Raw genomic sequence first — 144,179 nt, forward strand, 5'->3', positions numbered from 1 at the left:
TTCAATGGAGCATACTTTGCAGGTAGTGTACATATGGGTGGAGTTTGGATAGTGTGGGTGTGACACACATTTACATACTTAGGGGTCAATATTCAGCCCATTGGAGTAAGTGACTGGTAATCTACTTCTAGCCATGGGTATGCACGGCTCCCAACATTAAATATCTGGGTATCAGTATCAATTAATTTGTTTACAATTTCAAATAATATACAATACGTAAAGATACAACAAAGTATATAAGCAATAAACTAAAAAGCAGATCCAATGCAAAAATCACTCCACCCTAAAGTTTTCAATTTCTTGCAAAATGACAAATAATTTGGATCTGTTTTAATTACATCAAGGTAAGATGTTCCAAAATGAAGTTGTACAGAATTGAAAAGAATCATTAAATATTCTAAAGAAACAAACAACTTAAGTTTTAGGTGGGCAAAGGAAGATTGATCCTGTAAACAAGAAGAGTGTCAAGGTCTCAGGCTCTAAACAAACAGTCACGGACTCTGGAGCAACGTGAGCCCTTGGGCTACTGTCAATGAGTGGCAGCAGCAAGCAAAACCCTCCAACCAGGACTGGACTAAACAAGCAAAACTGGAACAACAGGACTGAAGATGAAGCTGTAGGCAGGCAGGGCTGGAACAGATAGGACTGGAACAACAGGACTGGAGCTGAAGCAGTAGGCAGGCAGTGCTGGAACAGACAAGACTGGAACAACAAGACTGGAGCTGAAGCTGTAGGCAGGCAGAGCTGGAACAGACAGGACTGGAGCTGAAGCTTTAGGCAGGCAGTGCTGGAACAGACAGAACTGGAAGAACAGGACTGGAGCTGAAGCTCACTCGAGGCTGTGCCACACGGCACTCAAGGATAAATGGAAACCACTCAAAGACAAGCTGGGGAACTAAGCAGAAGAGCTAAGCCTAGACACAGACAGGAAAACCAAAGCAGAAATTCTAACCCTAGCATACAGACAGACAGGAGAACTAAGCAGAAGGCTAACCCTAGCCCACAGACAAACAGAAAAACAGAAGTGCCACACAGGCACACTACCTAGGAGACAGGACAGAAGTGCTAAACAAGCACACCAAATGGGAAACAGGACAGGCATGGTAACAAGCACAGAGACAAATCTGGAGACCTTTGGCTTTGTAAAGGCCCTGAATGAATGTCCACCACTTCCTTTTTAAGGCCCTCACTTATGATGTCACAACTACAGGGCAGAGACAGGAAACACACTGAACACCAAAGTGAGGCTTGGAGCACACAGGAAGTGGAAGCACTACAGGAAAGAAACAACAATGCAAGGGGAAAGAACAGACAGGAGCCAGCTCAGAAGTTGACCATCGGGAAATAAGGTGAGTCAAAGAGGGGTCATGACCACAGTCATGACAAAGAGTGTTTAAACAGTGGTACAGCCAACAATTTAATCACAAATTTAGAAGTAAGACCATAAAAGGTTTGAAACACCAAGCAAGACGATTTTAAAACATTTGAGCTCATACAGCGAGCCAATGTAATTTAACAAGAAAATGTGAAACAATGTCAAATTTCCTAATTCCAAAGATTAATCGGGTAGAAGTATTTTGAATAAATTGATGTTTATTCAATAACCTAGTAGACAGACTGAAATTTAAAAAAATGTTGCAATAGCCCAGTTGTGATAATATCAACATCTGGACCAACAGAGCAAAATGTGTTTCATCAAAATAAAATTAAATGAGACATAGTTGTCCTAACTTTAAAATGTTTTTTTTTTTGTTGTTGCCACAAATAATTTACCTGAGGCTCAAAAGACAAACATCTAAAATAACGGCAAGAACATTTGATTTGTCTTCTGTTGGTAGAGACTTACCCAAAGGTAACAAAATAGCATTGGGTACAATTATCTTAGTATCTTTAAATCAAAGGAATTGTCCTATTGGTGTTCAATTTCAACATATTATCCAATACCCAGTGCTTTATCCTATCCATATAAGATGCTATTCTATTAAAAGTGTCACCAAGATAATCAGAAACAGGGACCAGTGTTAATACATCATCCATATATGGAAATAAATGTTCAAAGCAATAGTGATAGAGGAGAACCCTGGGGAATGCCACAACCTGAGGACCAAAATTGATAACACACCAGAAGTTTAGCAGGCACCAGCTCATATTGAGACCAGTGCCCGGTTAACTCACCATATAAGTACATAAGTATTGCCATACTGGGACAGACTGAAGGTCCATCAAGCCTAGCATCCTGTTTCCAATAGTGGCCAATCCAGGTCACAAGTACCTGGCGAGATACAAAAAAAGCTCAAGACATCCTAGAAATAAGCAGTGGATTTTACCCAAGTCAATTTTAATAATGGTCTTTGGACTTTTCCTTTAGGAAGCCATCCAAACATTTTTTAAACCCTATTAAGCTAATTGCTTTTACTACATTCTCTGGCAATGAATTACAGAGTTTAATTACATGTTGAATGAAGAAAAATTTTCTTTGATTCTGTTTAAATTTACTACTTTGTAGCTTCATTGCGTGCCCCCTAGTCCTAGTATTTTTGGAAAGAGTAAACAAGCTATTCACATCTACCAGTTCCACTCCACTCATTATTTTATAGAACTGTATCATATCTCCCTTCAGCTGTCTTTTCTCAAAACTGAAGAGCCCTAGCCACTTTAGCCTTTCCTCACAGGGAAGTCTTCCCATCCCCTTTATCATTTTTGTCACCCTTCTCTGTACCTTTTCTAATTCCACTATATCTTTTTTGAGATGCGGTGACCAGAATTGAATACAATATTTGAGGTGCGGTCGCGCCATGGAGTGATACAAAGACATTATAATATCCTACATTTTGTTTTCCATTCCTTTCCTAATAATACCTAACATTCTATTTGCTTTCTTAGCTGCCACTGCCGCACACTGAGCAGAGGGTTTCAACGTATCATCAACAATGACACCTAGATTCTTTTCCTGGTTGGTGACTCCTAACATGGAGCCTTTTATTATATATCTATAATTTGGGTTCTTCTTTCCCACATGTATCACTTTGCACTTGCTCACATTAAACATCATCTGCCATTTGGGTGCCCAGTCTCCCAGTCTTGTAAGATCCCCTTCCTGCTTATAATCGAAAGAGAAAAACGCCCAAGAGCCGACCTAAATCGGGAGATGGACGTTAATCTCACAAAAACGAGTAAATCCATATAATCGAAAGCAATGTTTCAGTGCGTCCGTGTCGCTCGTACGTGGACGTAAAAACGCCCAAATAAGAGGCGTGTCGGGGGCGTGTTAGGGGCGGTGATACGACGTGGACGGGTACAACGTATAACGAATAGCGAAATGGCTCTGGTTGAGCGGGAAGATGGGCGTAATATGATGGACCCGAAATAAAAGCGACCAGAGCAAGGGGGAAAGCGTCTTTAGACTCATTAGCGATTGTGTGTAGTTGGAGAGTGGCGATATTGTTGGTGGAAGAGCTGAAGTGGTGGTTGCAGAGAGAAAGCCGAGCGTGTTCAGTACCTGTGACGGTCGTCTGTGTGCCCTGCCTCTTTTTGTGTCTTACCCTTTCACCGTTCCTTACTCCTACTCCTTTGCTCTATCGCCCCTTCCCCTCCCCCTCCCCCTCCCCCTCCCCATTCACTCTTCCCACGTGTATACTGTATTCCCTGACCTCCGTTTGTCTCTGTGTGCCTGTACTGTTTGGCGAGTGAGTGGCCAGAGGGGCGTGGTGGCTGGAAGTGACAGATCTGTGTGTGTTGCTTTTTGACTACTAGTCCTAATACTTGCACTGGTGGTGGGGATATGGATGCACTTAATGCACTTGTGGCATTCATGCTACACGAAGAGGCCACCCACCGCAGGAGGTATTCACGGCCCCGAGTGTTTAGGCCCCGCACCACCTTCCTACAACTCACTGACCAGCAGTGTCTAACAAGGTTCAGGTTTGATAGGGCCACCATTCGTCAGCTGTGTGAGCAGCTGAAACCCCTCCTTCAGCCCCAGACACGTAGGAATAACCCCATCCCTGCCCACCTCAAAATCACTTCCGCTCTCTCTGTCCTGGCCACTGGCAGTTTTCAATCCGTATTAGCTGCTAACACAGGCCTCACCCAGGCTTCTATTTCACACTGTCTCACCCAGTTCCTGGATGCCTTCATAACTCACACCTCACACTACATCACTTTCCCCACCACCCCCCAGGCTCTGCACAACAACATGGCCGCCTTCTATGCTGTTGCTAGATTCCCCTCGGTCATCGGTGTGATAGACTGCACACACATAGCCCTCAGACCCCCCCGGGCACACGAAGCCACCTACAGAAATAGGAAGGCATTTCATTCTATGAACATGCAAGTTGTATGTGATGCCCAGGGGGAGATATTAGACGTGTGTGCCAGGTACCCCGGCTCCAGCCACGATGCCTACATCCTACAGCACTCGGGCATCTTCCGCAGGTTCGAGCAAGGGGAGTTCACTGGTGGATGGCTACTAGGTAAGTGCAACATGCATGTACCACCCATACTAGACCTCCTCCACTGGGCAACCCTCCGCCCTGGCTTCCTCCACCACAACCCACTATCCAAATCCCCCCCGCCCCCCCTGTACCTGCTCCAAGCGATACACACTCATCTATCTCATTCTGCTTTTCTGCAAAGGTGACCGAGGCTACCCGCAGAGGACATGGCTTATGACCCCCCTGATCCACCCACAACCAGGGCCAGAAGAAACCTACAACAGGAAACATCGCAGCACCCGGGGGATCATTGAGCGCACCTTTGGTTTATTGAAAAACCGCTTCCGCTGTCTGGACCGGTCTGGAGGAGAGCTGCTCTACAGTCCAGAAAAGGTGGCCAAGATCTTTGTGGCGTGCTGTATGTTACACAATTTGGCCCAGCGCAGAGGACAGCCTCTCCCAGAGGAGCCACAGCCACCACCAGAAGAGGCCCCAGATGAGCTGGAAGAGGAGCCCCCTCCACCCCCAGCCCACAGAGCAGAGCTCAATGCCTACCAGCTTGGTGTAAGAGCAAGACAAAGACTCATTGAAACAAGTTTTAGGTGAATGTAAGTGAGCATTTATTATTTACATACAGTGCATATGTGTTTGGTCAACCCCACCACCACCACCACCACCCCCCTCCCTCCCACACCCACCCCCCTCCCACCAACCCTCACCCTACAGCATGTCCCATCATTTTCCCCTTCCCTTCCCCCGTCCCCTCCTACCCCTCCCACGCCCTTCCTTTGCAGCTGGTGCTGCACGGGAAGTCTCTTCTCCCTCTTCGGAGCTGCTGCTCCCAGTGTCCTCCTCCCTATCCCCACGGCAGCCTGCGGCTTCGGCTGCACCGTGGAAATCGGGCCACCTTCTTGGTTGTAGTGGTCTGGCCACAGGACCCAGAATGGGAGCAGCAGGAGTGGGTGCAGAGGCTGAGGAGCGCAATGCCCACCTCTTAGCTGGTGGTGGTTGCTGGTGGTCAGTGGAGGAGGAGGTTGATGGCAGGGGCTGCTCCAGCAGCACGGGGGCTGGAGTAGGCGCGGTGCCCTGAGGGTGCAGGTGTTGGATGCTCTGCTCCAGCCGTCTCAGTTGCTGGAGCACCTCCTGGTGGCCTTCACGTTGCGCCTGGAGGAGTTCTTGGTGTGCTCGCTGCTGTGCCTCCAGTGCTTGGCGCTGCAGCTCCAGTTTCTGCTGGCGGTACTCCTCCAAGCGCACGTTGTGGCGGAGTAGTTCCGTGGCCAGCCGCAGGAGTTGCCTCCTTTGGGCGGATGGCCTCTGGCGGGGAGCTGGGCCCTCCTCCTCCTCACCAAAGTCCTCCGGTGCTGGAGGTGCGGCCTCTGCTGGTGCAGGTGGTGGTGGTGGTGGTGGCAGAGCCTGGACAGCTGGTGCAGGTGGTGGTGGTGGTGGTGGTGGCAGAGGCTGGACAGCCGGTGCAGGTGGTGGTGGTGGTGCTGGCAGAGGCTGGACAGCCGGTGCAGGTGGTGGTGGTGCTGGCAGAGGCTGGACAGCCGGTGCAGGTGGTGGTGGTGGTGCTGGCAGAGGCTGGACAGCTGGTGGTGGTAGAGGCTGGACAGCTGGTGCAGGTGGTGGTGGACGCGGAGGATGCACAGCTGGTGCAGGTGGTGGCGGCTGGACTGCTGGTGCTGCAGGCTGTGGAGGTTGAGGCTGGACAGATGGTGTAGGGCGTTGGCCTTGCAGGCCACTAGGGCCAGCCTCCTCTGAGTCTTCACCTGTATAGCACAAGAGTGAGGAATAGTGTTGGTGCAAATAACCCACTTTTGTCTTTCAGCATTCATATACATTGGTATGTCCCCCAACCTGATGACCCAGCAAAGAGATGGTGAGGAGAAATGGAATTGACACGGGTACGAAAGAGAGAGGCCCGCAGGCAGCTGGGTAGAGGTGGTGGATGAGCAGCCAAGAGAAGGACACCACTCACAACGTTGTGCACAAGCTGTTAGTTGTATAATTGTTAAATTGAACAACATTGCAGCATGTGTTGTGTTACTACTGACTTGCTAAACTGCATAGAACTGCTTTATGACCCCCATTACAGGCTCCTTCAGTTGAATGCATGTGGCCCACACTCAGTAGAGCACAGAGGTCACAGGAGGAACTAGGCACAGTTTGGTAATGGGAAAATAGGAGGGAGTAGTAGGGAAGGACGGCCCCCAGAGTTCTGCCACAGTAGTAACCTACACACACCCATAGGAGCCAACTGGAAAGTAGTATTGGGGGTGCTAAGCCCAGTGACCAACACTCCTCCCTGCACAGCTACATGATCTTTCCTCAATATTGGGGGTGCTCTCACACACACACAGCACCCACCCTGTCTGCTTGCTCCTATAACACACATGACCACTACCACTACTCAAATAGAGCTTACAATTAATTCTATAAATATGGGCACACAGGACAAGTAAGAGGAAACCCAATGACAACGGTAGGGATAGGGAGTAAGGGTAGAGAGCTAGTGAGTAGGGGTTACCAGGTCACAACAGCATCATAAAGGTGGCCTGTTAATATACAGAAAGACAGCCAGAGATACTCCCCCCCCATCCCCACCCACACCCACACCCACCTCCCTCCTCCTGCCCCCCACTCCTCACCTCCCTCCCCCTGACCCCAACTTCTATAACACAAGTGTACTGCAGCACAACAGATACCCCAACTGCATAATGAAACACCTACCTGAGTCCTCAGCCTGGCCCGAGGTGTCCATGGAGCCAATCCCGTGGATGCCCTCCTGGGGTAGGAGGGAGTACACCATCAGCTCCATTGGTGTAAGATTGGCAGTGTCATTGCCTGGGGGATTGGCCCCTGCCTTCCTGCGAACATCCCTCCTCAGCTTCCGCCACTTCCTCTTGCAGTCCTCCACGTCTCTCCCAGCATGGAAGACAGCATTCAGGCTGTCCCGTACTGCCTCCCATTCCCGCTGCTTTACTGTTGCTGCCAGCCTCTGCCCTGTGGGAGCAAACAGACTCCGGTGCCGCTGTACAATTTCTTGTACCAGGAGCTCCACCTCTGCCTCGAGAAAATTACCCTTCCGGGTCGGCGGCATGCGTGGTGGCATTGTACCAATGGTGTTTTCGAAAATACGGAGTGGGCGTTTATATAGGCGCCAAGAACGCCCATTGAGACGGGGGAATAGGCGTTTCTGATTTGGGCGCTACTTTTTCAATTATACACATAATTCCTAAGCGTGCCCAGCTCAGATAGCGATTAGGAACACATGCTTTCGATTATGAGTAGATAAGTATGGGCGTCTCCACCTGCCTTCCCTTTCTTCATTGCCATTTTACCTGCCATTTCCTGCACTGAGACCTTGCCGGTTGTTCGTAATAATCATTTACAGGGTTTTACCCTCACTTAGCATGCTTGGGTACACCTGTGTATTTAGGGGGGGGGGGGGAATAATTGTTGGCCCTCAGCCACCACGCCTTCCGTTTCCTGTCTTCCACATCGCCTGATGCTCCCTTCCTTTCTCCCATTCTCTCTGCCTGGTTGTAGCAGGCAGTGTGTGGGGGCCACGAATTTGCTACACTCACCCCAAATCAAGCACCCCTCGGTAAGGGTCATTTCAATCAGGGAGATGTGCAGCTAATGTTCCAGAAGATAAAAGGCGCACTACACAGTCTTGAAACAGACGTTCATGGTAAGCTCTCGTTTGTCTGCCACCTCTTCTCTTTGTGCTCATAGTCAAGGAGTGTGCATTCACTGTATGTATGTAGTCTGGAGTCAGATGTTAGGTAGCTCTGTTTTCACCAGGTTCCTGTGCACTGTACTGTGGGGTTGGCAGGTCCTCAGTGGTGTGGGCCAGCTGTTGGAGGTGCTGTATTGGTTCCCGGTAGCTTCCATCTTCCTTGTTTATGTGGTGTACCCCAGTCCCCATTTATGAAGTGGCCACCCATTCTCAAGGTCCATAGGCGGGGGAGGGGAGAATGATTAATGCAATGGATGTGTATAGCACTTTATGCAACACCTTCCTAAATTGCTCCATAGGTAGTAGGGTAGGGAACATGCACATTACATTGTTTTTAATCGGTAGCCTGGACAAAATGATCGAGGTGGCTACAGGTAGTGCCACTGAGGCCTATGACGTGGTGGTGAGGGAAAGGGGTGTGTGTACAGGTACCAACCCAAAGTAACTGGTGGTGGATAAAGCCTGGTGGCTGCTGTGGCCTAGTGGTTAGAGCACCAGCCTTATAATCATAAGGTTGCTGGTTCAAATCCCACCTAAGGCAAGTCACTTCAGAGACAAAGTTGGACACAAACCCAGAATACTTGAATGTAACACACCTTGGTTCACTACTGGAGAAAGTGTGATCACACCTGCAAATAATGAGCACCATTGTTATTTGTGCCCTTCCCTAACACAAGTATTACATTGCAACTGTGATGAAGTAACCATCCATCTATTGGGTTTCCCATTGTTTCCCTTTTGCTCCTCAGCATTATATACCATAGCTGATGTATTCAATGTGAAAATATGAGCCAGCTGTTTGTAGGTCCTTCTTGGGCCCCCCCCCCCACCCCACCAATGTGGCTTGTGGGTAAAGATATGTGTCCATCAGACAGCAAACACTGTGTATGTGGTACCTGGAGTTATGTGGAAGTGTGTACCTGGCAGATCACACGTGGTACACTATTAATCTCTTATTGATGGCACTCTGTAATGTGGGTCAGTATGGTGGAGGGGAGGGAGGGAGGAAGGGAGAGAGAGATGCTGGCTGGCCATTTTTATTAATGAACACAAATATCCATCCAGCCTCCCCGGCCCAACCCCCCTGCACATATGGGCCATGCAGGTTGGAATGAACAGGTGGCGTTCTGTCTGGCCAACATTCTCAGACATACATCACCTTCTCATTCACACAGCACATTTAATGCTATGTATATTGCTGCCTCCTTCCTCTCAACTCAACAGCACCATTTGGTGATATGTAATGCACAAGGGAGACAAACACACACACACACACACCCTGATAGTTATATTATAACAAAAATTTATTTGCCCCCCATCCCCACCCCCACCCCTACAAAATAACCCCAACAATGCCCTCCTCCCCCCCACAACTCCCCACACACCCCAACAATTCCCTCCCCCACCCCCCACAGAACCCCCAACATTTCCCTCCCCCCACACACACAACCCCAACAATTCCCTCCCTCCCTCCCCCCACACACACAACACCAACAGGCCCCCCTATTTAAATTAAGGGCGGCCACGCCCTCTTAGTAAGGCCCTCTGTAGCAGGGCAATGAGCAGCCCCAGCAGTACCCTTAGTGGGCCCTGGAGCTGCTCATTGCCCTGCCGTAGGGCTGTCACCTCCTGCAGCAGCTGGTGCTGGCCAACTATAATCTGCTGCTGGCCATCTACCAGCTGCTGCAGGAGGCGCACTACAGTCGCTGGCCCAAAGGCTGGAGGTGGGCCAGGGGACATGGATGATGGCCCAGGGGATGGAGGTGGGCCAGGGGACACAGAAGCTGGCCCAGGGGATGGAGGTGGGCCAGGGGACACAGAAGCTGGCCCAGGGGATGGAGGTGGGCCAGGGGACACAGAAGCTGGCCCAGGGGATGGAGGTGGGCCAGGCGATGGTACTGCAGGTGGGGAGGGGTCCTCATGCAGGTCTATAATGAGGACTCCCTCCTCCGAGTCCTCCTCCTCCTCTTCTTGCTGGTGGCCCGCCTCCTGGCCTGGCTCCTGCTCCTCCTCTTCCTCCATGTGCCCCTCCTCCTGCTCTTCCTGCTCCTCCTCCTCCTCCTGCTCCTCCTCCTCCTCCTCCTCCTCCTGGAGGTGGTGGCCCTCCTCATCTTCCCGCTCGGCTTCCTGCTGGTGGAGCCCTGTGTATGTAAAAGGAGTGTGATTGAGATCAGTGCATACAACATGGCTTGCATAGTGCAGTAGCTGGGTGGCGTGAGGCAGGGGATGGGGCAGGGTGTGGTAAGGCGTAGCCTATGCCCATGGGGAATGAGCTGCATCAGATGACATGACACAGAACCCTGGACCCTCCTCTGATACACACCACGCAGGACATGTTGCCATACCAAATTCATTGCTGACCAGCATGTTTGCATTGTGAGATGCAACGAGGGGTTGATGGGCAGTTGTTGTAGGAGTTATTGGGGGGGGGGGGCAGTGGGAAGGGTGTTGAGCACAATTCTTTTATGTGAGTTAGGCCATAACATGCAGTAAAAGTAGGGCCTCAGGCAACTGTACCAGGACACACTAATCAGCCACCACAGTAAGGGGAATAGTAAAGTGTGGCATATCATCTCATTCATCTCGGGGGGGATGGTCGGACGTTGCAAGCACGCTCATGGGAGAACCCCTGCAACCTGCATCCTTGATCTGGGACAGATATGGTATTACTAGGTGGCTATTAGGCACATGGGAAGTGATATTGTACAACACATTTGCTTTATTCATGAAATGTATGTAGTAATCTGTACAGGTGTCCTGTTTTTGAATACTTACGGCGAGCCCTGAGGTGCCTTCGCACCGCCCGAATGACGTCGGGCCTCTCCCGCCTCACCCTGCGGAACCGCCTCCGCAGGGACTCGAGGTCCCGGTGGACTCCAAAGCGTCTGTAAGATATAAGTTTGGAGAGCAGGGGTCAGGGGTGTTGGTCCTTTTTGTCCCCTGCACACATTCATTTGCTATTCACATACCAGAGAGAGAGGGTCTACAGTGTTGGGGGGGGGGGGGGCACCTCCATTGGTAGTGAATCATAGGAGCCACCTTTTTTCCATTTTGGGGGGTGGAACCCCCAGTGGAGATGACCCCTCCCTCCATACATATTTGATATTGGGGGGTGGGGTGGTGAAGCACCCACAGCAGCCACCGAGTTGGTTCCTATGCAGATGATGCCAGAGAGGTGGCCATGAGGCCAGACAGTACCGTTTGTATACATTATAATGTATGCTTGTTAAACTACTTTATATGTGTTATCATGACCATGTTATAAAGTATGGTATAGGTTTCATTGGTCTCATGCTTCCACTATTCAGAGGCTCCAAAGAGGGGTTGGAAAATGTGGCCTTCACATAACTAACGAAATTGTCACATAACACTAATAGAATAGTCACATACCTAACCTAACGAAATACATTCTTGTAGGGATGTGGGAATGGTGGTCGTTTCAATAACATACAAATTATTGGTGATTGTGCATGTTCCTATATTACTCATGATCCTTGCATGGACACTCCAGTTACTGCTGGTAACATTGATGACGGAGCTGTTATATGTGTAGGTACAGGAGGGGAGGGGGGTTGGGCCATAACCTTACCTCTCTAATCTTTCCCGGATGCGGGACCAGGCTCGCATGGCCTGCAGCCTGGGGGGCAGGTGGTGGTGCTGGATGAAAAGGCGATGGCGGTGCCTTAGGCAGAGCCGGACAAGCAGCAGGCTCTCCTCTTCTCCAAAATTTGGCTCCCTGCGTTGTGCCATTTTTCCACGTGTTGGAAAAGAAGTGCCTTATATAGACGACCTTGCGTGAGGGACGTCGTTTCATGCACAGCTCCATATATGGATGACCATTCCATATATGGCCCCTATCAGCACGTGGACGCCCTCGTAAGCATAGACGTCTTTGACGTGCACATGCCTGCAGGAGTGTGAAACGTGCCTTCTATAGATGAGTATGACGCACCCCACCCGACCCTTTTCACATATACACAATATACATTTACTGCATGTTCAGTAGGTGTACAGTGCATGCAGATCCGCACATTTAGATGGGCACATATGATGAATGTATGGGTGGAGCAGCATGATATGTCTGTAGTTGACACATATATGCGTTCGTCATATATTTCCGTACCTGGATGGCCTGAACAACATGTACTGTACTTGCGATACACCTATGTACATTATTTTACACACCACGTGATTTGGTCGTTTGCACCTGCAATAGTCGACCGTGTTAGGGCGCCCAATTTAGTCACGCTTATGCGCTCGTCATTTGATTGTTTTCTTACAGGGATAATCGATTGTCGAAAAACGCCCACACTATTTTTCCATTATACAGGTCTATTTTTGGACGTTATCGTAAGAACGCCCTAATTCGTACTTGGACGATCTTTCCATTTTGCCCCTCCTTGTACTTTTTCACAATCCTCTTGCAATTTAACAACTTTGAATAACTTTGTGTCACCAGCAAATTTAATTACCTCACCAGTTACTCCCATCTCTAGATCATTTATAAATATGTTAAAAAGCAGCAGTCCCAGCACAGACCTGGGATTTTCTGCTTGAAAATATGTGAGAAGGGAATTCTTATGCTGAAAATGTCCAAAATGAACAGCCATTTTCCAAAATGAAATGGCCAAAATATAAACACCCCAAAAAGCAGGCACAAAAATGTCTGTCTGGCATCTTTTGCACAAAAATGGCTGCATAGATGTCCTTGTAAAGCAGAGGGGGAGCTTAGTGGCCATTGCAGTGGACTTTCATCTGTGGGACCCAGGTACAAATCCAATCTTAATTCCTTTATATGTTGCTGTGAGCCCTCCAGGAACAGATAAAAACCTACTGTGCCTAAAGGTGCACCACTACAATAGCCATCATGTCAGGCATAGTAGGTATTTCTGTGTTCCAGAGGGCTCAGATATTTGTACAGAAATAAGAGTTAAAGCTGGAGTTACACCTGTGTCCCATACCATTGTTCAAAATCCACTTGCATTGACCACTAGGCATAGGCACCTGGTATAAGAGGCTTGGGGAGGCTATAGAAATGCTAAATAGTATTAGTAGTAGTTCTCCTGCAGTCCTGCTGCTCTGGGGGGTTTAAATAGCAGCAGCAGTGAAAACCATCTCTAGCCTTGTGTACAACCAGTTGTAATTTGATTATCTTACTGCTGGGAGAGCAGAGCAGGGGGGTTGCCAGGGAGATATTTAACTAGGATCATGAATTCCTGCACATGAGCAGTTCACACCAAAGAAACTTGCACTGACCCCTGAAACAGTGGCATAGCCACAGGTGGGCCTGGGTGGGCCAGGGCCCACCCACTTAGGGCTCAGACCCACCCAACAGTAGCACATGTTTAGCGGTAGCTGGTAGGGATCCCAAGCTTTGCCAGCAGAAGACTCCCCACTGATGGAAATGAAAACGCTACTCTCCACGATACCGGCACCTGCTCAGTTTTCAGTGCATGCCTGCTGCAGACTGCCAAGGTGGAAAGAAGCGTTCTCCTGCCAGCTGAGATATTTTTCTGGTCGTAGTGGGGGAGGGGGGAGAACACTTGGTGCCCACCCACTTCTTGCTTAGGCCCACCCAAAATCTGTTGTCTGGTTGCACCCCTGCCCTGAAATTTTAAAGTATTTGCATTAAATCTAATTGCAGAATTTAGGTGCTAGGAAGTGGGATTGGTATGCTATGTACTCAAATTTGCTCAAGCCATATGCAAATTAGTCCGTTTTTGGGAGGTTCTAATTTGCATATTTATGGGTAAAAATTGTTGGAAATGTTTACAGCCCTAAGGTTAGGGCATGGCTCTGATCAAAAATGTGAACTTTCATCCAAAAATGAAGGGTTTAGCTAATGTTTTTGACTAAAAATTCCCATTAGAGTGTCTGTATGTTAATCTGCATTCAAATAGAGCTCTCTGATTGGATGAACAGCTCCTGTTAGAAAATCTGCCCGGGAACAGAGAGGAGAGGAGAGAATCAATGGGTGGGTGGGTGTAGATGGCTGGAGGGGGGGCAGGGGAGAGGAGAGAATCAATGGGTGTGTATGGATGGCTGGAGGGGGGCAGGGGAGCGAGGACAAGAAATGAAGAAGAAAGGCAGAAAGTAAAGAAATAAATGGAAAGGAAGCCCTGGAAATGGAGTTAAGAGGACAGATAGCAGCAGAATCGGATACTGGGCCAGCAACAAAGGTAGAAAAGATCATTTTATTTTCATTATAATGTTTGGAATATGCCCACTTTGAGAATCAGGTGCTCAACATTAAATATTTATATTTATTTATTTACTTATGTATGGCATTTTATCCCACATTAAACATGAATTAGGATGTGTTGTGGCTCTACATGAGAATTGTGATATTATGATCCTTGTTTCATATTGTTGACGGTCTGCATTTTCCGTATGGGTGGTATATTGGTGTATTAGGTTCTGCCCAGTGTAATATTTATGGTACAGTAAGGTTCTGAGTGTATTTTTGCACAAAGTTGTGCAGTGTTTTGTAGTTGAGCGATTGTGGTTAGTATATGCTTTGAGCAACCACTTTATTCTTTGACATATGATACATATCTAATATCTACATTTAATAAAAGGTATTAATTGTGACTTTTATTTTTATTTATTTATTTTTTCTGTGTGTTATCAGACAATTATGGATTTAAGCTCCACCCCTGGCCCCACCCCTAACCCCACCCCCTTTAGCCTCCCCAAACAGTTGGGCCACCGACCACCTATGCCACTAGGCTACTCCTTACACTTGCTTGGGATCTATTAGGAATGGCAATAATAACTGAAGCTATCATAGATCCTTGTATCCACTGTCACTTTCACTTCTTAGGGCGATGGGAGGGTGTCATTAACCACTGGAAGATTAAGGATGGCTAATGCCTTCATCCTTCCAGTGGTTATCTGTTCAATCAGGGCAACTTTTTGTGTCCTGAACGTGATTGAAACAGGTCTAAATAAAAATGTTTTCTTTTTTTGCCTTGGGTGTTTCTTCCCATTTCCATTATCACTGAAAGACATTCTAAATTTGGGTCCACCCTAGTCCTGCCCAAAACACACCTCCAATATGTCCCTTTGCTATTTGGACAAACTGCAGTGGAAAATGTATAAATTCTGCCTTTCAAAATCACGATTTAGACATTTTGAGCAGATGGACTTTTTTTGGCCATCTTAAGATATCTATCTGCTTTGAAAATGAACACCATAGTTTCATAATCTAGACACAAGCATTTAAATCAGATCTACTGCAAATCTAAGTACTCATACCTAAAATATAGGGGCACATTATCTGTTATACTAGTATTCTATAAAGCAAAGACACTTATCTGTAGCAGGCCAATCATTCTCATATTTGGGTAACGTCATCCACATCGCCCAGTGTGGAATGTTTTCACAGCATATATAGCTTTAAGAGCACATGCAAGCATCCCTACTGCACATGCATGAATGCCTTCCTTCCCGCCATGAGAGTGCGGGACCAGCAGTACAGTATATTAGCAATACAAAAACAACTCCAATGGGAGGTGGGAGGATATGTGAGAATGACTGGCCTGCTGTCCTCGGAGAATACCTGCTACAGGTAAGCATCTTCATTTTCTCCAAGGACAAGCAGGACATGTCATACTCACATGTGGTAATTCCTAGCATCTAGGCTCACTGAAACAACAACAGTAGGACAATTGGAACTCGCAACAGTGAGTTCAAAATACTAACCGCACCTTGAATATTGTGTTCAATTCTGGTCGCCACATCTCAAAAAAGATATAGTGGAATTAGAAAAGGTACAGAGAAGGGTGACGAAAATGATAAAGGGAATGGGGCGACTTCCCTATGAGGAAAGGCTGAAGCATCTAGGGCTCTTCAGCTTGGAGAAGAGACGGCTGAAGGGAGATATGATAGAGGTCTATAAAATAATGAATGGAGTGGAATGGGTAGACGTGAATCGTTTGTTTACCCTTTCCAAAAATACTAGGACTAGAGGGTACGCAATGAAGCTACAAAGTAGTAAATTTAATACGAATTGGAGAAAATATTTCTTCACTCAATGAGTAATTAACTCTGAAATTTGTTGCAAGAGAATGTGGTAAAGGCGGTTAGCTTAGCAGGTTTAAAAAGAGTCTGGACGGCTTGTGACCTGGATTGCCCACTGTTGAAAACGATACTGGGCTGGATCTTTGGTCTGTCCCAGTGTGACAATACTTATGTACTTATATACATACTGTGTGAGAGTGAAGTCTGAAACAGAACAAAATGGACCTAGGAGGGTGGAGTTGGAATCTAGACTCCCCCAAAAAAATGTCTGTCCAAACCAGCCATTGCATTGGGTATCCTGCTCAAGGCAATAGTGGGATGTGAATGTGTAGACCGAAGACCACATTGCAGCTTTGCAAATTTCTTCTATAGAGTCTGATCTCAAGTGGGCTACCAACACAGCTATGGCTCTGACATGACCTCAAGAGTCAGCCCACCTTGGGCATAAGGGAAAGAAATGCAACCTGCCAGCCAATTCGAGATTGTGCATTCCTGATGGTAATCCGCATCCTGTTGGGATCAAAAGAAACAAAAAGCTTGGTGGACTGTCTGTAGGGCCTAGTCTGCTCCACGTAAAAGACCAATGCTTGCTTTCAGTCCAATGTGTGCAGTGCGATTTTGCCAGGATGGGCGTTAGGAAAGAATGTTGGAAGAACGATTGACTGGTCCAGATAGAACTCTGATGCAATCTTAGGCAGGAACTTAGGGTGCGTGCAGAGAACTACTCTGTTATGATGAAATTTAGTATAAGTTGGATCCACTACTAGGGTCTGAAGCTCACTGACCCTGTGAGCTGAAGTAACAGTCACCAAAAACAAGACCTTCCAGGTCAAGTACTTTGGATGATAGGAATCAAGCAGCTCAAAAGGAGCCTTCATGAGCTGGGCGAGGACAATGTTCAGGTCTTATCACACAGGCAGAGGTTTGATAGAGAGCTTTGTCAATAGCAAACCTCTCATGAAGCAAACAGCTAAAGGTTGTCCAGAGATGGGCTTACCTTCCACACAGTGAAGGTAAGCACTAATTGCACTGAGGCGAGCCCTTACTAGTTGGTCTTAAGATAAGACTTGGAAAGGTGCAGAAGGTATTCAAGCAGGGTCTGTGTAGGGCAAGAAAGATGATCTAGGGCATTGCCCTCACACCAGATGGAAAACCTCCTCCATATGAAAGAATAACACCTCTTAGTGGAATCTTTCCTGGAATCTGGCAAGACCCTGGAGACACCCTCAGGAAGATTCAAGGAAGCAAATTCTAAACTCTTAACATCCAGGCTGTGAGGGCCAGGGACTGGAGGTTGGGATACAGAAAAGATCCCTTGTTCTGCACGATGAGAGTTGGAAAACACTCCAAACTCCAGAAGAAGAGGGAACCAGATCTGCTTGGGCCAATAAGGGTCAATCAGAGTCATGATTCAGTGGTCCCTGCTTGAGTTTCAGCAAACTCTTCCCCGTGAGAGGGATGGAAGGATACACATACAGAAGACTGTTCCCCCAATGGAGGAGGAAAGCATCCAATGCTAGTCTGTGAGGGACTTTGCTGATATATGCTGTCAATCTTCTTGGGGAGGACAGTGACTGACAGAGGAGACTCCCAGTTATTCACCTGAACGTCTTCCAAGATCATGTGAAGTGGGACCATCACAGACCCTCTAGGAGGAGAACCATAGTCCAGAACCTCGAACATCTCAGCTCATCCTCCATCTCCAAATGAATGGCTGAGGACCCTGCTGGGTAGCAGAAAGAAGATGGCTGTTGCAAGCAACTCAGATGGATAAACCCTGCCAAATGCTCTTGAAGTATGGCCCAGATGTGCTCTTCAAGGGCAACACCGAGAAAGGCTGAGGCATCAGGTCAGAGGCAGCCTGCTGAACTGTTAAGGTTCATATGAGTGCCTAATCCTAGCTGCATGGAGACCCCTATGTCGGCACCTCCTCAACGGAGGGAAAGCGCCCAACACTTCTCGAGAACCAGATCCTCAGTGCCCTGGTACTCCTGGCACCATGCATAGAGGGGAATCGATACTTGTGCTTCTTGGCCTTCGCCCAGTGCTGAGTATCGATATTCCTTGGTGCCAATGAGGACATCATTGAATCCCCATGCATCCTTGGTGTGGGGTCTGATGCTTACCAGTCCAGGGGGCCCTGCATAGTAGACGGGATCAAAGCAGGTGGAAACCTGCTCGATGTATGCCCACTCACAATGTCATACATGGATCTAGCAGCCATAGGGTTCGATGCACCCGATGCTGGTGCAAGCATCATCGCCGATACCGATGCTGACGATTCGGACTGAGCTCCAAAAATTTTCTCTCTCTGAGTCTCTCTGGACAGCTGTGTTTCTGCATACAGAAACAAAGAAGCCAGCTGGAAAGAGTATGTTCTGACCCCAAACAATAGAGACACCAGGAATGGGTATAAGTTCCAGAAATAATCGGATTGCACCGAGCACAGTGCTTGAAGCCACTGGGAACCTTCAATGACATGGAAGGAAAAACAGCCACGGTCAAATAAAAAAAACTTGATGGTGATAACAAAAAGGGGAAAATCACCAAGAAAAAAGACGGGGAAAAAATCCTGACCAAAACTGAGGCCTAAGTGGTCCTTGTGAGCATGAAAAAATAAGAAAACTTAAAAGTGTGGGAAAACATACTAAAATCTAAGGGGAAACCATCTGAACAAAAGAAAAATCAAAATTAGGTAAAACATACCTAAAGGGAAGGCACAAAAAAGAGCTCAAAAGCAGTATTGCACCAGATGCTGTGAGGAACCACAAACAGCGTGTTCTCTCCTTACAACAGATGAAGAGAGACTGCTGGTCCAGCACTTTCGTGGTGGGCAAGAAGGCACTTGCGCATAGTCAGTGGGGATGCTGGTGTGTGATCTTAAAGCTTTATATATGCTGTGAAATCATTCCGCACTGGGCAATATGGATTCGGCAATGGGTACATATGTTTATGACATGGCCTGTTTGTCCTCAGAGAAAGAAAAAATAGGCTTAAAATAGACGTGTTCTTTGCACCTAAAATTAGGAACACTGTTACAGAATTATCTTCTAAATAAAAACACAGCAATTAACTATGTATTCTTCTCTTAGGCTTCCATGACTGGCATCATGATTGTTGCACTTGTCCAAGTCTTTGCCGCTTCTACGTGGAACTGATGCTAGCCATTGTGCTGAAGGGCATACTCTAAAGAAAGCCACAACACGATAGCTGAAACTTCAGTTCCACGTACTCAGATATGACAAGACGTGGACAACTGCAACGATCAACTATTTATTCAGCTCTCATGTTTCTATATTTACCAGTGCTTACATTGCCTTTCAGCATCCCTACGTCTACACTTGTTTATGAATGCTACCTTACTCCCCCTAATATGTTTTATCCCTTTCTCCTTCGTTCTTTATGCTGAAATCTTCACATTTAAAATAAAAATCATGAGATTCTGGTCTTAATAGTGTTGAGCAATAGCCTACCTCCACCTATTATTTCTACCTAGGAAAGGTCAATTGCCAGCATCCATTGGGGAGCCAACTGCAAGTCGGCACAGGAACTAATAATTGCCATGATTTCCCTAGAGACTACACCCTATTGGATCTTTTCCCGATGTGCAAAAAATGGCATTGTGAATGATTTAAATATCTCAAATTGTCTAGAGTGCACTAACATATATCAAAAACTTGTGGATGCACTCTTGCTATACAATCTGTGGACAATTGCACAATCTTGAAATATGCCGGATATTTTATAAAGTAGCCTCAATAGCCCAGGGAACCATTAATTAGGACTCCACTGAATTGGCCTGTATCATGGGCTCCTCCTACTTTCCGAAAAAACATCCACAAGTAACAAAAAACTCCCTACTCAAGGGAGAAAAAGATCTTGTGAACAAAAAAACGGCTGAGTATATAAACCGCTGTAGTAGTACCCACGCATATAAATTTCACTTCACAACCGGAACTATATGTGACTGAAAGACATGAACCAGGGCTGGAAACCGTTCATAATTGCTTTTGGTGGATTTGGCTACTCGAATTTTGAATTTTGAAGTGATAGCAGTTCCAGGCTTCAAGATAAGTGGCTTATTCCAACATTGAAAAAGATTCTAATCAAGTAGTAATTTAATGAATGGTGGTTCTCTTTTGAATATCGTTTCAGTATACATTTTTAGAGGATTATGAAGTGATTATATACATATTTTCTTTACTTCCATTTATTACTCTCTGTGGTGTAATGCACTCATAGTTATATTGATATTTGCACTAGATTACTAAAATACCCCTCTATCCGTTTTTTTGTTCACAAGATCTTTTTCTCCCTTGAGTAGGGAGTTTTTTGTTACTTGTGGATGTTTTTTTCGGAAAGTAGGAGGAGCCCATGATACAGGCCAATTCAGTGGAGTCCTAATTAATGGTTCCCTGGGCTATTGAGGCTACTTTATAAAATATCCGGCATATTTCAAGATTGTGCAATTGTCCACAGATTGTATAGCAAGAGTGCATCCACAAGTTTTTGATATTGTGAATGATTTAAAATTTGTTTTCTTTGTTATCGTTTTTGAATGTTTAGAAGCAGAATATAGTCACGCTCAATTATTGACATCGGTAATTAGGTTCAGTAAAACTTGGAAAGAAGCTCTCTGAGTTTCTGAAGTAAGCATTTTTTCTTCCTAACCAAGCAGATTCCTGTCAGGAGGTTTAAACCTTAAAGCTGTTTTAGCTCCTGGTAAAGAAAATAAAAAAGCTCCTGATTTGGTTTGTTGAAAACAAATGAACCATTATTCAAGGGAATTATTAATAATTTTCTCAAACAGCCTAAGGCCAATGAATTAGGGAAAACAAGCTAGCTTAATAAGACTGTTCATTTGTACATGTTTTCTTTGCAGAGTAGGGATGCTTCAATAATTGCCTATTTAGGCAGTTTGTTTCTAAGTACTTTATTTGCAAAGAGATTCTAGCATATTGATTGGGAATGTTGTCAATATATTACCTGGTACAACTAAGAAAGTACAAATTCATATTAAAATGCTGTCTATAGCTGAACCTACTGGGTTTCATTTCTGGAAACAGTAAAGGCAGCTGCAAATATTAGAAAATACTGTCTTCTAGCATTTTGTGGTCTGTCTCTATACTAAAATGTATTGGTTTTTATGAATTAGGGGGAATTATCAACATGTGGTGAATGGAGAGCTTTTCCTGCACCTTGATTTACTATGGAAGTCAACTGCCTGCAGCATTTCTGCACCACAGGTTGTTGACTGGTAATAATGGACAAATGCTGTTTGTGAGCCAGCTCACAGTGTTAATCGATCAGTTTGGGAGCATCTTAAAGGAAACACTGGCCCATCTCCCCACCCCCAAATTAACACCTACCTACCTACCTACCCTATCACATCATAATCCCCAGAAACCCCCCAATCAGCACCCACTGATGAGGAAACCCCTGATCACACTGCCCCCTTGATGAGGAACCCCATCTACCAATCAAAGCCCCCTCTCAACAATGTGCACCCCAACCCCCCCAAAAGACACCCCCCCCCCCAAAATCCCAGGGGTCTACTGGCCTGTACTTGGTGGTCCGGTGTTTCCTTTGGACAGGAACAATCCCCAGTTGCACCTACCCTTGCTGGCACTGTCCCTCAAAATGGTGTTCCTAGTGGTTATCTTTATATTTGGAAACAGGACACCTAGAGGTGATAATGCAAGACTACTGCCAAGGGGTGCCATTTTGAAGGATGGCACTGGCAAGAGCAGGAGTGATTGAGGATCACTCCTGCCCTTGCAAGTGCCATCCACGATCCCCTTCCAGTAGGAGGGGATCACTTCAATTGGAACACCAGGTAGGGGCTGGCAGGCTCCCCGGGTTGGGATGAGTCCTGAAAAAAGTGGAAGTGCACATCAGAGGGAAGAGACATTGATCAGGAAATGGGTTCTTCATTGTGGGGGGAGTTGTGATTGGGTGCATTTTTTGTTGTAACGATCTAATCGGAGGTGTTGTGATCAGGGGAGCTTTCTTGATAGTGGATTCTGATTGGGGGCTTTGTCAGGGGAGTTCTAATGTGATCTAGGGGGTGTGAGTGCTAATGGGGGGGGGGGGAGGTAGGCCAGCATCCCCTTTCGGATGTAGCTTGGGAATATCGAACCATGATTTGAGTCCCAATGCTTCCTGGTAGTAAAAAGGCTGGGGTTATTTTACCAGCTACACTGCAGCTTGCAGTATGTATCTGGTACACACCTCAAGCTATGGTATATATTTTACCACTTGTTTTGCTTTGTTTCCTGCACTGACCTAAATAATGCTACATTAGAGCAAGACAACCTGCATTATTGTTCTTTAAGTCACATTAAGGGCCAAATAACTCAAGTCATTGTCCTAATGCATCTTGATAACTCCCCCCCCCCCCCTAATGTCTTGTTTTCCAAAGTAATTTTATATACAACTAATAAAAGAAACCCGTTTCAGAGCAAATGAAACAGGCGCTAGCAAGGTTTTTGTCGCCAACACCCCCCCTCCTCCCTTCCTCCCTCCCTGGCCAACCCCTTTGTTGTTCTGCCATTGCTCCACCACCAACGTCATGACGTTTGACGTGAGGGCGGGGCCCGGAGCGATTTCCCATCCCCCCCCCCCCCGCCTCCCTGCCTCCCTCCCTGCCAACCCCTTCGTTGTTCTGCCATTGCTCTGCCCTCGAGGGCGGGGCCCGGAGCGATTTCCCCCCCCCCCCGCCTCCCTGCTTCCCTCCCTGCCAACCCCTTCGTTGTTCTGCCATTGCTCTGCCCTCGAGGGCGGGGCCCGGAGCGATTTTGGTGGCTTCACCACCACGAACCTTCAAACCTTTTTGAAGGAAGTCAGAGCTTGGCTTCACTGACGTAGGTGTCCTCAGAACGTTGAGGGTGAGTTTTATTATAGTAGATATACAATAATTGTCATATCAAATGCTGCCACAAAAGATTACAACAGATTAGCTAGAAAGTAAAATGATCAATACATATGAATGTGTACTCATGTTTTGTGTATAACTTACAGACCAGGGAATCACTTGGTTCCAGAGAAAAGTCCCACAGACTTTGTGCAAACCCAGACTTTAGATTCTTCAGCAGGGGAAAGAATTAGGGATATGCATTCATCAGCCCATATTTGGATCATTTATCCAGTGGCGTACCAAGGGGGGGTGGTGGGGGCGGTCCGCCCCGGGTGCACTCCACTGGGGGGGTGCTGCGCGCCTGTTTGCTCTTCGTTTTCATGCTCCCTCTGCCCCGGAACAGGAAGTAACCTGTTCCGGGGCAGATGGAACATGGAAACGAAGAGCCGACAGGCGCACGGCACCCCCCCCAGCGGTGTGCACCCAGGGGGGGGTTCTTTCACCAGGGGGTCGCGCTGCACCCGGGGGGGTTATTTCGCCGGGGGAGTCGCGCTGTTCCGGGGCGGGCGCTGCACCCGGGGGGCGGGGCGCATCGCGATCCGCCCCGGGTGTCAGCGCCCCTAGGAACGCCACTGCATTTATCCACCTTAAAATATTTTGAATGGAGACAATTTTAGGGATTTATTTTAGAAGCATGGTTTTAGATGTGTAAAAAACAATTTTGAAATGTTTATATTGCATAAATACTTAAATCATGATTTTTACAAAGCTATCTAAAATCATAAACATACATATAGCAATTGGGTGTGGTCTGGACTTGTTTTGGGTGGGACTAGGGCGGATCTAAAAAATAAATGTGTATTCCTCATGTCAGAAGATGCATACAGGTCTATGTCCAAAAATATGAAGATTAGGATTTATGCCTGCTACCCAGGATATCTAGGGATCAGAAAAGAGCTGATATCGCGCTGCACTCCACTGGAGGGATTAGGGGAGGTTGCCCCCTTAATTCCTGACTGATTAGTGCCACTACCAAAATCAAAACTGACAGGGATATCAGGATTTGTGACATCCTTGAGAAAAACAAACATCTATGTTTCTAAACTAACCAATATAAATGGTATGATCCAGCAACTAAACATTTGTTGAGCTATTTGAGAGCATAAACGTGTATATGCTGGCACATAAATGATTATGAGCCCATGTTGACCCACTGATATTGTTGACATTTATGATTCTAAAATGGCTGCTCTAGCAGCTTGTAACCAGTACATAAGTCCATTTCTCCATGTAGTTTAGAACAGGCTCTATATTGGCAGATTCTGTTACATAATGAGAAGCCCTGACCTGGATGTCTCAATTCTGATTTGTACATCTTTTCTAAAATGCCAATCTTAATGCATATTAACCGTCAAATTAACATGCATACAATTAACTATTGTTTTAAAAAGCATGTTTAAAATGTTTCATTAAAATGAATGCCTGAAACAAACAAAAAATTGGCAAAAAGTCTGAAAAATCCTGTGCACATCCTTAGGAAGAATTTTCCATTTCAGGACCCAAGGCACATTACTATTAGTTCAAAGATACAGTTCAGGCATGATCGTGGTTTTCCAAAATAAAAGTCTTCACTGAGATATATTGCTTCAAATCAAATAGTGCACACGATAATAGACTAATCTGAAGCTTCACAGAACACTGCCTTGTCTCTGCCTATATCCTTTCAGAGACATAAGAAAAGGTAAATATTTTATGTTTCATTTTGCGATTGTGATGTGACTCTTATAACCCACCAAATCCAAACTAGTAGTTCAAAGTGGAATACAAACTAACCCCCCTGTTTACTAAGCTGCGCAACAATGCCAACACAGCCCATTCAAAGTGAAAAGGCTGTGTTTGCATTAGCACATGACAGCCACTAGTGTGACTTAGTAAACAGGAGTGGGGGTAATAAATTAATTAAAAAAAATATAAAATACAATACAAAATAACATATAATAAACAAAATACAGGTCTGGATAGGGTCTAGAAAGCTTCAGGTTTGCAAGCTGCAGCAGAAATGGCCTGTCACGAAGGACATCTGCCACAAGTGAGGGAGCAGGAAAGTAGCCTGCTTGGGGCCTGGCTATTGGAGCTCTGGCATGTGTGTGGTGTTTTGTGCATGTGCAGTAGGTGCCTGGAGTTCTATGTAGACCCAAAATCAAGCCGAGACCTAATTTTTTGTGTGTATCCAGCAGGCTTCCACAGCTAGTTGTGGGCAACTGTCGGCAATGGGAAAGGTCCATCGGGACCAAATTTAAGGCTGATGGTGAACGTGGAGCCTTCATGGAGCCAGGTAAGATGTAAAATTAAAATTTATTTCAATTTAAAAAAATTAGTTTTGAGCTTGCGGGGGCTCCAAGGAAAATTTTTTATAAACTAATTTTTGGTGGTTGAGGTCTTTATTGGTTCCCTTTAGTTAGGCCAAGGGGGTCTGGATGAAAGTGGGAACTTTAGGTGCGGAGGGCTGGTGTTTTTTAAATTCATGTTTTCAGGTTCAGTCGGTTATAATCCTTAGGGGGGAATTTTTTGTAATTTTTCATGCAACCATCAAGGGATTCCATTAGGATTTACGAATAATGTTGTGTGAAAATTGCATGATGTCTGGGAAAATATTTATTTTCAAAATGTAAAATTAGAAGGATTGTGCTATAGATGTGCTGACGCTGCACAGCTAGTGGGCAGCGTTTTACATCAATATTTGTGAAGAAATTGAGGAAAATGTACTTTTCCCATTATATTCAATAGGAACTTGAGGATTCACAATGGAGCTGAGAACAGTAAAAGTTTGAATTCCATGTTTCTGAAGAAATTAACCCCCCCCCCCCCCCCCCCCCTTTTCAAAGCCATGCTAGCAGCTGCTGGTGCAGTAATGCTGACACAGTCCATTCAAAGTGAATGGGCTGTGACGGCATTGCTGCAAAGCTTTGTAAAAGGGGAAAGGTAAGTTTTGTGTGCCAGGTGCTGATTGGCTGTCAGAGGTCAGATGATGCCAGCAAGGCTCGTGTTGCTATAGCAATGGCTTGAAAGTGGTTCGTTGTTTTGGGGATGAGATTGATGAGGGAAGGTTGCTGTTGGGAGAACAGGCAGATTAGGGGATTTATTTAGGAGTGCGGCTGTTTTCAGTGATGATTTTGTGTTTACAGATCATCTGCACAAGCGCGAGGGCAGTTCCTTGAGAAAGCCGAACATGGCAAAACGGGACCCCGATGGAACAGTGAAAAGATAAGTGCTTGTTGACTTAAGTTAAAGAATAAATACATTAAGTGATAAAATTGAAAGTCACAATATATGCCATTAAGGAGGGTTTTTGCCAATGAAGATTCTACCCCGTAGACCGAATTGAAATTAACTTGAGTCCGGGATTCAGAGGCTTTTTCCTTCATAAAACAGTAAATACTGTCACGTTGATTAGACCACGATTTGGTGAGAAGCAGACCTTGGATTGAGTTTAGTGGTCAAGACCGATTCATTGGTTACAAGAAAATAATCACACATTTCTGTATACTTCATTTTGTCAAATGGCAAAAATATTTGTGTCTGTATGTCTTATTTTCAGGCAATATATTCCCAAGGGGAACTGAACTTTGGTTTCCTAGGCTGACTGCCTTTTTCTCCTATGAGAACAGTAATTCCACAATAGGGCTTCTTTGCTGCAAGTTATATTTTCTTATGGTAGACTAAATGACAGTTTCAGGGATGGATGACTGTTATTTCCTCTGTGATTTTATGTTATCTAAAATTTCACTTGCACTGAAGTGTTATTTCTGAAAACACTTTAGTTCCACGCATTTGCTTCAGTTAGAAAGGATGTTCAATAAATGTAACACAATGGTCATATCAGCTTCATGCCATTGTAAAATCTTAATTGGTAATTCTCAAAACAAATCTCTTAGTCTGTGGTACTGTAGAGAACTCAAAAACAAAAAACAAAGGGCTCCCTTTATCACATACACATATAAATGCATATAAAAAAGTATGGTTGTACTGAACAGTAGACTTTTGAATCTGGAGTGCTACTAGCCCGGATTTAAAGAAGACGTGTCTTGGTTTTTTGTTTTTGAATTGTAAAATCCTTGTCATGCTGAAACAACTGAAACATGAGTTTCCTAGGAAAACTTGAATAATCAACTAATTTTGTTTTGAATATTCTGTTTTTTAATTAATAATTCAATTTTTCCCACAAAAGGGTGTAGTTATCAATGTGAGCTACTGTTATGATATGTTTATTTTACTGTTAACCTCAGTTATTAGTAACCATGTCTCATTGCATAAAACGGGACTTGTGCTGAAATAGCGAATTACTGGTAAAATTATATTTCCGAAAACATAAACAAAGCACAAATGAGCCTTCAAGATTGGAACAATGGAAATTCTTTAATTGTGATAGACCCGACACGAGCCGTGTTTCGGTGCCAACTGTGCCTGCTTGAGGGGTCAAATCAGTGCTCTTTAGCAAAGGCAAGTAAAATCTAATGAGATCAAACAGCACTGTGCGAAGGTAAGCAACAACACAAACCAGGCACATTTATGCAAAGTGAAGTCTTCCAACAAACCACCAGTAGCGAGTAGCCCACATTGATAACTTCCCCCAAAAGATTCTAAACAGCCAACATCAAAGTACAATATTGACAAAAATTATATAATTTACATAGTAGAAGTTCCCTAATTGTTGGGTTACCTTCCTATATTGGAACTTCTTTTTCTAGGCTTCCCTAGACCTCTGTTCCTGTAGCACAAGCTCGGTGCCTTGCGGCAGTACCATGGAATAGCTCCAGCCCATGTTTGCCTTATCATCTGGCTATTAGCCTAAACAAAGGTCTGCTGCTGGATGCAGCTACTTGAAAGGATAAACCTTTGTGGACTGAACCTTAGCTTTCTCTTATTTATTTATTTATTTATTTATTTATTTGTGTAACCTTTTGTGTTACCCTTTTGTATGTGTTAGCTGTTTAAAGTGATGATACTGATAATATGTTGAATTATATTTTTTTCACTGTAATGGCTTTCATTTTTATTAGTTTATAATGATTGTCCTTATATAATTCTGGGTGGTTTACAACTAACATTTGAACCAGCTAAAGAACTATTTTCCGAATAAATTAACATTTTTATTTTCACGGACTGTAGTCAACAGAAGAACACTTTTTTCATTGATAACCATCATATACTTTATGAATAAATGCCTTTTAGTGCCAAGTTCATACATCCTAGTAATTCAGGTTATTGTTGAACTATAAAGAAATGTCAACTTAGCAGGATTTGGCACTGAACCGAAGGTTGAGTATAATGTTACAAAGCAATATTACTACACACAAGTAGAGTTTATCATGAAATATTTATTAAAAACACAAACAGAGCAAGTTAAAGCTTCAAGACTACATTCAGTCTTTTGAAGAGCTCATTCAATGCATTAAAAGTTAATGTTGTTAACACCAGATAGCAAATAAAACTTCAGAACACACTATAAATGTTTAATACTTGGGGTCATCATCTTCCTCAACTATCTTTTTCACTATCTTGCAGGAGTGGTTCTATCATTGAACAGGGTGAAGTGGCTGCCTCGTGTCAAATGTTTGGAGGCAGCAACAAGTACCACAAAAGACTCCAGTGGCAGCCAGTTTACTATACCCAGTTTTTCTATTTTTTCTATAGTGACATAAGACATAGCATTAAGCCCCCTTCTCCATCCTGCCAGCCTCCACATCTCTCTCTCTCTCTCTCTCTTCCCTTCATCCCCCCTGCTCCTCTCAGTCTTCCATCTCTTACTCTCCACCTCCCTCTCCTCCAATCCAGCATCTCTCACTCTTCCCCAGGCCTCCAAACTTCCTTTTATAGCCAGCAGTGGCAGCACTGAGCACAAGCAGCCTTCCACTGACCATCCCCAAGCCTACTGCCTCCTGCCCTCTGGGAAAAGGAAAGTGCATCAGAGGAGGCAGTAGGTAGCAGAAGGAAGGTTCAGGGCTGGCCGTTAGGAGGCAGTTTGTGATAAGCACTGCCACAGTCAGCAGTAAAAGGAAGTTTAGAGGACTGAGGGGAAATGTGTGTGGGGGGGGGGGGGGAGAAGATGAAACAGAAGGATCAGTGTCAGAGATAGATATACATGGGAAGGAAGGAAAGAAGAAATGGAGGGTAAAGAAACAAACAAAAATGGGAGGAGAAGAGGGTCTCCAAACCCTGTAACCACTTCTTTTTCCCAAGTGGAGGCACCAAGTGTCAACTGTGAGGTAAAGGATCATAGAGGAGCTATGTAGGATATCAGGAACATCATGATAATCTGAAGAATTGCATGACTTTTTGAATGCCGTTACAACTCATTTGGAGGCACGATACTGGAAGTTAGAGAAACCCTCCAGGGAGGAGGTGAATCGGTGTAGTCCCACGAGAGGGATACAGTGGATGCAGTTTGTGATACCGACAGTGGGATTCTTCAAAATTGCCTGATTGTTTACAAGAATACAGACATACAAAAAGGAAGCAATACGCTTTGAAAACAGTGTATACATTCCAATGAACTATTTCTTGTATGCGTGAGCACTGTAACACAAGGTTTTTGTAGTTTTCAGCCAGTAGTGTCTCTAATGAGATGATGGATTTTAAACGATGTTACAGCATTTGTTGAATACACTTGATGTTAAATTCATGTAAGGTTGAACAGTGATGCATGAATGGTGAGAATGGAGTATGTTTGAGTAGTTGTATGGAAGTAGTGAGGACAATTTTTTGTGTATGTGACAACAATAATATTAATAAATTATTGTAATTACACATAGCTGTGACTGGTGAGATATATAGTTAATTCTACAGCTATATTGGAACAGTTTTACCCAGTAATTTTTGGATATTGTGGTATAAAAATGATCAAACCAAGACATACACTGTTGCATTTTGAGCCAATTGAAGTGCCTTAATAATAGTTTCAGGTAATCTATGCCTGTATTACTATATAAAAATAAGCAGATATTTGCTGTCATTGAATATAAAGTTATATGTTCATTGTGGCACTAAAAATGTACCCCTGGGAGTTTTGGCAGATCTTTATCTGTAGAAACATATACAAGTATATTTGATTCTGGCTAGAATTGAAATTATATAAAAATGAAAAGAAATAAGAACATCTTCCAGCATGGAATAGTTACTATATAATGTGTTTGTATAATACATACTTGGATCCCAATCTCAGGCCTGTAAAAAAATAAAATCTACAAAACTGAGAACTATTGTGATGCTGCATAAAATTCTGAAACCGCTGTGGGTGCTGCTGCTTTAGACACTAAGTTACATTTAGTAAGTCAGGAACTAGTTAGCTACTGCCTCAGTCACTAAAATGCCTTAGAGGTGTATAATCGAACGGGGCGCACAAGTTTTCCTGAGGGCGTCCTCGCAGGATGTCCCCGCAAAGGGGCGGGGAAACCAGTATTATCGAAACAAGATGGGCGTCCATCTTTCGTTTTGATAATACAGTCGAGTACGCCCAAATCTCAACATTTAGGTCAACCTTAGAGATAGTCGACATAAATGTTGAGATGGCCGGTTTTCGGTGATAATGGAAACCGAGGATGCCCATCTCAAAAACGACCAAATCCAACTCATTTGGTCGTGGGAGGATCCAGCATTCGTAGTGCACTGATCCCCCTGACATGCCAGGACACCAACCGGGCACCCTAGGGGGCACTGCAGTGGACTAACTGATGCACTAACTGAAGGGGAAAAGCCCTTCCCTTACTGATCCCTTAGCGATTTGGAAAGGAACGGGCATGCATGAAGGAAATCGCATGCAAATGAGCTGCTCACTGTTAGCTCATTTGCACACGATTTCCTTCCTAAGGACGGGAAGCCAGTGCAGAGCAGCCAAGCATTATGCTCTGCACATGCCAAAGACGGCATCAAACATGCAGACAAGCTGTGTGTATAATAGCTGTCTACAACCTTAAATAAATGTGCAAGTGCTTGTCAGGGATGTATTTTATTTTTTAAGTATGGGTGAAGGATAGCCTTTGCTATGCCATCCAAAATGTGGATGGTTCTGTGAGAAGGATGTCCATGCCTGCTATGCCTCTGACACCCCCTTTACTTGTTTGGATTTTGGATCACAAGTAGCAGCAGTGGGATTTGACCTGGCCACCTCTGGATTGTAAGACCAGTGCTCTAACCACTAGGCTGCTCCTCCACTTCATGTCATTCTCTTGAAATTTGGCTGTCCCTGTGTGTGTGTGGGGGGGGGGGGCAGTTCAGGATATCCAAAATGTTTAAAAGAAGGACATCCACGCCTTCGCTATGCCTCCGCTGACACTCGCATACCTCCCCTCCCAGGGACCTGCATACTGCTGTGATGGACCTGAGTATGACATTTCAGTCTGGCAAAAAAAGTTTTTAAAGTTGTTTTTTTTCAGGGTGGGAGGGGGTTAGTCACCACTGGGAGAGTCAGAGAGGTCATCCCCGATTCCCTCCGGTGGTCATCTGGTCAGTTCGTGCACCTTTTTGAGGCTTGGTCATAAGAAAAAATGGACCAAGTAAAGTCAGCCAAGTACACGTCAGGGATGCCCTTTTTTTTCCATTATGGGTCGAGGACACCCATGTGTCAAGCACGCCCCAGTCCTGCCTTCGCTACGCCTTCAACATGACCCCAGGAACTTTGGTCGTCCCGCGACGGGAAGCAGTTGGGGACGCTCAAAATTGGCTTTCGATTATGCCGATTTGGGCGACCCTCAGAGAAGGATGCCCATCTCCTGATTTGTGTTGAAAGATGGGCACCCTTCTCTTTCGAAAATACGCCTTAATTATTAACTTAATATATAATATCATAGTATATTTATATGTTGCAGGGGTGCAACTAGCCCTCATATCTATATAATGTGGGAGTATATAGAAAGTTTGTTTCCTTATGGGAATGACCATGGAAGGAGATATGGAAATGTGATGTCAGGTGGGATTTAAAAAGTCCTTGGTAGAAAAATTATCTTCTGCCTTGTGGCATTGGGCTTTGTGTGGAGTGGACCCTGAAGCATAGCTATCTATTGTAAGTGGCCACATCAAGCCACTTGAATTGATGGAATATTTTTGGCAGGTTTAAACTTAATCGGCTATCTCCGAATATCAACTTAGCCGGTTAAGTTTAAAACGGCAAAAATAAACCGGATATTCAATGCTGTTAACGGATTGAATATCCGGGCTAACCACCAACTGCAGGAGTTAGCCGGGCTCCCTCCCACAGTCTCCTATCAGATCTCATGTAGCTATCAATTTTTGTCTTTGTCCTTTTGTCTTTGAAGATCACATCTGTACTACTAACATAAAACCCCTGGAGACGGAGCAAGATATCAAACTTTAAGAAAAGAATGTTAAAATATGTCACAGTGGTTTTCTCCAAATAATCTCAGCATTAAACCAAGGAATTTATTTAAATATGTGTATTTAATACATTTAACAGAGATAGGGTGTTGAATATATAATTACTTAAGCAAAAGAGTTGTTGCCAGTTTACACAATAATAAATGATAAAATGTTATAATTAGAAAGTTTCTGTCTGTCAGAAAAACTGCATCACTTCCACCAACTTGGATTCCATTTTAAAGGCAAACACTCAGATAGGTATTAACACAAATCATTTTCACCTTTTCATTTAACTATTCAAATAAACTAACTCAGTTAAACACTCAACACTTTAAATTTCTTTTTCTTCCCTTTCAGATTCTACACCATGGATATCCCTGAGGATTCTGTGTCAAGTAAGCTTCCCTTCACCCTCTCTCTATATATGTAATTTTCCCTCCTTTATCTCTCTGTCCCTTACTTTAAGGGATCCTTTTACTAAGGTGCACTGAAAAATGGCTTGCAATAGTATCGCCGATCCATTTTTCAGCGCGCCTGTAAAAAAAAGCCCTTTTTTAAAAACTTTTCGCTGAAAATGGACATGCTGCAAAATCAAAATTGCCACGCGTCCATTTTGGGTCTGTGACCTTACCACCAGCCATTGACCTAGCAGTAAAGTCTCACATGGTAACTGGGTGGTAATGATCTACGCGCCAAATGCCACTTGGCGTGCGTCCAATATGCTTGTCCAAAAATAAAATTTATTTTTCAGCCATGCATATCAGACATGCACCAAAAATGAAAATACCAGTAGCCAGGCAGTAACTCCATTTTGATGTGCATCTTAGTAAAAGGGCCCCTTAGTTTTTTTCCTCTTCCCAGGACTTCCTTGTATTGTTGGGTGCCTGCACTCCTCTCCAACCATGAGATCTTCTGGCAGCAGACCTATTAGCCTAACTTTACACAGTCAAATAAAGGAAACCTCTAGTTCCTTTTAGTCAAGGTCCCTGTCTGGGAACTGAAGTAGCCTTGCTAACCAAATGAAATTAAATTTTAATTAACGACCCTGTCTACAATCCACCTAAGCTTTAAAACTTTTCCATACTCTAATGAAGAGCATAAGGTTTATTTCTGACAATGCAGTCATCACATCAGTGCAGTCTTTCCAGTTCTGACACTCAGAATTGCCAGGGAGCTTACACTCACACACTCAGCCAGCTTCAGTTTCATTAGATTATCCCTTTAAATTACTCTGCAGTCACACAATATGCAGCATTCAGCTTAAATCACACAAACTCTCAGCCCAGAAACATTTCTCCATACACATTTAGTTACAGAGATCACTCTTAGACACCTTTATGATCTCTACCCAAAGAATATCACAAGCAGTTTCAGCTTTCTTTGTAGGCAATCTCTTTAACCTCTCCCAAACCTTCAAACTACTCTTAAATGTATTTGCAGAGACACAGCTAAATAAGTTTATTCTCTGAGGACAAGCAGGCCTTCTTATTCTTACATCTGGGTGACAGTGGAGGAGTGGCCTAGTGGTTAGGGTGGTGGACTTTGGTCCTGAGAAACTGAGTTCAATTCCCAGCACAGGTAGCTCCTTGTGACTCTGGGCAAGTCACTTAACCCTCCATTGCCCCAGGTACAAATAAGTACCTGTATACAATATGTAAGCCACATTGAGCCTGCCATGAGTGGGAAAGTGTGGGGTAAAATTTAAAAAAAGAAGCAAAACCTGGACTGGATCAATGTGTCCTACCTTTTTCTGGAGCTGTATTGTAATCCTACACTGGTGCCTTCCCATCAAACACACAAAGCTGAGAGGCTGTATTTGTGTGTTCTCTCTTCACGCTGTGCTATTTTTTGTGAAGTGCCTTCCTGTGCGGGTTTATTTTTCATTAATTTTCTGCATTTTGTTGTTGTTTTCTCCAGCTGTTCGTATTTTTTAAAGATTTTCTTGGCCCTTTTAAGTTTTCTTTGTTTTGGGGTGTGGCTGACCGGTTTAGGCCACAGCCCCAACCTCAATTTGAATGTTGTCCCTTTTTGAAGGTTCAAAATTAAGAAGTTTAATTTGGCCAAGATTCTTTTTTTAATGTCACAAAAGGTCCCCAAGTGGCTTCAAAAGGTGTGCCCAATATAGACGGGTGATTTCTGCCACAAACCTGCACAACTGGTGCATCGGGTGCCCCGAGCCTGATCATGTTCCCTCTGATTGTGATCTCTGTTTAAAAATGCAGATGAGAATTCAGCAGGTGCGACTGGCTCAAAGATAGCAACTTTTTGGCTTCTTGAAGGTTGGAACATTGACTTCAGCACTGGTGGCATCGACATCAATGGCTGCTCAGACTTTAGTATCCACTGGGAGTGCAAAGGCATTGAGGGGGTCTCCACCTATCTTGACATCGGGCGCTGATAGTAGGCCCTGGGACCAGTTAGTATCGGACCCAGCACTGAAGACATGCATGGGTTCAGCATCATCCTTGTCTGCACCAGGAGATCGTAGATCTATGCATCGGGGGAAGTCCAAGAAGCATAAGCACCAGTCTTCCTCAATGCACAGTGCCAAGAGCACCAGGACATCGGATCCTCTGATGCCCGAGAAGCACCGCACCGGAAGGATCGCTCTCTGTCCTTAGAAGAGGTGCCGTCGTACAAGTCATCAGGCAGTTCGGTCCCCAGTACTGATTTGGCACTAATGCCTTCTCAGGCTGCCTCTTCTCCAGCTCCTATGCCTTTGCTGATGCCCACCTTTGATGAGTGGTTCTGGAGCATGCTTCGAGAGAAGCTGGTGCAGTTACTGCAGGGGCCTCCCGCTTAGGCATCGAGGGCACTTGTGCCACCAGCAGGAATAACTCCAGGCCCTTTCTGAGACTTCATTGGTGCTGGTGCCCAGATCTTCTACAACAGTGCCTCTCAGAGTGTAAACGTCAATGTCTGGACATGCAGTACTGCTCTCGACATTGGGGTAGGAAGCTTCCCCAGAGTACGAGAGTAGGGCTGTACCTCAGGGTTCTTCAAGGCATGGACATCAGTCCACCAGGCCGAGGTTGAAGCAGACTCACTCTTAGTATGTGGAAGAGTCTGATTGGGACCACTCTTGGGAGTCCTATCTTTATCTGGTTTTGTTTAATTTAATTTAACACATTATATTCCATTCAACCCTTCAGTTCAGAGCAGATTACATAATAAATAAAGCATAAAACAGCATACAATATAAAAACATTAAACAGTAAAGTAATCAAACATTTGCAATCAGGGATTTCCTAAAGAGCTAGGTTTTCAAATTAAGGTGGAGTAACATATAACCCCTGAAATTCAAAACAATTTAAACAGCCATGAACAGCACCTGGCCAGTTAAATGGCACTTAACTAGCTATCCGGAAATATTCAGTGGGGGATAACCAGTTATCTCCCGCTGAAAATTCCTGGTTAGCCGCTAGGAGATAATTGGCTATATCGCGCATTATAGCAAGCTATCCCAGAATATTCTGCACATAGTAGGCTATTGTAAGCAGCCACATCGGGCTGCATAAATAGCTGGAATATCATTAGCCAGTTTAAACTTAACCTATTATCTCCAAAAATTAACATAGCTGGTTAAGTTTAAACCAGCCAAACGTAAACTGGATATTCAATGCTGGTCACTGGAAACAGCCTGGCATTGAATATCCAGGCTGACTGCCGACCGCAGGAGTTAGCCGGGCTCTCTCCCGCAGTCTGAATATCGGCCCCATAGTATTTAGTATTCCTAATAATAGTTGAGAGAAGCTTCCATAATTCCACTCCTTTACCAACTAATGAATGTTGGTCTGTAGATCGCAGCCTATAGCCAGCCTTGATAACAGTTCACCAACGTAATTTATTTTACATCCAGATATAGCCTTTCTAAGTTGCCACCACTAAAGGCTTTTGGCCATCACCACCACCATTATCCCCGTATATTTAATGCTGGGCCATATCTGGTACTGGTACGGTACTATGTAAGCCACATTGAGCCTGCAAATAGGTGGGAAAATGTGGGATACAAATGTAACAAATAAATACATAAAATATCCAGGTTTATGTGGCTGACTGTCTCTTGTCCGGTTAAATGCAATATTCTTTCCTCCAATATTCAGCCAGCGGCGGTCAGCTTTTTTTTAAACGCTGATCATCGTCGGCTAAATTATCCCCTGTTATTCAGTGCCGGGCCGTGTCCTGGCACCGGCACTAAATATCAGGGGATAATTTGGGGCGGGCAAGCTGCCAGAGGTTATGTGGTTTTGGGTGATATTCAGTCGAGGCCACATAAGAGTTATGTGGCCCCAGCTGAATATTGGGCAGGGGCCACATAACTTTTTGTTTTGTTTTTTTAAAAAAAGCCCCCGAGCCCCATATTTCCCCTATTCCAATGTCCCCTCTTACCTTCCTTCTCTCGCCTCAGCCTGCATTAATCCCCCCCCCCCCCGCAAGACCCCCACAAGCCTGCCTCCCCTCAATAGTGAAGGTAAGGCCTTAGGCTTTCCTACATCCTTGGTGGTCCAGCGGGGGCATTGGGGGCAGAAGTGCAGTCCCCTTGCTCCTGCCCCTTGTGGCACCTCTGGAGAATGGCTGTGGCAACCTCTTACGGCAGCTCACAGTACCGCAAGAGGTCACAGCAGACATTTTACAGAGGCGCCACAAGGAGCAGGAGTGAGAGGGCTGTGTTCCTGTCCCCAAAGACCCCGCTGGACCACCAGAGATGTAGGTAAGCCTGAGGGCTTACCTTCACAGTTTGGTGGAGGCGGAGGGTGGGGGGGGGGGTCTTGCGAGAGGGGTCTTAATGCGGGCTGGGAAGAGGGGACATTGTTGGGGCAGGGCAGGACTTGGGGGCTTTTTTTTTAAGAAACAAAAGTTATGCGGGTGCCAGCCTGATATTCGGAGCTAGCATCCGCACAGGTAAGCGGCCTTATTTAGGCCAGCACCCGTATAACATGGGGCTCCTACCCAGTGCTGCCCCTGACCAGCCTGCTTTTGGTTTGAGTGATCTCAGGGGATATTCAGTAGCACTGTCTGGTTAAGTGCTGCTGAATATCCCCAGTTAGGCGGCAGGAAGCTATTTAAGTGGTCAAGAGAAGCTTCTGCTTGTTTAAATTGCTTTGAATATCGGCCTCTTTTAAAATAATTTTATATGGCCTCAACACTAGTTATCTACAAGATCTTGTAATGCTTTACACTCCTTCAAGATGCCTTCATTCGGTAATAGTCTGATACCCATCATATTAATTATTCATTATTAATTGGAGAGTAAAACCAGTGTTGGGCGGACTTCTACGGTCTGAGCCCTGATCGTGGCTGAATAGATGTGGATGGGTTGGAGTGTAAATTTTAAGGGGCTTCGACGTTAACTTCAGAACTATTAGTACAAGAACAGAGCTGGGCAGACTTCTATGGTCTGTGCCCTGAGAATGGCAAGGACAAATCAAACTCGGGTGTACGTATAAAGTATCACATACCATGTAAAATGAGTTTATCTTGTTGGGCAGACTGGACGGACCGTTCAGGTCTTTATCTGCCGTCATTGACTATGTTACTATTTTACAGTGACACTTTCAAAACATACAACTAAATGCCGAGCTTCTGTTTTTTTTTTTTTAAAGCACCTATCATTCAGCTTTATTCTTTGTTAGAAAAATCATAACACAAACCACACTCTGTGTGTTTTGTAAGAACAGATAGTTAATATAAATTTTGATACCTGCCATCAAGTTGAGAGAGCAATTTTTATTTATAGGAATTTTAGGAGCATAACAATATTATTGCCAATGACTATAGTAAATTATTCTGATAACCCTACTGGAATAGAATTTCTGCTATGGATGCCTCATTCATGAAGCATCATTTTATGATATAGAATGAAAATGAAAATGCAGGTGTGATGTATTTATTGCCTATAAGAACAATTTTAAAAGCCATTTCTGCATGTAAAACAGTGCTTTGTGAGGGTAATTTTATAGAAGTAGGAAAATGTCTGTGCTTGAAAAAGGTATCATCTAAATGTGCACCTGAATTTTACAAAGTGCATGTAAAAGGCTATATAGTTTATAAAATAAGTATTTGTACACCCCTGATATAGGTATCATCCATCAGAAAATATGCATGTATGCATTGTACACATACACTTTTATGTGACATGCATGCTAACATTGAAGATGCAGGAACATTGGAAGATGGCTCAGCGGACACACATAATTTTGATCCAAGGAGAACCTTCTGCTAGATTGGCTGATGATGTGCTCGCAGGAGCAGCTATTCCTCCTTTAAGGAGCGAGGAGAAACTAGTGATCTATATCTGAGCCCATCTCCAGGAGAAACTTAAGATGATCATCCTATTAAGAGGAAAGAACTGGCATGGGCCTGCACATAGGAGCCATAGCTGGCCTTACAGTTTGAGGGACAAGGAGTACAACCAGAAGGAAACAAACTTGGTAGTAGGGACCAGGATGCACATCTGGAAAGGATGCAGCAAGAACCTATGCTTTCCATGGGCTGCCAGCTGAAAAGCAAGCCCAGTCAGCCCTTGCCACCTTGCTAGTTCTTTACCCAAGGCCCCTAGAACAGTACAATAACCTGGAAGGTATAGAGATACAGGCCAAAGTGTTCTGAAGGTATTTACAAATGTTAGAAATTGCAGAGAAAGAGTTGGAAGGGCCTACACGTGGTTCACTAGGTTCATTTTTATGCTTAAGTTGTCCAAGTGGTTCACTGAAAGTTAATCAAATGATCACAACAGTAACTCTTGTTAATAAGGAAAGCCCAGTCTTATATAGTCAGGAATTTTGAATATGTATTTCAGATGAGATATTTTCCTAATTAATCTTATTTCACTGAAAGTGATCTCTTTTTCTTTCTTTCGTACTAGCTCTCTAGATTGAGAATCTGCATCACCAAACCTGGCTGCAGGAGGCAGCAAAGGAGGTAGAGCAGGAAAGATATGAGCACACTGCTTTCCTTCACAGGACCGGCCAAAGTTAAAGGGGGTGTGTCAGTAGTGTACCGAAGGCGGGACAGGGACGTGGTTAAGAGATGGCCGGCCTCGGCTGATAATGGAAAAAAGAAGGCCGGCTCTGACGAGCATTTGGCTGACTTTACTTGGTCCTTTTTTGTTCACAACCAAGCCTCAAAAATGTGCCCTAAATGAACAGATGACCACCGTAAGGAATCAGGGATGGCCTCCTCTTACTCCCCCAGTGGTCACCAAAAAAAAAATTTAAAACATTTTTTGCCAGCCTCTATGCCAGCCTCAAATGCATACCCAGCTCCATCAAAGCACTATGCAGGTCCCTGGAGCAGTTTTTAGTGGGTACTGCAGTACACTTCAGGCAGGTGGACCCAGGCCCATACCCCCCCTACCTGTTACACATGGTGGTAAATGGGAGCCCACCAAAATCCACCAGAAACCCACTGTACCCACATGCAGATGCCCCCTTCACCCGTAAGGGCTATGGTAGTGGTATATAGTTGTGTGGAGTGGGTTTTGGGGGGCTCAGCACACAAGGTAAGGGAGCTATGTACCTGGGATCAATTTGTGAAATCCACTGCAGTGCCCCTTAGGGTGCCCAGTTGGTGTCCTGGCATGTGAGGGGGACCAGTGCACTACAAATGCTGGCTCCTCCCATGATCAAATGCCTTGGATTTGGCTGGGTTTGAGATGGCCGCCATTAGTTTCTATTATCGGCGAAAACCAATGGCAGCCATCTCTAATGCTGGCGATCTCTAACGGCAGGCCAAATGTTGAGATTTCGCCGGCCCTGACCGTATTATCGAAACGAAAGATGGCCAGCCATCTTGTTTCGATAATACAGTTGGGTACGCCGCTTGACGGGGCCGGCGTTAGAGATAGCCACCCTTATAGATGGCTGGCCCCATTTGATTATGCCCCCCACATGAACCAGGATGCAGATTTTGAAAGCAATACGTTCTTTGATTGGGAGCCAGTGCAGTTTTTCACAGAGGGGTTTTGCGCTTTCAAATCGCGTTTTTCCAAATATAAGCCTGGCTGCCGTGTTTTGGGCGGTCTGAAGTTTCTTTATGATTTGTTCTTTGCATCCCGCATAAATTTAATTGCAGTAGTCCACATGGCTTAGTACCATTGATTGTATCAGGTTGCGAAATGTTTCCCTCGGGAAGAATAGTTTCACGTGTTTGAGTTTCCACATTGAGTGGAACATTTTCTTTGTTGTGGATTTCACTTGGCTCTCTAGTGTAAGGTTACAGTCGATTGTAACGCCGAGGATTTTCAGGCTGTCTGAGATAGGGAGGGTGTAATTTGGGGTATTTATATTTGTGGGGTTGTCCGCATTGTATTGGGATGAGAGGATGAGACAGTGTTTTTTTTTCTGTATTGAGTTTTAGTTGAAATGCATTTGCCCATGAGTCCATGATGTTCAAGCTGCTTTTGACTCCTAACTCACTTGCCCTGTCCCTTATCTTCACCTCTTTATTCCCTTATCCTTAATTGTTCTGTCTGTTTACCTGTCTTATCTAGATTGTAAGCTCTTTGAGCAGGGACTGTCTTTTGTGTATGGTGTACAGCACTGCGTATGCCTTATAGCGGTATAGAAATGATAAGTAGTAGTAGTAGCTTGATTTCGTTGGTGATTTCTGTCAGATCATGTTTGTAAGGAATGTATATTGTGACATTGTCTGCATAGATGAAAGGGTTTAGGCCTTGGTTGGATAAGGGCTTGGCTAGTGGGGTCATCATTAGGTTGAAGAGGATCGGTGATAGTGGTGATCCTTGGGGTACTCCGCAGTCTGCTTTCCACGGTGATGATATGTTTGAATTTGATTTCACTTGATATGTTCTAGTGGTTAGGAAACCCTTGATCCAACTAAGTATATTTCCACCAATCCCGAAGTAATCTAGTAGTTTTAGTAGTATATTATGGTTTATCATGTCGAATGCACTAGATATGTCAAATTGGAGGAGAAGTATGCTTTTACCTGTTGCTATTTCTTGCTTGAATTTGGCTAGGAGAGTAATTAGTTCTGTTTCAGTGCTATGGAGGGGGCGAAATCCTGATTGTGATTCATATAATATTGAGAATTTGTTTATATAATTGGTAAGTTGTTTGGTTACTATGCTTTCCATCAGTTTGACTACCAGTGGGATAGATGCTACTGGGCGGTAGTTAGTGATTTTGTTTGTTTTTTTTCTTTGTATCTTTTGGTATTGGGGTGAGTAGGATGTTGCCATTTTCCTTAGGGAAAAGGCCTTGCTGAAACATGTAGTTTAGGTGGGATGTGAGGTCTGCTATGAAGCGGTCAGGGGCAGATTTTATTAGGTAGCTGGGACAGGTATCCAGTTTACAGTGAGTGTTGGAGAACCTACTAATTGCCTGGGTAACTGTTTCGATGGTGAGGAGAGCGAAGTTTGACCAGGTTCGATCAGCTGGGTATTCTCCAAAGGTTGGATCCAAACCACTGATGAAGTTTTCGATATCGGTATTGTCCCGAGGTAGCGTGTTGCGTAGGTTTGCAATTTTTTCATTGAAGTATTTAGCAAGTTTGTCTGCAGATGGGATGTCTGTATTGGTTGTAGTGACCAGGGTGGTGTCTAGTAGTTTGTTCACGAGTTGGTATAGTTTCTTCGCGTCTTTGTAATCTGGCCCTATTTTAGTTTTATAGTAAGACCTTTTGGTCTGTCTTATTGCGTATTTGTATTTGCTTTGTATTTGTTTCCATGCGTTGTGTGTGTGTTCATCTTTTGTTTTTTTCCATGCTCGTTCGAGTTTCCTAGATTGTGTTTTTAGTTTTTTTCAGTTCATCGTTGAACCATGGTATCAAGTTATGCCTACATGAGATTCTTGTTCGTAAGGGTGCAATTTTGTCTAGTATGCTTCTGCATCTTTTAGCCCATTCTATGAGGTAATATATGGAGTCCATTTGTGCTGTCCATTCATTATTGTATATCTGTTGTCAGAATGTTTTCGAGTCTACTTGACCTCTTGTACTGTAGGTTGTGTGTTCTTGTATACGGTATTTATTTATTTATTTATTTATTTATTGCATTTATACCCCGCTCGATAGCAGGTTCAGTGCGGCTTACATAGTAAGGGTTACAGAGTATCATAGAGATAACACAGTTGTAGGATAGTAGAATTATGGTGTGGATGTATAGAGTAGGACAAGAGGAATGAACCCTTCTTCTGCCATTTTAGGGATAGGTTTAGTTTGTAGTGATCGGTCCATGGTGTTTCTGTCCATTTAATATCTGTTATTATTAGGTTCTGGTCTGATGACAGTTTGTGTGAGGTGAGGTCGAGTGTGTGCCCTTTGACATGGCTTGCTTGCATGTGTGGCCATTTGAGATCCCATAAGTGGAGGAATTCCTTGCATTCTCATGCACTGAAAGAGTTTGGGTCTTCTAGGTAAAGGTTAATGTCTCCTAATACTAGTATATTGGAGTTGGTTACACAAGTGTTTGAGATGAAGTCCTTGAAGATTGTCTGGCCTTCATTCCAATTACCTTGTGGTCTATAAAACAAGACACAGTTCAAGTGATCACGCAGGGTTTTGTTATGGATTCTGATTGAGGCAATTTCAAGTTGGGGTCTTATGAATTTAGATAAATTCAACTCAGAGACAGAAATCATTTACACTTTAAGAAACAAGTTGTCAAATGTTTCAAAGCTTAGAGAGAGGCTTTATGACCTGATCAATGTGCAAAAATTGCTAAATTGCAGAAACACCAATAAATTAAGGGGCTCTTTTACTAAAGGGTTGGTGCATGGCAATGGGCTTGCCGCGCACCAATCCGGAACTACCACTGGGCTACCACAGAAGCTTGACGATAGTTCCCACATCCAGCACACCATTTCCAGTGCAACAGGAAGTTTTTCAATTTTTGTAGGGCCATACCTTAACTGGCGGTAATCGGGTAGTGCTGCTTGCTGCCTGGTTACTGCCGGGTTAGCGCGGAAGCCCCTACCGCCATCTCAATGGGTGGTGGTATGGGATCACCAACAAAATGTCCATGCGGTAGGTGAACCACTTACCACATGGCCATTTCTTTTCATCAAAAATGGACAGCCTTTTACCCACTATGGTAAAAGGGGGCCTCAGCGTGCATCAAAAACACGCGTTAATACTACTACAGGCCCCCTTTTACCATAGCTTAGTAAAAGGGCCCCTAAGCTTTTTCTAAAAACAGTAACACTTACTAATACTTTTTCTCTCAATTTACCTAAACAATGAGGAGCCCTTTTACTAAACTGTGTATGCGTCTACGTGTGCCCAACACATGCCAAAATGGAGTCACCACCCGGTTACCACGTGGCTCTTGCGGTATTTCATTTTTAGCGCGCATCTGATACGCACAGCCAAAAAATAATTTTTATTTATGACGCGCGCCAAGTGGCATTTGACGTGCGTAGGTCATTACCGTCTGGTTAACACATGAGACTCTACCGCTAGGTCAATGGCTGGCGGTAAGGTCGCAGACCCAAAATGGTTGCGTGGCAATTTTGATTTTGCCACACGTCCATTTTCGGCAAAAATTTAAAAAAAGGCCTTTGTTACAGGCCTGCTGAAAAGTGGATCGGCGTGCGCCCAAAACCTGCGCCTACACTACCGCAAGCCATTTTTCAATGCACCTTAGTGAAAGGACCCCTGAGCAATTTGAAAGCACTACATCTATTTTTTGTGGACCAGAACAGGGTCAGATAAGTATATATTTTGTTACAGATCTTTAATTTTTTCTTTCTTTTCCAATTTTCTCTTTTAATTCATAATGATTGATTATTTTCTGATGTTTGCTATTTTTAGGTATATGTGTCAGATTTTTCCCAGAAAACCCAAAACTTTCAGGTAAGTATGTATGTGTATGCTATCTCTATCTCACTCCTTTCTTAATTTCTTGTACTTGAACCAGATTATCTTTCTGATGCAGTTTTATTATATTCTGTTCCTAGAGCTCTTGTTCTTTACAGGAGCTTAGATTAATTGTGCCATCTATGTTAAAGTGCCACAGGATGATCACAACAAAAAGATGTATCATCAGGCGAGGACCAGAGGTTTGAAATAAGCTATCTAAGGACATTAGGAAGATTACTTTTTATACCACTTTTAGGAAAGTCATTAAACCTATCTTGTTCAATCAATATCTGATGGATTTGTCAGCTGGAAGTTAGGTTTATTTTATTGATTTGATTGTTTTTCTGTGGGATTTGTCCATACTTTCTTTGGATTTCTGCTCTGCCTTGAGCCTTCTGAGGTTAAGAGGACTAGAAATTACCAGATTAGATTATTATTTATTTATATTTTGCTCACATCTTTTTCCATACTTACTCAAGATGAGTTACATTCAGGTACTCTGGTTATTTCGCTGTCCCTGGAGGGCTCACAATCTGAGGGCTCCTTTTACTAAGGGATCCCTCCTGAAATGGCTGCACGGCAAGTTCATTACTTGCCACCTGGCCATTTCCAGCTGTGGTAAAAGGGGGCCTCAGCGCATGTGTAAAATGCACTGACGCCAGCGCTGGCCCCCTTTTGCCGCAGCTTGGTAAAAGTTTCTACCTGAGGCAATGCAGGGTTAAGTGATTTGTCAAAGATCACAAGAGGCAGCAGTATCAGGATTTGAACCAACTACCTGTGGATGTCAAGACCATATGTCAAGAATGGTGCTCTAACCACTAGGCCAGTCCTCCGCTTCACTTAGATACTTCTTTGATGTCTTCTCCTATCATGATCTTGAACTCTTCACTTTGCTTGCACTCGAGTTCTTTTGTATTTTGTTATTCTTTGTACATACATCCTTTCTTAAATAAATTCATAAAAAGAAGACTGTCTCCTTATTCTATCTGTAGCATTCATCCTAAGTGACAGTGTGCAGTACTTGAGCAGTTAGCTATGCAAACTAAAACATGATAATTGTTCCTGACTATATAGTCCTAGATATTAAAGTATTAATATTACTCTTTCCACACTCAATACACCCACTCTGGACACTCATTCTACATTCACAAGAACTATTTCCTTACAATTCATGTTTAGGCCTCTCACAGGAGCACACAAAAACACGTCCTCTCACTCAGATCTTCAGTCCTTCTGCCTAATAGTTACAGTCAGTGTGCATAATAGGGACAACAGAGTCCACTGCCTAGACAATTGACTCTATTGACATCATTGATGACACAGTTACTCTCACCCCTCGAAGTCAGCAGCCAATTAAATCCATGCATTTGAATTCTAAATTAGCTTCTACATGCACCCCAGTCTCCATTTGGAATCATTTATGTCCCATGGACTTACATGGGAAACCTTTCCACACTTTATCATACAAATTATAGTGAAACATTACCAGCTTTACTGCACAGTCATTTCTGACCCGTATCAAAGTCAATCTAATGTTAAATTTTAAAAATACTTTTCCAGATGTCATATTTTTCACCCAAAATGGCCACAAATCACACTTAAAACCCCTCACACAGACATTAAAAATTATAATCAATATTCCTTTCATGGCCACAACTGATGAAATTTCAAAGCACACATTTTAAGATGTCAATCATCCGCAACCAAAATACCCACATTTAGCCCCAAATTAAACCTATCTGAGGACCAGACCACAATAGGTCATCTCTCTGAGACCTCTAAAGACCCTGGCAACAAAAAAAATTTTTTTTTTAAAGTGACCCCTGGGAACCCAGCACCCACGGACCTAAAATTACCCAAAAACATGCAAAATGAAAAATCTTCAGAATGCATTTTACCTGAGTCCCATGACTTTCTCCGGGCTGTCCCTACCAACAGATCCATTGAGGATGGACCCCTGATGGCAGTGGGAGTCAACCATGACCTGACGTGGGAACTTGCAGGGACAGTAAAAAATCAAGGCCCCAGCTTCAGTTGGGCCTACCGAAGCTCTAATTGCACAATCTCAAATGAATGAACCACCATGCATGTGCCAGAGTTGCAGTAGCCAGGCCTTTCTCTGGCAGTGGTGAAGCTCTCTCATCCTGGCTTGAGGTGACCTCTGTCTCCAAGGAATGCTCACTTCCACCTCCCATGGTAGGCAATACTATTCCAAAAGATTTACATGCAGAATTTAATTTAGTGAAGTTTAAGACCAAGCATAAAAGTTTTTTTATTTTAATCATACATTGAAGTTTAATGTACATGAAGGATTTATAATCTATTAGGATTCTGTTTATGTGAAGACAATATTTTTGTGTGAATATCTTGGTTGAGAGTGCTCTGAGAGAATGCTGTTAGGTCTTTCATATCAGATGAAATGACATTCTTTTCTGTTTAAATTTGTGATCTCCCCAGCCAGGCGGTATATTACATGTATATTACATATAAACAGACAATTCCAGCGAGATAGTTCCTTGTGGGAAAAATATCATGCCTTTTTTCTTTATTAATATATATTCCTGTATTTCTCCTCCATCAGTGATATTGGATCACTATATATGGTGGACTAGAATAGGGAATGGAAAGGACTGCATTACTTTTCTGTACAAGTATAATTGCTAAATTGTAATTTCAAACTTAGAAACAATTTTAAATATTTTTTAAACAACATTATTCAGCTAATAAAATCACTCTCTCTTCCCCCACCCTCTACGCAACACAGCAAGAACTCAAGCAAACCCTATCCAGATTCTAAATTAAATTAAAGGGGCAGAGAAGAATCACATCAAAGTGATCGTACAAACCCCGCTTTCTGATAGCTTCTTGGCCTCTTGGCTAAGATCAAGAGCTCTGTTTACTATGGAACGTTAGTGTTTTTAGCGCACCTACACTTAGTGCATGCACTAATCATGTAGGTGCCTATAGGGATATTGTAGGCACATACATGGTTAACGTGCGTACATTGTTTACGCGCATAAAAAACATTAATGCACCTATAACGCTACTTAGTAAACGGCCCCAAGTGTAGTATCTGTTGCTACCAGTTTAAAACCTACTTCCTGGGCCAAACTAAATCCCCAGGTAAATGACATTGATATAGTAGGAAAGGTCTGCATATCTTCTGAAATCTATCTGGTGTTCCTTTTACATGCCGTTAGTTTTTCCATCTATAGCACTTCTCCGATTTTCCCATTCTAGAGTGATAGATCTGCCTGAAGGCAATCAATTTGTGAATCCTGAAGCAGGCATTCGCCAAAACATGTATGTGCTGAGACCTTTTAGCTGTGTCATGAACATTGTCTGATGGATTGAACATTAAACTCTGTTTTACATCTAATTAAGACTGGTTCTACCTTTTTTTGACCCACTATTTTTACCTTTTTGATCAAACAAAATCACCAGGTATTTAAATTTGGATACTTTTTATAGTCCAAATTTAGTGGCACTGTTTTGGCATCATATACAGACTACAGAGCATAACTACTGACTTAAAACTCCAAACTCCTGAATAGCTGCTAACAGTAGAGAGTTTAGTGGGTCTTTCAAATAAATTAAAGTGTGAATAGATTATAAAAAGATTACATATAGCTCTTCTCCTATATAAATATCCTGAATTTATCTATATTTTTAATAAAAATAGCTAGAGGTTCAATGGTCATACTGCACAGATATGATAGTGAACAACCCTCATGTCCCCAGTCCCAGCTGCAATGGGGGTGATAGCCAACCCTCAACTAAAACTGAGGCCATGGGTGACAGATAAAGGACCTTAACTCTAAATGCAATTCTTTCTAGGATACCAAACAGATACAGCCATTCCACAGTGGAGGAGTGGCCTACTGGTTAGCAAACCAATCTTGCAATCCAGAGGTGACCATTTCAAATCCCACTGCTGCTCAGAGTATTAATAGAGCTGAAAAATGAACTTGTGGAGCTACTGTTAGTAATGTGCAATTTATCCCTAAAAACAGGTGTGGTACCGGAAGATTGGACGGTGGCCAATGTAACGCCAATTTTTTAAAAGGGTTCCAGAGGTGATCCGGGAAATTATAGGCCGGTGAGTCTGACGTTGGTGCTGGGAAAAATGGTGGAGGCTATTATTAAGAATAAAATTACAGAGCACATACAAAAGCATGGGCTACTGAGACAAAGTCAGCACGGTTTTAGTGAAGGGAAGTCTTGCCTCACAAATCTACTGCATTTTTTCGAGGGGGTGAACAAACATGTGGACAAAGGGGAGCCGGTGGATATTGTATATCTAGATTTTCAGAAGGCGTTTGACAAAGTGCCGCATGAAAGACTCCAAAGGAAACTGGAGAGTCATGGGATCGGAGGCAGTGTATTATTATGGATTAAGAGCTGGTTAAAGGATAGGAAGCAGAGAATAGGGTTAAATGGCCATTATTCTCGATGGAGAAGGGTGGTAAGTGGGGTCCCTCAGGGGTCTGTGCTGGGACCACTGCTTTTTAACATATTTATAAATGACCTCGAGATGGGAGTAACTAGTGAGGAAATTAAATTCGCAGATGACACAAAATTATCCAGGGTCATCTCGTCGCGGGAGGAGTGTGAAAAATTACAAGAAGACCTCGTGAGACTGGGGGATTGGGCGTCCAAATGGCAGATGAAGTTCAACGTTGACAAGTGCAAAGTGATGCATATGGGAAGGAGGAACCCGAATTACAGCTATGTTATGCAAGGTTCCGCATTAGGAGTTACGGGCCGAGAAAGGGATCTGGGTGTCGTCGTGGATAGGACGTTGAAATCTTCAGCTCAATGTGCTACAGCGGCTAAGAAGGCAAACAGAATGTTGAGTATTATTAAAAAAGGGATGGAAACCAAGCATGAGGATGCTATAATGCCGTTATATCGCTCCATGGTGCGACCGCACCTGGAGTATTGTGTTCAGTTCTAGTCGCCTCATCTCAAAAAAGATATAAAGGAATTGGAGAAGGTGCAGAGAAGGGCGACAAAAAAGGTAGTGACAGCAGCTGGCCTTGCTGAGTTTAAAGGGGGTCTGGACAGATTTCTGAAGGAAAAGTTCATTGATCGTTATTAAATTTTGAGGTTTTTGCCAGGTTCTTGGGGCCTGGATTGGCCGCTGTCGGAGACAGAGTGCTGGGCTTGATGGACCTTTGGTCTTTTCCCAGCGTGGCAGTGCTTATGTGCTTATGTGCTCCTTGTGATCTTGAGCAAGACACTTAACCTTCCATTGCCTCAGGAACAAACTTAGATTGTGAGCCCTCCTGGGACAGAGAAATATCCAGTGTACCTGAATGTAACTCAACTTGAGCTACTACTGAAAAAGGTGTGAGCAAAACCTAAATAAATAACAATACTATAACAGAATTATCTTTCAACTTATTAGAAAAATAAATAATGTTAATTAGGCACCTTATATTTTCTGATCCATACCAACCTTTTCTTAAACCAATTTGGTCTGGATGAATAAGGTGCATAGCCCAATTTTCAATACTCTAAACGTTTATGAATATTTTATCATCGACATTTAAGAATGATATGGATATTTAAGAGTGATACAGGGTCCTTACCTTCTTTTAGGATAACTGATATAATTGCTGCATAAGACTAGCATATGTTGCAGATTGGTTATCTCATTAAAGAGCTTAACCAGCTTAGTAGCTAACTGGTCTTTCATTTGTTTATAGAGCTCTGCCTGTAAGTGATCAGAGGGAGCTGATCTGTAATTTTTCAATAAGGCAATGACCCAAAATCCCTTTTCTGCTCTAAAGGGTCTATTGATCATCTCCTTTGCCATCTCATCAATTATGGAAATCAGTTGCTTTCTTAACCATTGTTTAATAATGTTTTGTGGTGCCAAACACTATGAGGAATAGAGATTTTGGTAATACTTTGCAAGACAGCACACTGTCTCTTCTGATTTAGAAATGTAAGAAATTAGCATCATTGTGAATTTTAACAATTCTCTTCACTCTTATGCACTTTAATTGCCATAGGGACACTTCTTGTTAGCATTTGCATTAAAGAATGTTTAGTTATGCTCATATAATAAGCAGTTTGGGCTCTCTCCAAAGCAGCTAATTCCCCTCTCACCTTAATTAGCTTTTGCATTACTGCATTCTCCCCTCTTTTATAGTCCTTTATTATCTGTATTAATTGGGTGCACAAAGTAATAATTTATACTGATCTCTGTTTCTTAATACTACTATAAACTGCTGAGATATCCCATCTAATAGCTGCTTTGGCAGCATCTCATACTACAAAGGGATATTCATGCTGCCATCAGTTTCTCCATAAAGAGTGAATTGAGTAATATCTGTCTATTAAAAGACAATCTTCATAGTGATCCATTCTTTCTAGACCCTCTAACTGAAAGCTAACAGCAGTATGATCAGATTAGGTTATCTGACCAATTGTACAGGTCTGACCAATATTTAGATCATTAGAAAATCGCCCATTGAGAATTGTCATTACTAAGGACCCTGAAGCAGGTCGGGAGAGAAGTACCGAAACCTTGGCCAATGTCGACCGTGGGAAGGAGACTCAGAGATGGCAGTTTGAAGACGGTTCAAACACAGAGATAAGCGTTGATTACTTAAGATTTTTTTTTGATTAAAGAATTGATAACAGAGGATTTTGTGCCTATAATGACAGTGGGAACTTCTTTTTTTTAATTAAATTTGCAATTTTAATTTACAAGCGATATACTAACTTGAACAGGCAATGCGGATCCATACATGATAATTTCAACTTATACAGATAATAAAGAATTTTTTTTCCTTTCCTGTTTTGACCACAAAAAGTTAGGGGCCACATGAAGGAAACATAACAGGAGAAATCTTAAAGCAAGACTATTATAGCATTATATAGCTTAACACACACCTAACCATTCACATATTCTCTCGATTTTGGGTCTTACCAGCAGACAATTTCTTAACTTTTATAAATTCACTAAGATGTTCAGGTTGAAAAAACACATATTTTATCCCTAGGAACATAACCACACATTTACTGGGGTAATTAAGATAGAATTGTGCTCCCAGGGATAAAGTTTCAACTCTAAGAGATAAAAAAAAGCTTTCCTTCTCTCTTGAGTAGATTTAGCTACGTCTGGGAGCATCCATACCTTTTTACCTAGGAAAAGAGTTTTTGCATTTCTGAAATACAACCGTTTAATCGATTCTAAATCCTGCTCAAGTATGAAAGTTACTAGTAAAGTACATCTTTCAGAGTCTTCAGTCATTGAAGTTTCAAGAAAATCAGACAAATTCATTATACTCTTATTTTGTTGAGAAGTCTCTGAACTTGGTTGTAAGTCAGTAACTTTTTTTGATTGTATATAGTAAATTTTGCTTATAGGTGGAAACATTTCTGGGGAATAATGTAGAATATCTTGCAGGTATTTCTTAAATGCATCCAATGGACTGACCCCCAAAGATTTTGGGAAATTCAAAAAACGCAATGTTAATCTGCGGTGAAACGTTTCCACCTGTTCTAATTTCCGATGAATAAAGGTCCTATCTTTAACTGTTGTTACATTAAACTCCTGAATAGTCTTAACTTCTTGTTTCAAGTCAGTCAACTGCGAAAAGAATTCTTGTTTTGTGTTCTCCATAGTATTAGAAAGTAAATCCACTTTACTCACAAGAGATGAGATCTCCTTTGTTGAATTTGCCACTGATAAATCCAAACGCTGGAGAGCTAACCAGATACTCTCCAGTGTCACCGCCACCAGTCTGGTAACTAGAGCTCTAGGCTCAGGAAGAAAAGGTTCCCCTTTCTTCCCTCCGTCGGGTTTCGCCATATCCTCTCCTCGACCCTGGGGATCTTGTATAACCACTTCCGGTCCCAAGAATCCCCATTGAGGATAGCGCCCTTCGGGTTGGGGCAGCGGTTCGAGATCCGGGGGGGAAGTGAGAACTTCCTTAACTAAAAGAGCTGTATAGCCAGAAAGTAGGAGTCTGTTGAGACTTTTCCTTCTTTTCAATACACACTATTTGCTCAGTTGACTGTTAGGATTTAAAGAAGACAATACTTAGATCACCCAAAAGAACCAAAAGTTAATTCTGGAGTATGATTTGTGTACAGCAGAGTAAAAAAGAATGGGGCCCTCTTACTAAGCGTGTAGGTGCCTACGCACGCCCAACGCGCGCCACATTGGAGTTAACATCCGGTCACTGTGTGGTCCATGCGGTAATTTCAATTTTGGCATGCATCCACTACACGCATCTGAAAAATATTTTTTATTTTTTGGCGCGTGGCATTTGATGTGCTTAGACCATTGCCACCTGGTAACCACATGAGACCTTACCACTAGGTAAATGGCTTGCGTTAAAGTCTCAGACCCAAAATGGATGCGTGGCAATTTTCACTTTGCCGCACGTCCATTTTCGGCAAAAAAAGGCATTTTTTTGTAGGTGCGCTAAAACATTATTCTGTGCACGCCCAAAACACGGATCTACACTACCGCAAGCCAATTTTCAGTGCAGCTTAGTAAAAGGACTCCTAATGTTAAGCTTCTCTCCATAAATCATTTATACGTAACTCATTTGATTGTATTAATAAAGCTTTTACCCCAGGAGTCTGACATATTCTGCCCCCTGATTGATCTAGTGAGGATAAAACACAATTAAAAACAAAAAAATCCGAGCCTTCGCAATATAAGATTATAAAGAACATATGAAAAAATTTGAAGCATTTTTCATGCAGCGCATACAGATTTGAAAAGACTAGCAAGTTGTTCAATTCCCGTTACTACTAAATATCAGCCCCATGGGTCAGTTATTAGGGGTGAGCAGCCAGAGAATTGTTTTTCTGTGTGTGTCATTTCCCATGTTGTTACTAGGGATGTTCATTTTGTTTGAGATTTTTTTTCATTATGTCATCACAGGAGCAATATTGTAATGATTGCATGCTCTTTCTGAAAGAGCACACACTCTTTTGATATTCCACCAATCATTAAAACATATCTAGACAGTTTACAAATTTAAAGACAATATAGAAGAGAAGTATAGAAGAGCTGTTCAAAAGGGCTAAAGAAAATGAGAAGACACATTAGGAAGTGTAGGTTATAAAGATTAATCCAAATCTGGTGGAGAAAGGGTCAATGATAAGTGAGGGGAAACTAGATAAATAGGACATAGGAGGGCTTAGGACAATGGCAGAAATTATACAAAGGTAATATTATAGTGTGTTTTAGAGTCCAGGGAAAATTCCTTAATAAACTAATAGGTCAGTTTTTGTTTGACATTTTTATGAGAGGGCTCGAGCCTGTTGTCCAGAGGAAGTTGGTTCCAAGGGGATGGTGCAACCACTTTGAAGCAGGTGTTATGATTTTTTATTTTTTTTATTTTACCACTTGATAAGAAGGGACACCAAGGAGATTTTATTGTGAAAGACTAAGAGCGTGAAATGGAATGTAAGAAATTAGCGAACTACTGATGAATGATGGGATACCTATGTTTAAAAAAATCCCAATGAGCCAATATATGGATCTTGAACAGGATTTGGTATAAAATGGGTAACCAATGTTCACTATAAAAGCAAAAGGGTAATGTGATCACATTTTCTTTTGCACAGGATAAGCTTGATAGCAGTCTTCTGGATCAATTGCAATCGATGTATGATGGTCGGATGAACTGCAATCGATGTGTGATGGTCGGATCAACTGCAATCGATGTGTGATGGTTCGCATATGCATTCTTTATGAACACTGCACACTGAGAAAAGTTTGCATTCTTTTGAAAGAGTGCATGCTATTGGTGGCATTTTTATTTGCCAATGACATGAAACAACTGGGAAATGTTATCTCCTGACCTATAAAAGAGTAATTCTTAGATGCTAGTATAGCTGCTCCCATTTTAATTGTGGAGTCAGAGGCTGCCAACACCTGCTTCTATATTCCATCTTTTCAGTGAGAAAGAAGATACAACAAATATATCATCAAATAAATCTACAGCAAAATAATCAATGAAACATAACATATTCATGAAGAAATATGAAAATAAAATCACCTACAATAACTCTTCCCCTTTCCCCCAAAATCAAAACGCTGATCAACTATTTCCCTTTAAAAGGCATCAATATGCCCTTTCAAATAGTCAGGTTTTCAATATGCACCTAGATGTACAGTAATACTGAATTCCCCTTAATTCCAAAGGTAATTCATTCCACAAACATGGCACTGTTCTTGAACATAAACCAAGCCATGCTAAATTAGACCAGTCAGTTTCCAAAAGTGACCCATCTGGGTGAGAAATACCCAGCATCCCCAGGTAACAGCACCTGCTATACAGATAAGTGCTGACCGGGTTATTCAACACTATCTACCTCATTCTAGGAGAGGGTATTTATTTTATTTTTGTTTCATTTGTACCCTGCGCTTTCCCACTCATGGCAGGCTCAATGCAGCTTACATATTGTATACAGGTACTTATTTGTACCTGGGGCAATGGAGGGTTAAGTGACTTGCCCAGAGTCACAAGGAGCTGCCTGTGCCTGAAGTGGGAATTGAACTCAGTTCCTCAGGACCAAAGTCCACCACCCTAACCACTAGGCCACTCCTCCACTCCAAATACCTAAATTTAAGTGTCTCTTGAGTGCTTAAATTTATAGAAAATTAGCACTTGCACAGGTTACCCACCTCTTCAATGTCGCCTTCGGCACCTAATCACTACATCTCTTCTCAGGAAATCTCATATACCCCAACTTGACATTTCGTCCTTTAGATTGTAAGCTCTTCTGAGCAGGGACCGTCCTTATTCGTTAATTTGTACAGCGCTGCGTAACCCTAGTAGCACTCTAGAAATGTTAAGTAGTAGTAGTAGTTAATACACATTTATGCGCATTAGTGCTGGCAAAATCTTGCTATACTACTGATAAAGCTCACAGCAGCCATTTTATTTGATAGAGCTGCTAGAGGCAGGAGCAAGTGTGTGGATTTCTCCAGCCTGACCTACCCAACTGGGCCATGAGAGATATAAGGTAGACTGGGGGAAGGGGCTATAGATGGGTGAGTAAGAGGGGTTCAGGAGGGGGGATGTTTAAATGTTTTATGTTTGTTAAAAAGTTATTATACTACAACCAAAATGATAAAGGGGATGGAACACCTCCCATATGATGAAAGTCTAAAGAGGTTGGGATTCTTCAGCTTGGAAAAGAGATGGCTGAGGGGGGATATGATTGAGGTCTACAAAATCCAGAGTGGAGTACAACAGATAAAAGTGAATTGATTTTTCACTCTTTCTAAAAGTACAAAGACCAGGGGACACTCAATGAAATTACATGGAAATACTTTTAAAACAAATAGATGGACATATTTTTTCACTCAAAAAATAGTTAAGCTCTTGAATTAATTGGCAAAGGATGTGGTAACAGTGGTTAGCATATCTGGGTTTAAAAAAGGTTTGGGAAATTTCTAGAGGAAAAGTTCATAGTTTGTTATTGAGATGGACATGGGGGAAGTCACTGCTTGTCCCGGGACTGGTAGCATGGAATGCTGCTACTAATTGGGTTTCTGCCAGGTACTTGTAACCTGGTTTGTCCACTATTGGAGGCAGGATACTGGGCTAGATGGACCATTGGTTCGACCCAGTATGGCTATTCTTATGTTCTTATGACTTCTAAATGACACAGCAGTTTACAATGGAACCAATTACAAAAACAAAGGAAATCCATTAAAAACAGAATGACCTACACATTCATTCCAATACAAAATACAAGAACTAGAGGGGGAAAAAAAACTAAATTTGACACAAAACTTAATACAGATAGAGACCAAGTAGCACTTTCAAATTCCCTAACTTCCAAATGTTTAAAATAATAAACATAGAAACATATAAAAATGTAGGTAGATAAAGACTATATGGTCTATCCAGCCTGTTCATCCATGCCACCTACTTTCCCTTTTGAGATCCCATGTACTTGTCCCAATCTCTCTTGAATTCAGCTAATGTTTTCGTCTCTACCAATTCCACTGGGAGGCCATTCACCATGCTTTCTGTGAAGAAGTATTTCCTCAGGTTACTTCTGTCTCTATTCGTTTCCCCTTCATCCTACGTCTCCTCATTCCAGAGCTTCCTTTCAACTGAAAGAGACTTGCCTCCTGTGCATTTATGCTGCATAGGTATTTAAATGTCTCTATCATAGCTCCCCTCTCCCACCTTTCGTCCAAAGTATATATATTGAAGATCTTAAGTCTGTCCCCATACACTTTATGATGAAGAACACTGACCATTTTAGTACCTGCCCTCCGGGGGGGCGCTGCACCCAGGGGGGGGGGGCATCGGCAATCCGCCCCGGGTGTCAGCTGCCCCAGGAACGCCACTGGCAGCAAGTGCTGCAGAAGATGGTAGAGCTACAACAAAGGACCAAGCAGGAAGGGCTGTCCAATCACCCGGCTTGCAAGCAACCCCTTCAGTTTCAGTATTAAAGAGACTGATGCAGAAGACGACTCGGACTATTTCCTGACCAATTTCGCCTGCCTCACTGGTTGGCTAGAATCATCATGGACACTTTATCTGGGGAATTTACTGACTGGTAGCAGCCAGATGACATTCCAAGATATTAAATCCGCTGGGACAGCCACCTATGCAGAAGTAAAAGCTGCCATTTTGGAGAGGGCAGGCTGCACCCAGAGGCCTATCAGCAGCAGTTCCAGAAGGGGTTCCTACAAATTAAAGAAAATCCCTGGAGTTTCTTCTACTGACTCAAGGAGGTCACCTGGAGATGGCTACAACCAGAAGGCAGTACAATGAACCTTCTAGTCAGAGGATAGATTCTTAGTCCTTTTATCCTCCTCAGAGAGTAAACTACTATGCAAGTGGCAAGGTCCATATGAAGTTGTGGAAAAGACGGGACCTGTCAGTTATAAGGTGTCCCAACCTGACAAGAAGGACAAGGTGAAGATCTTCCATATTAATTTGTTGAAGAAGTAGGTCCCCATGACTACAGCCCTGGTCCAAAGAGATGAAATTGTGATGGAAGTCCCGACAGAATGCAGACCCTTGTATGTTTCATTTGGTGACCTGCTCTCCATCTCATAGAAGGTCAACCAAGAGCAGTTAGTATGCCAGAATGAAGTTGTGTTTTCTGGAATACCAGGTCAGTCCCACCTTGCAACTCATGATATTATCACCGAGCCAGGAGTGGAAGTCCACCAACATCCCTATCGAATATCAGAAGCCCAGCAGCAAGCTGTGGTGGAAGAGGTCGCTGAAATGCTAGAACTGGGAATTATCAAGTAGTCAACCAGTAACTGGTCATCTCCCATTGTGCTAGTACCAAAGCTGGATGGGATCATCAAATTTTGTATTGATTTCTGGAAGGTGAATGCTGTCTCTAATCTAGAGACCTATCCAATGGGATATTGGCAGGCACCCCTCACTACAACCGCCAAGGAGAAGACAGCCCTTTCAACATCCCAGGGTTTGTTCCAGTTCACAGTGCTACTGTTTAGCATTAATGTAGCTCCAGCTATCTTCCGGTGTCTTATGCATTGCCTACTTAAACCCCATGGTAATTACACGGCTGTTTACTTGGACAACATTGTCATCTACAGAAAAGATTGGAGGACCCATCTCATCCAGGTAGAAGCAGTACCGGATAGTCTAAGGACTGCTGGGTTAACAGCAAATCCCAAAAAGTGCTTCTTAGGAAGAAAATAAGTCAAGTATCTGAGGTACTCAGTCAAGAAAAGACAAGTGAGATCCCAGATCCAGCAGGTAGAGGCAATCACCCAGATATCAGTACCCCAGTTGAATAAGAAAGTACGAGCCTTCCTTGAGCTCATTATTACTGCCAGTTTATTTCTGGGTTTTCTGAGAGAACAGAAATGCCGACCTTTTTCCCTGCAGAAGAAGGCTTCAGGGAAGATACATTGGACTGAAGAGATGGATGTTGCCTTCCAAACTCTGATGAGGGCTATTTGCTCAGAGCCGGTGCTAGTCAGCCCAGACTTTAACCAGCCCTTCATCATACAGACCGATGCATCAGAGGTTGCACTTGGGGCCATTCTTGCCCAGGAAGTAAACGGGGAAGACCACCCAGTGGCATACATTAGCCGGAAGCTGGTACCAAGAGAAACAAATTATGCAGTGATTGATAAGGAGGCTTTAGCTCTCACGTTTGCCCTGGAGATGTTCCATCACTATCTATTGGGCCAAAACTTCCTGCTGGTGATTGACCATCAACCTCTTCAGTGGATGGCTTTACATAAAGTTTCAAATGCACATATAATACACTGGTTCCTTAGCCTCCAGCCCTTTAGATATCAGGTGAAACACAGGGCAGGCTGAGAGCATGCTAATGCGGACTTTTTGTCCCTGGAGGTGGACCCTGAATTGGCAGGTGCTCAATTGATTTGAGACTAACAAGCCTAGAGCTGAAGTCTGGCTGGAGTCAGACCTAGAACTCAAAGAATAATCAAGAAGAACTTACAAGCTATGTTTGGGGTGTGGCAGCCCCACCAGCCACAGACTGTTTTTTTGATCTGCCAGATAGAGGCCTGCTTGAGACTGTATTTACTGAACTATAGAGGTGTTTCACCTTGTGTTCTTGGCCCTATGACATAACAGGCCTCAGGATTCAGTTAATAAACCACTTATTTTTATTTATATACTGTTATTCGGCTGTGTTAGTTCGCAGGCCCACCCTCAAACCCCCACTCAGGGTATCACAGCTACATATAAGACATTTTTCTGGTCAACTTTGACTGTATATGATATAAATGAATATTGACCTAGCAGTCAATGACTGCTCCTCATGGGGGGGGGGGGGGGCATATACTTGATACAGCATCTTTCTTCGGGACAACCAAAGTGGATCACATTTTATATACAAGTACTTTATCTGTTGCTAGTGGACTCACCAGCTCACAATCTAAGTTTTGTGTCTGCGATAATGGAGAGTTAAGTGACTTGCCCAGGGTCCCAAGTTGCTGCAGTGGGAATCGAACACTTCACCTGTTTTTCAGCCCACTGTTCTAACCATTAGGCTACTCCTCCACTCATTGGAAATGACATAGGATATGTTGTTGATATTTCCTATGTCATTTCATGTTGCTGGCAAATAAAAACAAGTAGAAAAAAAGCCACAACTTTTGTGGGGTTTTTTTCTATTTGCTGTCAATAGTGTGCTTTCTTAATGACATTGTTCCCAGGATGACATAAAGGGGATAAAAACCAACATTCCCATAAATAACATGGGAAATGATGGGAAACAAAATTTTCAATTTGTGCAAATGCTCTTTTTTTTTTTCAATTCTATGCCCATTGGAAGCCATCATGAATATTAGGCAACAAAACTGGAAGCCAGATTTTCCACTCTGAGGTGATGGCTTGCGTGTTTCTTAAGAATTGTAATTGCACAGTGCATCAACATCCCTGTTGTGATGGAAGTGATTAGGTAAATGCAAATTATCATAATTCAATCATCCCACATCAAAACAATTCTCTGTGTCATTCTACAGTACACTGGCTGCTCTAGAAAAGCGACACAATGCATGGCTTTTAAGCCAATTATTAGGAAAAAATAAATCTAATTTCTAAATAGGAAAATAGATTTTTCTTTATTGTAATTATGTTTGCTGAATAATAAAAAGACTGTGCATACAGATTTGGTATGAAACATTAAAATAATGGGTTTTTCATGTCCGTGTAGAAAAAGTAATTAGCTACATCAGAGAGCAGGAACAGAGCAAATAAATGGAATATTTCAGCAAATTATACTTTATTCCCTTTGTACTATTAATATGCCTTATAGCTTATACAGCACTCTAGCACATTGTGGTGACAAAGGGGTCATTTACTAACAGCATGCAAGGTCCTCAGGAATAAAACAGTCCCTGCTGTAGGTAATGCATGGTAACAATGTTAGTATGCACTAACCATTACTAAATGACCTCCTTAATGAAGATGTGATAAAGGCTGAGTATGTCAATAGACTTCTTATCTACCCATGGATGAAGTAGACAAGGTACTGTATAAGTCGATAGTCAAAATGACTTAAACAGTCAAGAGATGCTCCTGGCCATTCAAATTGCTTGTCCAGGGATAACCAGTCATATTCAGCAGCAGTTAACCAGATACTGCCGCTGAATATACCCAGTTAGCCCCAAGACGAATCCAGCTAGTTTGTGGATGTTCCAGGGCTGGAGTCAGCACCTATCCAGATACGTTAACTAGATAAATAGGACTGCATAAAACACAGTCTTACCTTCATCTAGTTTGATTTATCTGGTTAAGTGCTTTATGGGGCTCATTTTCAAAACCAAAAAACGTCATAAGGTGGCAGAAGGATATACCTTTCTCAAAAACATCCACGTTGAAATTTCCGACACCCTGATTTTAGAGGTTTTTCTCCAGAGTTCCTCCAAATTTCAAGGGGGCATGTTTTGAGCAGGACGTGGGTGGCACCAAACGATAGACATCTTTCTGCAATAATGGAACAAAATAGGAATGTTTAGGGCCAAAATTAAGACCTTTTTTTGGCTAGACCTGTGTCAATCACGACTAAGTAACCAAAAGGTGCCCTAAAATGACTTCTGGGGGAGATTAAGGCATTAATTCCCTTCTCTCCTAGTGGTCACTGACCTCCTCCCACCCTCCAAAGATGTGAAAGAAGCAGTACATACCAGCCTCTATGACAACTTCAGATGTTATGGCCAGTCCTATTAGAGCAGCAAGCAGGACCCTGGAGTAGCCTAGTGGTTTGTGCAGTGCACTGTAGAGAAGGGAACCTAGATCTACATCCCACTTTAACTGTTACACATGTAGTGGAAAGTGTGACCCCTCCAAAACCCACCAAAAATCTACTGTACCTGCATATAGGTGACACCTGAAGGCAGAAGGGCTATTGTAGTGGTGTGCAGTTAGGTATAGTAGGTTTTTGGTGGGTTTTGGAGGGCTCACCATATATTATAAGGGGTAATAGTGAGATGTGTACCTGGGACCTTTCATGTGAAGTTCATTGCAGTTCCCCCTAGGATGCCCCTCTGCTCTGCTAGGATGTCTATGTGGCCAGTCAACTAAGAATGTTAGTCCCCCATACATCCCAATTTTTTGTTTTTGTGCATTTTTCCCTTGGACTTTTTTTTTCTAAAAATTGTCCTAAAAGATAGATACACTGAGCACAGAAACGTCTAGCAAATGGTCATTTTCAAAACGAAAAGTTGGACATCTTTTTGATTTGAAAATGGTCAGGTTTGCTATTGGAGTTTTGGACGTTTTTTTGAGATTTAGATGTCATATCGAAAATGTCCCTCTTAATATCATTCTTAACTCAATAAGTTTTACCCGGCCACCCAAACCCAGATATGCAATTCTGGTGTCTGGCCATGACCTGGCATTTAATGTTCAGGGATAATGCTGCGGTTGGCCAAAAAAGCACTGACCCCTGTCAGCTCAATATTTACCCCTTAGTTGTCATGTTAGATTATTTGAATGCACAAAAATAAAAGTTTTAAAAAAACAATAGAAGTGACACTTTTTTTTTTAACTGGACCAATTTAATACATTGCTTGACAACTTTTGGACTGAAAACTGCCTTCTTCAGGTCAGAACAGAATACATAAACAATTGCATTTTAGCAGGAAAATTGCCAGTGTTGCATCTCTTATCTTCCTTGGAAATTCTCCCTTCTTCTGGGGCTGACTACTTAGTACAGTAGTTTCAAAATAGCATTTTCACTGTTAGCTGAACTGATGCTGGGGAAGGAGGGGCATGCCTGCTTCTAATTAAGCACATCATTGACGAGAAACCTGTAATGTAGGAATTGCTGAAGTGCTTTTAAAAAGAGGATCACTAAACAGGTCTGTGCATTTGAGAGTAGTTCATTAATTACTAAGACACCATCTCATGATTAAAACCTCAATTAGTCACTGGAAAATTCTCCTCTAACACTTCTGTGTTCTTTTGAGGACTGAGGGAAGAGCAAAAGAGCAGTGCCACTTATTTATAGAGACAGGGGAGCTGAGGAGCAAAATGTACATGTTCTAGTTCTTATGTTGTGCTAACTAAAATTTATAATGTAGAGGCCTGTTTATTAAATCATGATAACAATGTGCATTAATTCAACAGTATAAGCTTTATTAGGGGGTGTGAAGGCTCTGTGAAGGAATCACCTGCATTTGATGACAGCTTAAAGCTGTGTGTGGCAACATATTGCTTTGGCCAGTCCTGGATCTGGCCTGGGTTGCCTCATCCCCCCCCCCCCCCCTATAATGTTGCTAGAAGTATTTCATCTTACTACCTACAGGTGTTGACACTTCCATGGCTCCAGAACTGGCCAAAGCAATATGATGTAATGTGATTTGTTTTAAGCCCCGAGTTAGTCACTAGTATAAGTTTAAGCAAATAATACATAAAATTAGCTTTTAGACTTCCTAGCTTGCAGCAGGGTCTCTGAAAGATACAGAATAGCCCACTCACAAGAAAACTCTACAAACAGAAAATCTCATAGGGAAGAAAACATATTTCAAAGATTACCTGCTTTATAAAGAAACTAGTTGAAAAGGCCCGTTTCAGGCAGAAATGAAACGGGCGCTAGCAAGGTGCCCCCTCTCCCAGTTCCAGACCCCCCCCATCACTCCCCCCCAGTTCAAGACCCCCCTCAGAGTTCCAGACCCCTCCCTCCTGCTCCGAGTTCCAGACCCCACCTCCCTGCCTTCCTCCCTCCGATTTCCACCCCCCCTCGGAGTTCCTGACCCCCCCCCGCGTCGCGAGCCTCTGGAGACCCCCTTCCCGCCGCCAGCCCATCTTCACAAATGCTTTTAAAAAGCAAGCAAGGCACCACAGGCAGCCATCGGCTGTCAGCTGTGCATCCGCTCCTTTTCTCACCTTTGATGTCAATGCCCCTGGAGAAGAACCCCGGAGGAGCGTAGTGCGCAGCGACATCAGAGGTGAGAGGAGGAACGGATGCACAGCTGACAGCCGATGGCTGCCTGCGGTGCCCCGCTTCCTTTTTAAAAGCATTTTTGCAGAGTTTTTTTTTTGTATCGGACAGAGGGGGGGTACCGGCGCTGAGCTGATGTAGGACAGAGGGAGGGAGTTAGCGGCGGTGACCTGTTTGGGGGGGGAGAGTGGAGCAATGGCTGGGATGACTGTGGGGGGGAGGGTGGAGCAGTGGGTGATGCGACCTCGGGGGTGAACGGTGGCAACATGTGGGGGGTGGAGGGTGGTATTGGTGATAACGGGGGGGTTGTAGGGGTGAGGGGCGTTGACTTTGGGGGGGCGTGAGCTGATGTAGGGCAGAGGGGGGCTGGCTCTTAGTGGTGTAGATCGATGTCTTTCAGGCCCTCGCGTAAAACGTGATGACGTCGAGGGCGGAGTGATGCGATGTGTTGAGTGCCATTGCTCCGCCCTCGATGTCATCACGTTCGACGCGAGAGCGGGGCAAACACTCATGGGCAAATTTCGATCTACACCACCATAAATTTAGAACGTTGGGACTTGTGGAGGCTTCATTAGAACATTGGGGTTGTGAATTATGTCTGGATGGGGCATGGCTGAGGGCGGGTCTATGAGTGTAAGTGAGTAAGTGAGTGGTGCTGACAGCCTAGCCTACCAACAGTACAGGGCTTCAGTGTTTCCCTGCCACACAGTGAGCTTCAGAACGTTGGAGGTGAGAATTATTTATATAGATCCCTCTAAAATAATGGTTCTCAACCTTTTTTTCAGTCAAGATGCACCTGATGGATGATGCTTATATTCATGACATTCTGCATACGTGACCCTTACAAACCTTTGGTCTGATAAAGAATAGCAGTTCTTAAGAATTAAATGTAAACATGCTCTGCATCCACCAAAAACCAATCTACCCCCCAACAATAGGTGCAGCTCAGAACTAGCATATTTTCTCCATGGAAGTTACCATAGGAAAACAAAAATCTGATTCTCATGTCATCCAAGTAATAGCAATAGAAATCTCTCCAGTACCAGGCACACTGTGAAATAATACAAAACCAGGAAAATAACTCAACATAAATGTAGGAAACTGAATTAGTAATAATTATAGCATTAATTCCTATGATTCTAACAACATGAACCCTACTTAAGAATAGGCAGCACTACAAATATTATATGAGGGTTCTAACACACCTACTCAACTACCTACTGGTAAAACAGAACAAGTGGGACTGCTACAAAATTCTACACAGAAGCTATATGCAAGCAGAATACCACATCCTGGTCACACACAAAACAGAGAGAAACTCTCACCAAATATAGAACAAGGGATATCAAATTATAAATATGAAGACAAAAGTTGAACTGGGAACCTCAAGAAGTCAAACTAGGTCTCCCAGGTACCACAGCATGGGAGAAATTAAAACAGAAATCAATTTCCTTCTATACTGAACAAAATGCAAATACATATTCCAGTTAATAAATTCAAAACAAAACACTTTTTTTCTACCTCTGTTCTCTAAGCATTTTATTTTTCCAAGTATGTTGGTCCCTGTTTTTCTTTTCTGCTTGCCTGTCTTCTGCTCTCTTCTGTTCTTATAACTTGGGAAGGAGTAGTGTTTGGGTTTCTATAGATGCATAGCCTATGGGGCCAGTATCTCTCCCCCTCTCTTCTCTTCATCCCACAGTGCAGCATAGGTCTCTTAATCACTCCCTCCTACCCCCCCCCCCCCCCAATAGTCTGGTATCTCCTCCTCTCTGCAGCCCCTCCATCCCATAGTTTAGTATTTCCCTCTCTCTTCTTGGTTCCTTCACCTGCTGTCTGGCATCTTTCCTGCCCCAGTGTCCCCCACAAGTGCATCTCTTCTGTCCCCTCCCCTACAAATCCAACAACTCTTCCCCAGCCCCACATGAGTCCATTACCTCTCCCTCAACCCCCTCCCCCGTGGTCTATTACCTCTCCCTTAGCTCCCTTCCAATGATTCTATCTCCTCTCTCTCTCAGCCCCACCACACTTCCAGCATCTTTCCCTCAGCTACCCCCCCCCCCCCCCAAGTCCAGTACTTTTCCCTCTGCCTCCATCTCCTTTACAAGTCTAGTACCTCTCCCTTTTCCTCCTTCAGGTCCATCCCCCTCTCCACTGACCATCAAACCTCATTACAATTCCAGCAGTGCTAGCGGTATCACGCTGCCTGGCTGACCTGGAGCCTTTTCTCTGCCGCATCTTGCCCCGCTAATGCAACTTACAGTTTACAGAAAAAAGGCTCCAGGCCAGCCAGGCAGCATGTTACTGTTAGCACTGCTGGAAGAGTAGTGAGGTTTGAAGGATGGCGATGAAGAGGACCGACCTAAGGGACAAATAAGAAAGAGATATTGTATTCATAAGGTGAGGAGTGTGCTCTGACCCTGAAGTTAACCAGGCACAAGCCAATATTCAGACTGGGGGCCAGATGCACTAAACTTAATGAGCCATTAATGAGCAAATAGTAAACCCTGGCATGCACTAAAGGCTTCTCCGAGCCATTTTCCAATCACGGTAGCAGCTAACGAAAATGGAATGCAGATGAGCCAAAGGCTATTGCAAAGCTATTATAATGAGATGCACTACGGTTTTCCGATCCCTTTACTGTGAAAAACCTAACAGGAAGTCTATACCTCTTGTTGGGGCAAATTGGAAGAAAAAAAATGTTGTCAGAGACATCCTTTTTGGACGTCCTTCACCTGAACCCCCCCCCCCCCCCCCCACTCCAAAGACGTTCTTTTTGGACGTCCTTCACTTAATAAAAACCTGTGCCGCCCAAAAGGAAGACGCCGCGCCACTCATCCCCTCCATGGCCTGCTGCAGGAAGGCTCCGATGCGGCTCGATCGTAGCAGGAGAGTGAAGTTGAGGACGTCCATCCAAAAAGACATTCTTTTTGGACGTCCTCCCCCCCCCCCCCCCCCCCCACCGCAATAATAAAAACGTCCTTTTTGGACGTCCTTCACTCAGCTAAGAGACCTGAAAGTCTCTGAGCTAATCAAAGCGAGTTTAGCTCAAGGTATCCTTTACCCAGAAACATTATTGCTAATATGTTGCACACAGCAAGTGCATGTGCTGTTCACCATCCTCCACCCTATCACAGGATGCACAAGTGTCTCTGCTTTCATGTATTCTGGTTTAGCAAAGACAAAGAAAAAAAGTCAAGATCCCAAACAAATCTTCTTTTAAAGGTGATTCAGCAAATGTTACCAGTCCCCTTTTTACCAAACCACAAAAGCACTCTGCAGTTTTCCAGGAATTAAAAGTAGCCCTTTTCCTCCACCTTGGGGTAGGGGGCGCACCCTGTGTGCCTCCTCCTACCTATCACGAATTGGCAGCTTTCAGGACAGCTTGTACACCCCGACCCCCTCACCTACCCATCTGCCCCCCCGCATTCCACTCGCAGCAGCCTCCGTATGTTACATAAGGGGGTGGAGATGGGAGGCGGGTTAGACCCTGGCCCCACCCCTGTTGTGAAACAGGCGCCTGGTGGTTCGTTTCGTACGTCCTGGGTGCAGGGGAGGGGCCGGGGGGTGATCACAGTGGAGCGGTGATAGGTACGTGGCACATTCATACGCTGGCACTCATCAGGCATGAAGCCTGGTTCAAAGGTTTTGTTTATAAAAGGGGGAGAGGGGAGTGCTTGCTGTTTCTATAATGACAGGTCTTGTTTTCAAGGAACCGGATCCAGGAAAAGAAAGAGACAAAGCATAAAAGGAAAATACGTGTGACAACGAAGGAATCGTGCTGGAAACTAATGAATGGGGAATAAAGAAGATTTGAATCAAAGAAGCAGTTTTAAAAATACAGATCTTAAGAACTTGCCAGCCCTAGATTATGGGCCCCGGGATTTCTAATCTATAATTAAGCATATCTCCTATTCCCCCTCTTCCAGAAGAAGCAGCTTCTTATGAATAGGTACTGATTTCCAGGTCTCTCAGCTGAGTGAAGGACGTCCACAAAGGCCATTTTTATTATTGCGGGGGGGGGGGGGGGGGGGGGGGGAGGGAAGGACGTTCGAAAAGGACGTCTTTTTGGATGGACGTCCTCAACTGTACTTTCCTGCTAATCGAGCCGCATCGGAGCCTTCCTGCAGCAGGCCGTGGAGGGGGTGAGCGGCGCGGTGTCTTCCTTTCCCGGGTGGCACAGGGATGGCCACAGGCATAACAAAGGTGCCATAACTTTTTTTAAAAAATGTTTAAAGTCCCTCACGAGGACTTGAGACATGCAGCTTGTTCTTTTTTTTTTACATGGGTGTTAGGTGCTTTTTGGGCGTATTTGGCATGCGCAGAGCAGCCAGCATAACGCTTGGCTGCTCTACGCATACTCGACCGGCCGACTGGCCGACTGGTTACCGATGGAAAAGAGAATGCAAGTGAGCTACAACGAGCAGCTCATTTGCATTACTTTTCCTTGATGTATGCCCGTTCCTTACCAATTCGCTAAGGGAATCGGTAAGGGAAGGGCTTTAACGTTTTAGTGCATCTTGGCCTGGGTTCCAGTTAGGACACCCTGGCTAAGTTCTGCCTCTGCCCAAGCCCTGCTCCTGGACCACCCCTAACCTTGCCAGTTAGGGAATGACTGGTGGGCAGGAGCATCTCCTGCCCTCATGAATATCAACCCTAATCTTTTGTTGCCCAGTCCCTTTAAGATGTGGCCTGGGAGCACCAGGCTATAGTTTAGGTGCCTAGTGCTCTTTGGCAAGAAAAATAATGCCACTTTTTAACTGGTATTATTTTTCCTGGAATATCACCGTTTTCATTAAGGGGCGAATAATGTGCGATGACCATAACAGACCTTAGTAATTATCCCCCCAGTGGCGTACCAAGGGGGGGCGGTGGGGGCGGTCCGCACCAAATGCACGCCGCTGGGGGGTGCCGCGGCACACGCCTGCTGCGAAAGTTCGCTAACTTCTCTCGTTCGCTGCAGCTCCCTCTGCCCCGGAACAGGTTACTTCTTGTTCCGGGGCAGAGGGAGCTGCAGCGAATGAGCAGTTAGTAAACTCGCAGCAGGCACGCGCTGCGGCACCCCCCCCCCCCCAGCGGCATGCACCCGAGGGGGGGCTCTGCACCCAGGGGGCGGGGGGCTGCCCCGGGTGTCCGCCCTCCTAGGAACGCCACTGTATCCCCCTAAGTGTTAATAAAAGACCCCCATAGCTAATTAAGATGACTAATTTTTACAGGTTTTCTCCAAACTTTGCTAGCATCATGAGGCTCTTAAATGTTTTGCAGCTTCAAAAGCTGCAGTTGAGTCTTTGTGAGAGCTTAAGGAGAATGTTGACTTCTGAATAAAACATGATGATGTGATAGGAAAAGAGAGCCTCTGCTAAAATTAAATAAATAAACACTGTTCGATGATTTTTAACCAAAGACAGTTCAAGAAGTCATGGATTAAAAAGATTATGTAGTTGTTTGCTTGTTTTGAGTAAATGCAGGCTGGAGGCTTCTATTAGAACACTTTTTAGATGGAATCGAAATCCATGCTGCCTTTGATGTGTGGGTTAAAATTAAAATAGCTTTCTATCTGATTACTACTGTTCCATTTTAAAAATACATGTAGAAAGCTGGTTTTGTACGCAGTTCTAATATTGTCTTTATTACTATTTAAGAAACATTGCCATTTTGCGTGAGAATTATAGGTGTAATTTTATAAGGGACTTGAACATGTAGAAATGCATTTTCCCCCAGATTCTATATATATGGTGCCCAAAGTAGCACAAACAGCTTTGGATGCGCTTCTGAGATGCATAAGCAAAGAAATTGAATAATGAGCTCTGAACCATCAATAATTGGGTGGCAACAACCAATTATTGATGTTAATTGGAACTCAATCTTTGCGCGTGCATCTGGATACATGCTCTTGTATAAGGCACATACAATCCCAAACACATATATCTTATATCCAGTGTTATACCATTCAGAGTAGTGATATCATTAAGTAAATATTAATCAGACATTGTATTTTTTGTATGTATACTTTGGTATGTATACTTTATACGGGGATCTTCAGATTTCAAACTCATTTCCACCATACGGGGAATCTTCCCCAATTTTTAATGGTGTTTTTCATATCTTCATGGATCAACCCGATCTTATGATTTTTATTTTTATTCTTATAGTTTATATAGTTTATATCTTATCTAATATTTAACATTACCTAGCTTCAATTAATTAGCAGTAGAGCAGCAAATTTTCTTTCAAATCAAACCTCCGCCGACTTGGCCAGGTTTCATGTATACTTCGTCAGGGAAGAGGTTTGCATTATGTGTTCACTCCCGTGTCCGACTTGGCCAGGTTTCGTGTATACTTCGTCAGGGAAGAGGTTTGCTACAATAAAAACAATAACATTAAAATTTTTTCCAATCTTATTCGTATCACCACATTCTTATTTAACTCATTCTTATTTAACTTAGACTATTTACCATTATGTGTTCACTTCCGTGTCCCAGAAAAAATGGCTGCAGCGTTCTCTAATGCTACTACAATTTAAATAGACCTCAGCTGATTCTAAATACTCTACTCTGATTGGATTCTTTACTTCTGTTAACCACCAATCAGATAAGAGACCACCAATCCAATTCGGAATTCAATCCATAAGGTTGTAAAGAATGTAATTGAAAAATCATCTTTTGTTCTTTATAATTCAAAAGAGATCCAGCGTTACCACCCTCCCAGCCCAGCTGGATGTGATCTATAATTCTCCATTTGATATCAGCTATATGATGATTTTTATCTATCCAATGTTGAACAATCGGAGCAGACGTGATTTTGTTATTAATACGAGATTTATGTTCATTAAGCCTAATTTTAATAGGGCGACTAGATCGCCCTATATAAATCATTTGACAAGGACAAACAATGGCATACACAACATTCTTCGAGTTACAGTTCGTATAAGAGCGAGACATTAAAGGACGTGTAGTTCCTGGAGGTATCCATGTTATACCTTCAATCGTCAATTCACACCATTGACAGGTTTCACATTTATAGTGACCTAGTTGTTCCTCAGAGTTTACCATATACTCCAGCTTTTATAGGTCAACATCTCTCCTATCGTTTTGCCTCTTCTAAAGGCACAGATGGGATGATCCCCAAAACAAGCATGAATCTGTAAAATTTTCCAATTATTATGTATGCTTTCTGTAATACGAGAGCTTAAGGTAGAGTAAGGGATTACCATCACTAATTTATCTAACTCAGATGAGTTATTATATTGCAGCGAATGAGCAGTTAGTAAACTCGCAGAAGGCGCGCGCTGCGGCACCCACCCCCTGTGTATAAGGCACAGCACCTAACTACCATGGTGTGTATTATTATTATTATTATTATTATTTATTGCATTTGTACCCCACATTTTCCCACCTCTTTGCAGACTCAATGTGGCTTACATTACATTATGAATAGTGGAATTCTATAAGAAAATATACATTTAGTATTGCTTAAGGATCTTGGGTAACATGATAATAGTTAAGCAGGATAGTAGAGTAACGAACTATTTTTGTGAGTCAAATTTCTTTAAGCAGTTCTGGATATTTGTGTAATGGTTCACATTTGTTGATCTTTGTGGTATGCCTTGTCAAAGAGATGGGTCTTCAGTAGTTTGCGGAAGTTGGTTAGTTCATAGATCGTCTTCAAGTTGCACAGCAGCGCATTCCAGAATTGTGTGCTCAAGTAGGAAAAGGTTGATGCATGCGTTAGTTTGTATTTTAGACCTCTGCAGTTGGGGAAGTGAAGATTGAGGAATGTGCGGGATGATTTTTTAGCATTCCTGGGTGGTAAGTCTACCAGGTTTGACATGTAGGCTGGAGCGTCTCCGTGAATGATTTTGTGAACTAGGGTACATATTTTGAACGTGATGCGTTCTTTAAGTGGGAGCCAGTGTAGTTTTTCTGGTAGGGGTTTAGCACTTTCATACTTTGTATCTGAAAAGGGGGTGTGGTCATGGGTATGGCTGGAGTGTACTGAAAGTTGCATATGAAATTATAGAATACTGCCTAATGGCACCTAACTTGGGTGCCTGTATTTACACCAGGTTTCAGCAGGTGTAAGTCTAGAGCCCAAATGTTAGGTGTGGGATCCATGCTACATGTTTAGTACTTTTTTGGGATCTTGCCAGGTATTTGTGACCTGGATTGGCCACTGTTGGAAACAGGATGCTGGGCTTGATGGACCTTTGGTCTGTCCCAGTATGGCAATGCTTATGTACTATTCCATATAAGTTGTGTGCCATTTATAGAATAGTGCTTAGTGCTCAATTTCTTCAGTGCCTATGATTTGGCACCATTTATTGAACTCTCTCCTTACGTGCTCAAATGGTTCTTTAAAAATATGTCCAAGGATATATGTGCATTCAAAGGAGGTGCATAGACACATACTTCCTAATTCTGTAAACCTGAGCACACAATTTTGTGATAAGCTCACAAAATTGTGTATGCAATTTCTAGAATAGTGCTTAACAATTGTTTAAGAGGGCACTAATCAGCTTTATCTGCAAATAATGACCCTTAAGTGGCAATAATTTGCATCAATTTTCTGTTACACACATAACTTCACTTAGGCGCTATTCTATAAACTTAGCACCTAAGTTCTATAGTGCATAACTGCAAAGGGAGTATTAACATGGGAGGGGCATGGGCAGGGAAAGGGAAAGGGCATGTCAGGTACTTACATGTTAAGTTTAAGGAACCGTTGACTATGTGGAGATTTTGAAAACATTTCAGATTTATATTTTGTATTTTATGGAATTGTACCTAGCATTTCTCAAGCAGCTAACCATCCTATATTGTTGACCTCTCAAATTTTTTGAGATAATAGAACTCCTGTAAAAGAAAGTCGTAGAAACATTGAAAATGAAGGAAGAAAAAGACCATATGGCCTCTCCAGTCTGCCCATCCATACCACCTACTATCCCTTCCTCTCCCTTAGAGATCCTCTGTACTTGTCCCATGCTTTCTTGAATTCAGATTTGGTCTTCATCTCCCCTATCTCCTTAGGTACTGACCCTAGCTTTGCAACAGCTATGGTTGTTAACACATTGTTTGCATTACTGAATAAATTGGAAAAAGGTGCCTAACCAGAGTATTCCACTAGAAGCTGTGGCTATTTAAACTAGGCAGCATATTTTGATAGTGATGCCATGCACCTCGTAGTTTCTCAAATTTGTTCCCTGTAAAATCTATGCAGATGCATTAAGATAGGGGGGATTCTATAACCAATATTTAAGCACCCCAATGCCATGCACTTAGCTCCAATTCTATAATGGTATCTGGGAACCAAGATTCTGCTTTAGAATACAAGTGTAAGTTGGCATTGGTGTGCCTAAAGTTGGATGCCAACAATTATGCCAAGTCAATGGCAGGTGTGACTGTTGATGCCTATTTGTGCCCTGTAGTGTGCATAACTTATAGTACCCTATAGGTTATGAGCATAACTCAGAGACAAGCTCATGACCTGCCCACTCTACACCCATGTGCGCCCCTCAAACATACGTGCTAAGTGACTCTGGCATGTATACTATAGAATAGTACCTGGTACTTACATGCATAAATGCCAATATGTAGTAGCAATCACATATGTAAGTAGCATTATTTTATAACATCATCTGGGGCCAGAGTTTCGCTGAAAACGCTGTATCAAGATGTGATCAAAAGGTTATCTAAAAAATATATATATATAAAGAGTGCTCACACCCCATATTAGTGAACATACAAATAAACATCAGTTTTACACAGTCCATCAAATGAAGCAAACTTAGAAAGTTGATTTAAAAACAGTACTTGACAGTTTTAACATGCACCCATTTCTCAACGTCATAAAGCTCCATCTACCACAGCGGGGGGGGGGGGGGGGGGGGGGGTCATTTCCTTCAAATACCTCATGATTATGTCACTTCTGGTAAGGCACCTGACTTGCAAAGTTTTGAAAGAAATGTTTCCATTCTGTGCACAAGTTCAAACCATATGGTTCTTCAGTTCTTAAAGTATAAATCCAAAATAATTCTCTTTGAAATAGAATTTCATCACGGTTCATTCTATCTCCTCTCAAATGATTTATCACACAAACTCGCAATGTAGAAAAAGAATGACATATTTTCATACAATGTTCAGCAATCAGAGCTTCAAATGCTTTTGTGTTCAGTCAATCTAGACGTGAATCGCTTGTTTACTCTTTCCAAAAATACTAGGACTAGGGGTCGCACAATGAATCTACAAAGTAGTAAACTTAAATTGGAAAAAATATTTCTTCAGTCAATGTGTAATTAAACTCTGGAATTCATTGTCAGAGAATGTGGTAAAAGCACAGTTAGCTTAGCGGAGTTTTAAAAAGGTTTGACTAACTTCCTAAAAAAAAGTCCATAAGCCATTATTAAAATGGATTTGGGAAAATCCACTGCTTATTTCTAGGATAAGCAGCATAAAATGTATTGTACTGTTTTGGGATCTTGCCAGATATCTGTAACCTATATTGGCCACTATTAGAAACAGGATGCTGTTGACCTTCAGTCTATCCTGGTATGGCAACTCTTGTGTTCTTAATTCTCAAGGGACATGTAGTTTCCCCAACATAGACCTTCAAACAGGGACAAATAATTAAATAGACAACAAAATCTGAATTGCAAGTGGTGACATGTTACATCAGATACATTTAGGCAGAAATTGGATGAATAAACAATGTATCCAATTCTAAAATATCACAGAATTGACATTTATGACACTTCATGTGTTGTCCATTATAAGCAATGCTCCATCCTGTTTTTTGAATGGCAGACAGATTCATCAGCTCTTTCAAATTTGAATTCCTGCTAAAAACTATTCTGAAATGAGTGTCAGCAAAAGCTGGAGTCTCAAATTAAATGCCAGTGTCTTCTCAAAATTTTTAGCACTTTCTCGACCTCTGGAGTATACTTCAAAACACAGATGACCATTTTGCCAACACTAAGGGCCCTGTTTACTAAGCCGCACTAGAGGCGCATTAGTGCTTTTAGGGCGGGCTGTGTAAGTGCCCAGAATATTCCTATGGGCACCTACATAGTTAGCGTGTGCTAAAAATGCTAGCGCAACTTAGTAAACAAAGTCCATTGTTTGCTGGTTCTGTTGAGAAGCAAATCTCTATTAGTGAACCTTGTTCTTTTGTATACAGTCTTGATGATACTTTTGGGGTAACACTTTTATTTAGGTTTTGTTCACAACTTTTTCAGTAGTAGCTCAAGGTGAGTTACATTCAGGTACTCTGGATATTTCTTTGTCCCAGGAGGGCTCATAATCTAAGTTTGTACCTGAGGCAATGGAGGGTTAAGTGACTTGCCCAAGATCACAAGAAGCAGCAGTGGGATTGAAACCAGCCACCTCTGGATTGCAAGACCGGTGCTCTAACCACTAGGTCACTCCTCCACTCCATTCTACTCCACTTTGTCTCAGATGTGATTGCAAATTTCTAGATTGATTTTTAAAATCCAATGATTCCATACAGATCCTGTTGTATCTCAGAAATTGTGAAAATGGGAGGCTATTTTTGGTGGATGGTCACTCTGATAATGAAGAAAAATATTGTGATCTGTACTCTTCCTACATACAGTAGTGACATACCAATAGATCCAAAACAGATATTTTATAGTGATAGTAGTTGATAGTAAATTGAATCTTCGAATGACATGTGTTTAACCTCAAGAATTGAATCAATAACTGCTGTCCATAATAAAAATACATCATCAATAAATCTGACCCACAACTTAATGTGACTCTTGAAATTGTTGCTGACCCATTTAAATTCATAATCTTGAATGAATAGGTTAGTAACTGAGGGGACCATAGTGGCCCCCATTGCTACACCTGAAATCTATTGAAAAAGATCTTGACGATATGTGAAAACATTTTGTTCCATAGCTAAAGATGCCAACCTCACAACAAATCCTGGTGAGATCTTGTGATTGGATACATATTGTTCCAAAAAATTTTGTAAAACATTAAATACTTCTGTCTGTGGAATCAATGTATAAAGTGACAAGATAAGTGACTACTGAGATATCTTCTACCTCTAACGTTCTTTTTCAAAAAGTCGGTAGAATCCCAGATGTAGCAAAATCATTTCCTAACTAGGGGTCTCAAAAATGTTTCAATATACATTGACAGTGGTTCTAATAAAGAACCTTGAGTGGACACAATAGGACACCCTGGAGGATTATTCAATCTTTTATGAATTTTAGGCAGGATGTAGAATACTGGTGTTTTAGGATCTTCTTTGTTCAAAAATTGGTACTCTGCTTTTGTAAGAAACCCAACATCTAAACCTTCAGTAGTCATTTCTCTAATCTTGATCTTTAACAACTCAGTGGGATCATGCTGACATAAATCGGTACTTGGATGTCCATCTCTCTGAGACGTCCAAATCGGTATAATCGAAACCTGATTTTGGACGTCTCTAGCGAAAGTCCATCGCAAGGACGTCCAAATCTCAAGGGGGCTTATCGGAGGTGTGGTGAAGGCAGGACTTGTGCATTCCTAAGACTTGGACGTCTTTGAGCCACAATGGAAAAAAGCAGAGACGTTCAAGACTGAAACTTTGATGTTTTCACCCAGACCTATTTTTATTGCGAATAAGGCACAAAAAAGTGCCCAAAATGAGCAGATGACCACGGGAGGGAATCAGGGATGACCTCCTCTTACTCCCCCAGTGGTCACTAACCCCTCCCATCCTCAAAACACATCATTAAAAATATTACGTGCCAGCCTGTATGCCAGCCTCAGATGTCATACTCAGGTCCATGACAGCACATGCAGGTCCCTGGAGCAGTTTTAGTGTGTGCAGTGCACTTCAGACAGGTGGGCCCAGGCCCATACCCCCCTACCCGTAAGGGCTATGGTAGTGGTGTACAGTTGCGGGTAGTGGATTTTGGGGGGCTCAGCACACGGGGTAATGGAGCTATGTACCTGGGAGCATTTTATGAAGACCACTGCAGTGCCCCCTAGGGTGCCTGACTGCTGTCCTGGCATGTCAGGGTGACCAGTGTACTACAAATGCTGGCTCCTCCCATGTCCAAATGGCTTGCATATGTACATTTTACACTTGGACGTCTTTGGTTTCAAAACTCGCCGAAAATCAAAGGCATCCAAATCTAAGGGCGTCCTTGGTATTTTCAAAACCAAAGATGGACGTCCATCTTTTTCAACAATGACCTTTTCCCCGCCTCCGAATTTGTTCGTTTTACAAAGACGTCCAAATTCCAACTTAGACGTTTCTTTCGAAAATGCCCCTCCTACTGTTAGTTCTCTCCCTTCTGGGAATGAGTATTAGGACGTTGTTGTTGCCCCCTGTTTAGCGACCTTCCTCTTTTGTCTTTCTGATTCTTTTCCTTTGATCATTTGTCTAAAAACGCATAATCAGATCCTAAAAACTCATTGTACACCTGTAAATTGCATGCATGGGGATATTGTGATTTCAAGGGGATGCCGTTTGGGTGGGCCAAAAATGTATAAGTGTGGATCCTATTTAACAATGGGAAATTTAGTACATTTGCACCTTCTCCAAGGCACACACAACTGCCAACTGCACCTGGAATCTCCATTAATTATTCATGGGGGGGGGGGGGGGCACAAATGTGCTAACATCTGTGCTTCCTAAAATTCAGTAAACAAATTTATTTCACTTAGCTCCTTTACAGCCCTGTATACTAAGGTGTGCTAGCATTTTTAGTGTGTGCTAATGCTAGAGATACCCATTGGAATATATGGGTGTCTCTAGCATTAGCGCACGCTAGCTCAACTACACCATGGCTTTTATATGCAGCCAAGCAAATGAACATATAAGTTGTAAAATTGGCACCATCGAATGAACATAAGAATAGCCATATTGGATCAGACCAATGGTCTATCCAACCCAGTATCCTGTTTCCAACAGTGGCCAATCCAAGTCACAAGTACCTGGCAGAAACCCAAATATTAGCAATGCTCCATGCCTGGTAGAAGCCCAATTAGTAGCAACATTCCATGTTACTAATCCCAGGGCAAGCAGTGGCTTCCCCATGTCTATCTTAATAGCGGACTATGGATTTTTCCTCCAGGAACTTATCCAAGCCTTTTTGAAACCCAGATTGTTACCACATCCTCTGGTAATGAGCTTAACTATTTGAGTGAAAAAATATTTCCTCCTATTCATCTTAAAAAGTATTACTTCATTGAGTGTGCCATTAGAGTCTTTGCACTTTCTGAAAGAGTAAAAAATTGATTACTTTTACTCATTTTACACCACTCAGGGTTTTATAGACCTCAATCATATCCCCCCACCAACCATCTCTTTTCCGAACTGAAGAGCCCTAGCTTCTTTAGCCTTTCTTCAAATGAGAGGAGTTCCATCCTCTTTAACATTTTCATCACTCTTCTTTGAACCTTTTCTAATTCCACTATATCTTTTTTGAGATATAGAGACCAGAAGTGAACACAATACTCAAGGTGAGTCGCACCATGGAGTGATACAGAGGCATTATAGTATTCTTCGTCTTATTTAACATCTCTTTCCTAATTCCTATCATCCTGTTTGGTTTTTTGGCCACCACTGCACATTGGGCAGATTTCAAACGTATTGCCTACAATGACACCTAAATTCTTTACTTGAGCGCTGACTCCTAAAGTGGACCTAGCATAACTACGATTTGTATTATTCTTCCCAATGTGCATCACTTTGCATTTGTCCACATTAAATTTCATCTGCCATTTGGATGCCCAGTTTTCCAATTTCCTAAGGTCTCTCTGCAATTTTTCACAGTCCACATGTGTTTTAATGCTGACTCTTACATGTAAAGCCCCATGTGATGCTGTTCTTTTTTTGCATGTAGAAGTTTCTAAAATGTATTCTTCAGTTGCATTTCCGTGTTTAGAAGAGCCTTTTGTGAAATCCTGGGGGAAATGTGAACATACTGACCTGGACATTCCATGTTCCATGTATATTCACTATGCAAAATGGGGCTTATATGCTTATATTTCTGAGGGAGTTTAGGATTTTCTTTTTTATAGCTCAGACAGGCTATGCTTCAGATTATTTAGTATAGGGTTTGCTAAAATCTTTATCCTTTAAATGTTATCCCTGTATTCTCATTTTTCCATACCTGAACATATTTTTCAGTGAAAAATAATTATGTTCAGAGCACCACAGTTTCTAAAAAAAAAAAAAAAACCTTTACAATATGCTTCTTTTCTAGATATATCACTTTATACATGAGCATTGCTGAAATGCTGCTTTTTTATACCTAGAAAAAAAAAGATTTACTCAGAGGGGAGATGCAAGGTGAATAATAACATGTTTTCCATTGTGATGTACCTTGGAAGTTTACTGGGGAATAAGAAAAAGTAAATCAAAGTTAGAAACATAGAAACATGATGACAGATAAGGGCCAAATGGCCAATCCAGTCTGCCCATCCTCAATAACCACTAACTCCTCCTTTTCCTAAGGGATCCCAAATGCGTGTTCCATGCTTTTTTGAATTCTGACATAGTCTTTGTCTCCATGACCTCCACCGGGAGGCCATTCCACGCATCCACCACCCTTTTCATGAAAGAGTATTTGCTTAGATTCCTCCTCAGCCTATTTCCTCTTAACTTCATCCTATGCCTTCTCATTCCAGAATTTTCCTTCAATTTGAAAAGGCTCTCCTCTTGTACATTAACACCACTGAGGTCTTTAAACATCTGTATCATATCCCCTTTCTCCTGCCTCTTTTATACATGTTGAGGTTCATAAGCCTTTCCTTATATGTTTTATGAAGGAGACCACTTACCAATTTTTTAGGTGCCCTTTGGACCAACTCCATTCTGTTTTTATTTTTCTGTAGGTGCAGTCTCCAGAATTGCATGCAGTTCTATAAATGGGGCCTCACCAGGGACTTATACAAGGACACTATCACCTCTTTTTTCCTGCTGGTCATCCCTCTCCTTATGCACCCAAGCATCCTTCTGGCTTTGGCTATCACCTTATCTACCTGTTTGGCCTCTTTAAGGTCATCATCCATTCACAGAAGCACCTCACCCCCTATATTGTACCTTTCCCACGGATTCTTGTGACCCAAGTGCAAGACCCTGCATTTCTTAGCATTATTTATAGTTGCCAATTATTGGACCATTCTTTGAGCTTCACCAGATCCTTCCTCATGCCATCCATCCTATTACAGAGTTTGGTATCATCCGTAAAAAGACAAACCTTACCAGACAGTCCTTCCGCAATATCACTCATTAAGATGTTAAAGAGAGCTGGCCCGAGGACCAGTCCCTGTAACACACCACGCATAACATCCCTTTCCTCAGAGCAAGCACCATTTACCACTGTCCTCTATCACCTCCGGTAAACCAGTTTTTGACCCAGTCAGTCACTTTAGGACCCATACTGAGGGCACTCAATTTGTTTATCAGTGCCTATGCGGAACTGTGTCAAAGGCTTTGCTAAAATCCAAGTACACCACATCTAGTGCCCCTCCCACATCCAACTGTTTGGTCACCCATTCAAAGAAATCAAGATTTGTCTGACATGACCTACCTTTAGTGTACATGGAATGTGTGTCACAGCCTTGCAGATCTCAAGGCTAACTTCAGGTGCAAAGAAATTCTAACGTGTAGATTAAAAAAAAAATAACACGAACCCTTGAAACAAACCTTAATAAAACAGCACAAAACAAATCAAGAAAAAAAGTGTGAAAATCTAAAACAAATTAAGGGACCCTTTTACTAAGCAGTGCTAAAAATTGACCTGTGTTATTTTTAGTGCATGGGGTTTCCACATGCGGAGGCCACTTTTAGCATGGCAGTAAAATCACCACTATTTCTATTTTCCCTTTAATGGTCATACGCTAAGTTCCCAATTAGTGCATGGTCATTATTAGCATGTGAGCCCTTATTGCCACCTATTTACTAGGAGGTAAGGGCTCCCACGCTAACCCCATGCACTTGCACTATCCAATTAGCGCAGGGCATGCCTACTCTCTGCCTCGAAACACCCCCTTGAAACACACACACTACAGTGCTGTATGTATGTTGTAGCTACCTTACTTTCCGCTCTTGCATTGTGTAGAGGTTTCTCCTGAAGATGCAGTTTCATGAAACAGACAGCTCTATAGAGGAGGTTTTGGGACTTGTGAGGTGTCTGACATGAAGCTCTTTGGCTTTTCTCTTTTGTAGCTGAGAGCAGTTAGCCCCGAACAAGCGATGTAACCAGCCAGGAATAATTTATGGCTAGTTAAGTTGCTTTGAATATCTACCCATAAGGTTCTGAATATTACTGTTAACTAGATATTACTGTTGAATAGTGTTGATTCTGGATAGTCAACATTGGCTGGTATCCAGATACCAGAGCTGAATATACAGTTTTATTTTAATTGTGGCAGCTGATGTTTAAAAAAAAATGCTGGTCACTATGGGCTGAATATCATCCCCTGAAAGTTTTAAGAGTAAGAGAGTTCTGAATATTTGAGAGGATAAAACCGATTGGAGATAGGGAGCTGTCCAGAGTTCAGATCATTTTCAGAAGCTTCTTTGTGTAAATGTACCCTGAAGATAAGGCAAAAGGGAGAAAAGTTGATGTTTAATCATTTCCCCTTGATATGCAGCCAGTGGCAGTCTTTGACTTTTTATTTTATTTTATTGTAAATTGTAACAAAACAATAATAAAACAATATGCTTGTAAGGAAATTTACAAGAATGAATAAATGCTATTGAAAGGAAAAAAGAAAAGAATTTAGAAACATCCATCAATGAACTACACTGATATGGAGAGAAACCAACCAAGGGAGCCTGACAAAATCCCTGTCTCTGACACTGCCTCTAACAGTTCTTGCACAATGGAGCTCTTTGCCTGAGAATCCCCACATTCCATGCAACAGTCTATGGGTCCACAAGAAAGGGGGAAGCAGAGTCTCTATGGGAAAGACCTGAGATCAACCCTCATGCAACCACATTAGGTAAAATGAAGTCAAGCCTTCCACTATCTTGTCTCCTCTCTATCCAGTCAGTGATTTTAGAGACATTGACTGCCATAGGCTGAATTTAATCAGGCTGCTGATGCTAACATTTAATGAGGAGATAGAGCAGCTTTTAAACTAAAATGGGGGAGAGCCAACAGTCACCCAGGAGTGCATGGTTCAGTGTGAAGTATCCTCGAAAGATACTATTGAAACGGGATCTTTAGGGAATTAGGAAAGAGAGGTTTCAATCATGATGAAAGAAAGCCAGGAGTGTTTAACGGGGGAACAGAGTAAAGGATGCAAATTATCCCTGTCAACTTCAAAGCAGCTTGTAGATGCAAGGAAAAAAACACAATTTGAAAGGTCTATATACAAATGTAAGAAGACTAAATAATACGATGGGAGAGTTGAAGTATATAGCACTAAATGAATAGGTAGATATAAAAGACATTTCAGATACTTGGTGGAAGGAGGACAATCAATGGGATACTGTGTTATCAGGTACAAATTATATCACGATAGAATGGATCAAATAAGAGGGGGAGTTGCGCTATATGTTAAAGATGGAATTGAGTTAAACAAAATAAACATTCTATATGAAACAGCAGCGTGGAATCCTTATGGATAGAAATTCCATGTGTGAAGAGAAGGAGTATACTGGTAGGGCTGTACTACCGTCTGCCAGGACAGAACAGACAGACAGACAGACAGATAAAGAAATGTTTACAGAAATTAAGAAATCTGGCAAACTGGGCAACATTATAATAAGGGGTGATTTCAATTACAGAAAATCCCACAAACAATATAGTATAGAAATGGATATGCTGTTCCTGTTAGAACATCATTACTGTAGACAACATAAAAGAAAATAGTGGAGAAAAAAAAGACCTCAGAAGTACAACCTCCAGCTAGTCTTAATTTGCAAGCCACCATGCAGTTCTAAGGCTCTTTCAATCATAGGTCAGAATGAAACTCTACCAGTCTTCATGCAAATGTCCAACAATCTATATTAATAATTCTCACCTCAAACATTCTGAAGCTCACTCTGTGGCAGGGAAACCCTGGAGCCCTGCACTTAGGCTGTCACCACTCACCACTCACTGTCACTCATGCACCACTCTCACTGATAGACCCACCCACAGCCACGCCTCTTCCGCACATAATTGCCTACCTCAATGTTCTAATGAAGCTGCAACTTCTGGTTTGTGAGGTGCCAGAGATCGGAATTTAGCCCCATTACTATTTGCCCCACCCTCACGTCAAACGTGATGACATTGAGGGCGGAGCTATGACACTTGACCAATCGCATTGCTCCGCCCTCAACTTCATCACATTTGACGCGAGGGCGGGGCATACATCGATGTACTACGCGACGACGATTGGAGGGAGTAAGCCAGGCAGGCTGTAGGTCACAGGCAGCGAGGGAGCCAGTCACTCTCTACGTCACGGGGCGGGTCGCCGGCTGGGGCGGGGCAGGCCACCCACGACCACCCTGAAGCACGGAGGGTAAGTCCAGCATCAAGGGGAGGGGGATGGAAACGTAAGCGCCTTGCTAGCGCCCATTTCATTGGCCTCAAAAACGGGCCTTTCTTACTAGTTTTATATATTCAATTGCTCTAACAGAAAACAATCATAGCCTGTAAAACAGGTAGGGCAATATAAACAGTAGTTGCACTTACCTGAAAGAAGAACACCACAACAAAATTACTGTTTCTTCATACGGGGAATTAATTATAAATCCCAACAGCACTTCAAAAAACTGCTTCAGAGGAAAAATACCCCTCAGGAATCAAATATATTGCTGTCCAAACCATCCAGTTCTTCAAGCAAAGCAACCCACAATCCACACTTTCTGTCAAGGTCTCCAAAATCCTGAATGGAGTAGAATGGACAAAAGTGAATCGATTTCTCACTCTTTCAAAAAGTAGAAAGACTAGGGGACACTCAATGAAATTATGTGGAAATACTTTAAAACAAATAGAAGAAAATATTTTTTCACTCAATGAATAGTAAAGCTCTGAAATTCTTTTCTGGAGAATGTGGTAACAGCGGTTAGTGTATCTGGGTTTAAAAAAGGTTTAGACAAGTTCCTAGAGGAAAAGCCCATAGTCTGTTATTCAGATTGACATGGGTGAAGTCACTGCTTGCCCTGGGATTGGTAGCATGTAATGTTGCAACTAATTGGATTTCTGCCAGACACTTGTGACCTGGATTGTTGAAAGCAGGATCCTCAGCTAGATTGACCATTGGTCTGACCCAGTATGACTATCCTTGATCTTATGAATGAGGTTTTAAAGAAAGATAATATATTTTTCATTAGCATTAAAATAATTAAATAATAGGATTTCTGTACTGCAATGTGCAAAGCATGTGAATAAAAATAACACTGTTAGATCATTTTCCGACACACCATCTTTGATCTGTTTATGGGGTTGGCCATTTTCTCTACTAAACTGCAGTAAAAGTGGCCTCAGCATGTCATTACAGGGGTCATTCCTGCATGCTAAGGCCATTTTTACCACATGAGTAAAGTGGTCGCTTTTTCTATTTTTTTAATTAATGGCCACAAGCTAATTTTCCCATTAGCCTATGAGCCCCTACCGCCACCTGTTTTGTGGAAAGGGATCATGTGCTAATCACACGCTGATCAGTTAGTTTGTGGCAATGTAGCTGCACTAACTGATTAGCACAGAACACATCTTCATTCCATCCCCAAATCTATTTTTTAGTGCATGGAAAGCATGCACCAAACACAACATTACCGCTAGACGCCTGACACAACCTGCAGTAAGGCCTCTTTTGCTGCAGTAGGTACATATTAACGCTCACCCCAGCTTAGTAAAAGAACCCCTACATTAGTAACCTGGAAGGATTATAGCAGTCTCTCTTTCAATTATATGTGACTCAAAAGTAGGAAGAAATGGCAGCTGTGAAGAGGAGGAATCGAGAATTAGTTCATGAACTTGGGATTTTCTTGATGTATTTTGCAATGCTATTCAGATTTCAAATTATCGGTAATTATCTAGGTTTGGTTATTCTTTCCCTTTTTTTTTCAGATTAAGCTTCTGTATGTAACTTATACCATGTGATTTGTGTATTGCTATTTTTCCCCCCAAATTCTAAAAATGGTACCTTAAGTTATGTGTGATAATTTGGCCGGTGCTCACAGCTTAATTGATTCACAAGCCAATCAGAACTGATAACTGGTACTTGACAACCAATTAACGACACTAATTGGCTTTAATTAGAATTTACACATGCAGCTCTATAGGCATATTCTATAACATGATACACGTAAATTCTAATGTGTGCAGCTGAAAAGGGGGTGTGGCCATGGGGGTGGAATGGGTGGATTGTAGGCATTAAAAAAAACTATGCGCACTATTGTAGAATATACCTGATCTGCGCCAAAGTAAGGCGCAGGTATTTAGGCCTGGTTTTAGGTGACCTAAATGGGTATTCCTAAATTTTAGTTGCAAGAATGGTACATGAGTGCGTTCTATAAACTGCACCTAACATTAGGCATAGTTTATAGAATCACGCTAAGCATGTGGTTTTTTTGGGTGCTGATTGGTGCCATTTATAGAATTTGGCCCTTTGTGTCTGTTTTGTTCCTCTTTCTTACAATAAAAAAATGAACTTAAAATGATTTTATATGACAGAAGAAAAAGAAGCATTGTTTTATAACTCTGGCTTTAAAAGCTTTTAACAGTTCTAAAGCATATAAATCATGTGCTGACAATTTCAGGGAATTACCGAAGAAATTTAAATTCTCAGAACCTGCCAGAGTTTTAAAGTTTAAGAGTAATAACATTAGCAGAGGAGACTCTGGCAGAATCTTGGCAAAATTGCCAGTGATTTGTTAAACCAAGCATGACTTTTAAAGAAAAATTGTGTCTTTATTATGTATTGGTTCCCTGAACATAATAAAGACAATATCTGCCGAACATTCCAAACTAGTGGTAAGAAAGTGAACAGGATGGAGTTATAAAATAAGAAGTTACAAAATAAATTCTGCTGCAAAACATTAGACCTAAGTTTCCTTTTCATATGCAGTTAGCTAGAGAAGTTGAAACTGATCGTAAGTATCTGGCATAGGTTAAACTGCAATATCAGAAGATAAAAGAGAAATCAGAATGAATGAGAGGATATATGCTTAATAGGGGTATAACAGAGAATAGCCCTTTCATACATGACTCTTGCTTAAATTCCCTGGTTAAGTAAAACTTAAACCATTTCCTTTACATTTATTTTTCATGGATTCACAGGTCATAACAGGACTCAAGAGAATAAATCTGACATCTACTAAGACTCTCAGAAGAGCAAACACGACAGTATAGACAGATTTTCTTTTATTGATTGGGTTAAAGGTAGGCAGTAGGTACTCCATAAAATAGAAAGAAATGGAGGGCTGAAATCCACAGAAACTACTAAGAACATAACAAAAACCAAGGCACCCTCAGTGAACCTGAGCTCAAGAAAAAGGATAAGAGGAACTTCACACATGCTACTACTAATCATTTCTATAGTGCTACTAGACATATGTAGTGCTGTACACTGGACATAAAGAGACAGTCCCTGCTCGACAGAGCTTACAATCTTATTAGGACAGACAAACAGGACACATAAGGGATAAGGGAATTACTAAGGTGGGAATGCTAAAACATGGGTACTGAACAAGTGAGTATGAGTTAGGAGCTAAAAGCAGCAGCAAAAAGGTGGGATTTTAGTCTAGACTTTAAGACGAACAGAGATGGAGCTTGACGTACCAGCTCAGGAAGTCTATTCTAGGCATATGGTACAGCAAGATAAAAGGAACCAGGGCCGTGCCGACACGGTAAGCGAGGTAAGCATGGCAGGAGCGCCGCACCATGCTTACCTTGCCTCTTCTCCCCAGCCCAGATCCTTGTCCTTTTTTTTTTGTTTAAATTTACCTCTCCGGCGCGTGGCAGTGTAGCGTTAGTGAGGAGGCGGCGCTCCCCCGCCCCGACGTGTCAGTCTCTTCCCTTCGCTCAGTTCCGCCTTCTTCTGATGTCAGAAATGACGTCAGAAGAAGGCGGGACACTGAGCGAAGGGAAGAAGACACGTCGGGGCGGGGGAGCGCCGCCTCCTTCTCACTAACGCTACACTGCCGCGCGCCAGAGAGGTAAATTTAAACAAAAAGGAAAAGGATCTGGGGAGAAGAGGGCGGGTAGTGTAGCGATCGTTTTCGGGGGGGGCGCTGGCGGGGCCATCTGCAGGGGGGCGCCGGACATCCTAGGCACGGCCCTGAAAGGAACGGAGCCTGCAGTTAGCAGTGGAGGAGCAGAGTGCAGATAAGAGAGATTTACCCAGTAAACGGGGTTCCCAGAGAGGAGTGTAGGGAGAGATAACAGTGGCGAGGTACTGAGGAGCTGCAGAGTGAATGCACGTGTAGGTCAATAAGAGGAGTTTGAACTGTATGCGGAAACGGATAGGGAGCCAATGAAGTTACTTAAGGAAAGGGCTAATATGAGCACATGCACATATGAGACACGCCAGAAACACTTTGGAGGGGGTGAGATTCTATAAATGAGGCCCAAAATTAGGCATTAGGATAATACATGTTAAGTTAGTATTCTGTAAAGGGCTCCCTGTACAGAAGGCCCTTTGCAGAATACTAGTTTAACAAGCATTGTGCACCTAACTTTGGGTGTGAGCACTTACACCTGCCAAAGATTTTCTATAACATCACACCTAATTTCTGGGAACACCCCTGATCCGCCCCTGACCCTCCCATGTCCCTCCCATGACCATGTCTCCTTTGAAGTTGCACACTATGACATTTAGCCTTCATGTTATAGAATAGGGCACAGGGCAGAACTGTGCATAACTCCTAATTACTGCCAATAATGTGCTTGTTAACGCCAATAATTGTTAGCATGTAATTAACTGAGGTGTTCATTTTCAAAGCACTTAGACTTACAAAGTTCCAACTCAATTCCAACGCACCTTCCTGATTAATCAATATCTCTTATTTGATGCTATATAATGAACTTTAGTACCTGAATACCTAATCATCTCTATCTCCATACCTCTAACTATGTATTTCTCTTTTCCAGAATTGGTACTATTACGGAACAATGTAAACCACATTGAGCCTGCAAATAGGTGGGAAAATGTGGGATACAAATGCTACAAATAAATAAATAAATAAAATAATATACAACATTGATTTTGTGAAAAACGTGGCTCTCTTCATGTCAATGGATTAAAAATCCTCCAGTGTTTAATCCCTTCCTTTATTGTTCTTTTGTATAATCCTTGACATATCATTGGGTTGCTAAAAGTAGTTTGATTTTTTATAGTAGTGATGCCTTCATATATTGTTTGTCAAGCAATGGTTTATCCACTTTTATGTCTATTTACTGTCCTTCAGCTTAAATGAATAACTTTCTTTTTAAGTTAGGACTCCTATTTATACAACCACAGTAACTTGATAAAGTTATTCAGAAAATGGCTGAACATTGCTATTACCTAGATAAATGTTGCAACTGCCCACAGAACACCCTTGGCCTTTCCTAAATGTAAACAGCTGCATGTTAGACTGGACATTGAGTCATCTGGACAGATTTTGGCCTTTAGCCAGGCTTATTAAAAATTAGAGCATTTATGCAGGTAGCATTCATAATGCTGACCATATAAGTGTGCTTGATTATCAACCTGAATGATTTCATATATCAAAATGTCTGACTTTATAATTGATGGTGGGCTATTGATTAAAAATAAAGGAGCTTGCAGTCTTAAACATCAATCTGACCCTTGCAACAAAGCAAAGTACATGAACCTTTCAAGACATATAGCTATCATCTATCATCCCTGAAGTAGGAGGTGTAAAGTATGTGTAACTGTATGATTTATTTATTCAATTTAAAGTTATATAATCATAATAAATAATTTAAGCCTGATATTCCTCCAGCCAGTCAAGTAGGGGTAAAGCTGAACAAGCACAACTGAAAATATGGAACATGTACTATTTACTCCCCTGACCTAAACAACCCCCCAGGAATGTACTTTTTAACCCTGCTAATAATATTGGGAAATACATATTATCTTCAGGCAAATTCTTCTATGTAAATACCTTTGAAAATTGTTCTCCTAAGGTGCTGTCTCTGGATGACAAATATGACAAAAATAATTAGTTGAGATATTTTCACAAGAGAAAGATTTTTTTTCTTGTACTGGCATGTAAGAAATAATTTTACATAAATACACGGTAATGTTTTTTTTTCTTTTGCAAGACCAAACACCATCAATTTACTTTGGTAATGTATTTCTTTCTCACCAAGGATTTGTCTCTATCCGTGCCCTACATGTGAAACCAAACCCTGTTGGTACTGAGCAGTGCATAGCTCTTATCTGGCCAAATACAATGAGTAAGTTATTTGAAAAGAAGTAGAGAATGATGGAAGTAAGGGAGGGAAAAAGCTATTACATTCCTCATTATTGAAATTTCAGAAACACTTCTATACTGTCAATGTCTTCTTGTCTAGTTTCATTCTCCTACCCAGCACGTACAGTAAAGTGGAAATAAATTGCAAGACCCGAGAGCGGGAAAACTAAGAAGCTCAGAGTCAGCCAGGAACACAATGAATTAAATCTCATAACTTATCAGGTTTATCATTTCCAATATGTCTCCCACCCCTATGCAATGACCATGGGAGCTGAATTGAAAAAGATTTGTTTCTCTTTTTAGATATTCCGAAACTTTTTTTTGAATTTTAAAATGACATTTTTTCTAGAAATGCAATAGCTCCTTTTAAACTACCCACAGAGTCTAACTGCTGGCTGTGAATAACCGTATAGTACTCCACCACACAGAGGGTCACCATGGGGCTCATTTTCAAAGAACTTAGGGGCCCTTTTACTAAGCCACATAAGTGTCTACACATGTCCAATGCGCGTCAAAATGGAGTTACTGCCCAACTACCATGTGGCTGTTGTGGTAATTTCATTTTTGGCGTGCATCCGATACGTGTGTCTGAAAAATATTTTTTATTTTTGGGCATGGATAACGGACGCACACCAAGTATAACATTCTAGTAAATATAAATACACGTATATCAGTCTTTTAAGCAAAGATAATATATAGGATCTCTAATTAGAAAATAAATGGTATTAAAAAAACCCAAAACTTAAATGACTGCATGTGCGTTGATGTGTCAAGTAGCGCTTAGATGGTGACTCCAACTGTGAAGACCTAAGGCTGGTGCCAGGCAAACTTGTAAAGTCTGTGTCCTGTATATAGCAATCCAGTTTAGGAAGGACTGGAGAGGGCTTCGACAGCAAATTCAGTAGCTGGAACAGCTATGATCAGTGTTTAAAAAAACTTGCTGACTGCCACCAGCTGAATATCAGGGAGATAATTTTCACTTCTAAACTTGTCTGGATTTTTTTGTATATTTCTCTAGGTGACCATGGGTTTTCTTCATGAATGAATTTAGCCTGACAGCTAGCAGGAAATTATCAAGTAAAAATGTTACCCTCTCAGCAACTGATTTATTCTATTGGGCACATTTTTTCCTGTTGTTTTGAAATTTGGGCAATTCTGGCTATAGATTTTTCAAAAGTTGCCCATTCAAATTTAAAAACTTTAGGTTTGATGTATAAAATAAAATGCACAAGCCTATCATGGCTTTTTCTGCTCTTTTTTTCTCAAGCCTGGTTAGAGCAGTGAAAAGATACAACTGACCTCCTTGGTGTGATTACTCCTTGCATGGAAACTGAATAGGTGTTCCTCCATGATCCATAAGAATTGCATGGGTCTAGCATGTTTTTTCTGTTCTCTTTTTCCTGGGCCTCGCTAGAGTGGTGTAATGATATGACTGGCCTCATCTATATGATTAACTTTTGCCAAACAGATATTTCTGAATGAAATGGAAGTCTGAAAGGAATTGTATGGGCCAAGCATAGCTTTTTCTACTCTCCTTTTCCTAGGCTTAAATCAGTGAATAGCATTCTTTGAAAATTTCTCTTAATGTATTTACACATGGCAAAGAAAAGCTAAGATCTGTAAAACCAGGGCTTTTTTTTGAGGGGGTACTTGGGGGTACTGAGTACCAGCACCTTTTCCACTGTCTGCTAAAATTGACCCATGGACCCCAAGTTTTAATGAAAGAGCTCAAGCTCTACACACCAATTCTGCCTTGTCATAGATTCTGTGACTGGTTGCAGAGAACCGGCTATTGTGGGATGGGTCCATCAGTGATCACCTCACCCCTGAAGGGCGGCCTTAGCATTTGAGAACCGGCACCTTTTTTGCTAGTAAAAACACACTGTAAAACTATCATGTAAACCACATGAAAATTCAGTCGCACAGTTGAAAGGGGCGAGTGGCCATGGATATGGAAAAGGCAGGACACGGGCATTTCTAAAATCTATGCCCATTTTATAGAATACACCTGGTCCACAACAAATTTAGGTATCAGTATTTACACCAAGATTTACTTGGTGTAACTGCCTGGAACTAAACTTAGTCCTGTAGATGGGCACTCAGCATATTCTATAAACCACACGAAAATTTAAGCTTGCACTATAAAGTATACCTACAATTAGGTGTTTTTTATAGAATATTTATTTATTTAACACATTTATACCCCACATTTTCCCACCTAGTTGCAGGCTCAATGTAGCTTACAGAATACCGTAGAGGCAGGCTCCGGTTCGGTAAAATACAAATACACAATATAGTAGTAGGCATATAAAAACATAAATAAAAGCAGCAAAGAAATAAAGAGTGGGCGGTGATAAAAATCCAATACGGTCCATAGTTTTGTTGTGTCGCAGGAAGTAGAAAGTTAATTTGAGTCAGGGGGTAGGCCTTCTTAAACAAGTTGGTTTTCAGTGACTTCCTAAAGTTAAGATGGTTGTGGATAGATTTCACGGTTCTGGGCAAAGCGTTCCACAGTTGTGTACTTCTGCCTAGGCGTATTTCATTTTGGCACCAATTTCTTAGTCATGATATACAGAATCTAGTCCAAAGTGTGTAAAACTTCAAAGCAGTCCATTAATTCCAAACTTTATGCACTTCTTGTCTTCAAGATCTGCTGTGGTTCCCAGTTCTTTTTAGGTGATTATTCATTGAAGTGATGCAAATGGACTTACTTGTGCACTGCAAAATGGTGCACACTGGGCCATGTGATGGTGAGTGCATGCTTGCACATTGGCACATGCTTCCCTCAGTTTAGAGGGAAGTATACTCACTTGTCAATCAGTATGCTCTAGAATAGCATTGCTGATAAGCCTTTTATTCTATTTAAAATACTTTTAACCCGTACTTTTCACAGTTAAAATCAGGTTTCAATATACATATATAATATATTATAACAATACAAACACATAATATAATTCAAAACAATCATCAAAAATAAATAAATGTCCAATGCCATAATTATTTCCTTCCAAAAGAAAGGGAAGTCCAAGCAGTCCCACAAGATCAGAAATGCTACACAAAGAAGTGGGGATGACCCATGTTGTGAGGAGTGGGAACAGAATCAAGCTTTTCAAAAAACAGACCGAGGACATCCAATATTGAAGAAAAGTTTATTGAAAGAAGACTCTGTTTCAGCACTGGAAGTGCTTTCTTTAGGAATCTTGATACTTTGTCTGTGAGAGCTTGTGAACAAAGTAATCAGGACTGAGTCTTACGTTGCGAAAAAATGAGCCAGGATGAATAACCAAGTTCTTTATAAACACCGGATAAAAGTGTCCCAGATTAGACACAAAGAGTAAGGCTTGCTTGAAGATGTAACACAATAAAATGCTTGCTTGAAGATGGACTCAACAGGGTCCATGTTTCAGCTAGCACGGCTTCATCAGGAGTCCAATTTTCCAGCAAGCCTATCAATGCGCTAACAAGCTTCCTAACACACTGTATACGAAGTATGGAGTGCCTTCAGCTTGGTCTCCAGAGCATAAATTGCAGTAGAGATGCTTGTAGCTCATTGACAGACTTGGCAAATTGGACTCTTGATCAATGCATGTTATCTGAAACCTGGTACATGTTGAGTCCATCTCCAAGCAAGTGTTTTTATTGCAGTACATCTACCACAAGCAATACTGTTTGTGTTGAATCTAGGACAATTTTATTATATGTTTAATAAAGAACTTGATTATTCATCCTGGCTTATTGCATTGGTCATCCTCACCCCTTCTTTGCATAGCATAATTATTTCCTTCACCGTCTACAGGGTACAGTCATAATTGTTTTCCTATCAGTCATAACAGATGCATTAAAACAAACCGAGAAAATAAGACTCTTTTCACTCGTTTTTTAAAAACATGAAAATTTTCTGCTTGTCTCAAATCAGCACGAAAATTATTCCATTTAAATGGACCACACAAAGTAAAAGACTTTTTCGTGTCTCAATCAATGATACTGCTGGCAGGCAGATAGTCACAAGTTTCATGTATTATCACATCTCGGTGATCTCGAAGAAATGTACAATGTCATTCATGACAGAAAATATAATGGTGCATTTCCTGATAAAACCTTATGAATCAAGCATAAAATACTAAATCTTATTCTACAAATTGCTGTAGCCTCTGCAAAGAATAGAGTACTGGATTAATTCTCATAATGTGGTGTACCCTTTGATAATCTTGCAGCTGAATTCTGAATTGCCTTACAAGCCTTAATCATAGTTTGGGGCATAATTGTTCTGAAATCAGAAGATGTTAATATTTGCAATCACCTGCACAAATTTAGTTGAGAAAGCTTTTTGGTAAGATTTCATTGAAAGGGATGCATGTAATATTCCCAAAGTCTTGATTTCAGAACATATTGGTACAGTTACACTATTCGCATCCAGTGATGGTAGAAGAGTCTCAATTGGAGTTACATAAGAACATAAGAATAGCCACATTGGGTCAGACCAATGGTCCATCCAGCCCAGTGTCCTGTTTCCAACAGTGACCAATTCAGGTCACAAGTATCTGGCAGAAACCCAATTAGTAGCAAATTCCATCATACCAATCCCAGGGCCAGCCATCTCAATAATAGACTATAGACTTTTCCTCCAGGAACCTGTCCAAACCTGTTTTAAACCTAGATATGCTAACCACTGTTCCAGAGCTTAACTATTGTTGAGTGAAATATTTCTTCCTATTTGTTTTAAAATTATTTCTATTCTACTACAAACAAGAATTTTGCTTTTCGACAAATTTATAGCAAGATGGTTAACATATTAAGAGACCCTTTCACTAAAGTGTGGTAAGTATTTGTTCTTACTACGCTTTACAGAGAAAACTAAAATTCAGTGTGTCCAAAGGATGTGCAGTAATTGATGAGTGTATGCAGAAAATATCTTTTGCAATTGTTGTACTGAAATGTTCTTTACCTTGTGTTACATAGCATAGTAACATAGTAAGTGATGGCAGATAAAAGAGTTGTACGGTCCATCCAGTCTGCCCAACAAGATAAACTGATTTTACTTGATATGTGATACTTTATATCCGAGTTTGATTTGTCTTTGCCATTCTCAGGGCACAGACCGTATAAGTCTTGCCTAGCACTCTTCATGTACTAAAAGTTCTGAAGCTAATGTCGAAGCCCCTTAAATTTACACTCAAACCCATCCCTATCTATTCAGTCACAATCAGGGTGTAGACCGTAGAAGTCTGCCCAGCACCAGTTTCGTTTCACAATTACCAGCGTCACCACCCAATCTCCACTAAGATTCCGTGGATCCATTCCTTCTAAACAGGATTCCTTTGTGTTTATCCCACACATGTTTGAATTCCATTACCGTTTTCATCTCCACCACCTCCCGTGGGAGGGCATTCTACATATCGACCACCCTCTCTATAAAAAAAAATACTTCCTGACATTACTCCTGAGTCTTCACCCCTTCAACCTCAATTCATGTCCTCTAATTCTACCACCTTCCCATCTCCAGAAAAGGTTCGTTTGCAGATTAATACCTTTCAAATATTTGAACGTCTGTATCATGTCACCCATGTTTCTCCTTTCCTCCAAAGTATACATGTTCAGGTTGCAAAGTTTCTCCTCATATAGTTTGCAACATAAATCCCATACCATTTTTGTAGCTTTTCTTTGCACCACTTCCAGTCTTTTTACATCCTTAGCTAGATACAGCCTCCAAAACTGAACACAATACTCCAAGTGGGGCCTCACCAACGACTTGTAGAGGGGTATCAACACCTCCTTTCTTCTGCTAGTTCTACCCCTTTCTATGCGGCCTGGCATCCTTCTGGCAATGGCCGTCATCTTGTCACATTGTTTCTTCACCTTCAGTTCCTCGGACACCAGCCCCCCAAGGTCTCTCTCCTGAGTCGAGCTTACTAATCTCTCCCCTCCTATACAGTATCTCTCTTTCAGGTTTCTGCACCCCAAATGCAACACTCTACACTTCTTGGTTAAATTTTAACTGCATAAACACTGCACTGGGGTGAAATACGAACTGCAGCAGCACAACCGGCCTATGGCACTGAATAAGAAATGCCTGAAGTGATATTTACTATACTTTAGAGTCTATTGTTAACCACTTAAAGAGACAGACTCATTTTGTCAGAAGGCATGAAGGCAGGCACAGTGCTATGATGTTGAAGGGCAGTTGTGCAAGCATGCCTTGATATGGTATAGAAGCACAATAGCAATACTGAGCACTGCACATAAAAAAATTTAATAGAAGTTAGTCACAACTGTTTTATAGCAAATCTGGTGATAAAGATACATCAATAATAGATAGCAACACCAGCTACAGAGATTGGAGCCCAAAAGTTTAATAGTGAATTAAATTTTAACTGCCACACCCTCGACCATTCTTCTAATGTTCGGAGATCTCTTCTCATCGTTTTTACTTCCTCCAGGGTATACACTCTATTGGCTATTTTTGTGTCATCAGCAAAAAAACAAACCTTTTCTTCCAACCCTTCAAAAATCACCACCCACAAATATTAAAGAGAATAGTCCCCAGCACCGACCCTTGAGGAACACCACTGCTCACCTTCATTTCTTCTGAGCGGATTCCATTTACCACCACCTTCTGCCAGCTGTCGGTCAACCAGTTTCCTATCCAGTTCACCACTTTCGGTCCTAAGTTCAGCCCTTTCAGCTTATTCATGAGTCTTCTATGGGAGACCATATCAAAGACTTTGCTGAAATCAAAACAGATTACATCTAGCGCACGCCCTTCATCCAGTTCTTTGGTCACCCAATCAAAGAACTCAATAAGATTCGTTTGGCAGGATTTTCCTTTGGTAAAGCCATGTTGCCTTGGGTCCTGTAACCCATTGGTTAAAATGCATGTTAAAAATGTTAATGCGCCTATAACGCTGCTTAGTAAACAGGGACCTAAGTATCAGCAGGCGTAAGTCTGGCACCCAAAGTTAGGCATGGCAATTAGCACTATATGACCTTTATAGAATAGCGTTTAGCACTGGGTTTGTTTGGGGTTTTTTGGCATCCATTTTTGAGCACTATTTCTAGAGTGTTCTCCTAACTGTCTTGCCACCACAGTAATAGTTATTGCACTTGTATGGTAACAGCATGTAAAATTTGTGCATTAAGGGATAGATTCTATATATGGCACCAAAAAACCCAGCACAGAAAAAAGTGGTATTCTATAAGCCATGCTTAACGTTAGGTGTGGTTCATAGAATAGTGCTTATGCCCGGGAACTGAGCCTAACTTTAGGTGTGGCTATTTGCAACAACTGAACTGTGGTGCAAACATATGCACCTACAGTAGGCGTGTATACCCATTATTCTATAACAAAGTGGTCACATTTAGGAATGGCCCCATTACACCCATGACCCTCCCATTTCTGTGTCCACTTTTTCAGATTGCACGTAAAGTTTAGGCATGGATCTCGCACCTACATTTACATGTGGAAATGAAAATTAAATCTAATTAGCACCAATAATGCTTGTTCAAAAGGAAAGTGTTGGCACTAATTAATTGGACTAATAAGTCCAATTAGTGCACATAATATAAATGAATAACAAATTAGTTTGTTATTCATTTATATTATGTGCACTAATTGGACTTATGCACAAATTTGCTTGTACAGTTTTTGGTGTCTTTATTTATTTATTTATTTATTGCATTTGTATCCCACATTTTCCCACTTTTTGCAGGCTCAATGTGGCTTACAGTATGCCGTAGTGGCGATCGCCATTTCCGGTATGAGGAATACAAAGTGGTATTGCATTAAGACCATAATGGTAGAGTAAATCATAAATTAAATTAGATAATCAGTTCATTTTGGCGTGAGAAATAAGGTGGTGGTGTATTACCGGCCATTAGTGACAGCGTTATTGAAGCAGTCAGGTGTATTCTTTAATAGAATTAGGCAGTAACTACTTAACTCACTTTAGTAAAATGGCCCCTTAACCAATTAATAGGTAATTGCAAGAGCAATGTAGAAATATGGCGTGAATTAGTTTAAATCTAAATATTGAAGAATATATTTTAGACATGGGACCCTTAAACCCTGTTAAGCACCAAATTCTATAAATAATGCCAAACGTTAGACATACAAATGCACACCCTGTTATAGAAAAGCTTCAGTTATACCCATAGCACAATTATCTAATTGATGCCCAATTGACACTTAATTGAAGATAAGTAGTAATAATTGGTGTTAACAAGCACTAATTGGACTTACGCCCCTATTCTGTAAACTGCGCCTAACTTCTCTTGTGCACAGCTACAAAGGGGTATTAACATGAGGACATGGGTATGTCAGGAGCATTCTGATTATTCATTGATAATTCAGGCACTTCATTTACGTGCCAAGCTGCTGATTTCAGGTACGTAAGTGCGGACTTAGGCTAGTATTCTATAACAGATTTAGCATGCAATTCTGCTATTATAGAATACTAGCATAATGCCCAGTGTTTTTGACACCTAGCTTTTAGCACTATTTATAGACTTCCCTCACCCCAAAATAAAAGCGTATTCTATAACAACGCACATAACCTAATTGATTAACAAGCTAATCAGTGCTGATAATTAGATGTTAACAATTGACATTAATTAGAATTTAAATGCACTACTTACTAAGCGTATTCTGTAAAGTGGTGCACGTAAATTCTAATGCACACTGCCAAAAAGGAGGTGTGGCCATGAGTGTGGAATGGGAGGTTTGTGGGCATTACAAAAATGTATGCGCAGGGTTATAGAATACAAGCACTCTATGGCCGCTAGGTGTATTCTATAAACCACACGTAAATCTAGGTGCAGTTTATAGATTACGTCTAAGCGGAAATTTTTTCCGGGCCGATTTTTCAGACGCCATAAATAGAATCTAGTCCTTAAAGCCCATTTTACATCACATTAACTGCTAGTGCAGAATCACATTAAGAGACATCATGATATTTTCACAGTTCGTTTGCAGTAAACTGGCTTTAAGTGCTTTTTTTGTCAGGGGGCATAGCATGGGTTAAGACTGGGTGTGGAAGGCATTTTGCAGTTAACATGCTGCACTTACTGCGCAGTAACTGCCTAATGCAGAGCTATTAAGGGACCACTTTCTGTTTCCTAAATATAATCCCCTGTTAAGTTGGTTTTACTAGCATAGTAAGTCCCTGTAGAGAGCCACTGGGGGGGAGTGACTGGGAGGTCCCCAGGTGGGAGGAAGTCCAGCCTAAGGGGAGTGTTTGGAATTAAAATGCAGAGAGAAAGTGCACTGGAAGGAAGAGTGACAAGGGGGGGGGGGAGAGCAGTAGGAGATAAAAGTGTTTGCCCTGTAGGGGGGCTTTTCTTTTGGGTTATTGTTCTTTTGTTATGTTTGCTGTTGTGGGTCTTTGGCTGCCTGCAAGCCCCTGCCAAGTGACCCCAAGAAGAAGAAAAAGAAAAGGAATCCCATTTAAGAGAAGTAAACCTTTCGCTGTAGAGAAGATTTGCGGCTCAGCAAAACCACAACTTTGACAGAGCAGAGCTCTGGGTGGGCAGTGGAGAGACCCAGCCCAGGAGCGTGGGATAGGAGCCAAGGAATGCAGGATCAGGGTGAGCCAACGCAAAGGTCACCTCTGTGTATTACCCACAAAATAGCATTTCATTTAGACTGGCTAAAACCAGTCTAAATGAAACATTGCCTCTGTAAGAGTTGGTGGTGACACCTCATCTGGATTTAGAAGGATAGTTCTAAGGCAGGTCAGGCCAGGAGGGTCTGGACCTGTAAAAGTGAAGAACACTGCCTTTGGGGACACTATTCTTTGGGATAGGCATGAATTGTAGTTGTACAAAATGTAAATAATTCCATTTCAGAGTGCCTTGTAAAATATACAAGCGTTCCCCTGGGGAATGTTGGAAGAACAACTTATTTAAAGATTGCACCAAGTGGTGAAGAGTTTATGCAGGTGGAATGTTCCTGTGGTTTCAAGTTGAAGAATAAAGCTGCTAGCTACGGAATGGTCATTTTAAACTAGACAGTGTATCGCTGTAACCCCAAGACAGCCTATTTTAAGTGCCAGCCTTACTTCCCACAGGAGTTTTGGAGCCTGACTTTCGGATTCCTGGAGGAGAAGAGGGTAAACCCGCCCACTAACACTTCTTTCCCCAGGTGGAGGCACTCCACACCAAGTGAGTGACGGTCTGACGGAGTTGGCCCTTCACGGGGGCTCCAGCCCACTCAGACTCCAGACCCAGAAGCACCCAGGCAGAGGGGTGTTATATAAATAAGAGGCTCTAAATGCTTCTGCATTAATTGAGAGCAGGTACTATATATTAATCTGAATGTTAATGCATGAACTGCAATAAAAAAACAAATAGTGGGAACTCCTCCGTGTTAAATTCTCAGGTACCCTGTGGTAAAATCACACCTTAAGCCATGGTAATTGCAAATTTTACTGCACTTTTGTATAGGGGCCCCATAGTATTTTTCACTTATTTATCTTTAATGTGTTGTGTTATGCTGAATTTGTCCCTTAAATTAGTTATTGTATGTTCAGCTCTTTTTCTTTGTTTCTTCATTGTGAGCTGCTGTCACATGCCTTGATACTATTCTCTTTTACTCAGAATAGAACATATGCAGCTTTTGTAATAAAATAAAATTCTGTTTATGAATATTATGGAAAAAAAAAGATTTCAAGACAAAAATGAGATCTAGGAACAACTGCTAAAGAGAAAGCAAAGTAGGCACATTTCAGAGAATCTAACTAGTGCTGAAGCTTTGATGGTATGCTGTGACATTAGTGAGCTAAACTATATCACAGCTAATTGGTTTATCATATGCTGAAGCAGAGAGCCAGACATAATGGACAATTGATTGTCCTTTCAAATATATTAGCATATCCTGTACTTCTGTAAAATGCAGAATCTTTATCAATATAAGACATTTCAAAATTCTTACAGGAAATGTTTAATGTAGTTTGGGGTTATGGAGGAACTGAAGTAAAATTATGAGAGAGAGAGACTGGATAAGTATAGAGGTAGGATTACATAATCTATATAAACTGAATATATACAGACATAAAGTCATATAAAGATTTTAAAAAATATGCTAAACTTATCAATGAGAGAAATTAAGTATGACAGAAAAAAAATCACTGCAAGAAGGAGTGGAAGACTTGCCTAATGGTTAGATTAGTAGACTGAAAATCAGCAGAGCTGGCTTCAAATCCCACTGCAACTCTATATGATCTTGGGCAAGTCATTTGCTTCAGGTACAAAATTAGATTGTGAGGGCCCAATGCACAGAACTCCAGCACTGTAGGGAACAATGCCGGAAAATGCTCAACACTAACAGCATGCAAATTATATGCATGCTGTTAGTGTTCAGCATTGGTTGGTAAAAGGGTACCCCACCCATGCTCTGCCCACGTGTACACCCACCTTTAAAATTATGCATCCTCATAAATCAGGTGATGCTTTATAGATTAGCTTGTTGCTGGAATGCTGGCATTAATGCTTGTATGTACATTCATGTGCACATATATGTCAATATTCTGGTCGTTCGTGCACATTCTTGGTGTCCTTCTTATAGAAATGCCTCCATTGTGTCTAATTCTTGAGGCTATACCTCTGACAGGATATAGACAGAACAGAGGCAATCCAGAGGAGGGTTACTAAAATGAGGTAGTGTCTGCAAAAACATCTGAAAGATACGGGACTCAACACTTTAGGCATGAAGGTGGTGGGTGGCTGAAGGAGTGCTTCGTGCTTCTTCAAACTTCAGTGATAGTAGTCCTGGCAGTTTTGATTTGGAGTCGGTGGCATGTTTCAGTATATTTTGTTCAGTGAGACTTATTTGATGGCAGTGGCACAGATTTAGGTGTAGAAGCAGTTTTGTCTAGGTGGCTCTCAGAGGTTCTGTGCAAATGCTCCTGCGCTGGTAATAGTAGGCCATGGCATTTGCAGTGTCCATGGAGCCAGACTCTGTGGAAGTTGTAGTGGTTACACAGTTGTGCCGAGATAAGGGGATGTGAGTTGGGTTTTGACAGCAATTCAGGTCCAGTGAATGGCAATGGCTGGTGCTTTGTGTGAGGAGTATTTTGCTGTTCTGGATGCAACCAGTATTTGGGATCAGATTGGGGGTTTGAAGGGGTCATTTTAAAGTGACAGTGTAGTTGGGTTGCTTTGGTATTAATAAGAGTATGATGTCTAGATAAGGTATTATTGGGATGATGCATTGGGGGGGGGGGGGGGGGGTAAAGGGTTTTTGTGGTTGTAGGGGATTTCCAGGGTATGAGATGGCCCCTTAGAAGAAGGGTCAAGGTGAAAAAGGGAGAGATTTGGGACAAAATTGTGGAATGTTGGGGGATCCAGTAAAACGGGTATCTAAATAGGCAGAACATTATGTTGAATTAGAAAGTATTTTGGATACAACAGGTTCTATTGGGGCACGGGGAAGGGGTTCTGGCTGGAGTGAGGGTACAGGTCAAAGGTGGGTAGAAAGGATCATCAATATAGTTAGGCGACTTAGTAAAATGTTTGCGGAGAAGAAGACTCTGAGGGGGATATTTGAGGACAGTGTGGGAGTGAAAATGTAGAGTTGTCTTCCTCAATAGTTAGTAGACAAGTGAGAAGTAAGAGTGAGGAAAACAGTATCCTGGATGAATTGGATGTGGAAAACATGATGAAGGAAGACCAGTGTTCTAAGGAAGGTGACAATGAGTTAGGTGGTAGTTCTCAGAGTAGAGAGAATGGTGTGTGGAATAAAAGAAAGGAGAAGATATTATTTGTTTACTAGATAAGATTTTTGTGAAGTTTAGGGGTGTTGAAGACAATGGATATAATAAAGTGAAGGACAGGAGGAAGGGGGTTGCATCTGAATTAGTTTGGGATTCATCTGAATCCTTTGAGTCATCAAAATCATTCCCAGAAATCACATACCCCACTTTAGCTACCTGCATTTTTTAGGGTGTATGACATGAAAAAACATCAAAGTTGTGAAAAAAAAAATTGCATAGTCCCATTCTACCAACTCTATAGTACACAAATTTTCAAAAATGAAAGTTGCCCCTCCAAACTTTTATAGCCTGTATCTCTATTATTTGTAACCTTATTTTTGGTACCTTTTCACTTAGAAGGTCACATATATTTTTGCTGTTAGGGACGGACAAAATGTAAGTGGAAAAAAAATAGAGGAAGCAAGAGAGGATTGGAAGCAAAATAAAACTGGAGTACCACAAACTATTTCTAAGCGGATTTTGACTTTTTATGTGTTATCATTTTGGGATCAGCAAAATAAAAGTTTTTACAAACAGTTGAGTCTATTATTATCATGTGGGCAGATAAGGGTAGGGGAGTGATCATCCAGGATAAATGTGATTATTTTAGGGAGGCCAACGGGGAATTTAATTGCAAGATATTCAATTTTATAGACATCTAGAAGGTGATCCCACTAGTCAGTATTTGAAACTGTTAAAGCAGGTTCATAATGAGGCAGTAAAACAAGGTACAATATTGATGAAAGAATATCAATAATTATTCCAACAATATCCACTTGTACCTATCATTTATTTTATTATCAAGATTCATAAGTCTTTACAGCAACCTCTGGGCAGACCGATTGTGTCTGGTAGGTGATCACTTTTTGAACCTACATCGCAGTTCCTGGATCACTATTTACATACCAAGTAATTCAGTCTCAATCTAAAATATAGGATTCATCCCACCTTTTGCAAATGTTGAGCCAAGTGACTTTCTCTGGTGACCAACATCATATGGTCATTATGGATGTCACTGCTCTGTATAATACTGTTCCTCAGACTGCCACTTTTGAGTCTTATTCATCAAGAACTTCTGCATTTGTATTTATTGAAGGAGCAGACCCAATTCTTGGATCAATTGGTAGAGATGGTGATTACTAAAAATCATTTTATTTTTCAAGATGATTATTATCTTCAGATTAAAGGGGTGGCCATAGGGGCAACTGTAGCCCCCACAGTCGCCTGTCTATGTATGGTGTATTTTGAAAATTGGTTTGTATATCATTCTCCATTTATTCAGTCTACAGCCATGTGGAAGTGTTTTATAGATTTTGTTTTATTTGGCTAGGTGATGTTAATTCTTTGCATCAATTTTTTACAATATTTGATAGTAGAAATCCTAACATCAAGTTCACTTGGCAGATAGGTGGACAACACAATTTTTTTGGACATTCAAATTTCTTGTAATCAAGGGCATTTTCATACACAGGTTTATCATAAAACAACTGATAGAAATGCTTTATTATATTATAGAAGTTTTCATCCACAGAGACTAAAGAACAGTGCGCCTATAGGACAATTTTTGAGGATCAAAAGATTGTGTTCCAACTTGGGACACTTTCAAATTCAGGCAGCACGAATGACAGCTCTCTTTTTACAGTGTGGATACACTAGAAGAGTGATTCATAAGGCATTTAAGAGTGTCTGTAATGTTCATAATGAATGGCTCTTACATAGTGGAGATCATGATTAACAGCAGCAACTTACATGTGTGTTACCATATTTTCACAGGTTTCTCAGATACAACAGATTCTGTGTAGGCATTAGAATATATTATTGGTGTACTTTCAGTTTCAACAGATCCCCAGTTTTGTTTAATAGGTTTACACAAGGGAGGAATTTGGGGGAATTAGTAAGTAGATCTTGTCCTTAAAAGTCCAATGAAATAATTAGAGGTCATTATGCATGTGGTCATTGTGTACGTTGTCAGTACGGAATGATCACAGACAGAGTAATTATTCCTCATATAGACAGAGAATTTCAATGCTGCCATAACACGGACTGTACCTCTAGACAAGTGATATATGGTATTGTATGCCCCTGTAACAAGTGGTATTTAGGACAAACAAAGCGACCTATTAAGCAAAGAACTGTTCAACATCTAAGTAATTTGCGGGTCAACAGAAATGAAGCTCCCCTTGTAGACCACTTGCGTTCTAGTGGGCATCAAGTTCAGGATTTACGATTTGTAGTTTTACTTCAAATATATTTACTGGGAGGAAGTGGTATTTCAGCTTTGTCAGTGAAAATGGAGCAGCAAATGATTTTCAGATGGAATAGGGTGATAAAATTTGTGAAAGACTGCCTCTATTGATTATTTTAAAATTTTTCTTACATCAGTGTATATATATTTTGTTCAGGTTATAAATTTACACTTATGGAGCTGATTATACAATTCCTATTATAGTCACATTTTAGCATGTGATGTATTAACAAAGTTTATTAATCTATTTTGTATTGTTTAAAATTGTATGAATGATTTCTGTTAATTGACATTTTAATACATGGGAAATCACTCTTTAAGACCCAGTGCATTATATTCTGATGCATATTCATTGGAGAAATCCTGAAAATCTAACTAGGCTGCAGCCTTTGAGGATCAAGGTTGCCCACCCCTACATTAATGACTTTGGAAAATTGCCTTCCTATGTGATCCTAAAGTAGTCATTTAAAATTATCAACGTTTGTCCTAAGAAAGTATGCATACTTATGGATCACTTTCTCCTTTTCACTGGGGACTCAGAAGACTAAACTGTTGATTTCAGTTCAAACAAGAAAGTGTTCCTTAGAACTGAAAAGTAGACTTAAGATAACATGCAAGTCACATGACAAAACAGCATACGATAACATAGCTACGTATATCTGCATTAACAAAAACAAGCCTTGTAACTGTTACAGAATTTTACCAAGCTATACATTTTTGGGTCCTCAGAAAGTTTTACAAGGAGGATAAGCTTAGACCTTTCTACATACTGTATGTTTCCCTATATTACATCATTCAGATGAGTAAGTTTTGCAATGAGTCCCATTCTAAGAAAAATAATTAAATATGGTACTACATTAAGAATTAGGTGAATATGCATGAGTGTAGCAGATAAGACTTGGAGAAGTGAGGAACATAGCTTAAGTATAGGATAATACTTAGGATTTGCTGAGTTTGCTTTTCATTTATGGAAGCAGAGGAGCAATTTATTGGAAACGGTATGGCAAAGGAAAGCTATTTCCAGTAGTTGGTTCTTAAACATAGTCATTTCAGCTGTTGAGAACGGACTTCAATATGTGTGTTGAGTCATCTATTGCTTTGGAATGGATTTGATTGATGCCATTTTGTCTGTTTCCTCACCTCTATTTTCATTTTCATCTTATAATTAGGTTTTATGCTATCTCCTCCTGCTCAGGTTTTGATTTTCTTTTCTCTTTATCAGAGACCTGCAAATAGTGGAAGTCTATTCTTTAGAGGGCAGGGAGAGAGAATATTTACTTCATTGAAAAGACAAGCAGAACAAAAGCCCCTTTACCTGTGGATCCACTTTTGTACAAAAGAGCACATTACATTGGTAAAGTATTTTCAGTGGCAGGTTAAATAAACCAACATATTGTTTTTGCATGGGTCCAAACATAAGATGCACAACAAGAAACAATTTTTCTGACTCTTTCTGATAGATTAGGCTCTTCTAATGTCTTTTTAGGAAAGGAAAATGGCTTAATATACTGCATTTCATAGTTGAAACAATGGTGCAGATTGAACCCCAAAGGAAACAGAATCTGCTTTCATTTTAATAGTGGAACAGCTTTCAGTGCCGGAGCATAATGTGCATGGCTACTGTGCTTGCAGCTTTCTGTCCTAGCCAATTAATATCATACAATATTATTGGTTTTGCTAATAGTCTATGACTGCCAAGAACAGAACTTGCATATCCTAATTAGTTACATTTATAATTCCTCATCATCTTTTCTAACTTACTGTAGAGAGAATCATTTTGGCCAATGATATTACAAGAACAAAATTTTACCTAACTTTTAATTATCAATTGTTTTATTGACTTTTTCATTACTCAGAGTAAAGTGATGTGGTAGCCTTGTTTGTCTACTTTCAATGGTAATAAACAGAAATAAAATGAAACATAGAAAACAAAATAAGATGATACTGTTTTTATTGGCCTCTCAGTACATTTTTTGATTAGCTTATTAAGTTTCTTCCCTATAAAGAAAGGTTGAAATGGCTAAGGCTTTTCAGCTTCGAGGGTAGATATTCTAGAGGTATATAAAATAATGAGTGGAGTGAAAGAGGTAGACCTGAATCTCTTGTTTACTCTTTCCAAAAATACTAGGACGAAGGGGCACACAATGAATCTACATAGAAAATTTAAAACGAATCACAGAAAACATTTCCTCACTCAATGTGTAATTAAACTCTGGAATTTTTTGCCAGAGAATGTAGTAAAAGCAGTTAGCTTAGCAGGGTTTAAAAGAAAAGTCCATAAGCCATTATTAAAATGGACTTGGGAAAATCTACTGCTTATTTCTAGGATAAGCAGCATAAAATGTATTGTACTATTTTGAGATCTTGCCAGGTACTTGTGACCTGGATTGGCAACTGTTGGAAACATGATACTAGGCTTGATGGACCTTTGGTCTGTCCGAATATGGCAACACTTATGTACTTATGCAATATCTTCTTCAGATCAAAAATGAGCAAGTGTTGACAAATAATCAGAATGTATAAGTGAAACATCTCTCCCTGTCTCTCACCAATCCACCCCTACACTCTTCCTGTCATATCATTGGAATGCTTTCATATTTCACTTATATATTCTGATATTTGTCGACATTCACTAATGTTTACCTGAAGAAGGTAATGCTTTCGAAAGCTAATACAAGATAGTAAGCTCTGTGAGGCAGGGACTGTCTACTTAGGACAAACATATATGACAAACGAGAGTCTATGAGAATGTATTATAGATATATGTTCAAGATTTAAAAGCAGCCTAAAAAATTAAGGAGGTCTTTTAGTAAAGCTTAGCTCGAGTTATCTGCAACAGGGCCATTTTATTCCTATGGGCCCTGCTGCAGATAACTCGAGCTAAGCTTTAGTAAAAGACCCCCTAAAGCTTTTAGTTTGGATTTGAGTATGGGCAGAGAAGAAGCATAACAACCTGACTCTGTCTGTTCCAGGCAAACAGAACTGGAAGACTGAAAATGCAGAGTTATGAGTTAGCAATAGAGTAGAAGGAAACAGGGAGTCAAAAGAAGAAGTAGTGAGGTTAGAAGAGGAAAGATGAACAGTATCCTTCTCTGTGATTTCAGAATAATAATAACAGAGGCCTGAGGACTGGAGAGATGAATAAAGAGCAGAAGGAAGCAACAGCTTGAAAAAGAATTTACAATTGATCTTGCGAATCTTCTCCTGGAAGAAATCATAACAATGTAAGAACATAAGAATAGCCATAATGGGTCAGATCAATGGTCCATCTAGCCCAGTTTCCTGTTTCCAACAGTTGTAAAACCAGGTCACAAGTACCTGGCAGAAACCCAAATAGTGGCAACATTCCATGCTGCAAATCCCTGGCCAAGCAGTAGCCTCCCCATGTGTGTTTCAATAGCAGACTATGGACTTTTCCTCCAGGAACTTATCCAAACCTTTGTTAAACCTAGATATGCTAACTACTGTTACTACAACCTCCAGGAAAGAGTTCCAGAGCTTAACTAATTATTGAGTGAAAATATATTTCCTCCTATTTGTTATTTTCATGTAACTTCCTTGTATGTCCCCTAGTCTTTGTGCTTTTGGAACGAGTACAATATTTATTCCCTTTTACTCATTCTACAACACTCAGGATTTTGTAGGCCTCAAACATATCTCCCCTCAGCCATCTCTTTTCCAAGCTGAAGAGCCCTAACCGCTTTAGCCTTTACTCATATGAGAAGAGTTCCATCCCCTTTAACATTTTGGTTGCTCTTCTTTGAAACTTTTTTAAATTCCACTATCAAATCTTTTTTGAGATACGGCCAGAACTGAACACAATATTCAAGGTGAGGTCGCACCATGGAGCAATACAGAGGCATTATAATATTTTTGGTCTTATTCACCACCCCTTTCCCAATAATTCCTAGCATCCTGTTTGCTTTTTTGGCCACCACCATACACTGAGTAGAAGATTTTACCGTATTATCTACAATGACACCAAGATCTTTTTCTTGGGTGCTGACCCTCAAGGTGGACCCTAGCATCAGGTAACTATGATTCGGATTATTCTTTCCAATATGCATCACTTTGCATTTGTCTATATTAAATTTCATCTGCCATTTGGATGCCCAGTCTTCCAGTTTCCTAAGGTCTTTCTGCAATTTTTCATAGTCCGCATGTGTTTTAACAACCTTGAATAGTTTTATGTCATCTGCAAATTTCATCACCTCACTCATCGTTCTAATTTCCATATCATTTATAAAAAATGTTAAATAGCACTGGCCCCAGTACTGATCCCTGCGGCACTCCACTATTCACCCATCACCATTGAGAGAAATGACAATTTAACCCTACCCTCTATTTTCTGTCCAATAACCAATTCCTAATCCAAACCAGAACATTGCTTGCTATCCTATAACTCTTTAATTTTCTCATGAGTTTCTCATGAGGAACTTTGTCAAAAGCTTTCTGAAAATCCAGATACACTGTTCTAAATAAGACTGTTTAGCTATGGGGGGGGGGGGACTCTGAATATCAGCCCCCAAGCACCCTCCCACTCACCCCAACAATGTCCACTCTTTTCCTCCCCTCCCCCAGTCCGCATCAAGACCCCCCACGCAAGACCCCCCACCCCCACAACATTGAATCCTTGATGGTCCAGCAGAGTCATTGGGGGCAGAAGCGCAGCCTCCTCACTCCTGCCCCTTGTGGAACCTCTGTAAAATGGCTGCTGTGACCTCTCATGGCAGTTCACAGTTCTTCAGTACTCCTGAGCTGAGAGAACAGTGCTGCTTGTTATTCTCTTGCCCTGGGATTCAGCAAATGGTGGTATTGGGATATGCTGGATCCCACGGGCAAACCAGGTGTGGTAAAAGGCAAACTTTTACTGCATCTTGATGAATTCCCCCTTAATGTACCTCTGACCCCTTTGAGATAGCTCTCTGAAGTTCAATGCAAGATAAATTATTTGATTTACATAATAATTAGATATTTTTACAAACTTTATCTTTATTGATAATGTTCAACTTATAAACCAAGCATATTATCACTTGTACAGAAAAGACAATATCTAAATTTAAAAAGAAAAGAAAATATTCCTGGTCATTGTCAGAAATCCTCAGCATAAATTTATGAGAGACAAGAGATCAATCATGAAAGAAGAAAATTCACAACAAGCAATAAAGATGAAAAGTCTTAGAGCTAAACATAGCTCCATAAATGAGAGCTATTATCCCTGCAGCAGGGGATTAGCTACAATCTGCAGGGGAACCTGGCCGTCGGCCACAATTGCATTGCTCAGAAACAGTGTCAACAGAGAGGGACTGAAAAAAATATATAAATTTGCGATTGTTATTTAACCACACATTGACATGGAAATTTCAAATGGAACAGCCCAATCAAGATTAAAATCCTGGATCTCATCAAAAGAAACATCAGGAAATACGTGTACTTTCAAAGAACAAAATGTAATAGTAGAATATTTAAAATATAACCTCAGATTCCAATCCCTATCATAATCCAAAGTAAAAGTCACCAATAAAGTAATTGGTATAGCTGTAGTTTCCTTAGAAGATTAAAAAAAAAAAGCTGTAAGGTCAAGACTATTCTGGGAAATAGGAGAAAGAGCATCAGCTCCTTCCATATTAAATTTCTTATTGTAAGATGGCAGGTAAAATAACCTGTAGATACTTTCAACACTTTTAACATGTATCATTTAAACATCTCATGTACTGAAACTGTAGGAATTCTAGGACAATCAATCAAAGATTACTTCTTCTTAATGCACTTTCTAAGTTTTCACATTAGATTCTAAATTATTAGTACCTTTTATTAAAGAGGACAAAACCAGCTCCAAAGATGTATGAATAGACTCCAAAGTTTTCAAGCAATTTTGCATTAACGTTTTTGAGACTCATGGATGTCTAATCTCTGTTCAATATTAATCACACCTTTTATCCACTGAAGCCATTTGAGAATATAGGGATTGTCCAAGAGAAACTATTTTCTTCTAATTCTCCTCCAAGTAAAAAGCAACAGGCCTAAATGGATAGAAAACAAATAAAACCTCTGGTTGAGCTTGCACTGACTGCTGCAGCATACCTGGAACCGTCATCACCAGAGTAGTGTCTGACCGGCACTTTCCATCACTAGGCAAATTCCTTACCCACTGCTTTCCCCAGCAGTAGCCACCACAGCAATATCGCCAACTGCACCACGGCGATATCGCCAACTGCCTAGTTGCTCCTACGGTAACTGTCGCTGGTCTAAAGGGTTTCCCTGCAGCTCTCTTGATTCAGGGGGCAATTAAATGCTGCTGTCCAGAAGCAAGCAAGATGGAGTGGACCCCCAGAAAATGATACAGCCACAAAAGACTCCACATCCTAGTTTGAAGCAATCTTGGCGTTGAGGTAAGCGTTTTAGAAAACACTTGGATCCCAGCCTTGCCTTGACATTTCTTAGGCATAATGCGGAAATGTAGAGCTGTGGGCAAACTCATCTTAGCTCTAGGATGCTATCGTGCCTCCTCCTAATTAGATACTTTTTATGCATATGCAGGCCCAATTTCTACTGTTCCCTCATTCTGTTATTTAGGAATCATTATTGACTCACAGTTCTGTTTCCAGACTAATATTTCAAAGGTGGTTAAATATGAATTTCTCATCATGTGCTGATTATGCTACTTGTGTAGTTATCTTGATTTTACAGCATTTCACTACACTACATTACATGACACTTATATCCCACACATACCTTGAAATTTCTGTGTAGCTCAAAAAAACAAAGAGAAAGAAAACTGGAAGAACTCCAGGAATTACACATTTAACGACGTTTGCATTATGACAACCTAACGCCCTTAAAAAGTTTCTAAATAAAAATGTTTTCAGCAATCTTCAAAAAATCATATAATTAAATTGTCTTCTAATATCAGTCGGTAAATCGTTCGTGTGTAATATGACTAGATGTACTAGAGAAAACCTTTTTATAAACCACCTTTCTGGGATCTGGAAATTGTAAAACTAAAAAATATCTGGATTTAGGGGAAATATTCCTAGAAGGCAATCTTAACTTGGCAAATGCCGTTACTCAACCACACTACCACCTTGCATTTGTTTCTCTACCGGACTAGGCGAAAGCCTTTATGGTACTATGCATGCCACATTGAGCCTGCAAATAGGTGGGGAAGTACCAGACATATAAGCAGGTGCTTCACCATGCCCTATCAAAAATACAAAACAAAGTTTAAAAATAACTTGCACTTGAAATGGCAACCAACGCAATTGCATCAGCAATGAGGTAACTCTATCAAATTTAGAAGATCTAAAAATCAATAGAGCTGTAGTATTTAACAGTGTTTGAAGTTTCTTAATCACTACGTCCTTATATCCACTGTCAATAATGTTACAATAGTCAATATGCGACAATACCATGGTTTGCGCAATCAATTTAAACACTTCAGGACTACAACTAGATCTTACACAACATAGTTTCCACAATACTTTAAATACCTTATTAGCTACCACCTGTACTTACTCTTCAAAGTAAAGATATTTATCAAAAACCATTCCCAAGATTTTAAAGGAGGACTCTAATGGGAAGTTAATATTGTCACTACATAAAATGACCTCATGTCCCACAGTAAATTTATTCCCAAACAAAATAAGCTCTGTTTTATCCCTGTTCATTTTAAACCTGAAGGTAGCTGCCCATCCCTCTATTATATTGATCATCTGAGAAGCAATAGGAAGTACATTCGATGATTGTCCTTCAAAAGGAAGAAAAACTGAAATATCATCAGCATATGTTAAAATATTAAAACCAAACTAGCTAACTTCTTGCCCAAATGTGCCATAATTAAATTTAAAAAATAGGAGATAAGGGCAAACCTTGGGGAACTCCAGATTCAGAATTGTATTTATTTTTGTTACATTTGTACCCCATGCTTTCCCACTGATGGCAGGCTCAATGCAGCTTACATGGGGCAATGGAGGGTTAAGTGACTTGCCCAGAGTCACAAGGAGCTGCCTGTGCCTGAAGTGGGAATTGAACTCAGTTACTCAGGACCAAAGTCCACCACCCTAACCACTAGGCCAATCCTCCACTCCATAGAAACAGACTTCATCACCCTCACCCCTATAGCTTCTTAGTCAAAAATTCCCTAAACCATTGAAGAACAGAACCTCCTATCCCATAGTAAACCAAACTAGAAAATAAAACAGAATGATCCACCACCACATCAAAAACACTTGAGAGATCATGTTGCATCAAAAGCACCTTCTTGCCCATACTTTTGAATTGCCTAATCTCCAATGTCAACATGGCTAAAACCATCTCCGTACTATATCCCTTCCTAAAGCCCGATTGAGAATCATGCAAAACATCATGAAGAGCTAATCCGTTAATTGTTGTGCCCTCATTCCCTCCGTTACCTTTACCAGAAGTGGTATGGAAGCCACCGGTCTATAATTTGACACAACGTTAGAGCACAAAGAATAATTTTTTGGAATGGGAATAAGTGATATCAATCCCTTTTCCATTGGACTTTGACCTTTATCAAACATCTCCAGTGATATACAAACAACAAAAACTAAGGAGGAGCCATAGAGATCAAGTTCACTGGACAGACATCTTCCCAAGAGTGCAATTTTGCATATTTATGCAAAGAGTTTTGAACTACAGTTCCATCCGGAACAGAAAAGCTATTCCAAACTCTATCAGCATGAATAACTTTATCAAATATATCAAGTTCCTGAATAAAAGCTAATGGAGAAAATATTTGGGGAGTAATTTCTTTCCTAACTTCTACTCCTGTTTACTAAGCCACGCTAGCAGCTGCCACACGACAATGCTGACACAGCCCATTCAATGTGAATGGGCCGGGTCAGCATTAGCGCATGACAGCCATTAGTGCAGCATAGTAAACAGGGAGGTTTATCTAGTTTAGATATGACAAATACTGCAAGTTACTCTGCAGAAGGCAGTGCCCTATTATCTTCTAATATATCCTTAATATTCATTAGAGTATTCAACAAAAGAATAAAGTGGGTTGTGGAACTGGGTTCAATTCCCTCTGCTGCCTGATCATCAGCAGTGGGTTGCAATCCTGGGGAATCAGGTTCAATTCCCACTGCAGCTCTGTGTGACCCTGGGTAAGTCACTTCACCCTCCATTGCCCAGGGACAGACCCAGTACCTGTAAAATGAAACTGTAAACTGCTTAGGTCTACGCGGTATATAAATACTGAAATGAATGAATGAATCAACCTGCTCCATTCCAATATAATTAGAAAAATACTCTACTTTACTTCATCTTATAGCAGCTTTATCAATACTTGCTGCCTTATGCCATTCCTGTCTATGTATATCCAAACCATCCTTACACCATAGTCTTTCTAATCTCCTACAATTTCTTTTCAAAACTAATAATTAATTAGTAAACCAAAAAGATATTCTTTTACCAGAACCCCTTTCCATGAATTGATGCAATAATATCTAAAACTTCCCTTGAAATCATATCCCAATAAACCATAAAATTGTAATCAGCCTTATTCTGATTTGTTAACTTATCTAAAATAGTACTGCAAAAAATTACTTTGACAACCTTGCCTTTCAAAGTATATTGCTTTCTAGTATCTGGTCTAAAGAAAACTTATAACCTCATTACTTTTTAAAACAAATTGTAATTTATAATGATCTGACCATAATGTTGGTGTTCAAACTGAATCTATAACTTGAAAATTACCTTGAGATTAAAATCTATATGCCAATAAGTCAATCTGATGACCCTTTTCATGAGTGAGACCTCCACTACTCTGTGAAATCCCAAATAGTACAACATATCTACCAAAGTTTTAGTCTCAGAATCTTCCAAACTATCTAAATGGACATTAATATCAATAAAAATAAATCTGCCACTATCAAATTAATCCTAGAAATAAAATCTCTAAAATCATTTTATGCTAAATTACATTTTCCCAGAGGAAAATAAAATAACACACATCCTAAATTACCGTGCAGTGAATCATCATGAATGGAACATGCCAGTACCTCCAAATTAGGGGACATATAACTTGACTCCATCTAAATATTAAAAAAAAGACTTATAACCTATGGCTAACCCCACCCCCTTTCTTCCTCTCTAACCATATGTAACATTTTATAACCACTAGGATATAATTCATTAAGAATTGGATCTTCGCTAAAATGGAGCCATGTCTCAACAAGAAAAACTATACCAGGTTTATCCAATTGAATCCAGCCCCATATAAAAACCACTTTGTTAACCACTAATCTAGCATTTATTTAACAAATTGGTATAGGAATATAAGATGCCTTTAGTTCTTTATTTTCAACAGGTAGTTCTACCCTACAAATAGAACTTCTCATTCCTTTACATCTAGCTATCTCATTTCCTGTAGAAGATCTGGTGATCATCACAGGAATGGACTGAGCTGGTAATGAATGTGTATCAATGAATGCAGATGAACGATAAGATTGTAGCCTAGAATATCTGGAACTACTAATAGCAATTGGGATTTGCAAACCACCCCTACTATAAATTACACCATAATCTAATAGCAAAAATGTTAACAACACATAGAATAATTTAGATCCCTCCATTATATCTAGTATAATGGAACCAAATATCAAAATAACATAAAAACTCAGAACTTCCTCTCGTTCTACCGCCTTCGCACCTCTGGAAAAGGTTCGTTTGCGGATCAGTTCCTCAGTTCCAGAGGTTCGAAGGCGGTAGAACGAGAGGACATGAAATGAGATTGAAGGGGGGCAGACTCAAGAAAAATGTCAGGAAGTATTTTTTCACAGAGAGAGTAGTAGATGCTTGAAATGCCCTCCCGCGGGAGGTGGTGGAAATGAAAACGGTAACAGAATTCAAACACGCGTGGGATAAACATAAAGGAATCCTGTTCAGAAGGAATGGATCCTAAGGAGCTTAGCTGAGATTGAGTGGCAGAGCCGGTGGCAGGAGGCGGGGATAGTGCTGGGCAGACTTATATGGTCTGTGCCCTAAAGAGGACAGGTACAAATCGTGGAGGAGTGGCCTAGTGGTTAGGGTGGTGGACTTTGGTCCTGAGGAACTGAGTTTGATTCCTGGCACAGGCAGCTCCTTGTGACTCTGGGTAAGTCACTTAACCCTCCATTGCCTGCTGCATTGAGCCTGCCATGAGTGGGAAAGCATGGGATACAAATGTAACAACAAAAAAAAAAATTAATACCTTTCAAATATTTGAATGTCTGTATCATATCACCCCTGTTTCTCCTTTCTTCCAGAGTATACATGTTCAGGTCAACAAGTCTCTCCTCATACGTCTTGTAACGCAAATCCCTTACCATTCTCGTAGCTTTTCTTTGCACCGCTTCAATTCTTTTTACATCCTTCACAAGGTACGGCCTCCAAAACTGAACACAATACTCTAGGTGGGGCCTCACCAACGACTTATACAGGGGCATCAACACCTCCTTTCTTCTGCTGGTCACACCTCTCTCTATACAGCCTAACAACCTTCTAGCTACGGCCACTGCCTTGTCACACTGTTTCGTCGCCTTCAGATCTTCAGATAGTATCACCCCAAGATCCCTCTCCCCGTCCGTACCTATCAGATTCTCCCCACCTAACACATACATCTCCCGAGGATTTCTATTCCCTAAGTGCATCACTTTGCATTACTTCGCATTGAATTTTAATTGCCAAACCTTAGACCATTCTTCTAGCTTCCTCAGATCCTTTTTCATGTTTTCCACTCCCTCCCGGGTGTCCACTCTGTTACAGATCTTAGTATCATCTGCAAAAAGGCAAACTTTGCCTTCTAACCCTTCGGCAATGTCACTCACAAATATATTGAACAGAATCGGTCCCAGCACCGATCTCTGAGGCACACCACTACTCACCTTTCCCTCCTCCGAGCGAATTCCATTCACCACCACCCTCTGGCTTCTGTCCGTCAACCAGTTCCTAATCCAGTTCACCACTTCGGGTCCTATCTTCAGCCCATCCAGTTTATTTAAGAGCCTCCTGTGGGGAACCGTGTCAAAAGCTTTGCTGAAATCTAAGTAGATTACGTCCATAGCTCGTCCCTGATTCAATTCTCCTGTCACCCAATCAAAGAACTCAATGAGATTCATTTGGCACGATTTCCCTTTGGTAAAACCATGTTGTCTCGGATCTTGCAACTTATTGGCTTCCAGGAAATTCACTATCCTTTCCTTCAGCATGGCTTCCATTACTTTTCCAATAACCGAAGTGAGGCTTACCGGCCTGTAGTTTCCAGCTTCTTCCCTATCACTACTCTTGTGAAGAGGGACCACCTCCGCTGTTCTCCAATGCAATACATTATGTCATAATTTTACAATAAAAGCAAAAAAAAGCAGAAAAAATACAACAAAACAGTAGAAGGAATAGGAAACTAGTCTAAACAGAGCACAAATAAGTAAATAAGCAAACAATCAAACCTGCTGTCTCACACAGGACCCCAATGACTAATGCAGACCCACAGTTAGGGAAAACAAGTTTAATTGGCGAATGCTGACCAAAAAAAGATGTGTTTTTGATTAAGGCCTTAAATGAGGCCTTGCAAATACCTGCTTAACATACATAACACATATTTGCAAGGAGGCAGACACAGGTGCAGAGCATGAGTGAGGCTCCCAGTTAGGTACAGTGATACCTCGGTTTTCGTCGGTAATCCGGCCAAAAACAATTGGCAAAATCTGAAACCAATGAAAACCAAGACAGTAAGAAAGTACAGTACAACTATATAAACTTGGGACACCTTACAATTTAAGATTCTTGGAATCACACTGGTATTTGTGAAAATGGATCATCGGGGAAAGACACACTAAAACATGAAATAAAATACTTTTCTGGATTGCAGTCATAGGCGCCCCGTATAAGAGGCTTGGGGAGACTAAGGGGCTCATTTTCAAAGCACTTAGACTTACAAAGTTACATAGGTTTCTATGTAACTTAGTAAGTCTAAGTGCTTTGAAAATATGCCTCTACGCCTCCCCAGCCCAGCCGTGACCTTCACCACCTGCCTCGTCCTCCTCCAAATGTCCCGAGACTCCCGTCCCGCTAAATTCTGCCTCTGCTTCTGTTGAGCAGCGGCAAGAACAAGCACAGCGCTAAGCCGCTGCTTCTCTCGACAGAAGCACAGGGATGCAGCAGCCTTCAGGCATGCGCTGTCGACTCTGCCCCCACTGACGTCAGTTTCCTGTTCCGGGAGCGGAGGACTGGCAGAGCCAACAGCACATGCCTGAAGGCTGCTGCGGCCCCGTGCTTCTTTTTGTTCTTGTCAGAGGTGCTATAAAGAGGCCCAGAGGTAAGTGGAAATGGTAAGGGTCCATACAGCTGTTACAAAGTGTGTCGATCGGATTATGTTTGGGCATTTGACTTGGAAATCAGAAACCCATTGTTAGATCTTAAGTGTCCTATACCAACCTCTGGATTTCCTGAACTCTCAATCAGACCTGTGGTTTATAGAGTTTATATTTAGGGGGTCTTGCCGTTCATTTGCTTCATTTTTCACAAGAATTACAGAATAACTTTCAAAAACTAAATAATGAAGGGGACTGTTTCCTATTTTTAGCATTCACGGGCGTTCAAATCTTCAATTAAGTAATATTATACGTGAAATGGAACTCTTTGCTAATTTTTGAAAATGGAAAACTTAAGGACTAGACTTGCATACTAATTAGACCCGCAATATGCAATATGCAAACTAACCAAACTGTGTTTAAAAAAAACAACCCTTCCCCTGTAAAGGCATGCTAATGGACTTTCTGTGCGTTTTAGAACTGAATAACAAACATTTTTGAAAAAGCTGTGTGCATATGAATACTTTACTATTTAAGTCTGCAACATAAAATACGAGGAATAGGGGGTATATTTGCTCCTAGAAGATTTAGGTTGTTGCTAGGATCTGAGAACAAAAACAACTTCCAATAAGTCCTGGTGTGTGTGTTTGTGCCAGGGGCTGGTGGGGGAGGGGTTAGAGCATGACACAGGGAGAAGTGCAGACATCTGCTGGAACTTCCATATCTCAGCTGTTCACTTCCAGGAAGCCAACTCCTGAAATATCCACAATTAGATTGCATTGTTCCTTAACAGGTTACAGATCGTTAGGCTGCGAGCTATTTTATTTTTACTTATTTTTTTTTCTGTGTGTTGTCAGACAATTATGGATATAAGCTCCGTCCCTGGCTCCACCCCTAACCCCACCCCTTTAGCCTCCCCAAACAGTTGGGCCACCGACCGCCTATGATTGCAGTTGTAAACAGAAAACACAGGATTTTTTTTTGTTTTTTAATTGACTGAACAGTTGAGCTGCACCTTTAGGGGACGAGGTACAAAGCGCCCTGTACGATTCCCATTGTGTTGAGCAAATTAACACCTTTTCAAAGTAAAATCTTCTGATTGTCTGTCTAAAGCTCACTGGAGGTGGTAGGAGAATCCAAATGGTTAAAGATTTTAGCCAGCGTCGTTCTGATGGGAGGGGCTCAGAGCCAGCACTGGCTTGGTGAGTGGTATAGAGAGTTATGGGGTTATACACCTTGTTCGCCAGCGCCCTTTGCACGTTTGTGCTTCCATTATTGCTCTTCTTGGCTGCAGTGAAACTCTGGCAGCTGTACTGTGTGAGCAGTCGGGACCCTCAGTCTCACTTCCCTCTCCCACTGGGAACGATGGGGCTTCCTTTTTTTGGAGAAACCCTCCAGCTGCTCCTTCAGGTAGGCACCTATTTCATTTTCCTTATGTTTGATCTGCTCTTGATAAACCTTTGATCGGAGGGGCAGGAGGTGGGATGGTTTTGTGGGGCTACAGAAAACGTGGGTGGGCATGAAATGTCCTCCATCTTCCAGACCCTCCCAGCTGAAGATGAAATCCGAGGCGACAGACGAAAACCGAGACAAATTTTTTGATGAAAAAAACGACGAAAACCGAAAACGACGATAACCGAAGTCAACGAAAACCGAGGTTTTACTGTATGTAGTTTACAGATTACTGTGATTATGTGAGTATGTGCCACACTTAGGTACTTATACACCAGCTCTACGGCAGGAAGAAGTGCTTGTGTCTAAATGTTAGGTGCGTATATACCTGGTTATGCTAGTATTCTATAAAGGAAAATGAGCGATTGCATTCCTTTAATAGAATAGATTCCTACCATGTACCCTACAGGCATCTAATTTAGGTGTCCTGTTATTGAAATGGGTAGGTGGCATAGATCCTGTGTTATCTCCTTAATGCATATTAGTAACTTCCCCCTAAATCTGATTTTACAGTGATGTTAATTGGACATGTTTTATCCAGACCCAGAGAAGGCAGATAGAATTTTTAACCTGTTGGAACGTATGGGGTTAAAGGCTGATTTTAACCAGATAAGTCTTTTGAATATTGAACCCTACCTGTGAATATGATATATTAAATACTGCTAAATCATTTATAATAAATGGTGGACAAAGTATTTTGGATGTTGGCTTAGATATTATTCCAACATTAGGCACCCCAATAAGTCAAACTGAATGTTTTCCTATACCATTCTTTAATTAAATCCTGCACATCCTTCACCTTTGCTAAATGCTATTTGCTGATTCTTATTTTCCTAAAAAAAAAACAACAAAAAAAAAACACAGTCCTCAACAAAATCATGCTTTTGTTGTGGCAAAAAACACAGCTTTTGCTACTAGTTCAGATGCAGCTGTCAAGGATGTCAGATGTCCAGACAGAGCACAATTATGGGCCTTTCTGAAAATGTATTTTCTAAGACAGAAGTTAAAATGAGAGAACTTTCTCAGCTGGATGCTAATGAGAGAAGGAGGAGGAGAAAGTGAATGCTGTCGTTTGATAGCTACTCCAAGAATGCTTTATGATTCACATCAAGAGGGAATAGAAAAGCTGGAATATTGCGTTATATATCTTGAAGTATTTGACAGTTTCCCTGTTCTGTGTTCCAGCAAGCATTGTGCTGTCCCTCGAGGCATGCGAGAATGGAAAGACATATGCTTTTCAAAGTTGCCCTCCTTATCACTCATTAGGAGGGATTTCCCTTATTGCAAATCTGGCTGTACTTATCCTAATATCCTGAAGGCTTTTGTTTAACATAATGAGTTTTAAATCTAAAATTGTTATAAAACGTAAAGATGTGTTTCAGATATATATTTATTTCTTTCAGTATTCCTGCATATAGATCCAAGGGTTTGCTTTCCAAAACTTTGTACAGTGCTTCCTATTATAAGATTTTATTGAAGAACAGGAAGAAGAGGCTTATCTGAAATCACATCCAATAGTATGTGGAGGGGCATTTTCAATATGATGTTCAAATGGTGAAATAAAGGTTTATTGGAAAACATTTAAAAACTGAAGTCCATAATGGAAGAAAAAGTTACACGTTTTTTGATATTGGAAAATATACAAAAAAAAATTTATGAAAGAGGACATACCGAAAATGCCCTAGACATTCAGATATAAATATTTCCGCAATCAAAAATATACTATGCAAAACGTGTAATGGTGGTACTGGTCCCCGCATTGAAAAATGTCTGCGGCAATGGTAGGATGTTCTATCCACATGCAAAACGTGTATATCTCTGCATGTGGTGGTAAGGGACCAATTATCTCATCAGGATGAGGGCCCTGTATCTATCACGTTTAGGTGCCTTCTTCCCCCCCCCCCCCCCCTCCACCTAGGCCCAATCTCCAACCCATCTCAATTTCTGATTTCCACAGGTGGCAGTTACTGTGGCTGGCCAATAACCTAGCAGAATTTGCAGCTGATGGACTACCGGCAGCAGAAACTACAACTACTGTGGGAGGGGGACCAAGTCCAAAGAGAATGTGCGCAGTTACTGCAGAGCATGCAGCAGGTGAGCCAGGAGGGACAGAAACCACAGCAGAAAGGGGTTGTATCTAGCCCTGTCAAACCAGAAACTAGTAAGGCATTCCTGGTCAGTAAGGTCCAAGAAATGGGTCCCCTGCAAAATTTCATCCACCTCCAGCAAGGCATGAGCCACCAAAGCATTCAGTGCATCCATGATTGGCATGCAGGCGTCCCACCACCACAAGTGCAACCCACTGACCCCAGAAACACCACTGTGCACACCTCCAACAACAGCACCTCATGAGACCCAGTACAGCATCCTCCCCTGCACACAGTCGTGAGATACACACCAGCTGCCCAAAACACTCTCCCAATATTAACAAACAATCCAGACACACACACACAGCTGCAGCATTAAGCACTCACTCTCCCAGCACCAGCAAACAGTCCTCACACACAGCAGCAGCACAAAGCACTCACTCTCACAGGAACAGCACACAACCCTCACACAAGCAGTAGCAGCAGCACAGAACATAGTGACAAACTAGGACTGGACAAACAGAGGAACAATGAAAGACAGGAGACAAGCAAGTAGGGATGTAGAATGGGAGTTCTGGAGATTTGAGGAAAGTGAGGGTTTAGTGGGGGAAGGGGCGAGATACAGAAGATGGGATGGGTGTGGCTTGGGGGACCAGCAAGTGTGGACAAGGACTTATGGAGGTATGACACAGAGGAGGCAAATCAGGAAACGTGGGATAAACATAAAGGAATCCTGTTCAGAAGGAATGGATCCTCAGGAGCTTAGCCGAGGTTGGGTGGCAAGAGCCGGTAGTGGGAGGCGGGAATAGTGCAGGGCAGACTTATACGGTCTGTGCCAGAGCCGGTGGTGTGAGGCGGGGCTGGTGGTTGGGAGGCGGGGATAGTGCTGGGCAGACTTATATGGTCTGTGCCAGAGCCGGTGGTGGGAGGCAGGGCTGGTGGTTGGGAGGCAGGGATAGTGCTGGGCAGACTTATACGGTCTGTGCCCTGAAGAGGACAGGTACAAATCAAGGTAGGATATACACAAAAAGTAGCACATATGAGTTTATCTCGTTGGGCAGACAGGATGGACTGTGCAGGTCTTTTTCTGCAGTCATCTACTATGTTACCATGTAAGGATCAAAAGTTTCAGACTGGGGCAAACACACAAAGGTAACAAAGCACTCAGCAACTCTCCACTACTTGTCACAAACGACCCCTTCCACATCCCCACTCTCCAACTCAGCAAAATCCAGATGGGTCCAAAGACAGGTTTGGCCTCACCCTAAACAGTTTTAAAGCAGGTCTAATTCCTTGCATTTTTCTTCCCACCCCATTAAGTCATTTTACTATCCATTATGAGCAGAAAACGTTCATCAAGTAACACTGCCCATGTCATGCCCATGAAATGCCCCCTCTGGGAACGTTTTTTTTTTTTAAGATGACTAACAGTCTTGAGCGAATTCTTTTTTATTTTGTGAGAAAAATGTATATCTGCCTGTTGTGCCATTTTTTTGATATTTTTCTGTTATGAAAATGAGCTCCACTTTCTATATTTAATGATGCAGGATAAGAGCACAAACATTCTCCAGGAGCCTGTGTATACTAATCTAAACATTTTGATAACAAGCACACAACAGTCAGATGTCAGTCTACAGAGAGGTAACGAAACAAACTTTGATAAGCATTAATTTGGCATTTAGAGTGGACTCAAATATAGGATATGAATGGCCAATAAAGTCACAGTAATCTCCAAATGTATGCTTTATAGCATCCACACAACAGATAACCGCGTTTGACAACATCTTAGAAACACTGTACAGATTGGAAATGTTTGACTGCAACATGCAGAGGTCAAATTTTGAATCAATTTAAATAGATAAGAGTTTTGCCTATGTTAATCAGATGCCTGAAAATTTTCTTCAATACAATTAAATATCGTCTGTTCCACAGCAGAGACAGAAGGCATTTCCAGGGGCATAGTTAGGCTGGATGAGAAAATATATGCAGATCATACTTTCAAATAATCATGTGTATTTTTCCAGCAAAATAACACTTGCAGAAAATTAGTTGGAACTAACTGGACATACTTTGTGCCCGTGTCAGTTTTCAAAGGGAAAGTATTCACATGCTTTCATGTTTGAGAATTGGTGCCAATTGAACATTGCTCCCAGAATGCTATATCTCATCTGTATACATTGCCAAAATAAAAAGCCATGCTAAAAAGTGGCCGGTGTTGTCGTTAGCACGTGGGAAACCCACGCGCTGTGGCCACTTTTAGTGTGGCTGTAAAATGGCAGCACTTTTGTTTGTGCCATTAATGGCCACGTGCTAATTTCTCAATTAGCACGTGGCCATTACCATGTGAGCCCTTACCGACACTCATTTTATTAGGTGCTAAGAGGTCCCGCACTCGGGCAGCCCATGGCAATGTGCCTGAGCTACCCAATTAGCGTAGGGCACACCTCCTCTCTGCCCATAGATATGCCTCCTGTGCTAACAAAATAGAATGGGATTAGCATGCGCAGATCAGTGAACTACCGTGGGACACTTCAGCACGTCCTGCAGCAGTGCTTTCTGGCGCACAGTAGGCACATGATACTGCCTATCACGGCTTAGTAAAAGGGCCTCAAAGTTTGGGTTAAAAAGAAGGCATACAGTAAGACTCTCATAACCTTTAACATGCTATTTTATATGCTGGCAGGATCCATTCTCAATCAAAAACACTTCTCTGGTTTTGCAAGAAAAGAATGTTCTTGTTTTGCAAGATTTGAATTCCATGAGGTCAATGATCAAATCCTAATCGTTTGAAACATTTGAGCATAAATTTAGGGACTCAGCCCTAGTAAATTTTCCAACTCCTAAATTTAAAAGCCTAAAAAGGAGGTGACAGTAGGGATGGATTCAATGGGGTGTTAAAATCCAGAGCTTAGTACTGATTTTCAGCACTAGGCATCTAAAGGAGGTTCAAAAATCTAGGAAAAATAAATGGTAATCCTAAATGAAGGAGCATTATTTTTAAGCTCCTAAATTTAGGTGAATTTTTAGCACAAGACATAGGTCCCTATGTTTAACTTAAGATGGGGGATATATTTAGCCATCTAAATTAGAAGCCCAGCTTTTTTGGTCCGTTTTCTCCTAATTCTATAAACAGCACACCCAGTTCCACAGGAAATTGTGCAAGCACTTTATAGATTACCTCACTAACGCACATATCTTGTTTGATTGGACCTCAAATAGAATTGTCACTAATGGTAAATAAGTGGTGCTAACTAGCCTTAATTGGCTAGTTAGCACCAAAATGATAAAGAGGGTTGAACTCCTTTCATATGAGGAAAGGCTAAAGAGATTAGGGCTCCTCAGCTTGGAAAAGAGATGGATGAGGGGAGATACGATTGATGTCTACAAAATCCTGAGTGGTGTAGAACAAGTAGAAGTGAATCGATTTTTTACTCAATCCAAAAGTACAAAGACTAGGAGACACTCGAGAAAGTTACATGGAAATACTTTTAAAACAAATAGGAGGAACTATTTTTTCACTCAACGGATAATTAAGCTCTGGAACTCTTTGCCGGAGGATGTGGTAACAATGGTTAGTGTAAATCTGGGTTTAAAAAACATTTGGCCAAGTTTCTGGAGGAAAGGTCCATAGTCTGCTATTGAGATAGACATGGGGAAGCCACTGATGGCCCTGCTACTATTTGAGTTTGTGCCAGGTACTTGTGACCTGGCTTGGTCACTGTTAGAAACAGAAGAGTGGGCTACTTACTTAGCGAGGCAATGCCACTGAATATCAACACAAAACAGCCATTTTGGAGACAGGCCACACAGGGGCATTACCACCTGGCTTGAAATCTGTTACCAGTTTCCTCTACCTTCCTTTGAAAAACAATATTTTCTCCCGTTCATTTTGAGCCACCTTTGATTCAGAATCACAAGATGGCCAATTATTCTTTAGCTTTCAGTTTTCTAGAAAACTCCAACTGTCTACCTTATTGAAGCCTGCTAGATATTTCAATGTTTGTACTGTATCTGCCCTTTCTCTTCTTGCTTCCAGCAGGAGTTCTCAGCCCAGTCCTTGGGACATACCCAGCCGGACAGGATTTCAGGATATCCACAATGAAAAAGCATAAGATAAATTTGCATGCTCTGCTTCCACTGTATGTCTAGCTATCTCATGCATATTCATTGTGGGTATCCTGAATATAGGACCGGCTACGGGTGTCCTGAGGACTGGGTTGAGAACCACTGTTTTAAAGATTAAAGAGTAAATATTCAGGGGTCAATATTCAGCCAGCGGCACTCAGCTTTTTGCTGACCGTCGCCAATGTTATGCCCAGAAATTCAATGCCAGGTCATCTCCAGGCTCCAGCATTGAATGTCTGGGTTTCTGGAATCAGCTACAATATATCCAGTTTAGTGCGATACTCAGCACATAATCAGCAATAAGGAACCACATAAAAATAGGACTGACTTTTATGTGTTCCTCTTTATGCAGTGGCCTTCGCTGGTTCCATGCTAAATATCATCACTTAATCGTATAAGTGCAGATTATGCACCTGGACTGTCCACAAAATAGCCAGTTTTACCTTGACCAGTTAGTACCAATATTCAGTGGCACTATCCGGTTAAGTGCCACTTAATATCAGTGGATAGCCCTGCACCAGTGATTTAACCAGGCAGGAGCCTCTCTGCTTGGTTAAATTGCTTTGCATATCGACTCCTACATTTGTAATTCATTTTGCAGATGTGCCCTTCAGAACTGGACAGGACCCAAGGTGGAGGTACACAGAGGAAATGCCCCTTCTCCCTATTAAAGATAAATCTTTGACCTAGTTATAATGCTACACTGACAGATTACCTTGAGGTCATCAGAGATGATGACCCCTAAGTCTATTTTCTATTTGGTGATTGCTTTTTTCATGCTTTAACTTGCATTGAATCAAACCGTTAATGCAACTGTGCTCAGTAAAAGTTCATGGTGCAGAACAGCTGCACACATTTCGGATAAGTTTCAGCAGTCTGACTCAGTGATATAGGAAGGTAACAGTAATAGGAAGACAGCATATTTATGCAAAGTGCATTAAAGGGCACTGGAAGTAGATAGCACAATAAACTTGAAGAAAAGTCTGATAGTGCAATGGCTATTTCTAGAATGAAGAACTTCAGAGCCAATCTAGAAGTTAATAAATATAATAGTAGTGTGTTAACTGAAGGAAGAAAGTCAGAAGTGGACATTTTTCATGAGAGAATGAGCACAGTGTGAAAACTGCTGAGAAGCAGAGTGCTTGCATGAACAAGGAAGGGAAAAAAATAAAGCATGGACAGGGAAAAACAGAAAACAAAATGAATGCAAGAAACATGTATTGGAACTGCTAAAAACATATTTGAATCAGCAGAATCAAGACAAATCTGTAAAGAAGCCAAAAAAAAAAAAAAGAATGTTGTATATATCATTCCCTCGATGTGCAGATAGGGCTCTCTCAGATGGTGTCCACAACAAAGTCTTTATTCAAATTGGTAAAATAAGCGACCCGACATGAGTCATGTTTCGGCCCTATCGGCCTGCGTCAGGGGTCTAGGAATTTGTTAGACAGTATATATATATTCCTAGAACAGTTGGATTGCAGCCAAATATCCTATGGAGTCAAAGAAAAATCGCGGTCTCTCTGTAAAAGATATTTAGAAAATTCACAACACTGCTTACTTGGACTACACACTTTTTGTTTACTAAAGCTTAGCTCGAGTTACCTGCAGCGGAGCCCATAGGAATAAAAGGGGCCCTGCTGCAGTTAACTCGAGCGAAGCTTTAGTAAACCGGGGGGTTAAGGTTATACTAATATTGCTCACCTCTGATTCTTGGGAACGTTTTCTTTAAAAAATTGAAAAATGATGTAATTAAATATTGGAGGTTTTTTAGGACTAATGAAGAAGTAAGGTGGGTCAATCGTCCAAGTTTCACCTAAGCCACTGAAGTCCTTTTTCCTCCTTGAATTTTTTTATAGCAAATTAATTGTTACTTGCTAATTCTTTGCACTTACGTTGCCACTAGTGTGAAGCCATAAAAAAAATAGCACATGTGTACTTACCACCATTCATTTTGTAGATGGGGAGGGCTCACATTACTACTCCTGCACTAACCAGTTAGTGCCCCCTCAAAAAAATGTAAAAAAAAACAAAAAACAATTAGTATACTGTTAGTAAATATTGAGCCTACAAATAGGTGGGGAAATGTGGGATACAAATGTAACAGATAAATAAATAAATAAATAAATACACATTAGGGTACTTACTGTAGGATGCTGAGCAACATTCCACGGTATGTCATTTTAAGCTGTATTAGGCATGCATCAGTTTCTAATGCAGCTTAGCAAGAGGACCACTAAATGAATTTTATTTGATAATAGAGGGGGGAAAAGTAAAAGGAGTCGGGAACAGAGAAAAGGACAATATAGAAAGAAGAAGAAATAAAGAAAAAAAAAATAAGTCTCATACCCAAGTTCCTGTTTCCCTAAGGACTGCAGTGTTTGCAAAATAAAATTCACACAAAACATCACTTTCTTAATAAAATGGAAAAATTAAGGTTTAGAAAGTTTCTGGGGAAAAAGGTGAAATTGATACTTATCTAATACATAACTTGTACTGTTCAGTTTGGTAAACAGGATCCAGTTAGGTCTACGTAAAGTTGATTTCATTGGTTGAAAATTTGAGGAAGAGTTGTTTTCAGATCTTCATTAAATATCATTTTGTTTTAACCTAATTGAAGTTGAAAAATGTTTTATAAAACATAGCTAACAATAAGTTATTCTGTTACTCATTTATTTTTCCTTAGTCTAAATTACTTGACTCTCCAGCTCATTTTCAAAAGTGATCGCTGGCGATCTTCCAACACAAATCGGGAGATCACCAGCGATCTCTTGATCCCGGCCAAATCGGTATTATCGAAAGCCGATTTTGGCCGGCCCCAACTGCTTTTTCATCGTGGCGCCAGCCAACCTTCAAGGGGGCGTGTTGGTAGGGTAGCGAAGGTGGGACGGGGGTGGGGCGGGGATACGAGATGGCCGGCTTCATCTTATAATGGAAAAAAAAGTGGCCGGTTCAAATGAGCATTTCGCCGGCTGGACTTGGTCCATTTATTTTTAGGACCAAGTCTCAAAAAAGTTCCCCAATTGACCAGATGACCACAGGAGGGAAGCGGGGATCACCTCCTCTTACTCCCCCAGTGGTCACCAACCCCCTCCCACCCAAAAAAAAAGTAACAAAACATTTTTTTTGCCAGCCTGAAATGCCATACCCAGCTCCTTGACAGCAGTATGCAGGTCCCTGGAGCAGTATTTAGTGGGTGCAGTGGACTTCAAACAGGTGGACCCAGCCCCCCCCCTCCCACCTGTTACAGTTGTGGTGATAAATATGGTTTGCTCCGCCCCTTTGCGGAGCCGGCCCCGAAGATGGCCGGCCATCGATTTGGCTGGCGCCGTTCGATTATGCCCCTCTCTGTTAACTATCTAAATAAGAAAACTGTTCTTGAGTCCTTTTGCCCTTTCACTATAGGGTGGAGTTGACTTCTTAAGAGGTCAAAGGTCACATCATCCCCCCCCCCCCCCCCCAGATTCTATATAGCGTGACTTAAGTTGCATGCACAAATCTGGTTGTATTCTAGATTTGCGCGTGCAACTTAATTAGTTAACATGCCAATCATTGCTGATAATTGCCAATTAACAAGCAATTATTAATACTCAACTGATGCAAGAACGCCAATTGTGTGGGAATCCTTCAGTCTTAAGGCCAAACAAGCAGACTTCCTCTCTCAAGACTTTACCAATCCAGTGGACAGTCGCCCCAAAGTAAAACTTTCCATGGGATGACCAGCAGTCTGTTGTGATAGAGACATATGTCTGTTCAACAAGAATTGCAACCAGCTTCAGCTTCATCTCAACTTTAAAGTAACCCAACTCATCACTATTCTGTTTGGCTGGAGACCAGTAACCAGTTCAACAAACAAGGCAATTCCACTGTTTTTATAGGCTATACTCACTGAACAGCAAAATTTAAGATGAGATGATCCACTTTTTGCGTGACAAGGTTTACAATAACAAAATTCTGTTCCCGGTTTTGCTGTTTCATTTGGTTCACTGAAGAATCATTACATCTTGATTTCGCTTTTACTTTAAACTGCAAGGATCAGATGTAACTGAGTAAAAGTAGTAAAAAATTGGTGAAATGGTGAAATTATTACTTTAGTAAAAGTAACAAATGTTTCCCTGTACTTCTTTATAAAAGAAAAGTGACAAAACCTTTACTCAGGTACAATAACTAGTTATATCTACTTAGTTACTATACACCACTGATGCCGGGCTGTGTCCAGGCATCAACACTGAATATCGGGGGCTGAATTTGGTGCAACTGGCCGCTAATAATTGATTTGTGACCCTGTATAGCCATTTTTATGTTCCTGCCCTGACCCTCGTGCTGCTGTTAATGTGGGAGCAACAGCAACTGTTCAGTATTAATGGTGCCACAAACTGTCTGTTATCGGAGATGGTATCCTTGAACAGAGTCCTCTGGTGAAAGAATGGAGCCAGGCTGGGCTGTGAAGCTTGATACATTTTAATATTTGGTGACAGAAGGTCAGGACATCCTTATTTGCTAGCTTTATATTTTCCTGGGCTGCTATTAAATCAAGTTTTAATTGGTCGACTTCCATCTGCAGTACGTGTCTGTTCTGTTACCACTTAATTTTTTTGTTCTCTAACATATCCTGCTTTGTTTTCAGTTCATGAACAGGAATAAATCCTGAAGAATTTCTAAAATTGCATGCTTCTTGCTCTTTCCAGGTCCTCCCTTTCCTTTGTCAGGGTTTTTTGTGTATTGGAGTGATCCCTCAACTTGCCACTTCCTTGCTTTTGACAGTTATTATTATCTGTGATGACCCACTGCAGAGCATTAACATGTCAAAAGGTGTTTCTTTAGGGTCCTCTGAAAACAGCAGAAGGCGCTTAGTTATATCAAATGACAGTAACTCTAACAGAAGTTCCTTGTTTCTGATACTAATTTTATGTTCTGGGCCTGCACTCTGGCTCATTAAGGACTGCTTCCAGAATCCACCCTCTGTATGCAAATTGTTCCAGTGCATCATTTAGCAGAGGTGAAATGGTTCTAAATACTTGGATTGGGCTACAGGAAAATAATTCCTCTTTACCCCTTTTCATCAATTGGTATGGGTTACTGAGAGAGCCAAATTTATAACAATATGGTCCCAGACCCAGGTGCATGAGCCTGTGAAAATCTGATTTTTTTCATTTTATAACTTCCTAGATCCCTGTAGATCAGTGGCTCATTTGCATCATTCATTTATGTTAAGAGGCATAGGGCCAATCTTCCCTAGTATCCTTTCAGTATTACTTTATTTTAATATGTCATGCAGCACTCTGCTGCGCGACTCATTTTCCGCCAAAGTCGCTATGCTCACATTAGCTCTCTCTTCAAGTCACTTCACTGGCTCCCTATCCGTTTCTGCATTCAATTCAAACTTCTCTTGCTGACCTATAAGTGCATTCATTCTGCTGCTCCCCAGTACCTCTCCACTCTTCTCTCTCCCTACGCCCCCCCTCGTGTACTCCGCTCTGTAGATAAATCTCTCCTGTCTGTCCCCTTCTCCTCTACTGCTAATTCCAGACTCCGTTCCTTTTATCTCGCTGCACCTCACGCCTGGAATCGACTTCCAGAGCCTGTACGTCTAGTCCCGTCTTTGGCCGTTTTCGAGTCCAGGCTAAAAGCCCACCTCTTTGACACTGCTTTTGACTCCTGACCACTACTTACTTGCCCTGTACCCCACCTCTTTATTTTCCTTACCTCTTAATTATTCTGTCTGTTTACCTGTCTTACTTAGATTGTAAGCTCTTCGAGCAGGGACTGTCTTTTGTGTATGGTGTACAGCGCTGTGTATGCCTTGTAGCACTATAGAAGTGATAAGTAGTAGTAGTAGTAGCACCATCTTTACTAGTACTCTGGGTTCATCTTTGGCTTCATTAGTTAAATCACAGGAATCTTAATCCTGACTCTGGTTAATCCTCTATACTTGCTGTTCAATTGCATTAAAAAGAGATTTCTTCCTCTATGCTTGCCTGAATATTTTCTCCTGATTGCTCTGTAGTTTTCCAATCTCTTAGCCTAGCTATATACACCTCTATGTTTCTCTGTTTCTCAATAAAATTGCAGGCATGGCTTATAAGGTGTGTCATATGCAGGAGGTGATGAGGGGGAAGAAATTGCCACTGGCTGGGGAGCGGAATTTTTAATCAGTCCCTGTGAGGCCTATTTAGTTTTTAAATGTTTCACTGCTTCCTTAAGTGCCTTGAATTGTTTACTAACAGCTAAAAGAGGAGTTTGTAGCCTGAATCATTTGAGTTCATTGCATTTAATAGGAAAATGTATGCTGCTTCTAAATCTTTGCTAAGCTTTGTACGTTGCCCCTTTAATTCTATAAATGGTGTGCACAGTTATGCAATAGGGTCAGCTATGCATGTAAATTATATAATTGACACTAAACTGGTACTTAATTGATGTTAAGTACCAACAGTTGGCATTAACAAACACTAATTGGCACTAAGTTGAAGTTACACACTTAACTGATGCATCTATGTTATAAACTTATCATCTAATTTCTATGGCACTTAACTGCAAGAGGGCTTGGACCTGGGAAGGGCAGGGGTGGGACAGGAGCATGCCCATGGATTCTATATATTGCAACCAAAATTTGGGCTCAGATCCAGATGTGCATGGATAATGAGTCATTAAGGAACAATAATATAGAATAGTGCACATCTGGTTGCATGCTATTCTATAATGCTGGGTGCCCAAATCCAATAGTGCACAACCTAAAAGGAAGGATGGCCATGGGAGGGGCATGAGCTGGTTAGGGGCATTCCAAAAAAAAAAAAATAGGGCACAGTATTGTACAATTTGGGGGTTCAGCACTCATCTTGCGTGCCATGATTCCTACCGGGTTTGAACTGCCGTAAGATGCCCAGAGTTGAGCATGGGAATCGGCACCAAATGCTATTCTACAAAAAGCCATGCACCCTTTATGGAATAGCATGCATTTAGCGCCAATCTTTTCTGGTGCCTATTTTTGAGTGCCATTTATAGAATTTTTCCCCATAGTGTAAGTGCTCAAGCCTAAAATTAGGCATTAAAATGCCAACTTATGCTAGTATTCTATAATGAAATCTGGACACCCATATGCCATTATAAAATTAGTGCTTAGCACCCAGCATCCCAGTACCTAACAGTACCTCTCCAAGTATGCTCAGTTCATACATGAACTGAGCATGGTCAGGGAGTGCCAGTGTTTGTGACTGGAGGCAGGCTGCTGACTTCCTCACTCCTGAGGCAGGGGCATATTTCTTCAACTGGCAGGCCTTTGGCATCCCCACCAGCATGATACCTAATGCGGGGGGGGGGGAGAGAGAGGAAATGTGTGGCACTCCCAGTCCATCCCTGTATCTCCCAATCTACCCCGTTCCTCCACAGCTAACTGCTGGCTCTGCCCCTGCATTTAATCACATAGTTAATCGCAATTAAAAATTTTAATTGAAATGCAGCTCTAATTGTGAGAGAACTGTAGTACAGCTGAAGTAGAAATAGAGTAGCACGAGGGAAGTTCCAGCACAGAGAATACGCCCTCTCAGGAATGAGGAAAGATTAAAGATTCCTGCCTTAAAGCCCATTAGAGAGGACTTTAAAAAGATTCCCCTATAACAGAGATCCTCAAATCCAGTCCTCGAGGTTCAATGGGCTTCTTTTTCTTCTTCTTTCTTCCTGTGCTGCATGACTAGTTATTTTCTTACCTCCAAGGCAGAGGTTGTCAAGGCCTAGTAAAGCATAATATCCTTAAAGCTTTAATATCCAAGAAGTATAACCTCCGCACACCAGCACACATCTGAAGTCTCTTTCTTTTCTGAAATTTACTTTATTGAATAAATGTACCTGATTTACTCACAGTTAGTAGATTCTCAGATGTTACTGCCCCAAGGCAAAGGACTTCGTAGTTCTGAATGCTGTATCGGTGGGTGGAGGTGGAAATTTGAAGAAAAGGGAGCTTTATGACAGAGAAGAGGGAGTTAATCAGGAAGATGAAAGTGGTTCAGAGATCTGCTGCTGATTTGTGCAATACTGTGAGCAAGCAGGAGGTAAAAAGTCAAGTTCCCTGCAGGGGAGCAGGAACATGTGCATCAGAGACAAGATGGAGAATATCTGAGCTAGTGGGGACCAGGAGCGTAGCCAGACAACAGATTTTGGGTGGGCCTAGGCAAGAAGTGGATGGGCACCAAGTGTTCTCCCCCCCCCCCCCCCCCCCACCAAAAAATATCTCAGCTGGTGGGAAAACGCTTCTTTCCACCTTGGCAGTGCATCAGGAATACGCTGAAAACTGAGCATGAGCAGGTACCGGTATTGTGGAGAGTAGCGTTTCCGTTACCATCAGAGGGACGTCTTCAGCTGGTGGAGCTTGGGATCCCCATCAGCTACCGCTAAACATGTGCTACTATTAGGTGGGCCTGAACCCTAAGTGGGTGGGCCCTGGCCCAACCAGACCCACCTGTGGCTACGCCACTGGTGGGGACAGAGGTCAAGAAGAACGTCCACAAACCCAGGAGTGGTGAGATAGAAGGACCAATAGAGACAGAACTTGAGACCATGTAGCAGAGGTGGTCATAGAGGTCAATCCTTGATTGGAGAAACAGGATATCCACTTGCTGACCCATCAGGACAAAGGTAGTAGAAATAATCAGGAAATGACAGCAGGTGGACAAAGGAATGGAGCTCGGCTGAGAAAGGGAGGAAGCCTTTGCAGGAGAAAAGAGCAGTAGAAAGGAACATTATATAAACAAGCAGGGATGGCTACAGTACATGTGAGACTACATTACACACAATTCATTGCTCATATATCATTACAGGAAGTGACTGTAGCAGTAAAATCCTGAGAATAACATTAAACACATTAAACACATTTTAAAGCTATACTATAAAAACTAGTATGAGGCTGCCGGGAGCAGAACAGGGGTCCTCAAATCCAGTCCTTACGGTCCACAACCCAGCCTGGTTTTCAGTATTTCCACAATAAATATGTATGAGATCAATTTAAATACAATGGAAGCAGTGAACCCAGATAATAACAATGTCAAAAACAAGGAAGTGGCAAGTTGAGGGATCACTCCAATACACAAAAAACCCTGACAAAGGAAAGGAAAGACCCTAGAAAGAGCAAGAAAGAAACATGTAATTTTAAAACTTCTTCAGGATTTATTCCCTTTCATGAACAGAAAGCACAGCAGGATATGTTAGAGAACAGAAAATTAAATAGTAACAGAACAGACACATACTGCAGATGGAACTAGACCAATTAAAACTTGATTTAATAGCAGCTTAGGAAAAACATAAAGCTAGCAAAAAAGGATGCTCTGACCCTCCGTGTCCAAATATTAAAATGTATCAAGCCTTCACAGCCCAGTCTGGCTCCGTTCAAGGATACCTTCTCAGATTACAGACTAAGGTTTGTGACACCATTAACACTGGGCACTTGTTGTTGTTCCAACATTAACAGCAGCATGAGGGTTAAGATAAGAACATAAGAATAGCTATACTGGGTCACAAAACCAATTAGTAGCGGCCATCCACACCAAATTCAGCCCCTGATATTCAGTGTTGATGCCTGGATATGCCCCAGCATCCAGTGGTGTATAGTAACTAAATAGATATAACTAGCTACTGTACTTAAGTAAAGGTTTTGTCACTTTTTTAATAAAGAAGTACAGGGTAACATTTGTTTCTTTTACTAAAGTAATAATTTTACCATTTCACCAATTTTTTTTATTACTTTTACTCAGTTAAATCTGATCCTTGCAGTTTAAAGTAAAAGCAAAATCAAGATGTAATGATTCTTCAGTGAACCAAATGAAACAGCAAAACTGGGAACAGAATTTTGCTATTGTAAACCTTGTCACGCAAAAAGTGGATCATCTCATCTTAAATTTTGCTGTTCAGTGAGTATAGCCTATAAGAACAGTGGAATTGCCTTGTTTGTTGAACTGGTTACCAGGGGCGTAACCAGACAACAGATTTTTGGGTGGGCCTAAGGAAGAACTGGGTGGGCACCAATTGTTCTCCCCCGCAACCACCACCCAAAAAATATCTTAGCTGGTTGGGAAAACGCTTCTTTCCACCTTGGCAGTCTGCAGCAGGCATGCGCTGAAAACTGAACATACGCAGGTGCCGGTATCATGGAGAGAAGCATTTTCGTTACCATCACGAGGAAGTCTTCAGCTGGCTGAGCTTGGGATCCCACCAGCTACCACTAAACGTGTGCTACTGTTGGATGGGCCTGAGCCCTAAGTGGGTGGGTCCCGGCCCACCCAGGCCCACCTGTGGCTACGCCGCTGCTGGTTACTGGTTTCCAGCCAGACAGAATAGTGATGAGTTGGGCACTTTAAAGTGGAGATGAAGCTGAAGCTGGTTGCAATTCTTGGTGAACAGACATATACCTCTATCACAACAGACTGCTGATCAACCCATGGAAAATTTTACATTGGGGCAACTGTCTGTTGGATTTATATAGTCTTGAGGGAGGAAGTCTGCTTGCTTGGCCTTAAGACTAAAGGATTCCCACACAATTGACATTCCCGCATCAGTTTTCAAAGATATTCAAACAAAGTTTGCCATCAGATGAAAATTTGTAACAACAGACAATGACTCCAACTTCATGAAAGCCTTCTTTGTAATTGGACATCATTATGATAAAGATAAAAATGAAGATGCAAGTAATGAATTAGACAGCACTACTTCTAATGCAGATGATAATGACAATAATGATGATAAAGTACTCTTTGCTATACGGAAGTCAAGTGTTTCAAAGATTCCCTTGATCAAAACCTGTAGACCCAGTCAGAAGACATCAGTAATATTGCAACCTGGCCTGATTTGAAGGAACTTCTTATCAGACCGAATAATCCACTGACTGCCACTGGCTGAATACTGGCTGAACAGGTTCCAATGTGAGGCTCTCTCAGTTACAAAAGCCTACAAAAGTCACCCTCAATGAAACAAATCATTCCTTAAACCACCCAAGTACACCAAAACACCTCTCGCAGGACCTTACCTAACACCTTCTACCTAAATTCCTCTTTCACCTCAGCTTATGATCAACTGTTTTCTTAAATCATGTAATAATGTTCTCCTTTCCATACTCTGTAAGCCACATTGAGCCTGCAAAAAGGTGGGATAATGTGGGGTACAAATACAATAAATAAATAAATGGGGCATCCCTCTTCAAAGTGAACATGACATCAAATTTTGGAAACCAGTATCCTCACTACAGTTAGAAAAGAAAATGAAATAATTGGAACTGATATTCTCAATCAATGTGGCATTTGTGCATGAAGCATACAGTATTGTGTAAGCGGCTAGGGTTCTTCAGCTTGGAAAAAAGACGGCTGAGGGGAGATATGATAGAGGTCTATAAAATAATGATGATGAGTGGAGTGCAATGGGTAGATGTGAATCGCTTGTTTACTCTTTCCAAAAATACCAGGACTAGGGGGCATGCAATGAAGCTACAAAGTAGTAAATGTAAAACAAATCGGGAAAAAATGTTTCTTCACTCAACATGTAATTAAACTCTGGAATTCATTGCCAGAGAATGTAGTAAAAGCAGTTAGCTTAGCTAGGTTTAATAAAGGTTTGGATGGCTTTTCTAAAGGAAAAGTCCATAGACCAATATTAAAATGGACTTGGGAAAAATCCACTATTTATGTTTAGGATAAGCAGCATAAAATGTATTATACTTTTTTTTAGATCTTGCCAGGTACTTGTGACCTGGATTGGCCACTGTTGCAAACAGGATACTAGGCTAGATGGACCACTGGTCTGACCCAGTATGGCTATTCTTATGTTCTTAACTTAGAAAGTTTACTCTTTTTTATGTTAGTAGATACTTAGCATGAGTCAAGAGACCTGTGTAAAATTTCAGTGTCAGAACACAATGACATGGAGGGGCATAATTGAATGAAAACGCCTATCTCCATGGGCGTTTATCTCCGAGAACGGGTCCGTGAAGGGGCGGACCGAACCATATTTTTGAAAAAAATAGACGCCCATGTTTTATTCAACAATGTGTGAGCTGGGCGTTTTCGTTTTTCAGCGATAATGGAAAATGAAAGCGCCCAGCTCAAAAACGAATAAATCCAAGACATTTATTCGTGGGAGGGGCCAGGATTCGTAGTGCACTGGTCCCCCTCACATGCCAGGACACCAACCGGGCACCCTAGGGGGCACTTTTACAAAACCAAAAAAAAAGGTAAAAGAGCTCCCAGGTGCATAGCACCCTTCCCTTGTGTGTTGAGCCCCCCAAATCCCCCTCAAAACCCACTGCCCACAAGTCTACACCATTACTATAGCCCTAAGGGGTGAAGGGGGGCACCTACATGTGGGTACAGTGGGTTTGGGGGGGTTGGACGACTAATAAGTATTAAGCAGCACAATTGTAACAGGTAGGGGGGATGGGCCTGGGTCCACCTGCCTGAAGTCCACTGCACCCCCTAACAACTCCTCCAGTGACCTGCATACTGCTGCCAGGGAGCTGGGTATGACATTTGAGGGTGAAAATAAAAAGTTGTGAAACATCATTTTTTTGTGGTGGGAGGGGGTTAGTGACCACTTGGGGAGTCAGGGGAGGTCATCCCCGATTCCCTCCAGTGGTCATCTGGTCATTTAGGGCACTTTTTGGGGCCCTATTCATGAAAAAACAGGGTCCAGGAAAAGTGTCCTAAATTCTAGCTAAAAACGCATACTTTTTTCCCATTATCGGTGAAATGCGCCCATCTTTGTTCGGCAGATAGCCACGCCCCAGTTCCGCCTTCGCCACACCTCTGACACGCCCCCATCAACTTTGTCCGCATCCGCGACGGAGTGCAGTTGAAAACGTCCAAAAATCGGCTTTCGATTATACCGCTTTATTCATATTTGTGAGATAAACGTCCATCTCCCGATTTAGGTCGGAACTTGGGCGTTTTTCTCGTTCGATTATAAGCAGGATAGTCTGCCCAACACTACTTACAGCCAGAGGAAATCATCAGTTAGACAATATGCATCACACACATTTGTCACTGATGGGCAGGTGATCAAAAGCCCCACACTGTTCCAAACGCACTCTAAAAATAGCACTGGAACAGCACAAGTCTTTACCACCCCTATTATCAGAGATAATAGCATGCAAATTTATGCATGCTATTATCTCTGATCATAGGGTAAAGAGTGGGAGGATTGTGCATCTTCCCACACTTGTTTGACAGGTCCGGGCTGTCAAAAGCCCGGACCTGTCAAACACTAGGGCTAGAGGTTCATGGGACCCCCTGAAACTAGAAGGCCCTGGTGGCCTAGTGCCCCCCTGGACCCCCCACACCTGTACCCCAAGCCGGCAACACAGGGACCTGAGGTTCGGTGGACCTCTAGCCCCCCAACCCCCCCCCCCACACACACACACACACTTCTCCCCTGAAAAAAAGCCATGGTGGCCCAGTGGCCGTAAACTCAAGCCCTCTCCCAAAACTTGGTGATTTAGCAGCCCGCCTCTGGTACCTTAACAGTGGAGGAGGGAGTAGTACATTCCCTCCTCTTTCAGCGCTGCCTTGAAAATGGTGATGCCCAGCTCTGCCCAGTGCATCCTGAGATGTGCTGGTCAGGGCTTCACCACCATGTAAGGGAGTTCTCCCTCATATAGTGGTGAAGCCCCGCCCAGTGCATCCCACAGAGATGCTGTGGCAGGGTGGGATTGCCCATTATTTGACACTGTAGAGGACTAGGATTATGGGGAAGAGAGGTAGGGGTTTTCTCCTTAGTTTCTGTGTACTTCAGGTGCTGTGGGGGCAATTGAAAGACCTGGCCTCAACAGAAACTCTCAGCACTATATCCTTGGGTTGCTACATTATACCATTTTATTGGTAGCTCATGGTGAATTACAGAAGGTATTTCCACATCCCCATAGAGGGCTATAGTCTAAGTTGTACCTTAGGCAATGGAAGGTTAAGTGACTTGCCTGCTGTAATAAGAAACATCAGTACAAAGAGCAGGATTTAAACCCTGCAGTAGACTAATGGTTAGTGCAGTATGAGATCCTGAGGAACTGGGTTCAATACCCACTGCAGCTCCTTGTGACCCTGGGCAAGTCACTTAACCCTCCCCATTGCCCTATATACAAAAACACCTTAGGTTTTTGCCCACTAGGGACAGAGAAAGTGCCTGAATATATAATGTGTACAGCACTGTACATCTAGTAGCACTATAGAAATAAGTAGTAGTAGTCAACTGTTCTAACCAGTAGTTACTCCCCATAGGCTTAGGCTATTATAAGAGAAACAAATACTTGTCTTTAATTTAAAGTTAATCAATCTATTTTTTACCAAGTGAATTGTCATGAAATGCCTAGCCACCCACCTGGGGTTACCCCACAGCCATTTAGAGGGTCTAACCTCAGCACAGCTCAAGTCCACCTGCACCTGCTGCTTGTGCTCTACATTAGCACCCTCCTCCCACTGACTGGTCACAACTGCCTCTGGGCAAGTCTCCCACTCTCAAATTATCCCCAATGATTTCTAGGTTACTGGAGCCACACTCCCAGTGGTCCCAAAGTTCCCAAAAAGCGCTCGCAGACCCAACACACAAACCACCAGGATTCTTTATCAGTCCAGATAACAAGAGTCAACTAACTAAACAGGTTTATTGTCACAAATTGAACAGTGAACAGAAAAACTGCGATTAGCAAAACAATAACAGGTAACTGAAATATGGATCAATTATAACACTAACTAAATATTTGTGTACTAACTAATTAGTACCTGGGAAGATTAGGACATATAACTATTCACCGAACCTCAGCAAAGAGATCCTACTCTCTTTTCTTCCTGGCTAAGACTGAAGACAAAACCAGTAACTTCTGGGTAACTTCAAACTCCAGGTCAATCAGAGCTCAGAACAAGTTTTTAAAAAAAGCTGGCCACATCACTGCAAGTCTTTTCTCTGTAACAGTGTAAAATAAAAACACTGTTCTGTCACATGCATTCATTAATTTTTCAATTTTATTTTATTTTTTAGTTTTCACTATGTCTACATCCTTTCTATAGGAATTATTTACTAAATTAATTTAACTGTTTAACATGGCACTTACTGGGGCCAATGCAACAAGCATTACCATGGGTTTAACATGGCTTTACCTCAGGTTTTACTGGCTATGCAATGCAGAAAGAGTTTCAATGTGCTGGTAACTTGTGCAGAAACCATTACCAGACACTGCATTAAAATGCTGGGTAATTCGGCCATTATCAATTCCACAACCATGCAATTTTTTTTTAAGTTTTTGATTCTGGTTGTACACTGGAAAATTTTGGCCAAGTCCAGCGCAGAGTAGAAGGGTTGCTTGAGAGGAGTGGGTGTCTATCAGCACCTACTCTCTACTCTCTCCCTCCATCCTAACCATCCTGCCTGGATTGCTCCTGATATTTAAAAAAAAAAGTGTCCTAGTAGTTTAGTAGCCCCTTCCCTCAATACCCAATTTCCAATGAATGTCCTGGTATCACGTGAAACCAGAATCTTGCCTTGGACCAAGCATTCAGTCTGGATAGAGGCAGAAGCTATAAGGACAGAACTGTAGCTTTAGAGGCACAATGTTTCTTAGCCATACTTCAAGCATAGGAGCTTTTTGTACCTGTACATAAAAAGAAATGAAAAAGGACTACCAAAGTCCCAACCCTATTTTTCTTACACCTGTTCTGTAAGTTACAGGAATCGGGTAGCTTCATTATAAGATATAAGAACCTGTTCAGATTTACTCTGTGGGTGTAGTTCTATGCACTTCTTTTGCCTATTACTGGGATATACAATGATTTAGCTTATTCTTTCAGGGTTTAATTTCCTGATTTGTATAGTTGTTGGATTAATTCAAGGGATTAATTTTACAAAGTAGAGACCCAGAATAAAACTCTCTCAATATATAAGTAACAGTTAAGTGCCAATGATTTCTTGACTAGCCTTCCAACAGTACACTACTACTGCTAACAGTGCCAGATCTCTGTAGAGTATATCTGTATCCATCCATCTAGCTACATAAAAGAGTATGGCTTCTTGCTCCCTTTTGAAATTGGGGCAAAAGGAAAAGCCTATAGTAAGTTGAAGAACAAGTTTAAGGGAGAGAGAAGGTAAATTAATATGTTTTTATTAGACATATATAAGAGTAACAAACCTGTGTATATGTTAAAGAGATCATTTAAATCTAAAACAGGCACCTGATACAAAGCAGAAGGCTGGATAATTACTGCAATCAGAAATGATTTGGTTTCATAAAAACAGCTGCAATTTGGATAGAATTAATTGCTGGAGATAAATTGTGGATTAAGCAAATTATATAGTGGAGTGGAGGAGTGGCCTAGTGGTTAGAGCACTGGTCTTGAAATCCAGAGGTGGCTGGTTCAAATCCTACTGCCAGTCCTTGTGATCTTGGGCAAGTCACTTAACCCATTGCCTCAGGTACAAACTTAGATTGTGAGCCCTCCTGGGACAGAGAAATATCCAGAGTACCTGAATGTAACTTACCTTGAGCTACTACTGAAAAAGGTGTGAGCAAAATCCACATAATAAAATATAGGAAGTGTCACACTTGGAGGGCCAGGGTGGGAGATGCCTAAGAACCAAGATCTGTGGGCTTTGCCAGCTGTGAAACCAATCTCACTACACCTCTGCTATTCAGCAAAGACTACCTACAAGACCAGGTGCAAAGTACTTTAAGGAAATAAAAGCTCTTAATATCAGAGATTTTACAATTTTCAAATGCAATGCCCAGGTAAATGTAACTACTTTTAGGAGTTTCACTTCATTGTCCATTGTTCAGTCTTTATTCTTTCCACTCATACATCCTTTTGGACTCATTTGAGGTCTAACAAATTTGACTCATCCTTCTCACACAATTGCTGGACCTGCAAACAAGTACCAGGTTCCTTTAAACACACGGGGCCTTGTTTAGTAAGCCGCCCTAGGCATTTCCATGTACAAAATTAACACACAGAAAACCCTTTATGAAATTAGCCTCTAAGGGGCCCTTTTACAGAGTGGTGGTAAGCCCCGAGCATTCACCATTTCCGAAAAAAAAAAAACCCTGCGCACTGCCCGGTTACCACCGGGTTAGCGCAAGAGACCTTATCGCCACCTCAATGGGTGGCAGTAAGGGCTCCCTGCTGCATGGCCACGTGGTAAGAGTTCTCACCACGTGGCTATTTTTTCAGGGGGGGTGGTGTTACTTGTGGCGGGAAAAAGGGCCCTGGTACGTGAGAGAAACAGCCCCCACTGCTAGCACAGGGCACTTTTTCCCACAGCTAATAAAATGACCTCTAAATGACAAATCTAATGAGAATTAATATTTTTATTCTAAAATGTTTTTAATGTTGTTGTTGGCAAAGCAAACTGGCATAAACACTCTGAAAACTTTAGGAACCAAAAACAAAAACCCAAACAAATTTCTAAAGAAATTAATTCTTTTCTATACCAACCAATTAATCTAGAGTAGCAAAGATATTTCAATGTAATTTATAAAAAATCTATCAAGAAAAGAGAACTGTCATACTATGAGTTATTGTTACAGCAAAGTGATAATTTGAAATTTGCCCAAAGCCCACAAAACACAACTAACTCAGGCTGGAACTGTTGTTTAATTTTAATTTATTATATGTTGTACTGTTTTATTATATTATGAATGTAATTCTGTAACCTGTTCTGGGTGCTATCAGAAGGGTGGGCTAAATAATGGAATAAATATATGTGCACGTATGTGCAGAAATGCCAAAAAGCTGCCTAAGCGTTATTCTGTAAATATGCAAATTTCTTATATGTTACATATGGCTGATCCAGGAAGTTGCATCAGAAGGCAGGAGTCAGCAGAGGAGGGAAGGCCCCAGAGCAGGCCTATGGGGAATCTCCTTGCGTAGTGACAGGGAGGAAGATAAGAGAAGGGAGGGAAGGTAACCGATATGAAGTTTCAGCACCAGCCACAGGACCCAGGGACCAGCCCATAAATGGAGATAGTATTACTGAAGACATCACCAAACCAGCTCCAGAATGGGGCAACTGGCTCCCACCTGAAGAATCAACTTGAGAGGTGAATCCATCTCACATAACATGCCCCCTCTAGGACCCTATAAAGGCAATTCTGTAAATTTACATCTATAGATAGGCACCATATATGTTGCAGAACACTAGCACATTCATCGGTGAGAGGTGTTATTAATTGGCACTTATCAATGTATAATACTGCAGTTCTTTAAAATACGCATATATTCCCTTTAGCAGGTATGTGGAAGGGTGCATTCTTATGGGCGGAGCATGGATGGGCAATGGGTGGCTCTACTGGATAAGCACATAACCTACAGAATATTTGCAAACATTTATGCCAGCTATTGACATTGCATAAGTGACAACGGCTAAATGTTCAAGTGCAAGTGGCACCTTATTTAAGTAAGTGCCATTTTAGGAAACGGGAATAGATGTTCTCTTATGACCCTTGGAGTCATAGGTCCATTACTACTTTGCCAGTGACAGCAACAAGGCTTCCCCCTACCTTGCCCCAGGCTAAACGGAATTTGATGAATCCAGAGGCACATTAGCCAAAAGGGGCAGGTTGGCCAAATCCATGAAACCCTGGGTCAAAGGAAGCTGGGAAGACCCCTAATTAAGCAATCTTGCCATAACCCCCATCATTCCCAGCAACTATGCAACCCTGCTTTGCATACTACCCACTAGCTGGAGCCCCACCTACAACCCTCCTCCCATTTTACACACCAGACAGGATATAGATACCAATGTATATTCCAGAGGCACCCCGACACTGCAGTTGTAAAATTGTAGCATATGCTGACATTGTCTTAGCTTCCTCCCATGGTCTCAAAAGGGCCCAAATCTGATCCCACCCCATCCATCAACCACTCTGCTGGGGTAGAGCCCAGAATTAACAGTGGAATCCAGAGATCATGATGGTCCTGATAATAACCCACATGCTTGGGAATCAGTGCCAGTTAAATCCTTTCCTTTGTGAGGCCACCACCAGCCACAACACCCAAAGCCACAACACCCAGATCTACAGCTCTCTGAGAGGAGCTATGCCAATGAGCAGTCATTTGCATTTTTGATATGATCTCCAAGTCCAACTTTGGATGTTTTGCTAAAGACGTTCAAAATCCAAATGGGGAATGTGATAGCCATTTTCAAAACAGAAAAATGTCTATCTTTTTATTTTATGTATTTATTTTTTGAAAATGGTTATTTGCTAGATTTTTTTCTGCTCTGTCCGTTTACCTTTTTGGGCCAAGTAAAATCGCACAAAATCAAGCCTCTGGGATGTAGGAGGAGCCAATATTCTTAGTAGTCTGGCCACACAGACATCCCAAGAGAGCAATGGGGCACCCTAGGGGGCACTGCAGTAGACTTCAAACTAAATGCTCCCAGGTACACATGTCACTGTTTCTCCCTTATCTTGTCTGCTGAGAGCCCCCCAAAACCCACTACCCCCCAGCTGTACACCACTACAATAGCCTTTATGGGTGAAGGGGCACCTATATGTGGGTACAGTGGGTTTATGGTGAGTTTTGGAGGGCTCACAGTTTCCACCACAAGTGTAACAGGTAGGAGGTGCCTGGGTCCACATGTCTGCAGTACACTGCACTCACCACTAGACTATTCCAGGGACCTGCATGCTCCTCTAATGGACCCGAGTATAACATCTGAGTATAG

The sequence above is a fragment of the Microcaecilia unicolor genome, chromosome 3 (genome assembly GCF_901765095.1).
Source record: "Microcaecilia unicolor chromosome 3, aMicUni1.1, whole genome shotgun sequence".
Classification (NCBI taxonomy): domain Eukaryota; kingdom Metazoa; phylum Chordata; class Amphibia; order Gymnophiona; family Siphonopidae; genus Microcaecilia; species Microcaecilia unicolor.